This window comes from Chionomys nivalis, chromosome 18 (genome assembly GCF_950005125.1).
Source record: "Chionomys nivalis chromosome 18, mChiNiv1.1, whole genome shotgun sequence".
NCBI lineage: Eukaryota > Metazoa > Chordata > Mammalia > Rodentia > Cricetidae > Chionomys > Chionomys nivalis.
Window position 1 is genome coordinate 20,883,114 of NC_080103.1, and position 144,179 is coordinate 21,027,292.

Sequence of the window (144,179 nt, forward strand, 5' to 3'; positions counted from 1 at the left end):
TGACGCCACTGCCATCTACCATCATCTTTTTAATAAGAGTATTGTGCTAGTATTCTTTGCCTTGTTAAAATATTCCTTTTCATCGTTTTACATTTACTAGCACTAGTAAATTAGTTGTAACTAATTGGGCAAAATAAATGTCTAAATTTAACTTAAATGTCTAATTTAAATATAACTATCAGGTAATGGTACCCAATTCTTCAGTGCCTTTACAGATCTGAGAGTATGGCATTTAACAAAAGAGCTTCTAACACAGAAACATGCCAGCTCCTGCAGCATCCTATAGCTTCTACAAGAAGATATATGGTTACAAAAGACCTTCTGCCTGGAGACTTGCCTTTGGGTATGGCAAAGCCACCCAAACAGCAAAAAGGGGCCTTCCACCTCATTAGCTTCCTGGACACTACAACAGGGGATCAATGGTCTCATCCTGCCAAGACAGGTAGACTAAATCTTCCCCCAACAGGAAAATCTTTGGGCCTCGTGGATTCAGCAGCTAACGACAAATACTGCTTCCTAGACTGGTGTTCACCAAAGACTATGGAGAGACTTGGGATTGCCTGATATCTAAAAAACAAAACAAAACAAAACAAAACAAAAACAAAAAAACAAAAACAAAAAGAAAACTGTCTGATTTCTGCTCATTTATCCCTCCCAGATCTATCTAATGGCATTTAATGACTTAAGGTAGTGGTAGCTCTTTATCTCATTTGTTAAGTTTCCTGCTAAAAATACATACAGGCTTCACCCAGCTCCTGACAGCCATTTTGTAATGTTGGGTGAAAAGTTCCATTTCAAAGTCCCCTCCCCTGGGAGTTGCCTCAGTTCAAACTCCACCTCCAAGAAAGCCCACCAAACAGTGAATCCTCCCCAGGGAGGGTTAAGACCACTCCCACAGGCTATTTTAAACTGCCCCCCCCACAGAACAAACACATGGTCTCTCCAATTTTCCTTTCCCCTCTCTGTGTTTTCCTTGAGGGCCTCCTGGGAGCACTGACATCCATTAAACCTCGGCCTTTTCTAATTTGGTTTGATTTGGTTTGATTTAGATTATTGTGTTGGCAGAGAGGCTTGTCAGGCCAAAAAAAAACCTTAACATTTTCCTTTGCTGTAAAGGGAGATTCCACAATGTCCTTGCTGTCTTCACTCTAAAACCAGAACCACAGGGCCAAAGCTGCCAGCTTTGCTGCTTGATGGGTCTGGAATGTGGCCCCATATTAAGCTGCATTTGTATCAGCTTTCTGTGGTAGACAGTTTCCGCCACTGTTTAAGATTTTCTTTAATTCCCTTGTACAAGATGGAAGCTTAGGTAGGTGGGAACTTGCCTGAAATCACCACTCTTTCTTTTTATTTTTATTAATTTTTTTCATTTATTTTTACGTACCAACTAGAGTTTCCCCTCCCTCCTCTCCTATTCCCTACCCCCACCTCACTTCTACCTCCATCTGCTCTTTCTCCATCTCCATTTAGAATGGGGCCGGTCTCCCATGGGAGTCTACAAAGCATGACACATCAAGCTGAGGCAGGTCCAAGCTCTTCCCCCTACATAAAGGCTGGGCAAGGCAACTCAGCATGGGAAACAGGTTCTCACAAGCCGGTTCAAGCACCAGGGACAGGGCCTGATCCCACTGCTAGGAGTCCCACAAACAGATCAAGCTGTGCAATTGTCACACACATGTAGAGGGTCCAGGTTGGTCCCATGCAGGCTCCCTCGCTGTCCGTTCAGAATTGGTGAGTTCCCAGGATCTCAGGTCAACTGTCTCTGAGGGCTCCCCTATCATGACCTTGAGCTCCTGGCTTATACAATCCTTCCTTTCTCTCTTCAACAGGATTCCTGGAGCTTGGCCTAGTACTTGGCTGTGGATCTCTGTATCTGCTTCCATCATTTACTAGATGAATGCTCTCTAATGATGGTTAGGATAGTCACCAATCTGATTATAGGAGAAGGCCAGTTCAGTCACCACAGCCCCAGAGAATCTAGGTAACAAGGAGGGCCCAAAGAGAGGTATTTGGATTTCCCTGGGAGGAAGAAATAGAAGAGATCTCCTGGGTAAACTAGGGGAGAAGAAGGGATGGGGGTATGGGAACATGAGGGATCAGGTTGGCTGTTGGAGCCCACAAGACTATACAGTGAATATACACCTGACAGACCAATAGACAGATCCATAGGAAGTGTATATGTACACGTCCACGTGGAGTAACCCATTTTGCAGAGTTGCAGGAACACTTGTCTTTTGAAAAAGTCATTGTCATATTTGTAAAAACCTTGTGAAGCCATGATTCTTCCCTTTGAATAGGATTCATTCCCAAAACACATCAACAGTGTGACTTCTGCATGGGCAATGGAGTGACCTTGCTCCATTCCCCCACACCTTGAGGCTTTAAAGCAATAACATTCATTCTTTGTTGTTACAGTCAAATTTACATAGAGTCAAACCCACAAAATTACATGCTAACAGACCACATAGAAATTTCTATAGAAGACAGGCACTGAGCAGGAAGATAGCATGGCCCACCTTTAAACAAATCCGGGCTGGGCGGTGGTGGCGCACACCTTTAATCCCAGCACTCGGGAGGCAGAGGCAGGCGGATCTCTGGGAGTTCGAGGCCAGCCTGGGCTACAAAGGGAGTTCCAGGACAGGCTCCAAAGCTAGAGAAACCCTGTCTCGAAAAACAAAAACAAAACAAAAAAACAAAAACAAAAACAAATCTGGGTGTCCCCAAAGTTGGTTATCACAAAAGAGATTAGATGAGGAGAAGGGGTGAATCCAGGATTCAGGAATGTTTAGTAACTTTATCTAATGGTTACTTGGGGTGGGGAATTTTATCAGTTCTGTTTCTTTAGAGAACAATAATATATGTCTTTCCTATTCCTTTATTGTCTTACTCAAATAGGTACCTATTTGTGATGATTCCCACATTCAAGTTATATCTAGTAAGCTTCTCTTTATTTTGTGATCATTATTAAGGTTCGCCAGCAGCAGCTAAGTAAAGCTGTCCACATGACCTTTAATATCACTACAATCTCTTTCCTTATTAGAGTGTCTTCTTCAAATTCTCTGTTTTAAAAGCTTTCATTATAGAAGTCATTCATTTCTGTGGTTAGCTTTACTTCATGGTATTTTATAATTTTTAAAGAAAAATTTTTATGAGATGTGCTGTGGGACAACTGTCTGTACCCTGTCAATTGTATTTTAATAAAATGCTGATTGGCCAATAGCCAGGCAGGAAGTATAGGTGGGGCAAGAGGGAAGTTTCAGTCTGCAGTCTTGACCTAGCCACAGAGGAAGCAAGATAGCAAGATGTGACTGCCTCCCAAAAAAAGGTACCAAGTCACATGTGTGTTTTACTAACACAGATAAAAATAATGGGCAAGAATGGGTAATAAATGTAAGAATTAATTAATAAGAAGCCTGAGCTAATAGGCCAATCAGTTTATAATTAATGTAGACCTCAGTGTATTTATTTGGGAATAAACAGCTTCAGGACTGGGAGAGACAGAAACTTCAGTCAACAGAGATGGTGTGGTGATTTAGATGAAAATGGTCCCCATATATTTAAATGCTTGGTCACCAGGGGATGACGCTATTTGAAAAGATTAGGAGGTGTGGCCTTGTAGGGAGAAGTGTGTCACTGTGCAGGAGGGCTTTGAGGTTTTCAGGGCCCATGCCAAGTCTCTCTTCTTGCTGCCTACAGATCTGGATGTAGAACTCTCAGATAATTCTTCAGTACCATGTCACTTGCATGCAGTAGTGTTTCTAGCCATGATGATAATGAACTAAACCTCTAAAACTGTGAGCAAGCCCCAATTAAATGTTTTCTTTTATAAGAGTAGTCTTGGTCATGGTGTCTCTTTATAGCAATAGAACACTATGACATAAATTGGTACCAGTAATGGGGTATTGCTGTGACAGGCCTGATCATCCTGCTTGTTTTCATCAGGGTTTCTATTGCTGTGAAGAGACAGCATGACCACACAGCTATGCCTATAAGGAAAACATTTAATTGACATGGCTCACTTACAGATTCAGAGGTTTAGTTCATTATCATCATGGCAGGCAGACATGGTACTGGCTACATCTTGATCAAAAGGCAACAGGCATTGGAGTGTTACACTGTGTGGTATCTTGAGCATAGGGAACCTCAAAGTCCACTCCTACAGTAACAAAGTCCTCCAACAAGATTATATATACTCCAACAGAACCATAACTCCTTATAGTGCCACTCCCTATGAGCTTACGGGGGTTGATTTCATTCAAACTATCATACTGCTTGTTGGCAGAATGTAAATTTTGGATTAGAAAAACAATTGAATGCTTTAAGTGGTACTTAACGGGCCATACTAGTAAAAGTATGGAAGATAATGGTGATAGAGAAATGCAGATTATGATAGTCTAGCTCAAGGGGTGTCAAAGGAAAAGATTAATAAATGATCTACAGACCTTTCTTACAATGTTTTGGAAAAGAATGTGACTGCCTTTCATTCTTGTTCTAGAAATGTGCCCGAAGCTAACTGGAAGCTTTTTGGATTATCAGAGGAGATTTCAAGATAGCCTAGTATTTACTGTATCATGTGGTAATTAGTGGATCTTCTTATGCTACAGTGAAAAGGAGCAAGATGGACAAAGAGAACTACACAATATATAGTTGGAGGGAGAAAAGGAGAATAAAAAAATTAATGTTGGAACTAAGTTCAGTGCTCAAGGAGATAAAAAGTTTAAAACCTAACGCTAAATGGAATAAAGGAAGTGGTAATCTCAGAGCAAGACCCCACCCAATAAAGCTTCCAACTTGTGAAAAGGAAGTAAAGAAAAGCTTAAACAATGCAGGAAACAATAGACAGCTGATGCAGATGTGACTGAAGGAGAAGAATGTGTTCCAGTCCCAGCAAGCAGCAGAACTTGACAGGTTTGGCACTGGTGGTCCTGGAGCATATAATAAAACATGCTGAACAAACCACGAGGAACAAGCCAGTAAGTAGCACTCCTCTATGGTTCTTTTTCAGTTCCCACCTCCAGGTCCCTGACTTGAGTTTTTGCCCTGATTTCCATGGATGATGGACCTCCAGCTATAAGATAAAATCAACTGTTTCATCACCAAGGTTACTGTGGTCATTGTTTTTATTATATCAACAGAAGCTCTAAGACAGAAATTGATAACAGTTATGGTCTATTGCTGTGACAGACTGGATCATATTTTTCCAAGGATTATGGAAGGACTTGGAAATTTGAGCTAGAAAAGTCACTGAATGTTCAGAGCTCAGTGGGCTATTCTGTGGGAACTAAGAGGATAAACCAAAGAGCAGTACAGACAATGGAGGCCTGGCTTACGGAGTTTCAGAGTGAAGTTTAAGAGTTCCTTAAATACTCTACATGAGCCATTTAATGTTTTGAATTAAGAACTACTAACATGAAACCTTGCTTTGCTAGAACAATTGATGATGGTCAGCTGAAAATTTACTGGTGATGAAGAAGAGGCTGAGAAGTCTTCTGGGAAGTTTTTCTTCAGAGTCAGAAGCTCTGGTTCAGAGGGGTTGAGGCTGCATATTATGCTGACAGCCAAACTTGACCGTGTGAAAATCACTCAAGTGGTACTAGTTTTAAAGGCATGAAGGGATGAGGAAGAGCAGCTGAAGCTTTGACAACCTCAACTGTGAAAATGCCCTCACTAGATTGGCCTGTGGGCAAGCCAATGGTGCATTTTCTTGGTTGGTGATTGGTGAAGCAGGTCCAGTTCACTGTGGGGTATAGAGTAAGACAGGCTGAGCAAGCCATAGAGAGAGAGCCAGTGAGGAGTGCTCTTTCAGGTAGTCTGTGTCAGATACTGCCTTCAGGTCCTCAAGAGTTCTTGCCCTGACTTCCATGAATGATGGACTACAAGTTGTAAGATGAAAATCATTTATTTCCCAGGATGATATGGTCACAGTATTTTATCACAGGAACAGAAATCATAACTAAGACAAAAATATTTTTAAAAAGTGTGTGTGTGTGTGTGTGTGTGTATTCAGGTACCTATGGATGCAAGATGATGTTGGATCCCTTAGAGCAAGAAACATAGACAGTTGTGAGCATCTATCAAGGGCATTTGGGTCTGAGATTAGATCCTCTGGAAGAGTAATATGATTTCTTAACTACGGAGCCTCTCTCTAGCCTGTGAGAATTTTCCTTCTACTCCAGGTGATTATTATAATTTTTATTATAAGGGATATTGAGTTTTGTCAAAAACCTTTTCTGCAACTATCAGAATTATGGTGTGATTTTTGTTCCCAAGTCCATTTATGTGATACGTAGGTTTGAATGTGTTAAACCAACTCTGTATTCCTCGAATAAAGCCTACCTCACAGTGATTCACTTCCAGAAGGAGAATAAATTGGTGAGATGTCAATAGAAATCAGTGTGGAGCTAGAGAGTAGCACCATGTGACCCAGCTCTATCACTTCTGAGCATGTAGTCGAAGGACTCTTGTTTCCTGTCATCCACGCTTACTGCTGTTCTTTTCACAATATCAAGGAAATGGAGTAAGTTTAGGTACCCACAACTGATTAATAGAAAATAAATATGCAGTGTGTATGCACAGAGGAATTTTATTCAGTCATAGGAAGGTGAAATTACCAATTGGCCAGAAAATGGATGATACTAAAAACATAGTGAGGTAGCCCAAACCAGAAAGATAAACACTGCATGTTCTATGTCAAATATAAGTAGTAGTAGCCTTAATTTTCTGTATGTGCATGTCTGCAGGCAAGTGAGGGAGGGTAGTTAGAATTTCTATTGTTGTCAAGAGACACTATGACCATGGCAACTCTTATAAAGGAAAACATTCAATTGGGACTGGTTTACAGTTCAGAGGTTTAGTCCATTATCATCATGGCAGGCAGAACTCAGGCAGACATGGTGCTGGAGAGGTACTAAGAGTTCTGCATCTTGATCTGCAGGCAGCAGGCAAGAAGAGATTAAGACACTAGGCCTGGCTTGAGCTTCTGAGACCTCAACGTGCGCCCCTAGTGACACACTTCCTACAACAAGGTCACACCTACTCCAGCAAGGCCACGCCTCCTAATAGTGCCACTCCCCGTGAGCCTATGAGGGCCATTTGCTTTCAAATCACCACAGTAATGTCAGGAACCTAGGCAGGGGTCCAGGACAGATGGGGAAAGAGGCTTTAAGGTTAGTGTTAGGGAGAATAACAGAACACACGTTATAAAAGTAAAAGGGTAATACTGAAAGTAGATGTGTTTAGAAGGGCATGTGTTTCAGGGAGATGTAAGAGAAAAAAAGGGGAGATGGGAGTCAAGCTAAGGATGGTGGTTTAAATAAGAATGGTCTCACAAATTGGGTGGTGGTGGCACATAATCTTCAATCCCAGCACTTGGAAGGCAAAGGCAGGATGATCTCTATATCTTCGAGGCCAGCCTGTTTTACAAGAGCAAGCTCCCGGACAGCTAGGGCTGTTACACAGAGAAACCCTGTCTTGAAAAACAAAACAAAGCAAAACAAAAACAAGGTCCCACAGGCTCATTATTTGAATGCTTAGTCACCGGGAACAGTGACTAAGACACCAAGTTTAATAGGTATGACCCTCTGTAATGAAACCTGAAAATTCAAATGGTTAAAACAATTTCCACTAAAAAGTTTACATTTTATAACTAGGACACGGAATAGAACCTCACTGTGACAATGTCTATAATAAAAATGAAATAATAAAAGACCAAACACAAAACAAAGTTCTAAATATATGAAATTATAAATCACTTTAAAGCTGCTACATAGTTCGAAAAGTATAAATTCAATAGTGCGCAAATGATTTTAAACAATGCTTGTGAGTTAAATATATTGTTTCTGGTTAAGCACATAATAGGAACCATCCTTCATATCTGAAGAAACTGGACATGTTATAAAAGTTCTTCACTTGGTATTATGCTCACCAGATGTGGAAGCAACCCTGCATTCTCCAGCAGTGGCTAAACCAGAATAGTGCACACAAGCCTTCAATACCAGCACTCAAAAGAGGAAGCAGGAGTTCGAAGTCACTGTCAGCCCCAGCCAGTTCCTGGCCAATCTGGGATACATGAGACCCTGTCTTAAAACAAAATTTAGATCTTCAATCACGTTTTTGTTCTTTTGTTTATGAAAATGTTTTAAGGTACATGTATGGAGAAATAAAACTTAATGATCATAAGCTACAAGTCGATAAATTGTTAGTAATTTAGATATAAAATATAATCAGTAGATGAGGCTTAAAAAAGCCGCCTTGTATTTGCTCACCTTTTCCAACTTATTAAGTGAAAAAACAACAATAAAAACCTGTTTTACCAAGTTAAATGATTGTTCTGCGATCACGTCTCAAAGCTGCCCCCACATGGCTGATTTAGAACCTGCATCAGTTCAGATTCTGCTCCAGCTCCGGGACGAAAAGGTTTGGCCACTGAGACCTCTAGGATGTCTCCGCCTCCACCCTGAACCAGCGGTCTACTTCTGCGTGTTTCCCGGGCAACCGACTCCAGCCTCTGTCTCGCGGGAACCACAGTTTCCGGCTGTGACGTCACAGCCGAGGCTACGGTGGCAGGCTCAGGTGCTAGCCAAAGGACCGCCCACTGAGAACTGGCTACGCTAGCGGCCCTAGATCTATAGGTCCGCAGCTCCCTCCCCAGAGCACTTTGTATTGCTTTGCTGTCATGGCTGGCGGGACCCGCGCAAGAAGCAGGGCCGACAAGGCGAGGCAGGTGAGTACCGCTTGCACTGAAGGACCTGCTGTCTGTGCAGCTAGAGTGAGCATCGGAGGCTCTCGGATCTTCATTGGTCAAGAGACCCTCCTGTGGAAAAGCGTGTATCCTAATCTCTTGCCAAGACAAAATAAATAAATAAATAAATACATAATACATAAAAATTAGTTAACAGAAACGATTTTGAATGCCCTCCTATAAAGAAACGATGAATACCTGAAGTGAAAATATGCCAATTGCTCTGATCGTTGCACACTGCAGAATGTATTGAAATGTCACAATGTGTCTCATACACATACAGTTACTGTGTCGATGGAAATATATTTACAGTCAAATGGAAGATGAATAACTACATAAAATCTAAACGCCAATTCACAAGTGGACAAAGGATTTTGGTGGACATTTCTCCTCAGAAATTACATAAAATAATAAGCAGATGAAAACAAAACACTTAACCTTAGTCATAGGAAAATGCAATCAATACCTCACATATAGAGTAGTTTACTCACTAAGGTTATAATTTTAAAATATTGCATAACAGCAACTATTGGCTAGCATGGGGAAGAATTTGGACGGCTAAACATTTTGACTGGGATCGAAAATGATATATCTACTATTGGAAACAGGTTAGCAGTCCCACAAAACATAAATGATGAATGTATCCTCAGATCCAGCAGTTCCAGAGACAGGAAAACAGGGCTCTTGCTTGCTTGTTTTTATTTTTATTTTTGAAACTATAATAACATTTTCCCCTCTCTTTCTTCCCTCCAAACCCACTCATATACCCCTCCCAACTCTCCTTCAAATTCATTGCCTTTTCAACATATATATATACACATATACATGACACAAATATAAGCTTTTCAGCCTATATAATGTTACTTCTATACGTGTGTGTGTGTATAAACAAGGTTTTGTGTAGCCCAGGCTGGTCTTGAACTTTCTATATACCCAAACATGACCTCAAACTTCTAATCCTCCTTCCTCCAAGTTCCGGTGCTGAGGTTTCAGGCATACACCACCATGCCTGGCTGAAAACGGGTTCCCAAACCAAATTTTGGATAAGTCTGTTCACAGCAGCAGCATTTCCGAAGTGAAACCATCCAAATGTCCATCAACAGGTGAAATGAATTAAGAAATTGTATATAAAGGAAGAATAATGTATTGGTACATGCTACAACTACCTGAATTCAGAAGCACAATGCTAAGAAGATTAGGCAGACAAATTCCGACGACATCAGTTTCAGTGTGTGTTCATTATCTGGTATAGCTTATTCCACTGAAGTAGAATGGTGATCGGTGATTGCTGAGAGTTGAAAGAAGGGTAAAAGGTAGTTGCCCATTGGTGAAAGTATTTTGGAATTAGATAGAGAGCATTGTTTTACAGCATTGTGGATAAATAAAAATGTATAGTCAATAAAAACCTTTCATTGATTTGGTTGCTTTGGAGAACTCCCATTAAGGAAGGTCGTTGATTGAAACCTCTTTTTTTCAATGTAGATACTTACTGCTGTTCATTTTTACTTTATGTATTTCTTTAGAGGTGTTCTAACACTTTTTTAAAATGAATAGTTTATCTTTAAGTAGTTTAAGAGACCCAGGAAAGTGGAAATTATTCCTGTACCCCCTCACCTCTAGTATCGTCCACCTTTATTTTTACCATCTTATATTACTGTTGTCTACTTGTTGCAATTGATAAACTAATGATGATAGAGTCAAGATGCTTACTCTTGGTGTTATATACGCTATGGTTTTTGACCAAACTATAAATATATTTACATTTGTAAAGTGTAAGTAACATGTGGATTTACTTTTACAAAATCATTCAAAATAATTGTTTCATTGCCATAAAATCTTCTATGCCCTGCTTACTCATTTTTTTTTTTTGCCTGTGAAACTTCAAACACTATGATTTTGTTTTTTGTTTGTTTGTTTGTTTGTTTTTGGTGGTGGGGTTACCTCTACTGGTAGAAGTTTGAACATCAACTTGTATTTGCTACAGAATGCTATGGTAACGATGTTTGGGACCCATCCCTCTAATTAATATGTTTAAATCCATTGTTACAGTGTTTGGAGAGTTGGGGGAGGTGATGAGGCAATGAGTGCAGAGCACTCATAATTGGGATCTGTGCTCTTATAAAAGATTTCAGAGCCCTACCGAGTGAGTCCTTCTCTTTGCTAATTGCGGTTATAGTGAAAAGAACAAAACAGCAATGACGTCTGTTTACCAGGAAGTGGGCCTAACTAGAAAGCAAGTAAGACTTGTTCATAGACTTCCCAGCTTCGAGTTTCTGTTGCCATAGCAACCTGAGGATACTCAATCAAAGACCAACTCTAAGCACTGCTCAAGCTTACAGCTATTTTAGTCCCTTAGTAAATGGCAGGCCAGGGTAAGGCACCAAATGAGAAATATGTTGCCTTCAAAAATCTAAATAGGCATATTACTGAGTTGTAGTAGCTCTTTCTTGGTTGTATGCAGGATCATATTAAATGGTTTATTCACCAGAGCCTGAGAAATCGAGGAATTTTATGGAGTTAGAATGATTTAAGAGTGTACTTGGATATATTTCCCAATATATGACATTATAATATCTCATCAATACATCTAGAGTGTCGTCTAGGTCTAGTCAAGATAATATCAAGATAGTGGACTATTGTGATATCTTGTAGAAGGGAAAGGGTATTAACATCTCTCTAACTTTGCCTTGTGAGATGGTTCAGTTGCTCAGCAAATAAAGGTGACTGTCACCAAGGCTTAGAACTTAGTTAAACCTCTTGGACCCAAATGGTAAAAGAAGAGAATTGATTCACAAAAGTTGTTCTGTGACCTCCACATGTGCACTACTGAAGCTTGTGCATGTCCCTTCTCCCTCCTCCACATATAGATAGATAGATAGATAGATAGATAGATAGATAGATAGATAGATAGATAGATAGATAGATGATTAATGGATGTAATTAAAAAGAACCCTTTAAAAATTTCACCAAACCAAACTGTAAGATAGTGTTAAAAAGCAGGGAAACTATGCTGCTGTCCTTGTTATGTGAAAGCAAGTTTCTTCTAGTGAACATTATGGACAGAAATGAAGAAAAAGACATTTTTCAGGAATGTCTTTCCACTTACAGAAAAAGGCTTCTGTAAATACTTTGAAGACCGAAGTAATCGGTGTGTTAAATCTGTTTTGCATCACTGTCACAAAATACGTGAGGTATACTAACTTCCCCCCAAAAAGTTTGTTTATTTAGTTCATAGTCTTGAAGACTAGAGGGCAATGTGCCATCATTGCCTTAACACTGGTGTGGACTTTGTGATAGATAGCAATATAATAGTAGAAGCATGTTTAGGAAGAATGGATTACATAATCAGACAAAAATCTAGTGAGAAAATGAGTAGTTCTTTCATTTTTTACATCTATAACACTCTATCTCTGTCTCTAAAAATTATTCAAGCAATTGTGGGTATTTAAGACTTCCTACTATATGTTGTTTACCAACTGAATCATAAGAAATTTCAGTAGTATGATTCATTGAGTTCAAAAGAATGACGACCAGGACCTCCTTGTTTGAGGACTAGAGAATTATAACTGGGGAAGATAAATTGCCTTTCTTGTACCTTTTTATCCTGTTTGGACCCTAAATGGATTGGGTGATGTTCTTCTCCTAGGTGAGAATGGTATTCTTTATTCAGTCTAACAATTTAAATGTTCATCTCTTTCTGAAATAGCCTTACAGACACTCCCAGAAATGTTTTTACCATCTATGCTGAAATCCCTTTACCCAATAAAGTTGGCATCTAAAATTAACCATCAAGTTATCAAAAGGGTTATGCCAATATTGCTAACATGAACGTTTGCCTCATTATCTTTCTAGTTGGGAATGTATGTTTATATAATCCAAAGATGTTATTAACTCCACATATAAAATGTTAAATCTTCTGAAATGTTTTAGATGTAGTTTGTTCTCCAAAGGATATGTGGAGAAAGTTGATCACTCCAATGTGGTGAGAGGTGACAAATCCTCCAGTGGTGGTGAACAGAATGGGAAATGAATAGGTCTTCAAGAATTATAATACCTTTCAGAAATTTATAGATTAGAAACACCCAGAACTTTCATGAATCTGCCTGTGTGTGAAACTGAGCATCAGGTACACAATTAAAAGAAAAGCTGGCTGACTTTGAAAGGTGCAGGAGGGAGTATAAAAGTTAAACAGTAGATATTTACAATCCAGAATTATTTGTGCATATTTTTAATAGAAAAATAATATTCAGAGCAAAGCAAAATGATAAATAATGCAAACTTCTCAGAGGCACACAATCTGAAACTCTGAAAATGTAATTTAATGTAGAAAATTTTCCATCTGTGCAGCAGGCAGACACCAGAGAAAGTACACCCTTGCCCTTCATACTTCAAAGTTTATTTCCCACTACTCGTAATTACATTAAGAGAAGTATTATTATTAAGCATTTCAGCTGGGGGTAGCACAATCTTCTCCATTTTTATGTTTCCAAAGATCTCTCCTGTCTACTGCCTGAGTGACAATACTGAGTATCAGTGTAGGCTGAGGAAACTGTCTGTGGCTTGGACTCAGACCCAGGGACACAGATCCACATGGTGGGAGATAGTGGCTTCACTATACAGGGAAGTAGGTGGCACAAGCATTTGTAATTTGCAGCTCAGCCAAAGTTTCACACATATGAGACTAACTCACATGTAGTTGACTAATACATGTAGATGACTAAGACTAAAATGTTCAGGGCACATAGGATTATTCATGACCCATATCTCCTCCCAGATTGTCTTCTTGTTTGCTTGCTTTCTACATTCCAAGAGGCCTAGCATTTGGTGGAAACAGTTATTACTTGGCCATTCCTTCACCCATGCATACACTGACATTAGAGGGCAGTTAACTGGTGGGACTTGGATTCAACTGTTTGGAGCAGCATGAGGGCAGCTTTCAAACTTTTTGTGTTGATGGGACTATATATGAAGAACATTAGCATGAATTCAGCCTACCAGCAGACATAATAGTAGTGTGTGTACTTCCACAGTAAAGGCAGGACAGAGAGCAGCCTGCATATAGCTGTTTCTGAACTAACCTGTTTAACGTGTTTGGATTTCAGAGAAGAGAGTAAATGACTTAACACCCATTTGGCCCACACAAGCCTGGGGGGAAAGGCATCTCTTTGTCTTCTTTTTTTTTTTTTTCTGTAAGAAAGAAATATCACTAGTCTTTTCAATTGTTCTTTCTTTGCAATTATTATACTGTTATATTCATCCACACCATCATTTCTCACACCTCCATCCCACCGAGCTTGCTTCTCTTATTCTTTTTCACCCCCACTTCTTATTACTTATTAACATTTCATATTCTCCCAATAAAAAGTTTAGTATCTTGTAAGTCCCCCGCCTTTCTTATTTTATATCATTATTGGATTAAAACCTGTTGATTCCATTTTGTGTATCCTGTTTATTATATGTGGTTAAAGTATTTTCAATGTTGCCATGGTATGCTTTTGCTTCGCTAAGTGGTAGTGGGGACTGAGACTTTAAGAGAAAAGTTTGCCACTGAGAAAACTTCATATAAAGTGAAGGGGGAATTATCTATCTCAACACATACATAAATAATATGAAAACACCAAAACAATGGAAAGCAAGGCATTTTGACTCCCTCAAAATTTTATAACTCTTCCAAAACTGAATGAGAAGGTATTGATATTTTTTAATTATTGGACAAAGAATTCAAACGTTTAAGTTGAAGATGATCGGTGTTCTCAAACAGGATTCAAACAAACATTGAATAAAGCAAAATATGTCAATACAGGATTTTCATGAAAAATTTCTCAGAGATAGAGATGAGGAGAAGAAGGAGGAGGAAGAGGAGGAGGAGGAGGAGGAGGAAAAGACGACTTAAACAGTCATCTTGGGAATAAATGAAAAGATGAAGAAATTGCTCAACATAAATATACTAAATCAAGATAAAAGCATCAATTAAAGAAATTGACAGTGAATTATTTCATTTGAATAACAATAAAGAAAAATCAGCCACAGAGAAACCCTGTCTCAAAAAACCAAAAAAAAAAAAAAGAAAGAAAAGAAAGAAAAATCATGACCATAGAATTTTCAACAACTCTGGAACACATAAAAGGACCATATCCAAAAATCCTTGGAATAGACAAAGAAGTAAAATAAAAACTGATGACAAAGAAATATGTTCAATGATTCTAGGAAGATATAAGAACACCTTAATACCTAAGGGAAATATAACACCAAATGAACATGACTAGAAAATAACCTGATCATGTCAGGCTATAGTTAAAGTATCACAAGTACAGAGCTAAGAAAGAATTTGAAAACTGCAAGACGAAGATGTCTAGTTACAAACTAAGGTAAGCATCAGATTTTGCAGCAGAAACCCCAGAAGTCAGGAAATAAGGAAAGGGGGTATTTCAATATGTTAAGGTAAATAACTTCACTTACTTCCACCATTCTATTTATTACGGCCTGCAGCTCATTTGGACTTTCAGCAAGTAGTGCTGTATCATCGGTGAAATGCAAGTTATTGATTTGCACACCACCTATCTGCACGCCTATCTCCTCATCCTCCAGGGCTGTTGTTATTATTAATTCCAGGAATATATTAAAGAGTAGTGGTGAGAGGATGCATCTCTGCAACATTTCTACAATTGTCTTAAACTGATCACTTAATTTGCCACAAACTTTGACTGATGCAAATGAAACATTTTCTAGTATTCTTATGATTTTTCTCTGGGTACCTGTAGAACCACGTTGTTTCCTAAAGTTCTTTTCTCCAGGTTCTATCGAATGTCTTCCTGAAGTCTATGTAGGAGACATATAAGTCTTTTCCAAATTCTTAGTATGCTTCTGCCAGTTGACTCCAAGTGAAGATCTGAACAATTGTGTTCCTGTTAGCTCTGAATCCATACTAGACCTCCGCTAGGATTTCCTCTGTTTTGCCCTTGATCCTTTGCGGGATAATGGAGGAGAAGATCTTGCTGCTATGGCACAACAAACTAATCCCCTGTAATTTGAGTAGCCCAGCTTGTTCTTCTTGTGTATGGGAATTATGACTGAGTGCTTCCATTCCGTGGGCATCACTTCGTGTTCTCATATCTCTCTGAAGAGTCTGAAAAGCGCCTTGGCTCCAGAGCCTGTTGTCGTCGCCTCCAGTTCCTTCACTGTGATGCCATCCACTTCTGGGCCCTTCCTGCCTGCATTTCACTCCCTTGATAGCTTCCTCTGTCTTGCTCCTGTGGATATTTAATATTTCCTCATCATCTCTGGTGTTCAAGCGGCTGCCAAAGTGTTTCTTATTGTAGTCTATGAGATATAATGCATGGGAACGGTGCACAAGGATATTAACATTGTAATAAAGAATCAGAGCCTCAAGCAAACAGTCAAATCTCAGTTCAAAGGAGGAGACTATTTCAGATATCAAGAGGCAGATAGGGATATCAAGGGCTGAGTTCCAGGCACTAGAAAAGGTTTGGTCAGCAAGAGACATAACAACAACAAGTATATGAGACACTTGTCTTGAGCTGCCTTTACAACTTTGAAACCTGGGCAATGAAACGCTCCTCAGAACGGCAGCTGAATGTGTTTGAGATGGCATATCTCAGCAGGATTCTAGGTGTCACACAAAGAGATAGGGTACGCAACGACGACATTAAGAAACATCCCCATCTACAGATGGAAGTAAACTACAGGATACAGCGATCATGTTTGAGATACTTTGGTCATGTTACGAGAATGAATGGCTGCACATACCCAAAGATAGCACTGTTTGAAGGAGTGCACGGGATAAGGAAAAGAGGAAGGAAAAAAAAAAAAAAGGACTGCCCAAGATAGGAACAACTGGAGAATCACCATAAATGGGCTGCCCATGCATGTTTAAGCATTGCCAGGGCATAAATGATGAAATAAGCTTTGAAAATCAAAGGAGGTATAAAGATTTTCCAAGATATAAGTACTGATTAAAGACATGACCATTAAGCCAACAACTGCTGAAGATGTATAAATAACTTATACAAATCAATGGGGACAGAGAGATAGGCATAAACAATAGAGTCCAGGAAAAATTAATTTCATGAAATTAGTAGAACTAATAAGAATTAGGAAAGAATCAAATATTTTCAGCTTGGCAAACCAGCCAAGCTCTTAGGTGAATTGGGGAAAAAGAAAAAAAAAAAAAAACAAAACACAGAGAGTGCATAAATCAACCAACAAAAAGCACAAAAAGGTAAAATTAAAAAAAAAAAACATGAATTAGCACACAGTTCTCAATAACACTGCTAAATGTAAATTGTCTTTGCTCTCCAGTTAAAAGACACAAACTGGCTAGCTAGATAAAAATATAAAATCCAACTGGTTGCTGTCCACAAGAAACTACATGTTGCTGTCAAAGAAACTGAGACTAAAAGTAGAACCTTCGGAAGTAAATTCTAAGCAAACATTTTGACAACTTTTTTGTCAAAAAGTATTTGACAAAAATACTTCTATAATGGCTAATCTTCTTAGTCAACTTTTGTGGATTTAGAATTACTAAGCAGAAACATGGGCTTGTCTGTGAAAACGTTAATAGAATAGATAAACCGAGGAGGAAAGGCGCACCTTGGATGTGCATGGCACTGTCCCATGGGCTGGTAGCGCAGACTAAATCAAAGGGTAAGAAGAAAGTCAGATGAGTGCTGACATTCTTTTGTCTCTGCTTCCTTGTCTACTCAAATATAAAGAAATAGTCTCATGCTCTGATGCTGTAAACAAGACTTGTCCCTGCTACTATGTCTTCTCTACCATAATAGGCAGTAGCCTCAAATAAATTCTTCCACTTTTAAGTTGCTTCTTACAAAGTCATTTGTCTCAGCAATGAGAAAAATAACATGACTTATGTGTCGAAAAGTATACTTAAAATAAGCTAAACTATGAGACAAAGCTATTATATACTAATATAAGAAACAGTCTCCTAATAAAATATAATAGTTATAAATATATATTCACTGAATATTGATATATCCAATTTTAAAAACAAATACTATGGGATATAAAGGGATAATTTTGTCTATATACAGTGATAGTAGGGGATTTCAATGTCCCATTCTCTTTAATAGCATATCAAATCAAAACTGATGAGATACTTCAGAATTTAACAATGACATAATCATGGAAACCACACACATCTTAATAATATTGTATCCATTAGGTGTGTGTTCTAGTTTGTATTTTGTTGCTATGATAAAACACAGACCAAAATTAATTTGTGGTAGGAAAAGGTTTATCTTATGCTGCTAGATAATGATCCTCTGTTGGGGAAACTCTGTTCATAGCTAACACTCAATTAATTATTTAGCTAACTTTTTTATATAAGTCAGTCCCCATTGCCCAGGGATGGCACTATGTACAGTAGCCTGGGCCCACCTACATCCATCAGCAGTTAATCAGATGCTTCCACAAACATGCCCAACGGCCGGTATGATGGGTGCAGTTCCTCAGTTGAGGCTCCCTCTGCCCTGGTGACTCAAGTTTATCTCAAATTGACAAAAACTAACCATCACACATGTTTTACCACCACATAAAACTTTTTCCAAAATAGTATTTTTTTTTCTGATAAAACAAGTCTTAACGACTTAAAATAAAGTGCCATATATTGTTGGAGCAATCTCTAGCTGTAATTGTGCGAAATGGGGAAGCTATGTACGTCCACAGTGCAATGATGGGGCATACATAGGGTAGATGTTCCCATTCCAAAGTGGAGAAATTGCTGCGCAGTGGTGGCACACGCCTTTAATCCAAGCACTTGGGAGGCAGAGGCAGGCGGATCTCTGGGAGTTCGAGGCCAGCCTGGTCTACAAGAGCTAGTTCCGGGACAGGCTCCAAAGCTACAGAGAAACTTTGTCTCAAAAAAAAAAAATTGGAAAGATGAAAGCATGATGTATCCCCAACAAAGCCAAACCTAGCAAGACAAATTCCATTAGAATTTAAAATTAAGAAACTATCCTCTTTGGATTGATATCCTGTTAGCTTAGTGAGATGGTAGTGTCATACCAATGAGACTGGGTGTTAGCAACAAGCCTTAGTTTGGGTTATTATTGCTATGATGAAACCCCGTGACCAAAAGAACTTGTGGAAGAAAGGATTTATTTGGCTTATGCTTCCACATCACAATTCATCATCAAAGGAAGACAGAATAAGAATTCAAACAGGGCAGGAACCTCTGTACCAGGAGCTGATACAGAGGCCATGGAAGGATGTTCCTTACTGGAATAGCACCCGTGGCTTGCTCACCCTGTTTTCTTATGGAACCCAGACCCACCTGCCCAGGAGTGGTTCTACCCACAATGGTCTTGGTTTTCCCCCACATCAATCAGTAATTAAGAAAATGCTCTACAAAGAAAACCAGCCTAAAAATCACAATTTCAGAGAACCTAGACAACAATGAGGACCCTAAGAGAGACATACTTGAATCTAATCTACATGGGAAGTAGTAAAAGACAAGATCTCCTAAGTAAATTGGGAGCATGGGGACCATGGAAGAGGATTGAAGGGGAGGAGAGAGGCAGGGAGGGGAGCAGAAAAAAATGCATAACTCAATAAAATCAATAAAAAGGAAAATGCTCTAAAGATTTTCATATAGACTGATCTTATTGAAGCATTTTTTTTCTAGCCAGGCTCCCTCCTCTCCAGTGACTCTAGCTTGTGTCTAGTTAAGATAAAACTAGTCAGAACCCCAAACCTATGTGATTCCTTACTCTATGCCACCTCCATGGATCTTCATAGTGGCTCATCCCCTATGTTCTTTGTGGGAACTAGTCTGGTCTGCTGACATAAAGGAGATGGTTCTAATTTCTTTGACTCGGTAGTTAACAGTCTTAAGTCCTGAGGCCACATGCTATGAGACTGTGATAAGAGTAGAAGGCCTGACATTCTTTAATTGTCTTTATGTTTATTTTTCCCTAATATGAATATATGCACCCAACTAGTTCTGTTGTAAACTCTTGTATAATCCCAGAAGTCTGGAAGTCTCCTTGTATGGTATGATTCCTTTAGATTTCAAAGCATTTCTGCTGGTATAATTCCATGTACATACTTGGCTCCAGCTGAGATGGTTGATTTCATGGATAATCCCTAGACATATGTAATCTTTGGCTAGAACCATCCTATTCTTCCCTGAACATACTTTCTCAACTCTTAAAATGTAGATAACACTGAAGTAAGTTCTGATTCCTTTTCACCAAATAGTTCTTTCAATTTTCTGTCTCCTCAGATTTTACCATAAACAGAAGAGACTAAGCGAAAACATTCAAAACTTTACTGAGATATAGTCATTCCTAGAGTTCCAAGGTTATGTTATAAGACACAATTTAGTCAAAAATTTGTACACACACATACACACAGAAGGAGAGAAAGAGATTCCTTGACATAAAAAAGATCATACAAAATAAATACTGAAGTAACTCAACAAATGAAGCATACACTTGCCTCTAGTTATCTGCTAGTGCAGTTAAATTCTGGGTGAGAGAAGTTAAATCATGAATTTCTCTTCTGCTTCTCAGATCCTACAGAATAATCGCTGCCTTAGGTAAGGTGCATTGGAAGATTGGTGCACTGATTACTCTTCCCTACATCCAATAATAGATGGGTTTTCATCAGATATACAATAGAAATAAATAAAATTTTCAAATATTTTCATAGATCTAAAAAGCACAATATCTGAAATTTGAAGGCAGGGGATAGTTAACTAGAAGAGGAAAGAATATAAGGAACTGAATACAGATCATTAAGCAGAAAGAAAAACAATAAAGAGAATAAAAAAAGAGAGAGGGCTTAAAGACAATGTAAGAAATCATTAGTTGCACCAAGATACATGAAATGAAATTTCAGAAGTTAGAGGGGCAAATGTAGCTGAAGAGTATAGCCTTCTTTGGGTGGATATGGCATCACACACATAATCTTAGTATTCAGGATGCCAAGATAAGAGGGCTGTAAGTTCAAGGCCAGCCTATGTTTCTTGGTTGTCAGAGTGATTTGGGTATTGTAATGTTTGTGTTCAAGTAAACTTTTACTCAATAATGGCCCTGAAATGCAAGAATGGTGATGCTGGAGTTTTAAATATGCCAAAGAGATACTGTAATGTGCTGCTTTAAGAAGAGCTCAAAATAAGATGAAGTGAAATGTACATTCAAACATGTGTTTATATGAAAACTAGCTTAGGAAATTCACCCCTTGTAAAAGAAAACAGTGGTGGAGAGATAAGAGTATCAAAAAAGTTTGGTACACATAAAAAACAAGAGGGGAATGGCAGGTTTAAAAACAACTACATAGCTGCTAACATTAAATGCAAATAGGTAGTGAGAAATTTAAAGAAAAATTTCATGCTAGCAAAAATGATCCAACTATTTGCTGTGTATAGGTAATTGTATTCAAAAAGAAAAAAAACTGTTGGAGGTTAAGAAATTGAAAATGATCCTATAGAACTGGCAATCAATTAAATCTGTGGCTATAATATCACACAGCACAGACTTGAAATCATGCTGCTTGGGGTAAAGATGGTATTTTTCATAGAAATGTAAAACAGAAAGTTTTTTAATGAACTCTACCAAACTTTCTAAAAGAAATTATGTTCTTCAGAAGATCTTTCTAAAAATAGAATATGTGAAACTCTACTTACTTCTTTGTTGTTAGGTGTGACACCAAAATTTTACTATGATACTCAGGTCAGACCAGATTTCACAAGAGCCATCCATGCCAAATCTATTATATTTATAGTACAAAAAAATCTATATACTGCATGTCAAGCTGGGCAGTGGTGGCATGTGCCTTTAACCCCAGCTCTGGGAAGGCAGAGACAGGTAGATCTCTGTGAGTTCAAGGCCACTATGATCTACAGAGTGACTTTCATGACAGACTCCAAAGCTACAGAGAAACCCTGTCATGAAATTTTTATTTTATTTTATTTTTTGTTCTTAATACTTTATTTTTTATTAAAAATTTCTGCCTCCAGCCAGGCGGTGGTGGCACACGCCTTTAATCCCAGCACTCGGGAGGCAGAGGCAGGAGGATCTCTGTGAGTTCGAGGCCAGCCTGGTCTACAAGAGCTAGTTCCAGGACAGGTACCAAAAACTACAGAGAAACCCTGTCTCAAAAAAAAAAAAATTCTGCCTCCTCCCCGCCTCCGCCTCCCATTTCCCTCCCCCTCCCCCCCCCCGCTCACCTCCCCTTCCCTCTCCAGCCCGAAGAGCAGTCAGGGTTCCCTGCCCTGTGGAAAGTCCAAGGTCCTCCCCCCTCCATCCAGGTCTAGGTAGGTGAGCATCCAAACAGACTAGGTTCCCACAAAGCCAGTACGTGCAGTAGGATCAAAACCCAGTGCTATTGTTCTTGGCTTCTCATCAGCCCTCATTGTCCACCATGTTCAGAGAGTCCGGTTTTATCCCATGCTTTTTTAGACCCAGTCCAGCTGGCCTTGGTGAGCTCCCAATAGATCAGCCCCATTGTCTCAGTGTGTGGGTGTACCTCTCGTGGTCCTGACTTCCTTGCTCATGTTCTTCCTCCTTCTGCTCCTCATTTGGACCTTGGAAGCTCAGTCCGGTGCTCCAATGTGGGTCTCTATCTTTATCTCCTTCCATCGCCAGATAAAGATTCTATGGTGATATGCAAGATATTCATCAGTATGGCTATAGGATAGGGCCATTTCAGGTGCCCTCTCCTCAACTGCCCAAGGAACTAGCTGGGGACATCTCCCTGAACACCTGGAAGCCCCTCTAGGTTCAAGTCTCTTGCCAATTCTAAAATTGGCTCCCTTAATTAAGATATATGCTTCCCTGCTCCCATATCTACCCTTCCTTTATCCCAACCATCCCATTCCCCCAAGTTCTTCCCATCCTCCCCTTCTCCCCTTTCCCCCATCCCGCCCCACCCCCAGTTCCCAGTTTTTGCCCGGCAATCTTGTCTACTTCCAATATCCAGGAGGATAACTATATGTTTTTCTTTGGGTTCACCTTCTTATTTAGCTTCTCTAGGATCACAAATTATAGGCTCAATGTTCTTTATTTATGGCTAGAAACCAATTATAAGTGAGTACATCCCATGTTCCTCTTTTTGGGTCTGGCTTACCTCACTCAGGATAGTGTTTTCTATTTCCATCCATTTGCATGCAAAATTCAAGATGTCATTGTTTTTTACCGCTGAGTAGTACTCTAATATGTATATATTCCATGTAAAAATGATCAACTAAATGAACTGGATAAAATGCAGTAATATATGGGTGATTTAGTATCTGAAAATAAATGAGTCTAACCCAACATTAGGAAAAGAAACAAGTTTACATTATGATCTACCTCAACATACATAGAAAAAAAAGCATTTGAAAAAATTCAAAACTTTCATGAAAGAAAATAAGCAAAATCAACTAAAAGAAAACTCTCTTACCTGATTAAAAAACTACAAAATTAACAAATTGGCTAACCTTGTAGTGAGTGATGAGAGACTGCAGGGTTTCCATCTAAAATCCGAAGCAAGACAAAGTGGTCTCTTTTATCTGCCCAACAAATCAAACAAGTAGTCAAGCCTGTGGTGGAGACTAGAAAAGTATTCAGGAGATGAAAATAAACTGCATCTAAATAAGACTCGAAGAGAAGTATAACAGAAGACATGATCTCACACAGAGAAAACCTTAAGAATGCCAATAAAAACTGTAGAACTGATAAATTAGTTTCATGAGGTTACAATATACAAGATTCCTATACAAAATTCAGTTGTAGAGATGGTTTCTGGGAAGATGCAGGATTAGGAAGCAAAATAAAAATTATTAAACAATAGATATCTACTTCTCTAGCTAGATAACAATTGCACCAATAGACTCTTGCTCATGCATGTATGTTAGGATTCTAGTCTAATTGAAGACTGTGGTGTAGTGTCTACTTTGATGGCAAATTGTAGTGATATTTCATTTGTATTTTAATAAATAAATCTTGCTTGAAGATCAGAGAGTAAAACAGTTGCGTTGATCAGCTTTACAAACCAGGCAGTGATGACAAGCACATTTAATCCCAGTAGCCCTGCTAGTTTGCCATAGAAACCAGGCGGTACTGGTGCACTTTAATCCCAGCACTAGAGAGGAAGATAAAATGGGAAGATACAGATTTTGAATTCAGTCTCATTCTGGGGATTCCTGGAGGCAGGATCACCATTTTTTTTTTTCTGGTTTTTCGAGACAGGGTTTCTCTGTGGTTTTGGAGCCTGTCCTGGAACTAGCTCTTGTAGACCAGGCTGGTCTCGAACTCACAGAGATCCGCCTGCCTCTGCCTCCCAAGTGCTGGGATTAAAGGCCTGCGCCACCCCGCCCGGCCAGGATCACCATTTCTTGACTGAGGTAACGGTAAGAGCCAGTGGCTGGCCACTTTGCTTTTTTGGTCTTCAGGTTGAACCCCAATATCTCTCTAGGTTTTTATCATGCTACAGTGAATTATGGTAGATTTTGATCGATTTAATCTTTTTGTTGTTGTTTTGGGGACATTTATAGGGTTTTGTTTTCGTTTGGTTTGGTTTTGAGTTTTTCAGACAGGGTTTCTATGTGTGGGTCTGGCTATAATGGAACTCACTCTGTATAGATCAGGCTGGCTTCAAACTCAGAGATCCACTTGCCTCTACCTCCCAAGTGCTGAAATTAAAGGCATGCACCACTACCACCCTGCCCGTTCAATCTTATTAATTAATTATTATTATTATTATTATTATTATTATTATTATTATTATTATTATTTTGGTTTTTCGAGACAGGGTTTCTCTGTGGTTTTGGAGCCTGTCCTGGAACTAGCTCTTGTAGACCAGGCTGGTCTCGAACTCACAGAGATTCGCCTGTCTCTGCCTCCCAAGTGCTGGGATTAAAGGCGTGCGCCACCACCGCCCGGCTCCGTTTAATCTTTTAATACATTAGTACATTGACAGATACCTAACCTTTACTTTTTAGACCCATGGCAGAAAACTGTTAACAAGATCTGGAAGCAAATAGCACATGGTTTGTTGGAATGAGCAGAAGAAAATGAGCCTGTCCTTCAAATAACAAGGATTTCTGTTTTGACCTCTGCTACCGATCACAGAAATGCAGAAAAAGGATAGGAGGTGCCTTTATATTTTCCCTATCCCTAGAGTTATGTTGCTTTTCATATGGCTAAAATGGTTTATAAAGAATTTAATGGGCAGGTGCATAATTTTCTCACTCATGGTTTCTTTTCTACATTTTCAGAGAGCAGACTTAGAGACTTTGTCATTGCCATATATAGGGGAAATTAGACAGTCATTGTGCATGCTAAGAGAACGATGAGGCTCAGGAAAGAAAGGATGGGTAGAGGCAGAGTTTGGCCTAGAATGTTGCTAAAGGTTCATCTAGCATTGCAGTAGTGCTGTTAGGTTGTGGTGGAACCTTTGGAGGTGGTGCCTAATGTGAGTAACTTAGGTCAATGAAGGTATTCCACTAAAGCGAAATGGGAGCCATGTCCCCTTCCTGTTTCATTCATCCTGTTTCCCAGCTGCCATGACTAGGTCCACTCATGCATCCTATGATACACTGTGTCACCCCAGGCCCAGACCAACAGGACTAAGTGACCCTGGCATAAAATCACTAAAACCATGAGCCCAGATGGGATTATCTGTGGTAGCCCACGTGTGACTCCGTTTCCATCAGGAGTCAATTCTGACTTATAAGTCATCCGAATTCAAGCTTGCCTGCTCTACCTGCAGCCTCGAAGGCATACATTCTAAGCAGATTAGCACTAGAGAAGAGTTTTCTTCCATTCCCCAGTATAGATTTACGGTGCCATTGTTGATGGGGACGCATCTTATGAGGACTCCTACTATATGCATTATAGCTTGGGTGACGGGAAACCCCTGTATTTTATGTCATTTAGTCCTATGGTCTTTTCTCTCCTGTGTACCAGGAAGTCTTCCTAAGAAGCAGTATGGGCCCAGGAACCCTATTAATGTGATCATCTGTCCTCTATGACACTCTTCTGTCCTGACGCTGTGCCTTGATTTAGAACTAAAAGCATCTAGAGTAATTTTTCAAGTGACTTCATACTGAAACCCTGATATTGTGAATAAAAACAAATATTCCTTTTTTAAGTTGTGTTTTCCAAGTAGTTTGTCACAGTGATGGAAGACTGAGTAACACAGTAAGGGTCTAGCTTTATTTTTCTGCACATATATATCTATTTGGTTTACTTAGCTTTTCATACTGACTTGAGTAGGCACTTGTGTCCAAAGTCATTTAAATATAGGTGTAAAGACTTCACTTGATAAAATGATATTTCTCTGTAGTTTTATTTGCATTTACCAGATAACTAAAGCTATTGAGTATTTTTTCATGTATATATTGGTCAATTGTGTGTCTTCTTTTGAGAACTTTTTATTATTGATAGAATTTTAAACATCATGTTGAATGAGTATGGCATAAGTAGATATATTTGGTTTTTAATTGCAAGCATTTTTTCATATTACATATTCTGATCAGTTTCACCTCATTAATCTCCTCCCAAATTCTTCCAACCTTCCCTCCCATATAACTCCAGCCCTTGCCTTCTTTCCCTTTCTCTTTAAAAACAAACAAGCAAAAGCAAGAAAAAAAACAAGCAAAACTGAAAAAACAAAGAAAAATCACGAGAAACATGCATACACAACCACAATCCCCCCCCCCCCATAATCAGAAACCATATATACAAGCAAAGGACCAGTTAGGTTTTTTAAAATGTCCAAACTGATAAGAGACAAAGAATCTACAAAAATATCATTGAATTCATTTTGTCTTGGCATCTATTTCTGGATATAGAGTTTATCCTTAAGTGTGGTTTATATACCCAGTAAGACTCCTTTGCATGCTTCCTTTGCAAGCTATTGTCAGTTGGATGGAGCCTCTTGGTTAGAGATGGGAGCGCCTGTCCTCTTTCTCTATTGGTGTTGGAAGCCCATCTGGCTTGGACCTGTACAGGCTCTGTAGATGCAGCCACCGACTCTGTGAATTCATATGTGTCAGTACTGTTGCGTCCGAAAGACACTGTATCTTCCTGTCATCCACCACTTTTGGCTTTTACAGTCTTTCTGCCCCCTCTTCTGCATAGCTCTCTGAGCCCTGAGGGGAGGGATTTGATGGCGACAACCAATTTTGGACTGTGTGTTCCAAAACCTCTTTCTCTTGGCACATTGTCCTGTTGAGTGTCCCTAGTGTAGGAAGAAATTTCTCTGATGATAGCTGAGCAAGATACTGATGTATGAATATGGCAGAATGTTATTAGGAGTCCATTGTTGATATGTTCCTTTATCAGGACAGAAGTATTTTGTTCTTCTCTAGACCCGTGGCCTATCTAGTCTCGGATTTTTGGCCACGCAGGGCGTATAAGGCATGAGTTCCATAAAATCTAATCAGGTAGTAGTTGGTCACTCTCACAACTTTTGTGACACTATTGCACCAATATACCGTACAGGCAGGTCACCACTGTAGATCACAGGGTTTGCAGGTGGGTTGGTAGATAACCCATTTCTTCTGATAGCATGTACACTACCTTTCAGAACTGTGAATACTAGTCAGTAGAGGTGAAGGCTCTAGTAGACCCTAGCTCAACTTTTCTGTGTTCAATGAGATACATAAATGTTATCTTTAACAATAGGAGCGTACCATCAGTTTGTAGAGAGTAGCCTTGGTAATAGCCAGAGTAGTTTGGGGGTTTTCATGGGACTCCTTTGGCTAATAACTCAATTAGATGTAACCCATTCCTGGCACTAATGGTTTCACTTTGTGGTGAAAGATGTTCTGAATGTCCTTTGCCATACAGTAGCTTTGTAGTTTCATGAAGTTTAATAATTGTTTGTTCTAGTGCATATGCTCTTAGCGTCCTGCTCAGAAAATCTTTTCCTGTGCCAATGTGTTCAAGAATAGTTCCCATATTTTCTGTTACCATATTCAGGAGTTCTGACCTTCTGTTGAGATCCTTGTTACATTTAGAATTGGGTTTTTGTACAGGATGGTAAGTATAGATCTGCTGTGTTCTTCTATATGAAGCCACCCACTTTGACCAACAACACTGTTGCTTTTTTTCCAGTATGTATTTCTGGCTTCTTTGTAAAATATTAGGTGTCCATATGTGTGTGAATTTATGTCTGGGTCTTCAATGTAGTTTCATCGACCAATATGTCTTTTTTAAGCCAATACCATGCTGTTCTTATTTTTATAGCTTTATAGTACAACTTTTAACATTAAGGATGGTGATTTTTGAAAAAGGGATTTAAATATTTTCCTCATTCAATATAATGTTATTTGTCATATATACCATTGGTTATGTTAGGTATGATCTTTCCTTTCTTAGTTTATTTGAAGTTCTTAATATGAATGAAAATTTAATTTGGTCAAAGATATTTTCTGTAACTATTGGCATGTTCATGTGATTTATACATATCCACATCATACGTATATCACATTTTTTATTGGTCAGACTATCTTTGCATTCCTTGAATGCAAACAACTTATAGTATATAATCTATCTAATGTGGCGTGGAAGTAGTAATTTATTAAGGATCTTAGACTTGCATTAATCAAGTGTATTGAGCTTGGGATTCTTGTTTTTGTTATGTCTTTATCTGATTTTGTTATCCAGGTACTACTGACTCTTTTTAATGAATTTAGAGATACTGTTTTTTTTTATTGAAAAAAAAATTTTCGCCTCCTCCCAGCCTCCCATTTCCCTCCCCCTCCTCCCACTCCTCTCCCCCTCTCCCCAGTCCTCCCTCCTCCCCCCACTCCTCTCCCCCTCCCTCTCCAGTCCGAAGAGCAGTCAGGGTTCCCTGCCCTGTGGAAAGTCCAAGGTCTTCCCCTCTCCATCCAGGTCTAGGAAGGTGAGCATCCAAACTGGCTAGGCTCCCACAAAGCCAGAACATGAAGTAGGATTAAAACCCAGTGCCATTGTCCTTGGCTTCTCAGCAGCCCTCATTGTCTGCCATGTTCAGAGACTCCGGTTTTATCCCATGCTTTTCCAGTCCCAGTCCAGCTGGCCTTGGTGAGCTCCCAATAGATCAGCCCTACTGTCTCAATGGGTGGGTGCACCCCTCGCGGTCCTAACTTCCTTGCTCATGTTCTTCCTCCTTCTGCTCCTCATTTGGACCTTGGAAGCTCAGTCCGGTGCTCCAATGTGGGTCTCTGTCTCTATCTCGATCCATCGCCAGATGAAGGTTCTATGGTGATATGCAAGATATTCATCAGTATGGCTATAGGATAGGGCCATTTCAGGTTCCCTATCCTCAGATGCCCAAGAAACTAACTGGGGACATCGCCTTGGGCACCTGGGAGCCCCTCTAGGTTCAAGTCTCTTGCCAACCCTAAAATGGCTCCCTTAATTAAGATATATACTTCCCTGCTCCCATATCTACCCTTCCTTTATCCCAACCATCCCATTTCCCCAAGTTCCCCCCATCCTCCCCTTCTCACGTTTCTCTCCCCATCTCCCCTTACCCCATCCCACCCCACCCCCAAGATCCCAAATTTTCCCCCGGCAATCTTGTCTACTTCCCATATCCAGGAGGATAACTATATGTTTTTCTTTGGGTTCACCTTCTTATTTAGCTTCTTTAGGATCACAAATTATAGGCTCAATGTCCTTTATTTATGGCTAGAAACCAATTATGAGTCAGTACATCCCCAAGGAAGAAGTTTCAGGTCAGTTCTAGTTTAGGGGCCTCTGGGCTGTGTGACTGTAGTGCATGGTATCTTCCGCAATAAACACTTACCTTCAAGCCCTTTGGGCTATCCAAGGACAATAGCAATAACTATAATATTTTGGGAGCTTCTTGGACAACCTTTATCAACAACTCAAATAAGATTTCTCATTCTTGGTGTCCCAAAACCATATTATTAGCCAATAAAAGCAACACATATACATAAGGACTTCCCATACTACCAGATGAGAAAATTTTATTCAAACTATATATATGTATTTATACACAGACATTTGTGTATTATATGTTTTTATCTTTATTTCATAGGTGGTTAACAATACCCTGTATTATTAGATGATACTTGGCTCTTGGAGGGAATATTGTCAACCCAGGTTGTTGTAAGGAGACTGCTTGTTTGTTCCTGGGTGCTCAGCCCCCCAAAATCACAAGAAACCATATTATTTGCAATACTATTTAGCCAATAGCCTAAGTGTATTTCTGGCTAACTCAGATCTAAAATTAACCCATCTCCATTAATCTGTGTATCGCCACGAGACTGCGTCTTACTGGGTAAAGTTCCAGCATCTGTGTCCAGCGGAGCTACATGGCATCTCCCTGGCTCCACCTTCTTTCTTCCAGTATTCAGTTTAGCTTTCCCCACCTAGCTCTATTCAGATGTAGGTTGATTCCCAATTTTCTGAGAAACCACCATATTGATTTCCTGAGTGGTTGTACCAGTTTGCATTCCCACCTGTGATGGAAGAATGTTCCCCTTAATCCACATCCTCTCTAGCATAAGCTATTATTGGTCTTTTTGATCTTAGCTATTCTGACAGGTGTAAGATTGGTATCTCAGGGTTGTTTTGATTTGCATTTCCCTGATGGCTAAGGATGATGAAAATTTCCTTAAGTGTCTTTCAGCCATTTGAGATTCTTCTGTTGAGAATTTTCTGTTTAGATCTATACACCATTTTAAATTGGATTATTTGGTATTTTGATGTCTAATTTCTTGAGTTCTTTATATATTTTTGAGTTCAGTCCTCTGATATGGGGTTGATGAAGATCTTTTCCCAGTTAGTAGGCTGCCTTTTTGTCTCACTGACTGATTTCTTTGCTTTACAGGAGTTTCTCAGTTTCAGGAGGTCCCATTTATTTATTGTTGCTCTCAGTTTTGTGCTACTGGTGTTATATTTAGGAATGGTTCTTCTGTGCCCATACATTGAAGGCCACTTCCCACTTTCTCTTCTATTAGGTTGAGTGTGGTCAGATTTATATTGAGGTCTTTAATTCATTTGGACTTGAGTTTTGTCCATGGGGATAGATATGGATCAATTAATTCTTGTACATATTGACAACCAGTTATGCCAGCACCATTTGTTGAAGATGCTTTCTTTTTACCATTGTATAATTTTAGATTCTTTGTCAAAAATAAGATGTTCATACGTGTGTGGATTAATATCCTCCTCTTTAGTTTGGTTCCATTGGTCAACCTGTCTGTTATTACAATACCAGACTGTTTTCACTATTGTAGTTCTATAAGAGAACTTGCTGTCATGGATTATGATGCCTCTGGAAGTTCCTTTATTGTACAGGATTGTTTTGGCTATCATGAATTTTTTTGTGTTTTTGTATGGAACTGATTATTGTTTTTTCAATGTGTGTGAATAACTGTGTTGGGATTTTGATGGGGATTGTAGTGAATCTATAAACTGCTATTGGTAGGATTGCCATTTTTATTATGTTGATCCTACCTACCTAAAACATGGGAGATCTTTACATTTTCTGGTATCTTCTTCAGTTTCTTTCTTCAAAGGCTTAAAGTTTTTGGCAAACAGGTCTTTCACTTGTTTGGTTAGTATTACCCAAAAATATTTTATGCAATTTGTGGCTATTGTAAGTGGTGATGTTTCTCTTATTTTTTTTTCAGCTTCTTTATCATTTTATATAGGAGAGATACTCTTCTTCTTCTTCTTCTTCTCTTCTTCTTCTTCTTCTTCTTCTTCTTCTTCTTCTTCTTCTTCTTCTTCTTCTTCTTCTTCTTCTTCTCTTCCTCCTCCTCCTCCTTCTCTTCCTCCTCCTCCTCCTTCTCTTCCTCCTCTTCCTTCTCCTCTTCCTTCTTCTTTTGAGATTATCTTGTATCCTGCCATATTACTGAAGGTATTTATCAGCTATAGGAGTTCCCTGGTAGAGTTTTGGGATCACTTAAGTATACTGTCATATTATCTGCAAATAGCAAAAGTTTGACTTCTCCCTTTCCAATTTGTATCCCTTTGATCTCCTTTTGTTGTCTTATTGCTGTAGCTAGAATAAGAACTACATTAAATAGATATGGAGAGAGTGGACAGCCTTGTCTTGTTCATGATTTTAGTGGAATTCCTTTGAGTTTCTCACCATTTAATTTGATGTTGGCTGTCAGCTTGCTGTATATTGCTTTTTATTATGTTTAGGTGTGTTCCTTGTATCCCTGATCTCTCCAAGACCTTTATCATGAAGGGGTGTTGGATTTTGTCAAATGCTTTTTCAGCATCTAATGAAATGATCATATGGGTCTTCCCTTTTAGTTTATTTATATGTTGGATTAATGAAGATCATGTCAAATGGGGGAACATGAGTCAAATAATCTTAAGTTAACACCAAATAGGGTATTCTAAGGATTTTCTTAATTATTAAAGGGGAACTCACAGATCACAGCAAGGAAATAGGAATGAGGTCTGACATCCAGGTGTGGTTCTTGAGGAGAAGAGAATGAACTAACTAGGTAGGACCCTAAGTCATGCTCCAACCTGGTCCAGCCTCTTAAAGGTCATTGGCTGAAGGAGGTTCCCCATCACATCCCTCTTTTGTGTAAATAAGAGACTTCCAAACCCAACACAAAACTATATACACCAAGAACAGTTATCAAATATAAAAATAAGAATTATAATCAGCATAAAAATATTAAGCAAGGAACTTATGTTAAATGTTTTAATAACCATTCTATTCTTAGGAGTCTAAGTCTTCTTTAGAAATGGCTTGGCTAGATCATAAGAGGAAGGTACTATGACTATCTAATCTTTAGCCCCACTGAAGGCCTGAGAAGGGAGATAATATTAGTTGAGTAGGCAGGAAGAGCAATCAAGCAGCTTCCAAAATGTGCAGTAGATGACAGAGACAACTGCCTACCTGGGCAATCACCCAACGTCTCATTTGCAATGTTGAAGCAACAACCTTTGACTAAGACCTTGAGTCACTGACAGACCATTTTCAAAGGCAAGAAAAATTTTCAAAACCATATTACCCCATCTTGGAAAGGTTTAGCAGTCTTTCTTGGCGGGGGTGTATCTTGCTTGTCAAGTCTGGATACCGTGAATTCTTGCATTGATGCCTATGCTTCTCTTCCTTCTGTTCATGCTGGCAGTGTCTTTGCTCTTGTGCCAATCCTTGCAGTTGCTGTCTTTGTCTTTGGGATCTGTTTTTGGTCTACTCTGTACTTTTGCTGCCTGTGTCTCAGGGAGCCATTGAGGTCTCTCTTGTCCCACTCTCTTGTTCCTTGGTCTGCTTTCTTGGTTTGCTCTCTTTTTTGCTCTATTGGTCTGCTCTGTGCAGTCACAGTCTGTGCTCCAGAGTTACTCTGAAGTCACGGGGTCGGGGGAGAGGTAGGAGGCTTTGGGCGCAGAGTGGGACTTGTAGCTTACAGGGTCTGATCTATTGGATGTGGGTGTTAGAGCAGCCTACCTGCAGGAAGCTTACCTGCTGGCTGACTAGAGAAGCTAAGGAAGGCTTCCTCCTTCCTAGAATTCTCCTGTTCTCATCGCCTCGCCTCTACTTTCTTGTCTGGTTGATCTGCTTATACTTCAGCGTTTATTTAAAACATGATTAAAAGAATATAGACAGTTCTCCCTCACCACAACTTGCTCAGAATTCTCCTGTTCTCATTGCCCCACCTCTACTTCCTGCATGGTTGCCCTGTCTGTACTTCCTGTCTGGCTACTGACCAATCAGCATTTTATTAAACAAGTACAAGAAACAAATCTTTACAGGGTAAAACCATTGTTCCACAGCACTTCCTCCCACTTTTTTTTTTTAACAAAACAAGAACTCTGAATTGAATCTCCCTTCTTTAGCTTTCTTCCTGACCATGATCCATGCCACTTGTAACCAATACTCCAAACAAAGAAAAATATCTATAGTCCATTTTGGGGTAAAGTGGGCATAGTTTTCTAGGCTACTTCCTGCTGATTGGGGCACTTATAATCTTATGGGGACCCAAAGAAAATTTAGAATTATGATCATGTCCTGACTGGAGTATCCTGTGAGGCTTGATCATCTCAGGCAGCAGTCTTGAGAATTCTGAGAAGAGGAAATATGCAGTCTGCAGTCATCACCCAGACACAGAGCAAGGAAGTTGTGACTGCTTCACTGATAAAGGTACCAAGCCACGTAGCTAACATAGACAAGAACTATGGGCTTATATGTTATAAGAGCTAGTAAGAAGCCTGAGCTAATAGGCCAATCCGTTTATAATTAATGTAGGCCTCTGTGTCTTTATTTGGAACTAAACGGATGTGGGACCTGGTAGGACAGAAATCTCCATCAACAGAAGGGAAGGTCCTATCCTCCAGGGAAGGGGTACCATTCATGATGGGCCCCAGGAGGAGCCTGTGAGGAGGGGCAGCAAAGAGAAAGAAGCCAATGACACAGAGTGAGCAGCAACAACTGCACCTTAGTCCCCATGCTCAGCTCCAGGCTCAAGCTAGTCTGAGGAGAGCATTCCTATCCCAGAAGGGAAAGGGTATTCAACCACAATCAACCAACCAAAGCCTTTCTGTGAATTGAGAGACCAGCCACCACCCTAATGGCCTTTAATAAGTGGTCACATAGCTGGATTAGTTGAGAAGAGATACTAAAAAGGGAAGTCCAACAGTCTATACTCTGCAGAGTAATCAGAACTGCCCTTAGAGCAAGAGAGCCTCCAAATAATCCTGGAGAGTGGCCCCAGGCAAAAATCATCAGTTGCTCTCAGGCTACAAGGCTCCTTGTCCTGTGAGGACAAGGACTGAAGGGAAAGGGAAAGCAGTGTTGGTCAACAGAGTGTGCTGCTTATAGTGAGGGATTTCTGCAGTTTGTTAGGCCCTGGCTGTGTGCTCACATTGTGTCTCTGGGTGAAAAGGACCTATTCTTTATCGGTTCTACCTCCCGGGTGGAGACAAACCAAGTTACAATGGAGAGTTCCTAATCAGGAAAACAAACAGGAGAAAGAAAAGAAAACACAGGGACAGGAAAGAAAGCCCTAACTCACCAAGGGCTTAGAAAATGAAAATAGGGGTCAACTCACCAAAAACAGCTAAAGGGGGCAAACTCAAGATGCCAGCGGAGAATCAGGATGTAGACAGCAGTAAGGGCAGCAAGAAATAAAGAAAAATGCCCAAAAGAGAATAATGAGGATCCAAAAAGCGAGCAAAAGGAAAAGGTTCATCCATGTTGGGTGCCAGTTGTAGTTGCTGGCTTGCTGCTGCCTGTTGTGAGATCCCCGTTTTCCAGGGGCGCAGGGGATGAGAAGATGCAGAGGCAATGACATAGACTCCTAAACATCTCAATGTAAAGGCTCTTTATTGTAAAAAAAAATAAATAAATAAAAATGGGGCTTTTATGGAGTTAGGAAAATAAAGCTACAGCAAGAACATTTTCCAATTTTTTTCTTTTTATTGTTTATTTATTTATTAAAGATTTCTGCCTTCTCCCCGCCACCACCTCCCATTTCCCTCCCCCTCCCCCATCAAGTCCCCCTCCCTCATCATCCCTAAGAGTAATCCGGGTTCCCTGCCCTGTGGGAAGTCCAAGGACCACCCACCTCCATCCAGGTATAGTAAGGTAAGCATCCAAACTGCCTAGGCTCCCACAAAGCTAGTATGTGCAGTAGGATCAAAAACCCATTGCCATTGTTCTTGATTTCTCAGTAGTCGTCACTGTCCGCTATGTTCAGCAAGTTCGGTTTTATCCCATGCTTTTTCAGACCCAGGCCATGCCCTTCAATGGAAGAATGGATGAAGAAAGTATGGAATATATACATATTAGAGTACTACTCAGCAGTTAAAAACAATGACTTCCTGAATTTTGCAGGCAAATGGACGGAAATAGAAAACACTATCCTGAGTGAGGTGAGCCAGACCCAAAAAGAGGAACATGGGATGTACTCACTCATATTTGGTTTCTAGCCATGAATAGGGGACGTTGAGCCTATTATGCGTGGTCCTAGAGAAGCTAATTAAGAAGGTGAACCCAAAGAAAAACATTTAGGCGATGAAAGGAGACAGAGACAAAGACCCACATTGGAGCATCGGACTGAAATCTCAAGGTCCAAATCATGAGCAGGAGACAGAGCACGAGCAAGGAACTTAGGACCGCGAGGGGTGCACCTACATACTGAGACAATGGGGATGCTCTATCATTTTCCATTTTTGGTTGGTCCTTTTGAAACTTGCGGTTGCTGCTGGCATGTTGTGATTGGCTAGGAGCGTGCATCATTAGTTACTGTGTTTTGGTCTGCTGACAGGTTGGGTTTTTTTTTTTTTTCTGTCAATTTTGATTATTCATTGTGAGTTTGCATGCACTTGCTTGTGCTTCCACTATTTCCCTGCCTCAGAGAGTAGGGTTTCCAGTTGGGTGGGTGATTACTCACCTCTTGGTCCACTCTGTGCAATCACAACCTCTGCTTCAGAGTTCCTCGGAGGTCACAGGGGTGGGAGAATAGGAGAATTTGAAGGCAGAGTGGGACTTGTAGCTCTCAGGATCCAATTGATGGGGTGGGGATGTCTAATTGATTTTCTACACCAAATTTCCAAAGTCTTCCTATTACCTTTGAACAACAGCATGGTCAGGCCTGTCACAAAAGCACCCTACTCCTAGTATTAACTTCTGTCTTAGTACAATTCCTGTGAAGAGACACTGACCATGGCAGCTCTTAGAAAACATTCAATTGTGGTCTTGCTTGCATTTTCAGAGGTTTAATCTATTATCATGGTATGGAACATGGCAACATGCATGGTGCTTGGCAGTAGCTGATGGGTTTGTTCAGATCTGTAGGCATAGAAAGGTATGAGAGAGAAAGGGGGAGGACTTGGGGAAGGGGAAGAAAGGAGAATCTGAGTCTGGCATGAACTTTTGAAACCTCAAAGCCCACCCCCAGTGAGACACTTCCTCCTTCAAAAAGGACGCACTTTGACCAACAAGACTGTCTAATAATCTTTCTTATCTCAAATAGTGCCATTCTGTGATTACTAAGTATTCAGATGTATAAGCCTGAGAGGGACATTCTTATCCAAACTCCTCAGACATTATGACTGAGTTAAAATGAAACCTTAAAGCTCTTTTAACTTGTGTTTCCCTAATTGCTAAAGATGCTGAACATTTTTTTGAGGGGTGATATTTTTCTTAAGCAATTTTTACTTTTGTAAACTCTCTTTTCAAGGTACCAAGTAATTTTTGAGTCATTTATTTTAATCTCTGCCTTTGAGTTATTTATATATTCTGGGTATTAATCCTCTGTTAGATGTATAGTTGACAAAGACATTCTCCCATTTTATCGGCTTATTATTCATCTGGTTGGGTTTTTTGTGGTACAAAATCTTTTAGTTTTACTTGTCAGTTATTGACCTTAATTCTTTGACAAATGAAATCGTATTCAGAAAGTCCTTTCCTATACCTATATCTTGTGGAACACTGCCTTTCTTTTTCTTCTAGCAGTTTCAGTGTGTCAGGTTTCATGTGTGGCTCTTTGATCCATTTGAGTTAGTTACTGTGGAAAGTGATAGTAAGGGCCTAATTTCATTTTTCTGTATTTGGACATCCAATTTCCCAGCTCCATATATTGAAGATACTTTCTTAACTCAAGCTTATGTTTTTGTCATCTTTGTCAAATATTTAATGGCGGAAGTTACATGTTTGGGTCTTTAATTTTGTAGTTGGTATGTGTTAGTATTCAGGCATCTGCACTGGCCTGCCCTTGCAGTTCTGACAGGATACATCCTCAGCTGCAGCCACTAAGAGCGCCCCCGTGCACATTCCCTGTTCCCTGCTAAAAGAGTCCTGCCCTCCTCCTCCTCCTCCTCCTCCTCCTCCTCCTCCTCCTCCTCCTCCTCCTTCTCTCTCTCTCTCTCTCTCTCTCTCTCTCTCTCTCTCTCTCCCTCTCCCTCTCCCTCTCTCTCTCTTCCTCTCTCTCTCCTTTTCTTCTCTTATGCTTTTCTGGTCCCCAGAAGCTGTTTTTCCCTCTCCCCTTTCTCTTTTTATGTTCCCTTATAAAGGGTGGTCCTTGGTCACCTCCCTTCTCTTTCTCTTTCTTTCTCTCTGTATGTCTGTTTCTCTCGTCTCTTCTCGTCTCTTCCCTTCTTACTTCTTCTCTTCTGCTGCTTCTACCCCCAGAGGCTGGTCTCCTCCCTCACCTCCCCCTTTCCCATATTCCTCTTCCCCCAATTAAAAAAAAAAAACTTTCCATATGAGCTTTGTTGCATGGCATCTTTCTTTCACGTGTCATTTTTATAAATTAAAACAGTCTACGTGTTTGTTTTATGTCAATACCATATTGTTTTTGTTACTATAGTTCTGTAATATATCTCACAGTCACATTGTTCTTTTTGTTACAAACTGTTTAGCTATGTTGAGTCTTTTCTGTGTCTATATGAATTTTCAGATAATTTTTGTTTTCTATTTCTGTAAAGAATGAAGATGGGGATTTTGATCATGATTGCATTGAATATGGAAAAGGTTTAGTAAAATGGTCATTTCACAGTATTCTATCAGCTCATGAACAAGAAAGGTCTTTCCATTTTCTAGTGTCTTTCTCACTTCAAGAGGTTTAGTTTTCATTTTCGAAGTCCTTCACTTCTGTGGTTAGGTTTATTCTAGATATTTTGTATTCTTTCAGGCTATTGTGAATTGGAGTGTATTCATGATCATCATCTCTGTGTTTGTTTATAGAAAAACTACTGCTTGATTCAAGTTGATTCTGTATGTCCCCACATTGCTAAACTTGATTATTATTTCTAAAAGTTTTCTAATAGACTGTTGGGGATATTTAATGTATAATATCATGTCATCTTCAAATAAAGGTTGATTTAACTTCTTTCCTTATTTGTATCCATTCTGTTTCCTTCTCTTGCCTCTAGTATTTCTGTGGAAAAGAAATAGTGATAATGAACAACTCTCTGTCATTCCTGGCTTCAGTGGAATTGCTTCATGTTTTCCTCCATTTAGGATGGTGTTGGCTGCTGGTTTCTCAAATATTGCTTTTATTATGTTGAGATATGTTCCTCTAGTATTACTTTCTTTAGCATAGTTATCATGAAGACATTTGGATTTTGTCAAAGATTTTTCTACATATACTGAGATGATCACGCAATTTTTCTGTTTAGATAATTTATATAGCTTATTACTTTTATTGACTTTCTTAAATTGAACCATTTTTGTATTTCAGAGGTAAAGTCAACTTGGTCATTGTAATATATGTATGTATTCTGTTTTCAAGTATTTTACTGAATATTTTTATTGGATATTCATCTGAGACATTGGCCTATGATTTTGTTTGTATTGTTGTTGAATCTTTACCTGGTTTTACTATTAGAGTCATAGTGGCATTACAGAAAGAATTTAGGAGTGTTCATTCTTTTTCTACTTTTTAAAAAGTAGTTTTAGAAGAATTGGATGTAGCTCTTCTTAGAAAGTCTAGTAGAGTTCTGTTGTAAATCCATCTGGCTCTGGATTGGACATTTTTTGAGCTGGAAGGCTTTTTATTACTATTTCAATCTTTTCATTTGTTATGGGTCTGTTCATGTTGTTTATAGCTTCTTGGTTTAATTTATGTGATTTGCATTATTCTAGAAATTATTCATTTTTTAAAGTTTTCCAATTTAATAGAATACAGATTTTTAAAGTACTTTATTATAATAGTCTGAGTTTTTTGGTGTTTGTTCTAATGTTTTCCTTTTTTATTTTTTTGATTCTGTTAATGTAGGTCCTCCCTTTATTTTGATTAGTAAGAATAAGGGTCTGTAAGTCATATTTACTTTCTCAAAGTACTTCCTTGCTTTTTGCTCAGATTTTTATTATATCTTGCCGTCTATTGGGCTAGAATTTGGTTTGTTCTTATTCTTTAAATTTTTTTAGTTGTGTCATTGGTTTGTCCTCTTTCTGATTTTTTAGTGTATGCTAAAAACTAGATTTTTAGTTTAGAGCTAGAAACTTCTGTCACTGGACTATTTTCTCCATGTTCCAGAAGTATTGTTGTATTCTCTTTTGATTTCCATTAACTTCAAGGAAATTTTTATTTCTTTATTGATTTATTCTTTTATCAGTTCATCATTCAGTAATGAGTTTCTTTAGCCATCATGAATTAGTGTACTTAATAGAGTTTTTTTTCTGTCAATTTTAAGTTTCATTACATTTTGGTCAGATGGAATACAGGAGTTATTTCCATCTTTTTTTAATTCTTAAATATTTCTTTTGTGTCCTAGAATGTGGTCTTTTAGAAAAGCTTCCATTTGCTGATGAGTGCAATGTGTGTTCTATTTGGTGTTTGAATGGCTTATTCTGTAAATATCTGTTGTTTATTTGATATATGACATCAAATAATGATGTTTCTGTTCATTTTTTCTGGATGACCTGTCTTTTGGAGAAACTGGGGTATTAAAATCACTTACTATTATGGATTAATGTTAATCTGTACCTTTAAATGGCTCTTAGAATTAGTTGTCCCTCCCCATACTTCAACTTTCTTCTTTTTCTCCACTCCCTCTCCATATTTGATCCTTATGATCCAGCCCCCCTCCTTTGTCCATTCATAAACTTGTATTTATTCCATTTTCTATTCTTAGGGAAATCCATACATCTTACTAGTCCTTTGTTCTAAATCTAACCCTGGTCATTCTAAAGATTGTAGTTTGTTTCCCAAAGGCTTAAGAGCTAACATCCACATATAAGTAAGTACATATCATATTTGCTCTTTTGAATCTGAGTTGCCTAACACAGGAATGATTTTTTTTTCTAGCACCATCCATTTACCTGAGAATTTCATCATTTCGTTGTTTAAACAGCTGAAGAATATTCCATTGTGTAAATATGCATTTTCATCATCAGTTCATCCATTGACAGAGTAAAATATAGAACATCACTAAACAGGGTTGAGCATGTGTTTCTACAGTGTGATGAAGTGTCCTTTGGGTATGTTTGATCTTGTACAACGTGTATTCCCACCAGCAATGGATGTGCCTTCTCCTTGCTCCACATCTTTGCCAGCATGAGATGAAAGGTCCTTTTTAAAAATAAAAAAAAATCTTGAACTTTCTGACTGGTATAAGATGAAATTTCAAAGGAGTTTTCATTTGCATCCCTGATTACTCACAACATTAAACATTTAAGTGCTTCTCAGCCATTTGAGTTTCTTCTTTTGTGAATTCTTTACATTTGCATCCCATTTTTAATTGGGTTATTTGGGATTTTTTGATGTCTTGTTTTTTAAGTTCTTTATATATTTTTATAATAGCCCTCTATCAAATGTGTAGTTAGTTAAAAAAATCTTTTACATTCTATAGCCTCTCACTTAATCAAAATATTGGTGTCCTTTTTCATACAGAAACTTCAGTTTCGTGTAATCTTATTTGTTAATTAGTGCCTGTGCTATCAATGTTGTGTTCACAAAGTCCTTTTCTGTTGCAATTAGTGTCAAAAAAAACTATTCCCCACTTTCTCTTTTATCGGTTTTGGTTTACCTGGCCATGTGTTAAGGTCCTTGATCATTTTGTGTGCAGGGTGATAAGTATGGATCTATTTGTACTGTTCTGCATGGAGCCATTAAGTATGAACAGTATTATTTCTTGAAGATACTGTCTTTTTTCCATTATATGTTTCTGGCTTTTTTATTTTTAAAAAAGGTACTTAAATACATGTGAACTTGTGTCTGGGTCTTCACTAATTCTGTTGATCAACGTCTCTGTTTTTCTGTGAACATCATGTTCTGTAGTACAATTTGAGACCAGGTATGGTGATACCTCCAGCAGTTCTTTTGATATTCAGAATTGTTTTAGCTATCCTGGTTTATTTATGGTTTCATATGAATCTAAAATTGTCCTTTAAATTTTTATGAAGAATTATTTTGGAATTTTGTGTTGAATTTATTTATTTTTTATGAATCTATACTTTGTTGGGGAAATTATTATTTTTTATTGAATATTTCCACCTCCTCCACTTTCTTTCCCTCTCCCCACTCCCCCTCCTCCTCCCTCTCCAGTCCAAGGAGCAGTCAGGGTTCCCTACCCTATAGGAAGTCCAAGGTCCTCCTCGCTCGCCCCAAGTACAGGAAGGTGAGCAGCCAAACAGACTAGGCTCCCACAAAGCCCGTCCATGCAGTAGAATCAAAACCCAGCGCCATTGTCCTTGGCTTCTCAGTCAGCCTCCACCGTCAGCCACATTCAGAGAGTTCCATTTGATCACATGCTCCATCAGTTCTAGTCCAACTGGCCTTGGTGATCTCCCATTAGATCGGTCCCACCGTTTCAGTGGGTGGACACACCCCTTGCGGTCCTGACTTCCTTGCTCCTGTTCTCCCGCCTTCTGCTCCTGATTTGGACCTTGGGAGCTCAGTCCAGTGCTCCAATGTGGGTCTCTGTCTCTATCTCCATCCATCGCCAGATGAAGGTTCTATGGTGATATGTAAGATATTCATCAGTGTGGCTATAGGATAAGGCCAGTTCAGGCGCCCTCTCCTCTGCGGCCCAAGGAACGAGCTGGGGACATCTCCTTGGCCATTTTCACTATATTAATCCTACTGAGCCATGACTGTGGAGGAGTGTTCCATCTTCCCAAAATGCCTTAAGGTTTTTTATTTACAGGTCTGTTGTGTACTTGGTTAGAGTTACTCCACAATTTTTTGAGCTATTGTGAAATATACATTTTTTGATTTCGTTCTTAGCCTATTTGTTATTTGTATATAGGAGGGCCATTGATTTTTAAGTATTAATTTTGTGTCCTGCTACTTTGCTTAAAGTGATTATCAGCTGTAGAAATTTCCAGGTGGAGTTTTTAGGGTTATTTTTGTACATAATCATATACAACACTTCAAATACAGATACTTTGACTTCTTCCTTTCTTATTTATATCACACTTGATATCCTTCAGATGTCTTATTTCTCTAGCTAAGACGAAGTACTATATATTGAATAGGTATAAAGAGAAAGGAAGACCTCATTTTGTTCTTATATCCCTAGTCTTGCAAGGATTTTTATTCTGAATGGGTGTTTGGTTGGTGTTGGTTGGTTGGTTGGGCTTTTCGTCAAAGACTTTTTCTGTATCTAATGAGATGATCATGTGGTTTTTGTCTTTTTGTCTGTTTATATGGTAGTTTACAATTATTGGTTTATTTTTGTTGAATTATTGCTGTGTTCTAGGATGATGATCTTTTTGACGTGTTCTTGTATTTGGTTTGCAAGCATTTCATTATTTTGCATGTATGTTCACAATGTAAGGTGGTCTATAATTCTTTTTTGTGTAATTTTTATATGGTTTATGTATCCAAATGTATGTATGTTTATGTGGTCTTATAAGAATTATACAATGTTTCTTTCTTTCTGCTTTGCAGAATACTTTGGGAAGTGTTTGTGTTAATTGTTCTTTAAAACTCTGGTAGAATTCTGTCTAAATCTACCTGTCCCTGAGCTTTTCTTGGTTGGAAGACTTTTAATTATCAAATCTATTTCACTATGAATTATACATCTGTTTATATTGCTTATCTTAAATCTAGTGTTGTGCAGATTTTTTAAATATGTCCTTATGATTCTCTATACTTTCTTGGTGTCTATTGTGATGTCACAATTTTTGTCCCTAATTTTATTAATTTTTATCTCTTTTACATCACTTCTCTGGGTCTGTGGATAGTCATATGGTTATCATTTAGTTTAACATTAATATCCACTTATAAGTGAGTCCATGCTATGTTTGTCTTTCTAGGTCTGGGTTACCTTAACTCAGAATGATATTTTATAGTTCCATCCATTTGCCAAAAATTTTCATGATGTCCTGGCGTGGGAAGTCCTTCTGTATATGTGTTGCTTTTATTGGTTAATGAATAAAGAAGTTGCTTTCTGCCAATGGCTTAACAGAATATAGCCAGGCTGGAAGAGATATATATAGAGAGAGAAAAAAGGAGGAGTCAGGGAGACACCATGTAGCTGCCAGAGGGGAAAGATGTGAGCTGCCAGCTGGAACCTTGCCAGTAGGCCACAAGCCTTGTGGTAAAATATAAAATAATGGAAATGGGTTAATTCTGGATGAAAAAGCTAGCAAGCAATACACTTAAGTGATTGGCCAAGCAGTGATTTAATTAATATAGTTTCTGCATGATTATTTCCATTCTGGGCATCCGGGAATGAACAAACAGCCCACCTACTTCAATGTCCTTGTTTTTAACAGCTGAGTTATACTCCATTGTATAAATGTACCATATTTTCTTTTTTTTTTTTATTTTTCTTTGTGTTTTTTTTGTTTTGTTTTGTTTTATTTTTCTGAGACAGGGTTTCTCTGTAGCTTTGGAGCCTGTCCTGGAACTAGCTCTTGTAGAACAGGTTGGCCTCGAACTCACAGAGATTCACCTGCTTCTGCCTCCTGAGTGCTGGGATTAAAGGCATGCGCCACCAGCGTCCAGTGTACCATATTTTCTTTGTCCATTCTTTGGTGTATGGACATCTAAGTTGTTCCACTTTCTTGGTATTACTTGTAAATCTGCTATGAACATAGTTGAGCAAGTGTCCTCATGGTATGGTGGAGCACCCTTTGGGTATATGCCCAGGAGTGGTATAGTTGAGTCTTGAGTTAGCTTGATTCCCAATTTTCTGAGAAACTCTCATATTGATTTCCAAAGGGGTTGTACAAATTTGTATTCCCACCAGTTATGGTTTCATTACTGTGAAGACTCCATGACCATGTCAACTCTTTAAAAGGAAAAAAAAAACATTTATTGGGGTGGCTTACATTTTCATAGGTTTAATCCTTTATCATCATGGTGGGACATGGCACCATGCAGGCAGGCATGGTGCTAGACATATCTTAATCTAAATGTAACAAGAAGTGAACTGTCTTTCTGGGCAGGGCATATAGGAGATGTCAAAGCCTGCTTCCGTAGTGACATACTTACTCCAAAAAGACCACACCTACTCCAGCAAGGGTGCCTCCCATTAGTATAGCACCCTTTGGGGACCATTTTCTTTCAAACCACAACAACCAGAAGAGAAGGAATATTCCCCTTGTTCCACATCCTCATCAGTATGAGCTGTCACTTGTGATTTTGGTCTTATCCATTCTGACAGATGTAAGATGGAATCTCAAAGTCATTTTGATTTGTATTTTCCTGATGGTTAAGGATATAAACATTTCTTTAAGTGTTTCTCTTCCATTTAAGACTCTTCTGTTGAGAATTCTTTGTTTAGATCTGTACCCCATTTTTAAAATTGGATTATTTGGTTTATTGATGCCCAGTTTCTTGAGTTCTTTATATATTTTACAAATTAGCTCTCTGTCCAATTTGGAGTTGGTGAAGATGTTTTCCCATTCTGTAGCCTGTTGTTTTGTCCTTTTGATGGTTTTCTTTTCCTTACAGAAGTTTTTCAGTTTCTTGAGTTTGCATTTATAAATTGTTGATCTTCGTGCCTTAGCAATTGGTGTTCTGTTCAGGAAGTTGCCTTCTGTGCCAATGCAGTCAAGGCTATTCTCCACTTTCTCATCTGTCAGATTCAGTTTATCTTGTTTTATGTTGAGATCTTTGATCCGATTGGACTTGAGTTTTGTACACAGTAACAGATATGGATCTATTTGCATTTTTCCACATGCTAACCTCCATTTAGTTAGACTATCACCATTTATTGAAGGTGCTTTCTCTCTTTTTTCCAATGAATAATTTTGGCTTCTTTGTCAAAAATCAGGTGTCACTAAACATGTGAATTTATGTCTAGGTCTTCTATTCGATTCTGTTGATCCACCTGTCTGTTTTTATACATATACCTTAAGATTTTTCATTACTATAGCTTTATAGTAGAACTTAAATCAGGGATGGTGGTACCTCCAGGAGTTCTTTTATTGCACAAGATTGTTTTACCTATCCTGGGTCATATGTTTTCCCATATTGTTTGGAGTCATGCAACCCCTAGTCTGGGATCAGCATTTGACTACCTGTTCAGTAGGTTTCCTCAGGGAAAAGCATCTGTGAAAACAGACCCTCACTTGGCAAGGATCAGTAGTCTATGGGACAGTATATGAATTTGCAAAATTCATGCAGCTTGCAGGCTCTTTTCTCTCTCATTATATTGGTGATTTCTTGGGCAGTTTTTAGTTTTATTTTGTCAGTCACACATGCAACAGTTATAATTCTCCCTGAAAATTATCATTTCTCGGGGATTTTTTCTCTTAAGATTCTACAGGGGGCTAATATTTCTTACATCTCTTATATGGAATTTCTAACTTCAACTTCTAATCCTGAGAACTTTTATAACTCAATATATATAGTTACATGTGAGAAAATAACATTTGGAACATTGACCATGTTTCTCACTTTTCTGGGAAGGAGAGTAAGGCATGCATACATAGAATAGGGGAAAGCCTCAAGGATACACATAGTACCAACTGCTGAGAGTAAGTTCCCTGGACACCAAGCATATAGAATCAATTATCTAGTATGATCCAGTAGAAAATGCAATGCAAAATACGGGATCAATAGATCTTATGTCATCTTGCAGCTACTTGTAGTTACAAAGTTAAATAGACTTGATAAAATGATCTTGGGGGTAGCAATAGATGTTCAGAATTGAAATTCCATCCTAGTGGAGTTTTCCTTTAATGAGTATGAAATTCCTTTCTTATCACTTTTGATTAATTTTGCTTGGAAATCTATTTTTGTTGCATTTTAGGATACCTATTCCAGCTTCTTCGTTCGATCCATTTGTTGGAAAATCTTTTCCCAGCTCTTTACTCTGAGGTAGTGTTTGTCTTTGATGTTGAAGTGTTTTTTGTATGCAGAAGAAGGATGGATCCTGTTTTTATATCCATTCTGTTAGCCTGTGTCTTTTTATTTGCTGAATTGAGTCCATTTGGTACTGATAAATAATAATTGTAGAAGGAACAGCGGGCCGCTTCTTGCCACTCAGCTCCCGGCCGCCTGGCTAGCTTATGCCCCGAAATAACAACACACAAACTATATTCATATAAACACTGCCTGGCCCATTATATCTGGCCTTGTCTTGGCTAACTCTCATATCTTGCTTAACCCATATTTAGTAATCTGTGTAGCACCACGAGGTGGTGTCTTACCAGGAAGATTCTAGTGTACGTACATCTTGGGCTGGAGCTTCATCGCGTCTGACCAGAGAGGAGAGGCATGGCGATTGCCTAACTTCCCTTCTTCCCAGCATTATGTTCTGTTTACTCCACCTACCTAATTTTCTGTCCTATCAAAGGCCAAGGCAGTCTCTTTATTAACCAATGAAATCATCTCAAAACAGAAGACTCTCCCACATCAAATAATAACTGGTGATAACATTCCCATTAATTTTTGGTGATGGTGATGTGTGTGTGTGTTTGTGTGTGTGTGTGTGTGTTTCCTTGTTTGGGTTTTGCTGGTGTGAGATTATCTATTGCTTGTGGTTTTATGGGTGTAGTTTACTTCCTCGGGTTGGAGTTTTCCTTCTTGTACCTTCTGTAGAGCTGGATTTGTGGATATATATTGTTTAAATTTGACTTTGTCATGAACTATCTTGTTTTCTTCATCTATGATTATTGATCATTTTGGTGGGTATAGTAGTCTGGGTTGGCATCGTGGCCCCTTGAAGACTGCGAGACATCTGTCCACACTCTTCTGACTTTTAGAATCTCCATTGAGAAATTGAGTGTAATTCTGATAGGTCTGCTATCAGAACTTGCAGCTTTTAATATTCTTTCTTTGTTCTGTATGTTTAGTGTTTTGATTATTATCTGACTCGGGGAATTTCTTTTCTTATCCAATCTATTTGGTGTTCTCTAAGCTTCCTCTACTTTCATGGGATGTCCTTCTTTCGGTTAGGGAAATTTTCTTCTATGATTTTGTTCAGTATATTTTCTGAGTTTTTTGAGCTGGTATTCTTCTCCTTCTTCTATTCCTGTTGTTAATGTTCTTAGGTTTGGTCTTTTCATGCTGTCCCAGATTTACTGGGTGTTCATGTTAGGAGTATTAGATTTAACATTTTCTTTGACCAGTGAATCTATTCCTTCTATAAATCTATTTCTTCAATCATATCATATCTTCAATGTCTAAGATTCTTTCTTCCATTTCTTGTATTCTGTTGGTGATGCTTGTATCTGTAGTTTCTATCCACTTACCCAGATTTACCCAGATTTTCCATTTCCTGAATTTCTTCAGTTTGTATTTAATTTCTTCTATTTCTATTTTCAGGTCTTGAACCAATTGCTTTGTTTTTGTTTGTTTGTTTGTTTTGTTTTTTTTCCCCGTCTTGGTTTTCTTGGTATTCTTTAAGAGATTTATTGATTTTCTCCAACTTTTTGGTTGTCTTTTCCTTGATTTCTTTAAGGGAGTGTTTCAGTTCTTCTTTAAGAACCCCTATCATCTTCATAAAGTTGATTTTAATGTTTTTTTCTTGTGCTTCAGCTGTGTTGGAATAGTCAGGTCTCACTGTCATAGGATAACTGAGCTCTGGTGGTGCCATATTGCCTTGTCTCTTGTTGATTGCATCCCTGTACTGGAATACAAGGATCTGGGTTTGCGATGTTTAGCTCTAATTCCTCATTTAGAATTTGTCTTTGTTGAATGGGGGCATTGTTCTGTGGTTTCTGTTTACTCTTTGGTTTTCTAGCCTTTGTGGCCTGGTTTTCTGGCAGCTGGTATGACCTCTGATCTAGTAGGGAGTCTCTGTCCAAGTTGGGAGCTGGCCTTCCAGCAGTTAGCTTCACACTATCACTGTGTGAGGGCAAATATATGATTTTAGCTATAGTGGTATTTCTGTTATGAACTTTTGTGCCCTTGTTTTGCTGCATAATTGTTTACAATTGCAATATTATCTTGGTGGATTATTCCTTGGATGACAATGTAGTATCCTTCCCCATCTCTTCTAATCAGCTTTGGTATAAAGTCTATTTTGTCAGGTATTAAAATGGCTACACCAGCTTCTTGTATCAGTTTCCTTGGAATCTCTTTCTCCACCTTTTCTACCTTGAGATGATGTCTATCTTTGATGTTAAGGTGTGTTTCTTGGAAGTGTGTTTCCTGAATGAAGCAGAAGGATGTGTCCTATTTTAAAATATGATCTATTATTCTTTTTGATTTCACTGTCTTTCAATGACTTCTGCTATCTTATAAAACTAAAATAAAAAATGTAGTAAAAATGTTTGATTTTGAACATATTTCTTTTTAAGGTGATTTTATAATAATAGCTCTCAAGAATGCTTATGAAAGTATAGGTATACACACATCGGATGAGAAGTAAAAACTGAAGATAGAGATACATGTGAGTTAGGAGCAAGATACATAGAATCTTCTGGCAAGCAACTGAATTTAGAACTTAGCCCCACTAATCATCATCTTTGTTGCTTCCAGAGAGTTATTTGCCTGGTCTACGGTTAGTTTATTCATTTCTGTATAATATTTTTACTAGCTTTTAGAAGAAAATGAGTGTCTATTTATAAAGCACTTAGCAATGTCTGGAACATGTTATTATGTGCACGTTTTGTAGTATAATAATAGGTTAGAGGTAGTAATTAAAATGACAGGCATGAATATAATCAGCTGTAGAGAAACAGTTTGAGAAAATAAGAGGAGGAGGGAATGAGAACTCACTTATTTAATAAATGCAGGAATGGACCTTTATAGCACACTGAGAAGATCAAAAGGTAGGAAAAAACACATTCAAGTACATTGCCAAGGCATCGAGTGAAAGAATAAATAATAGTGTTGCTGACTAAAGATATTAAGTGTGAAATATACAGCATTAATTGCAATAAACAGTTGCACAAGTTGTTTAATGAGCATGGGATGCTGTGGTCCAGCTCCCAGAATTTTCCTCAGATGTGATCACGGTGTTTTTTTTTTATTCCAGCTGCTTGTACTGTCACCAGTAGACATGCCTCCACAATCAGCCCCTTGCCTAAAGAATTCCTTCTTACACATGGGTATGAAACCCCATTTTTGTTTTGGTCGCTGTATAGGTGCAGTAACTGATTATCATGGGGCATAAAGCCTCATGCCTACTTTCTCCATGGGAAAAACTTTCAAGACTATTTCAGATTTAGACTGAGATAACACCTTTTTTTGGCATTTTTGGTATTCCTCCCTCCCTCCTTTTCTCCCCCTCTCTCTGACAAATTTCTCCCTTTTCTTTCACAGAAATTTCCTGCCTTCCAAAATCCGGATAGCCCAACCTATGACAGTTAGTCTTGTAGGTGTAGTAGTGATGACTCTGAAAAGCCAGACTAGAGAATATAATCGATGAAGGGCAGTTGGTAAGATAGCAAGCAAACAAGCAAACACAGCTCCCACCCCCTTAAAAAAAAATAATAGGGTCTCATTGTGTAGAGCTGGCTAATCTGGACTCACTATGGAGACCATGCTGACCTCAGATTCTGAGACCTACCTGCCTTTTTTCTGAGTGTTGGAGAAAAAAAAAAGCATGCACCATGATGCGTGGCAAAGGGCAAGTTTTTCAAAGTTTGATTTCATAAATAAAAGATGGTCAAAAGCAAAAGAGCATTAAGGACTGCCCACCTTCCCTTTAGTCTTTAGTTTTGGAGGTATTTGATTGAAAAATAAATGTGTTATTCAGAAGTCAGAAAATACCACTTTCTGTTAACATATCAAGGCATGAAGTTCTTAAATATCTACTACATTTAGCAATTAGGAAACTGAGTAAGACCTCTCTTTCCCCTCCCTCCCACCTTCCCTCCCTCCCCTCCCTCCCTCCCTCCCTTCCTCCTTCTCTCTTTCTTTTTTTCTTTTTCTTTCTTTGTGAGACATGTTTTCCTGTAGTACATCCTGGCCTTCTACTTGCTGAGTAGCCAAGGATAACCTTAAACTCCACATCCTCCTGTGTCACTAAGCTTGGGAAGTAATTCCATTTTAAAATAACCATGTGACAGAGAAACCCTGTCTCGAAAAACCAAAAAAAAAAAAAAAAAACCATGTGAACCTTGAAGTTATCTACCTCATCAGCATCCTCAGTTTGAACAGTTGAGCGTACAAGATTGTGTATACCAAATAAAACTGTATCTTCGAAACCACTTTCACAACATTCCACACCTAATTGAACAAGAATTTCTTCTACCCATTAATGAGTGTAATTCCAAGTAATTGCACAATAGTCACCAAATTGTATGATTCTAAAGATGTCTGAGAACTGTTCTCTGTAAATTTAAACAAGCTGTTCGAAGTGTATCGCCGGGAATTAAACATACAGAGACTTGAAGAATCTATGACAATAAGATACAGCTTTAAATGAGGCATGAGTGTGAGCGTGGAGGAAATGCCTAATCAATTAATTTTGAGGCAAAACTTCAAGAGGCAAAACAGAAAGAAAAACAAAAGAAACTCCAAAAAAAAAAAAAGTGAGAGAATAAATTCTAGCCACAGGAGTATAAAGGTTCTCAACAATTTGTGGCAACTACCAAAGGCCCGCCCACGTCTACTGAAGCACGCGCCAAGGACGACGACCTGCAGCCTTTGGCGTGCAAAGTCTCACGCACGCACAAGTGCACGCAGTTTACGACTGACCCCGGAAATGTTTTATTTCGCGTAGGCGGGGAGAAAACTTTCTCTTTTGATTCCTCATTTGATCCGGAAGAAGAGACATCAACCTTCGCTGACGATTGGACCCCGTCACAGGGGCGGGGCCGCCGCGATCCATTCGCCTTTGTAACCGTGTGTGACGTCGGAGTCAGCCGGGGCTTAGAGATTTGCTCGTCGTGGCCGCTGGCAGAGGTGGGCGTGGTCCCCGGCGCGGGGCCTCGGCTGTCTACGGGGCAGCGGCAGGAGTAGGGGGCAGTGCCAGTGATGTCACGCCCCCCCCCCCCCCCCCGCGTCCTCCGCGACTGGCCCGGGCCCATCACGTGGCTCCGAGACTCGCCTGAACCTGCCTGAATCTGGGAGGGTGCGGTCGCGTCTTCCGGCTTCCACAGCCACTTCCCTCGGGAGACAGGAAAGCTCCGTCTCGGGCGCCGCCGTCTCACGTACCTTTCCGCCCGCGGCACGCCCCTCCGTGGCTGCGGGTTCCCCACGCTCTCTGTGGCTCGCGCCTGGTTGGGGCCCGCGTCCCCCACACTGCTCACTGCCCCGTCCCCTCCCACTCACCCCGTCTAAAATGTCTAATATTCTCCAGAGCGCCCTTCTGAAAGCCGCCGAGGAAAAGTCAGGCTCGGGTTCGCATTGGTAAGTACCAGTTCCCAGCCCTTCCCGCCGCCCCGTGTATCTCAAACGGCCGCGTGGGCCGATGCTCAGCCGGGCAGCGGGGGCAGCTGCGGGGCCCGGCCGTCCGGACGAGCGGGCGGGCGGGCGGGCGAGCGAGCAAGCGCACTGCCCTCCCCCCGGCGCTCGAGAGCCACGGGCGCACAGTGCTCTCGCGGAAACGTAAAACGCCCGCCGGTCGTGACGCACTTAGCCTCCCTCGGACTCCGGCGCGCAGGACGCCAGCGGCTTGAATTTCATAGGCGGACGGAGTAGATGCCCACGGAAGAAAAGCAACATGGCGTCGCTCCAGGTTTTCAGAACGCTTCTGCAAGAATCTCAAGCCCAGGCAACGAAACGCACATCGTGGATTAGCAAGTGCGGCCCCGGGGCGCTGGACCTTCGAGTGAAATAGTCAGATTGTTAATGTATTTAGGGAAAAAAAATATGTTCAGGAAGAAGGGACTGTAGTGTTTGGAATGTTCAACTAAGACGGAGAAAAGTGAAAACTTTGAACGTTAAGTCAGCTTTTCCAGGCAGCGCGCTGGGAACGGGTGTGAAGGGACAGCATCTCATTGGTTGTCTCCGCTAGGGACAGTTGGCTGATTACACTATCACCGCGGCTCTGGCTAGGTAGGAAACTCACTACGTAACGGAGCTGGGCTTCCTTAGTGTTAGGATTACTGGCTGCTCTGGTGAAAAAGCTGATCCACCAGTAACTTTTTAAGTTTGTGTTAATCCAGGTGAAATAATTGCAAGAACAGCAAGCTGTTCATTTAGGGGAAATGTTTTAATTTGTGAATTCCGTGGTTAATGGGAAGCACGGTGAGAAGCAAAGATTAATAGTAAATCTGTAGAAGGTAAATGAACAGCGTGAAATTTAAGAGCAAAACTCTTAAAAATGAAAGGGACTTGCTGGTGAAGAAAAACAGGTTGTCTGGCGTTCCTTGCATCTTGTTCGTTAGTAGTTATGAGACTAATGTACCACTTTCTGATCAAAATAATAGCACCTAAGAATATTTTAGTAAAAAAGGAAGAAACAAGAATTAGTGTAAGAAAGACATAAAGGATTATCTTAATATTTGCTACTATGATAAGAATATAACTTTTGTGTTCCGTTTTCAGCCCGAGGTAGGTTTCTTTTAGTTACAAGTAGATACAAACCCTAATTGCAGTGAAAAGTAATGACTTTTTTAAAGACTGAATTTCTAAACCTCTGGATTGAAAAAACGAGAGATCATCCTGCCTCCGCCTTCCCAGTAGCTGAATCTGTAGGAAGTTGCTGTTGGGCTGGTATAAAAACAGAAGTCATTAAGAGTAAATAGTGAGCTGTTGATATAAGAACCCTTATATCGCGGATCACTAGAAATAGCGCTTTGGTACAAAGGCCGTTTGTGTTCTGTGGAAATTCGGAAACAGATTGTATCGAAAAAGAGAGGCAAAGGTAGAACTACTTTTTAATAACTAATTTTTCCTACATTTTTGTGCCTGCATATTTATATCTGATGTACCATAGAACGTAGAGCAGGTGTTTTAACGTTGCATTCGTTTTCAGTTCCAGAAGTAAGATTAAGTGAATCGTAAGTTTTTTATTGTGCACTGGGGTTCCCTTTTAAAACAGTTTCTAATAATTTTGGCAAATTTTGAACTCTGAAAAATATTTTAAACTCAATTATGTTTTGATTATTTACATAAGTCATTTCGCATTCATTAATTCATTGGTTTATGTGATGGTGCTTTGTGATACTTACATGCTTTTATTTCTTTAAATTGTCTGATATTATCATAACATATTGGGGACATTTACCACTAGATGGTTTCCTGAGGTGTATGACACTTTCTTTACTAGTTACATATTTGGTTTTATTTCGTTTTTGTGACAACATGCCTAATGTTGAAATGTAAATCAAATGTAAATAATTTGATTAATATCGCTTCCTTTGTGCTATTGGAAGACATACATACTTAGATGGGGGGGCACTTTCTCTTCTTTGTAAAATTGTTAGGATTTTCTCTTCTGTAGATGAACTTTCCTTGAGTTACTATTCTCTTAATGAAAATTCAGTATTGTCATAAAGGATGTTTATTATTTAATTTATCTGATTTAATGAGTCATAAAAATAGGAAATTCAGTCTTACAAGTATAGAGCAAAGTCTGAGTATTTGTGGCATAGTATCCATTTAATTTATTCAGGCTTGCACTGAGACCGTAATTACTCACTGTATAACAGAGGTGGGATGATAGCTCCTAAGGGTTGTTTCGGTCTGGTAATGACTTCATCTTTTAGACATTGATTGGTCAGAAAATTTTAAGACTAGGATTGATGCAGTTAGGTGTGTAGTTTGGCTAACTAATGACAGTACTGGTTTGGAGTAAGGGTTATATTTCAGGTAGCTTTTGAGAAATATTGAGGGCCTGGATTTGGTGGTAGAGAATATGGGTTAGATCTTTAGAAAGTGGGATGGAAAATCGGCAGACCTGATCAGCAGATTGCTGTCTTTTGCAAGATACTCTGCCATTTTTCTAATATTTGGAATTAGATAAGACAAACATACACATGCCCTTTTAAAATTTCTTCTCTCGGAATGTGGTTTGATGCTCCTGGAAAGAAAATGCTGGTTGAGGTCTTTTGTTGTGAAGGTTTATCTTTACAACTTTAGAATAGACCGCGAAGAGAAATAAACAAGATGTAAGCTAACTGTACTCTGTCACAGATCTACTTGTTTATGCAATTGAATTATTGCATGGTGAGATTTTTTATTACTCTCAAATCATACAAAATGTGGATGAGACTGCTTACAGAAAACATGTAATTAATTCTGTATGAGCTATTAAAAATATTTTAAGCACTTGTATTTTTTTAGCTATAAAATGTTAATGACAATATGTCTGTCTTCCTTGACTTTTAAGATTAGAGTTATATGACCATATTATTATATAAATATTGCATAGTGTTTATTATTGTATGGTATTATTAGGTTCTTATATTTTTACAAATAAATAAGAAGGAAAATGGTCTCCTAACAGCTGAGAAATCATTATTTTCAAAACTATAAAATGCTCATTAATCTCCATGGTGTTCATCATTCCATTTCTAATACATGAATGATGAATTTCCATATTAGAATAGTAAAATGAAACTCAGAAATTATATCATTTTGTTAGCGCATTTAGCAGGACTCTTAATTTTGAGATGGGGTATCACTGTATTGACCATCTTGAACACCAAGTCTCAGTGTCATCTTCCCACGCCTACTTCAGCCCTCTTAAGTTAGCTGGAACTTCTAAAATCTGTTAGCCAGTAAGGGAAAGAGCCAGAATTAGAAGCCTGTAATCTTTCTAATGTATTTCTCTTTTAAGTTTTAGAATTTAGGGTTTTTGTTTTTGTTTGTGTGTGTGTGTGTGTGTGTAGTTTCTCACTTCAAATACCAGGTGCTTTAATGTAGCTAGTGCTCTAGTAATTCTAAGTGTTCAAACTGGAGCATGGGATGAAGAATCTTGATTCTAGTTTTAGTGGTGTCATTAGGCCACAGAATGTAATCTCTAAGAAAATGGAATCTTTTTAAGAAGGTGGAGTCTTAGTGTGATTTTGATTAAACTATTAATTGAAGATTCCTACTAAAGCTGAGAAATGTGTATATTCGTTGAAAGAGTATGTATGAATTTCATTCTCTCTTCTCTTTAGAAGTCTGCATTTCAGTTTAAAGAACTCATTTAATTTGTCAATAAGTCAGATCGTTTTTAATAGCTTGTAGGTATCACTTCGGCCAACATATTAGTTTGTTCTATTAGATACAGAGGAGGTATGAGTAGGAATAGCTATCCTTAAAGAATTTACAGTCTGTGGTAATACATTACAGTCTCTAATGATATGTAGATTTGGAAGAAGCTGCCTTTTTTTTTTTCCTGTCTCTTTGGCAGGGAAGTGGCAGTTGTATATATAGATAGACAGATATATAAAGTTTGCTGTATAAAATATATTTCTTTGTAAATCAATAATAGGGAAACCTTTTAACCTGTGATATAATGTGAGGTATTAAAATAATTTATTCAGTTATATGTCATTTTAAATATCCTTGCTCTTAATACAAATAATTGTAAAATATAGGTTATATCAAAGGGGGCTAAAAAAGTATTGAAATAGTTTTCTTGGATTGGCCATTGGGAAGAATTACATTGGGTTTTTTTTTGGGGTTTTTTTTTTGTGATACTTTGAGGTTTCGCGATTCCTGGTATTTGGAAAAATAATTGCAGAGTTATTGAGTTTCTCATCTTAAGAAACTTCAAATTACTATGAAAAACAATATTTGATTTCTTTTTTAAAAAGTAGGTAATAGTAAGGGCATTATACTCCAATATTAACTGGAATAAAATCAGTAATGGTTGATATTCTAAAGTTGACAAAAATTGAGTTGGTATGACTGTCAGATATTTTATGGAAGAGGTAGAATTAAAACTTCATTTTATGTTGTTGTTGATAGACCAAAGAATATTTAGTTCAATAATGCACTTGGCATAAAGGAGTTTCTCTGATAAGAGCAGAGATTTCATGTAGAGAAGTTATAGGTAACAGTGGTATAGCTATTGATTATAGTTTGGGTTTTTTTTTTTTGTGGCAAACTGGATTGGCAATGGTAGGTATTCATTTAAAACTGATATGAAGCAACATTATGAGACCAGTATTACATGCTAGTCAGCAGCAGTTACAATCAGAAAAGCTAAACACCATTGCAATACAGGGATGAGATGAAGAATGCAATACACAAGGTGGTGGGAGCGAATTTAGATACTGGATGTTCCAGTGGTAAAGAAAACAAAATGGGGAAGACCTAATAGAAAAGTGAAAACTTTATAGTTTTGATATGTCACTCACTTAGAATATATTTCTTAGCTGTTTACCTTTTATAAGCATGTATTCATTGTGCTATGAGGATAATAGGTCAAAGCTAATCGGGTAATCAATCTATGTGAGCTAACAGTCAATGCTGTTACATGCTTGGAAAGTAGAATGTAGTACTAGTTTTCATAGAGATTAATTTTACCTTGTTGGATTTTAAATGATGGTACTTAAATTAAAATGTTTGGTAAAAGACAACAGTTATGAAGTGAAGATTAATAGTGGGAACAGGAGTGAAAAGATGTAACTAGTCGTCATTATTGCTGCAAAGAGGGTAATTGAGGGAGTTGTTGAAACCATGAAAATGAGTTCAACTCTTTAAGGAAAAAATATCTTGAAGGAGAAAAATGGGATTAAAATGAGTTGGGCAAGAACTATATTAGGGGGAATACTTGAGGATGAATACTTAATACAGGAAAGTTAGTAAGGAAACATTAAGAAAGTCAAGAGAACACATCATACACAATAAAAGTCGTAAAATGAGGAAGATATAGTAAGAGTGTCATTTGCACCAGGCAGTAGGGGCACCACACCTTTAATCCCAGCACTCGGGAAACAGAAGTAGGTGGATCTCTGAGTTCGAGTGAGTTTCAGGACAGCCAGGGCTACACAGAGAAGCCAGTGGGGAAGGAAACTGGCATTTGCAACAGAGCATGTAGAGCATGGGGTTAAAGGAAGACACAGACTTCAGTGTGGAGACATACTGGATAATCTTGAGAATAATGTTTTAGTAGAAATAATCACAAAAGACACCTTTAAGACCTTCTAGAATATTGCTTCTTAATTGTGGTTTATTAGACTGCATACCATCTCCTTGTATCCAGTTCATAATCTTTTTATGATCCTCTGTGACTTCAACCTTTTTTTAAAAAATTTTATTCTTTAAAATCACTATAGAAAAGCAAAGAAAAATTAAGGCACTGATTTACAAATTCTCTAGTTCATCTCACTTTTAGAAAAAGAAAAGAAAAATCCCTTCTTGCTTGGTTTCTCCTCTAGCTTGTTTCCCAGGATTTTCCTCTTCAAGAATTAAAGTTCATAGGAGTTGTGTGTGTTTACTCTTTATATTTAACAATTTTTCTCCCACTAAAATACTCTAAGTCTACTGATGACTCTCATGGCATTATTCCCAGTGTACATGTTTAGTCTTCCTCCAACTTGACTCCCAGAAACTTTTAGTATCATTGTGTTCAAGTCCTTTCTTTGGCTTCCATTGCATCAGAAATAATAATAATGAACTCTCCCTTCCATTTTTTGAGATGCCATCTTAGAGTAAGGAAAGGAAGACATTCTGGCCATTTGAGTTTCAGGAGCCCACAAGATTCTGAGTAAAAGCCAAGGGAGAGTTTGACTAGATATCTTGTATCCTAAAGAAGCTACAGATACAAAGTTTTTATTGATAATAATTCATTAGTACTTAGGAAACTGTGAAAAAGAGTACAGAGTAAAAAAGACTTCTGTTCTTTAGCTATGATGAGTTCTCAAAGATGGTTGAAAGTCTTGGAATGAGGATATTTTAGGAAAAGGTTCAGGTGCAAGCATTTTTCTTAATCTCTTTAAATGCATCACTTATCTTATTTCATGATGATTACCTGTCTGTGTTTATGTACTTAGTTATAGTGGGGGATTCAGAAAATACATTGCTTATGGGTTCTGATAGCAAATATTTAGACTTGGAGAATCATTCAGTCTCTCTTGGAACTATTCAGCTCTGTTGTTGCAGCTCGGCAGCCACTGTGTAATAAACAAAACTAACTTATATTTTTTCCATACTGCAGTTTAATCTCATGATAGAACGTGGTATAGAATTCTCTTTTAAAGTGTTTTTCATCCTTCAAAAGTTCGAAAGCTACATGGTTTAATGTAAAACCAGAATGACTTAGGTAATGTAAAACCTACAGGCTATATAATTTATTGATCCCTTTCCCCTAATCAAAGCCTGGTGTTTGAACCATGTATCTTGGTGCTTCTTGTTTGGTTTTGAGACCTGGTATTGTTCTCTCGCTCAGGTTCACCTTCAGTCATCTCCATCTCCTAAGTGTTAAGATTTTGATGCATGAGTAACCATGCTCATCTCTCACTGAATATATTTTCATTTAATGCTGAAGAAATTCATGTTGAACTTACAGTTGCAGAGATAGTGCAGATGAATCTTCAAACCCTGAAAGCAAGAATTGAGACTTTTCTTTGTGTTTATACTTCTCTAAATCTATTAAGAGTTAGTGTAAGTTTTCATACACAGAAGTCTGTTTCCAAACTTTCTGGGGGAACATGTTATTTAGATTGTAGTGAGGATACATAGAATTTTGGGTGTTTTTTTCTTTCATTAATACTTGATTTTCAAATTACATCCATAGGTGGTAAAACAGACCCTTACACTTTTGAGAATTAGTGTTTGTCTTTAAGGTTTTCTTCCTTTGCAGTTAGTCAAACTTATTCAATCCATGAATGTGTACTCCATCCACAGTTAACGTTTTTAGACTGTAACATGAAAGACAGTCTGTAGACAGAAACTTAGGCATATGATAAGAATATGTGGCATGAAGAAAATTAACTGGGATAAGTTTATTATGAAGGAAGGACAAGGATAGTTAAGTTGGCTAGAGAAAGTATCTCTCAGAAGTTAGCATTTATTCTGAGACTTAAGCTCCATGTAGAGTTGTATGAGAGAAGCACCTTGGTAGAAGGAATTGTCTTGCATTCCATGAGAACACTGCACTTTCTAGGATCTGAGAGGTGGTTTGGGTATAATTTGATAAGTCTATACCAAGTAACCAGCAAATCTGAATTATAAAGAGATTAATGTATCTTGGCTTTCTGTAAAACTGACAATTTGTAGTAAAAATACCTCATAAGAATGGAGATCACCGTGGACTAATTAATAAAAAGTATTCCCTTTCAGTTATACTCCACCTTTATAAAAAAAAAACTTGCCCATCAAAATTTCCATGATATTATGTACAGAATGTTTTATTAAATAATTGCTATATTCAAGAACTGTGGAACATGAAATCGCACATACATGGGAACAATAATCTAAGAAGGAAATGGTTGCTTCATGAGTATGTCCATTAAGCTGACAGTTTAAGAACATGACAAACTGAATTATTATTACATGAGAGATCTCAAACTGGAGGAAAGAGTTGTCAAAATTTTTCAAGGGAGAGTGATAGAAGTAGCACAATTAAGAGTTGGAGTAAAAGTCCTGCTCAGTAAAAGTAAAGGAAGACAGTAGAAAAAAATTAACGAAGAAGCGAATGATGATAGTGTGGAGTCTTTTCTAATAGCATTGTGTTTAAGTACAGTTTTAGAAACCTTTTTGTTTTGGAATAAATGTTAATATTTCATAATCTACTTGTGAGAGCTGAATCAAAGTTGATTATATCTTTATCTTCAAAATCTATTCCATGATCTTTTTACATTGCAAACTTAAAGTTACATACTGTTATTAAATTTTAGTATCTAAAGTCATTGCAAATACTTGTTTTAAATAAAATGTATATAACATGTAGTATGTTGTGTTTATTTACTCAAAATATTCTTTTAAGTGTTTCAGGCTGCATGTACCAAGTAGTTCAGACGATTGGCACGGATGGAAAAAGTCTTCTGCAGTTACTTCCAATTTCCAAATCTTCTGGAAATCTTACCCCGGTAGTTCAATCTCCAGTGGTATTTGATGCTTTGAAAGGGAATACAGGAACACCAGTTCAAGTTACTTTTCAAACTCAGATTTCCAGCTCCTCTACGAGTGCACCAGTTCAATTACCCATTTTTCAGCCAGCCAATGCTACAAAGTATTTTCTTACAAGAACAGTAGATACATCAGGAAAAGGTAGCGTTACTTCTGTGGGGACTGGAAGTCTTACGCCACCAGTTTCTAATGTTGAGAGTCATGGTGTGAAAATTGATGGACTCACCATGCAAACATTTGCTATTCCTCCCTCAACACAGAATTACTCATCTTACTTTGTAGTCAATACCCCAAGTCTTCCAATGAATATGAATTCTTCAATTTTGCCTTCTGGGCATCATTTACAGATTCCTGTGAATATGAATTCTTCGATTTTACCTTCCGGGTATCATTTACAGATTCCAGCCTATGCTGAAGTGAAAACTACACCTGCAACCACCTTGTCTCCTTCAGTTCATCAAAAGATATGTGGAACTGCAACTACAAGCACCTCAGGAATAGATGAGTCCTCCCAAATACCAAGAGTTTTTTATATATCTCCTGTAAATTCAGTGCAAAATATAGTTACTGAGAACTTGCAGGATATTTACCCCAAACAAGTGACATTAAATACCTCGAACATTCCAGTGAACGTTGCTACACAGACAGAGTTAAAAGGTGGTCAGCACTCTCAGGCTACTCAAGTGACATGGAATTTTCAAGAGAATCTACAGCCTGCTATTCCATCCCTTGTTCCTGTTAAGTCATCAAATGGGGCATCAAAGATTATAAAAACTGTTATAGGTAGAGAAGTGATAGGAGATAATATTAAAAGTACACATCTGTTGACAACCATCAGGTCTCGAAGGACACAATACATACGTGTGCCTTTTAAAGATAATGCATTGGTAATGCTTAATGAGAAAGTCTATCTGATGACTAAAGAGGGTCTGCCATCACAAAATGACCAACAGAATTCTGTTTCTTCTGATACTCCTCTAAGAAAAGATTGTTCACAGGTAGTAAGTTCAAGTCCAGGCACAGAAATACCCAAAGAGGTAAATAGTTCTTTGATTGAAAGTAAATCTTTGGAATTGGAGACAAAATCACTTTCAAATTCCCAGCTTGCTTCCATGGCCAGTCTAAGAGCAGAGAAGAATGAAAAAGTGGAGAGACCATCATTTTCTATGACAAACTCACATACTTTGAACCAATCCTGTAACTGCCTTAAACAGAACCAGACTGTGTTTACAAACCCAGTTTTTCCAGATGGATTTAGGACAGGACAGAATACCCCCAGAAAAGAAAATCTCATCCAGAGCGTAGAGAAAATATGTTCCTCTGTCGATGCAGCAACTGTTACTTCACAACAGTGTGTTTTCAGAGACCAAGAATCACAGGTAATTTTCCCATGTCAGGATGCTCTTTTTATATATCTCTGAGGAAAAAATTTCTTAAATTGTCAAATTTGTCTGGTACCTGTCTACTACACACATACCTCATCACACCTGCTTGCTTAAAGCGTTCATCTGAATAAATATTTGAGCAATACAATTGGTAGAGTCTAAACAGATCTTTCTCTTCCATTACTTAGCTTAGTAAGTCTGTAAAACAGAATGACATAACAAAGTTCAAAAGACTTGGAAAGTGAGTGATATGTCTTCAAAGATTGGTAAGGTTGTGTGAATGTGCATACATATGTATAATGCATATCCACTGAATAGCATATGTTTATTTAATTTATGAAAAGATAAGCTTCATAGAAGAGAGACAGGGTTTAAAGACTAGAAACTTTTTAGAGTGGGGCTTTAAATTTTTTTCTTGCTTTGTTGTTGGTTATGGTTGTAGGAAGAAAAATCGATTTTTTTCAGTACTAAGAAATTGGTGAAGTCATCTGAACCTTTCCTTCAAATGGAATTTTTATCAATGTCTTTGAGTGTTTGGCCTTGAAACTTTTGGGGGGAGGGGTTTTCTTGTTTGTTTGTTTTCAAACGTGTATTTCTTTGTAGACCTTTAGGATTCCTCTCATTGCATATCTCAACTACCATTCTTTTCTTAATACATTTTTCCCTTGTTTTCCTAGTACTAAGTTTCTGTACCCTTCATTACAGAAATCACTGAATTTTAAAGACAGGAATGTAAATTCTAATAAAAATGAGATTTGTTGATGACATTAAACTTACAGAAGACTTCATTCTTTACATACTGTTCTGTAAATCATTTTTGTTTTGATTTACTTGTTTTTTTAGTGTCTCGATATGTAACTCAGGTTGGTCTTGAATTCACCATCGTCCTGCCTCTGCCTCCTGAGTTCTGGGATTACAGGGTACCTTGCCCTACCTAGAGTATTTTAAAGTTATTTTCATATCTAGTCTCTCATTTACTTGAGAATAAACCCTTCATTATTTTTCTGTATAATAAAATGAGTAATTGTGTAAATATTTTAAGTTCGTATTCATTTAAATTCAGTTTTTGAATGCATGGTAAATGTAAACTCTTTAAAGCATGAATTGTTCTTTTGTGAAAGAGTAGATAATTGCTTAGTTGCTTGTCTGACAGAGTAACCTGAGCAATTGGCAATATTTTTTTTCTCTTGATTCCAGACCCAGTCTGAGATGGCATCCATGTTAAAAAAGGATACCCAAGAAAGAAATAACAAGAAATATTCTCAAGGAAGCAACACAAAAGCGTCATATCTGAAGAGTGATGCTGAATTTATAAAGCTCTTTGGTCTTACTAAAGATTTGAGAGTTTGTCTTACTCGAATTCCTGACCATCTGGGCTCTAGAAAAGGTTTTGATTCCTTTAATAATATGGTGAAGAATAATTCTTACAGAGATGCAGATATTGTGATGAAGGAAGAAGAAGTAAAACAGGTAATAGTTATTTTAAGTGTATGACATTTTTATAAGTATGACAAAGTTGTGGTTATTTGTCTTTTATTTGGCTTTTAATGTGCATTAGATTGATGATTTTTACCAAATTTTCATATCTCTTACAATGACAAAAGGAATCTTAACACACAGCTACAAATATATCCCTAGTTAATTTGAGTTCTGAGTATTTTTAGTTACTTGATTTTTCCTTTTGTAATTAAAAAAAATAGTCAAAAGCATTTCAACTAGTTATCCTATGTTAAAGAATTACCTAAAAAAAAAGTATAAAGAAAAATGTGAGCATGCTGATGTTCATTGAAGTATTAATATTTACTATATTTTAAGCAACATATGTAGTCAGTAATTACTATAATTATGCTTACAAACATTATAGTCTAATATTCTGAACTCCAACCTTTTCAGATAAACCTTCTTAAGGAAACTTGTATCTACTTTGCAAATGAAATGAAAATTTAAATCAATTGTTTAACTCAGGTATTTCTTAGGTACTGTTTCATTTCAGTGATAGGCCAGCATGGCTTCTAATACTCAATTTAAGTAAGAAAGTGTAAATAAACTAGCTTGTTTTTTAGAACTATGTGACTTTTCATTTGGGTATCACATAGTAGGATTCAGTTTTTGCTATAGTTATCCCCAGTAAAATTTGTTGAATCAAATTCAGTTGCTATTATTTGTGTGCTAGCTTTGATTTGAAAGCATGTGGCATAGCAATAACATTATTTTTATTATTATTTTTGTCTTATTAACATTGCAGCACAGCTTTCCTAAGAAAAGAAAAGCAAAAACCGTTAAGAAGATGGATTACACAAAAAGGAGAAAAATAAAGAGGGCTAGTGACGCGGTCGTGAATGGAACTGATGATGCCAGTTCCCAACTCCTTAGTATTTTACCAACACCAGACATACCGCAACATAACATTGTCACAAGCACAGCCAGGGAAGACAAGAGAACTGAGGTAGAAAACTGCTCCTATGAGAAGCAGGAAAAAGGCACATTAAGTTCAAGTACATCTTGTGAACAAAGTTATTTTAATAGAAGCTATACTGAAGATATTTTTCTAATAACACCACCAGAATTAGAAGAAACCATTAGAGATGAAAAAATTAGAAGACTTAAGCAGAATCTGAGAGAGAAAGAAGCAGCTCTTGAAGAAATGCGTAAGAAGATGCACCAAAACCAGTAAAGATTTAAAGAACTGTATTACTACAGAAGTCCCCTCTTACCTGATGTGGAACGAGTCAAGACCCCCAATGGATGCCTAGAAGTGGAGATAATACCAAATTATGTATTCAACTGCTGTGGCATCATTACGTTTATTCAGATAACTAAACGTTTATTTAAATGAATAATAAGCAAGTAGTATATACAGTGTGGATACATTTAAGAGGATAATTGTTGTCCTGAATAGGAATTTTTTGCCATGCTTCTAAGAATGGCATGTAATTTAAAAGTGATGAATTCCTTTCTGGAGTTTCTAAATTGATTTGGACAGTTTTTCATGAAAACAGAAAAGGCAACTGCAAGCTATAAGGGATTGCTGTTACTTATAAAAAGGCACTCTGAAAGTGTCTTTATATAAAACTTGAGGGGCACTATAAATGTTGGGTCATATGACCTGTCAATTTACATGAAGTATTTCGACATATGTGTTTTAGAAGAATATTTTTGGTATTTTTCTGTGAAATGGCATTCTTCAAATTTGAATATTTTGTACAAGTTTTCTGTTATATCTTTAAATTCCTCAGGTCTTACTCTGACAAATATTGTGTACTATAATCTGCAATCCAGGATAGGAAGTCAGCTGTAAACTTAACTTTACCATTGAGTTTTTATGTATACTGTCTTGATCTTCTTACCTATAATATAAAAATGATACAACCTACTCACCGCTGTTGATATTTTTATTCCATGAAGAAAATCTTAAAATTTATTCAAATATTCTTCAACATGAAGGGCATATTTTTTTTAACCTGTCTACAATCTTACATATTCCAAAGAAGTTTGAAATTTAGGCTATTTCATGATACATTTTATTTTTGGCCTGCAAATTATGTCAAATGAAGCTGGAGAGATGATTCAGCAGCTAAGAGCACTTGCTATTTTCCATGGGAACAAATTCAGTTCCCAGCTCCCATGTCGTGTGGTTCATAAACACCTGTAATTAGAGCTCCACAGTACCCAATACTGCCTTCTGACTGCCAGCACCAACATCATATGGCATACACTCATGTAGATACATACACATAAAACTACTTTTAAACTATATGTTACTTTAACAGCACCTTTTTTTTTTATGTGTACATGCATGTGTTGCATAGATTATCTGAAAGGCAGATCTGGACTTTAGTTACACGTAAGATTTCTCAAGCAACAATTTTTCTATAGAAGCATCCATTTTTTTTTCTGGTTAATCTTTGATTTGGGAAAGTTTGGTAGTATAGTGAATGAATGGAGAATAAAAAAAGATTAGCTAGTTAAAAATCAACAAATCTCTAGAAGTAGGAATCGTACACTGTAAAGACAAGAACAAACCATAAACAAGTATTAAATAGAAGTAAAACAATACATCAGTTTGATTTGGCTGCTTTTTATAGTGATAGTTTTATTGAAGTATAACTTGCGTACCATAAAATTTACCCTATTAAGTTAGACAAATGAAAGTATCAATAATTTCAGAGTACCACACCCCCCAATATAAATTTTGTAACCATTAACTGTCACCCCTTTTTTATCTTCAACTATGCAACATTCTGCTTCACTAGAAAGTTCTGTTTGTGACCATTTCATGAACGTGGAATCATAGGATATATTTTTTTAATTGTTTTTTACTTGGCCAGATATATGCAAGGTTTATTCATAATCTAACATATATTAGTATTAGTAGTTTGCTTTTTACTACCCGACAATATTCCATTATATGGAATCTTAGTATCTGGAAGATTTGTTCTTGAATACCCCAAGGCTGTCAAAATCCATGTGTAAATCTTATACATAAAATGGCATAATGTCTTCATAAAATCTTTTTGAGTATATTTAGTTGTATAAACTCTGGGCCGTCACAGTAACTCTTTAGCATTTTGAGGACCTACCAGACTATTCTAGTTGAATTTTGTTCTCCCTACTCATCTCAGTAGGTCTTATCAGTAACATGTTTCTCCATTTTGGGGTCAATTGTCAGTCTTTAAAACCAAAGTTTAATTTCATAACCTTATTTTCTTTTGATTAATGTTTAAAGAAGCAGTGAGCACATAAGTTGTAGAGAATGCAACAAGTAAAAATGCTAAAATGTCAGTCCCATTTGAGGGTTCACCACTAACCTTAAACCTTTTTGTTCTTTTGCTACTCATATATGTATATTTTTACAAGAATAAGATCCTTGTTTAGATTATATATCACATTGTTAATGTCAAACTTTCTGTTTATTTTTGAGACAGGGTCTCACTGTTATGCAGCTGGTCTCAGACTTGAGATACTTCTCCCTCTGGCACCCAAATGCTATGATTACAGAGTCTACCAGCATGCCTGACAATTTTCAGATTTTTCAATAGATTCTAATACACATGCCAAGCTCACTTCTTTGACTTGGATTATTACTTAAAGCTGTTGATGTGGGATCAGATTTAGGACTGTGCCGGTTATCTAGCTTTTAAACCCCATAAAATTCTTGTATTTCCATATATTTTTATTAGGTACAAAGGTAACTGAGTTCTGACCCTTTTTCTTTGATATTTGATACATATTTCCCTTATGCCTCAGTGAATCATGACTGAGTCTATTTCCTTGATGATTCCCTCTCTTCCTAATCTAATATTTTATGTGCCCCAGGCCTCAGTTTCTTTGTTTGCTTCTCTGTTTCTACCTGCTAATTTTCTTGGTGACTTCATTCAAGTTCAGATATCTTCTCACACCAGATAGGAAGCTGATTGAATGCAGACCAAAGTATGAGTACCACTAAAGTCCAACTTGGTGCACCAATAAATTTTATTGGGGTTATTAACAAGAATGTATATGGCAGGTTATTTAGAGGAACAGGAATGACTGTATCACCCAAGCCCAGGTTATTTAGAGAAACAGGAATGACTGTATCACCCAACCCCACCTCATTATGGACAACTGCTCATGAAAACAAAACCTGCAGTACACAACACCACTTGCAGGCCAATTCAACAGGTTCAAGAATACCCTTTCCAGATAGCTTAGTTAGTCTGGGCCTATTCTAGGCATCTGGGCTGATCTTTGCTTTTTTGGGATAGCTTATCTTGTCTGAGAATCTTCTGGAAAGCTGACTTTTCTCAAGAGTGTCTTTCAGCTGTTCTCACAATTTACTCATCTTGGAGGAGGGCCTAGGGAGTGGTCATTTTCAAGGTCTTCCTGAAGTTATTTTGAGTTCATGTCCCAAACTTAATGAGCTTCCCTGCAATATGAAATGTTTCACTTCCCTTTAAAACATTCCTGTCCTAAAGTGTTTTTTTAACCTCAAAAATGGAGTTTTACATTGAGAAAATTGCTATACAACAACCTAACATGGCTTTAACATTCTAACAGTATTAAAGAAAATGAGTGCAGCAAAAGTCATGATAAACATACTTTTCATCATCAATTTCATTTTCTTGTCTATTTTGGTCTGTGTATTATTTTGCTACATATTATTAAGGGTTTGTTATTTAATTCATCAAGTGTGTATTTTTTCTGATACCTTTTATGATACTTGAAGGGTGACTTGAATCCTTTATAGAAAGATTACCAGGGGTAATAGGGATATTGAGTTTGATCCACAGAACCCAAATGAAAAGTGCCTTACAGAATGATACATGCTTTTAATCCTAATGGTAGGGAGGCAGAATCAGTAGGATTTCTGAGCCAAGAGACATCCTTTTTCAAACGAATCAAATCATTGTTTCCAGTTTCTGGATATTACAAACAACGCTGCTATGAGCATAGTTGAGCAGATGCCCTGTGGTATGAGTGTGCATCCTTTGGGTATATGCCCAAGAGTGGTATTGCTGAGTCTTGAGGTAGATTGATTCTCAATTTTCTAAGAAACTGCCATACTAATTTCCAAAGGCACTGTATAGGAAAAAAAAACATGCCACTTGAAGTACCTTAGACCCAGAAAGACAAGCACGGTATGTACTCGCTCATAAGTGGATATTAGACATAAAGCAAAGGGTAACCAATCTACAGTTCATAACCCCCAGAGAACCCATAAAACAAGGAAGATCCTAAGAGAGAGAAGGTGAAATAGACAAGACCTGAATAAGTTGGAAGGAAGGGGGGGGGTTGGAGAGTGGAAGAAGAGTGGAGAGGAAAGAAAGGGGAAGGAGAACATGAGGGATGGGGAAAGTTGGGTTGGGGAAAGGATCCAGAGAAGGAGAGCAAGGAAAAAGTTACCTTAATAAAGGGAATCATTTGGGGGGTTAGCTAGAAACCTGGAATTAGGGAAATTTGCAGGAATCTACAAAGATGTCCCCAGCTAAGAATCTAAGCAATAGTGGAGAAGATGCCTTACCTGCCCTTCCCCTGTAATCACATTGATGACTACCTTGTCAACATAGAACATTTTTCCAGAAACTGTTAGAAGTAGGTGTTAGAAGTAGGGCCGAGCTCCTGGAGTCCAGTCCAAGAGAGGGAAGAGCAATAATATGAGCAAAAGGGTCAAGACCATAATGGGGAAACCAACAGAAACAGCTGATTCAAGCTAGTGGGAGTTCACTGACTCCAAGTTGACAACTGGGGAACCTGCATAGGACTGAACTTAGCCCTCTGAATGTGGGTGATAGTATGTGACTTGGGCAGTTTGTGGGGCCACTGGCAGTGGGACCAGTATGTATCACTAGTGCATGATCCCCTCTTCTTCAGGGTTCCCCAATCTCCAAGGAAAGGGACCTGACAGAGACCTCCAGTTTAGACTCTCTCCACATAATTTCTGGTTGTGGGTCTCTGCATCCCCTCCTATCTGCTGTCAAAGGAAGCCTCTCTGATGATGACTGGACAAGGCACCAGTCTATGAGTATAGGAGAATATCATTAGGAATCAGCCCATTGATTTGTTCATTTGTTTGTTCTCTTTTGCCAGTCATGTTTGGTTCTACCTTAGGGCTCTGAGCTATTTAGTCTCTCAGTCCTGGGCATCCAATCAGCATAGGACATGGTCTTCCTCTCATAGGTGGACTTCGAGTTAAACCAAACATCGGTTGGCTATGTGCACACGTTCTGCACATTGTGCAGGCAGAACAGATTGATTATAGGTGGGAGGTTTTGTGGCTGGGTTGGTGTCCAGGTTCTCTTTCCGTAGCCTGCAGAGTACATTCTTGCACCAAAGAGCCTGGAATATAGGGGTGAAGTCTTTCAAGCCCATACCAGGTAGACCTCTTGATGTTCAATGAGATGATGATGGTGATGGGGCCTGGCTGCCACTTTTCAGAGAGCAACCTTCTGCCCTTTCATCTGCCTGAGTTGTGTAGAGATCTCCACAGGAACTCAACTGAATATAACATCTCACCACTGAAAGCATTGCCTAGCTACAAAAGGTGATCAGTTCAGCCTCCATGTACTTACTAGGAGTCCTCCCTAGGATCACCCTCAGAGATTCCAGGACTGTGGTGATGCTTTGTGACCCCCTCTGTGGGACTCTGCATCTTATGAAGTGCTATCAAGAAAAAGAACTGGGAGCTCAGTCCAGTGCTCCGGTGTGGGTCTCTGCCTCTGTTTCCATCAGTTGCTGGATGAAGGTTCTATGGTGATATTTAAAATATTCATCAGTCTGAGTACAGGGCTGTAGTAGGAGCTGCGGGCTGTGTTCCTGCCACCCCAGCTCCTGGTCGCCTAGCTAGCTTATGCCCTGAAATAACACACAAACTGTATTCTTTTAAAACTGCTTGGCCCATTAGCTCTAGCCCTTACTGGCTAATTCTCATATCCTGATCAACCCATCTCTAATAATCTGTGTAGCCTCAGTCTTACCAGGAAAGATTCAGCATGTCTGACCTGCGGCTTGCTTCATTGCGTCTGCCTCTGAGAGGAGTTGCCCTGCATCTGAGCTCACTTCCTCTTCCTCCCAGCATTCTGTTCTATTTACTCCACCCACCTATGTTCTAACCTACGAGGGCCAAGCAGTTTCTTATTTTTTAACCAATGACCTTCCTCCATCACAGGGTAAGTCAAGATCTGGCTTCCCTCTCTTCTATTGCTCCAGTTGAAGAGTGGGAGGAATGAGAATATGACCTCTTGGTCAAGACTGTGAGGGGTTCACCCACGGAAACAGTCTACCTGGGGTAATGGGAGCTCACTAACTCCAGCCGGACTGGAAAGGAACAAGCATAGGACCAAACTAGTCCCTCTGAATGTGGTTGACAGCTGCATGGCTGGGTCAGACTGCGGGGCCACAGGCAGTGGCACCAGGATTTAGCCCTACTGAATGTACTGGCTTTTGGGGACCTATTCTTTTTGGATGGACACTTTGCTCAGCCTAGACATAGTAGGGAGTGCCTTGAACCTTCCGAAAAGCAATGTGCCTTACCCTCTCTGAGGAGTGGAGCGGGGTGGGGTGGGAGGGTATGTGGAGGGAATGGAAGGAGGGGAGGGAGTGGGAACTTGGATTGATATTTTTAAAAAATCTAATAAGTTATATATAAAAAAAGAAAACGAACTGGGAAGCAACCTCTGCTGATGACAGCATATGAGAACTACAAAGAGATCTTGGTGATTTTTCTAGTCTTTACAAAACTCCAGGACTGAGCCATTTATTCACCAGTCAACTCTGGTATTTGATACAAATGTTCTTGCAGCCCCTATCAAGCCAGACAGGGTAATACAGACAGCCCCTGTCAAGATGCAGAAGAGAAAGAGGGTTCTCAACACCTGTTTTTATCCCCAGAAGACAAGAAAAAAAAGGAGAGTTTCTACCAAAGAACAAAAGCTTCTTGTATCCCCAGCATATCTTTAGGATGTGAATAAGGGTGTCGCCCTGACAACAAAGGTAATGACAAACCATACAAGGTGTTTTCTAAAAAGGATTAAAAATATGATTTATAAAGGGTTAGATTTTGAAAAATGGCCTGAAGATTATATAACAAACCCCAAGGAATAGATGTATGGATGTTGTTTATTATGCTTATTAACTAACAAATTTGTAAGAGTGCTTTGCAGGGATGGGGCATAGCTTGGTAGTAGATCCCGGGTATGCGTGGGGCTGTGAGTTCAATCCCCAGCACCCGAAAGAAACAAGGAAGAAGATAAAAGAAAAAGAGAAGACATGTCATAGTGTTAGGATTTTTAGAGATTTTTTATTTTGTGTGTGTGTGTGTGTGTGCGCATGCATGCATTTGTGTGTGTGTGTGTGTGTGTGTGTATGAATTTCATGTGTGGGGGACTACCCATAGAGACAGAAGAAGGTACCAGATCTCCTGGAGCTGGAATTGCTGGTGGTTGTGAGCCACCTGACATGAGCGTCAGGAACCAAACACGGATCCTCTGCAAGAATAGCCTGTGTTCTTACAAACTGAACCAGCTCTCCAGCCACAGTTTGAGAATTAATATTGTACCATTGTTTTCTCTAACAGTGCTCAGTCTTCAATGATTATTATCCCCTGGCATTCTTGATTTTTGAAAGAAAAGTCTGTCATATATAAATTTAACTATATAAACTTAAGCCTGGCCCTCAATTTTCTAAAACAGAGAAACAACTTTTGGAAAATTCACTTATCTTACATAATTTAAATGTCAGAACTTGACCCTCAACTCTTGCAGTGTTGTGGAAACAAGGCCTTTCTAAAGCATCCATAACTTGGGGTTTCTATGAGGCCAGCATCCAGCTCCCATCCTCCCCAGTCTCAATTCCGTCCATCCTGGTGTCCCAGCCAGAAACCTGGGAGTGACTCTCATCCTCCCTCTCCCTCACTTTCCCTTCCACTTCCTGCTGACTATGACTCAGAAATACGTCCTGAACCTTTCACATTCTGTGCTTAAAGGTAGTCCATGTCAATCTTATCTCACATCTGGTCTGGTAATACAGCACTTGGAGTGGGGGGAGGAGAAGAGGAGTGGGGATAGGGGGAGGGAAGTGGGGGGAGGGCAATATTTGGGAGGAGGGGAGGGAAATGGGAAATGGGGAGCAGGTGGAAATTTTAATTAAAAAAGAAGAAAAATAAATAAATAAGTAAAAAAAAATAAAATAAAATACATATAATGAAAACCTCATAATTCTTGCTATGGCTCAGGAACTCTTTAAGTACTTTACCTATTTTGCTACATTTAGTCCTCTTAGCAACTCCATAAGAGATTCTAGTCCATTCCCACTTCAAGCTGATGAAACAGCATACAGAGAAGATAAGTAACTTGCTGCAAGTCACACAGGGAGCGTTTTGGTTAGTCATGATTGTACACTTGATTGAATTGAGAAGCACTGAGGATATTGGTAAAGAACACTTCTGGGTGTGTCTGCGAGGGTGTTTTCTACGAGGATTATCCTAAAGGAGACCTGACCTGAGTGTGTAAGAACCATCCAGTCCTTTGTGGGTCTTTCACTCTGGGTCTGCTCTTCGGTGGTCAGAGAGTGAGCACCTTTGCTCTTGTGTTTCCCTGTGCTCTGATGTGTATCACAATTCATGAACAACAGAGACAGCCGACCGCAGACCCTCTGAACCATGAGACAAAATCAATCTTTCCTGCTTGTGTTGGGTATTCGTCATGGCAACGAAGAAAGACTGATCCACCTAGGATGTGGAGGACTCAGTGGTCAGCCCCTAACTGGCCACTGCTGTCTTCTAAACTGATTCCCACACCACAACCTGGGGGTTGCTTAAAACAGGTAACTCCTATGTGGGAGCAGAAGCTCATGCAAGACAGCAAACAGCTTTGCTCCTCCTAGCCTGTTCAAGTCAGCAGTAAGACACGTTCTTTCCCAGAAGCTAGGGCAAGTTCTTTGCCCCTCCCTCTCCACCCTGTCCTAAAGTAGTATCATTTCAATAGTGAAAATGCCCAGCCTCGCATGTTGGTGAAAACTCTGAACTTCCTTTTCTGCAAAGGCTTCCTCTCCAATATCCACCCAAACTTGCTTGGACTGGTGGCTTTTGTGGTGGGAGCCATCTCCTCCCCTCTGGCTCTCATCCACTTCATTCTCTCTGCTGACCTTTGACCAGCAAGGGGTGGAAGGAATGATAAGGGCCAAGGGTGCCTCCCATAACAGGCACAGCTGGAGCAGTGGAATCATGATCTTGGGGTAACCTGTTTCTGAGACAGGGTTTATGATAGCCTGTGCTGGACTGGAACTCAGTCTTCCTTCCCTGGTTCCCTAAATGTGGAAGAAATCTCCTCAGGACCATTTAGGAGCAGCTTGGGGGATCCTCTGCAGTGTTTTACCCTGACAAGTTCCATCCAAGTGACAAAGTCTCAGGCACAGCTGGATACTTTCTGCTAAAACACTTTGCCAACTGTGGGTTAAAGGCCTCTTAAGTGTGATCCTTCTTGAATGCCCCCAAGGGTGTACTCCTATCAACAATCTCATTCCTTTGACCTTCCAGTGAAAGGTTGCTGTTATTTTCCAAGAAGTTCCTTACTTAAGTACCAGAAAATTATTTCCCAAGTATCTCTGTGACTAGAGGGTACTAGCTAACCCTCCTTTTGGTTGCAATAAAGTTTTCATGACCTGGCCTGAGAAGAAGCAAATGCACTTGTGCCCCTTCCCCAATCTCATGACCTATAAAGACTCTTTCCATAGAAGTCTTCCCAAATTCAACTGTCTGCTCCTATCCTCAGCTTCAGCACACTAGGTATGCAGCCTTAAGAGGGGTATGGGAGCAAGGACCCAAAGCACTACATTGTGAGTTTGCTTCATTATCTTGTACCTCACTAAACCAAGACCCATAGCCTAGGTAAGAACTCTGCCCCTGAGCTACATGCCCAGCAAACAGGTTTAGCTTTAAGTGTTTCTTCTGTAGTTTTTTTCTTGCTAATCTGGCTCAAACACTCACTGTGGAACCTGGGGCTAGGTGAGGCCTCCCACTGAAGTTGGGCCAGAAGCAGTCCTGTTTCGATATCCTCTTAGAAACACGAGTCATACCGTATCTTGCTGTTGCTATTAGGACTAACTCTTTAATAGATGTGGCCCTGCCTGCCTGTCCAGCTTCTCTCATACCACTCTTCCTGTACTTGGCGACTGTGATGATTTGAATGAAAATGCCCCCTGTAGGCTCATAGGGAGTGGCACTGTTAGGAGGTGTGTCCTTGTTGGAGGAAATGTGTCAGTGGGGTGGGTTTTGAGATGTCAGATGTCCAAGCCAGGCCCACTGTGTCTCGCTCCTCCTGCTGCCTGTGGATCCAGATGTAGAACTCTCAGCTACTTCTCCAGCACCATGTATACCTGCATGCCACCAAGTTCTCCACCATGACTACAATGAACTAACATATGAACTGTAAGCCAGACACAAATGTTTTCCTTATAAGTGTTGGTGTGGTCATGGTGTCTCTTCACAGCAATAGAAACACTAAGACTGCCATCCTGGTCTTCTAGTAGGTTCTTGAATTCCTTATGCTCTTACTTACCTCAAGGTGTACATATTCACATGATACTACAATATCCTCTGTTCACTACCTTTGGCTTTCTTATTGTGAGGTCTCAGTTTAAACATTACCTGACCTTGCCCATTTTTACTCATACTATTTAAATTTATAGAATTTAACACATTGTATTTGAATGCTTACTAATTTGTGCTCATATAGCCAAAGAATGATCAACTATTTCAAAAAGTAATATTTTCTTCCTGGGCATATAATTAAACCTTGTTTCCCAGCATCCCTTGAAGTTAGGTGGAATCATTTAACCTTTCTAAGTCAAGGGAATATGATGGGAAAAGATAACTTCCAGGTCTGGTCTGTTAAATCCTACCATTTTGGTGATTTTTTTTTTTTACCTAACAAATAAAACTTTCCTGAAAATTAGAGTGCATAGCTAAGCCACTAGTTAGCCATAGAGGTCAGGTAGTGGTGGTACACACCTTTAATCCCAGCAATCAGGTGGTGGAGGCAGAGCAATCACTGTGAGTTCAAGGCCATACTGGGCTACACAAGATTGAATCTGTCTAAAAGAGAAACAGCACTAACACAAAGGTGATCCCAGAACTAGGGATGTAGAGACAGGACTGATAAGGCTGGGTGGAAAAAGAAATATAAGGTGGGAGGAGACAGGAGCTCAGGTTCAGTCTGAAATTTTATACAGATATCATTCAGTCTGAGGACTTGTAGAGAAAGAATGCCCCATTCAGTCTGAGGATTTTGTAGGGTAAGAACCAATGGCTGGATGCTCTGCTTCTCATCTTTCAATATTATCCTATATCTGACTCAGAGTTTTTATTATTAAGACCAATTAGAATTTGTGCAACATCTGCATCCAACTTTGGGGGTACAAATTTATGAAAAATCCTCTTGTCTGTGGCTTTGCAGACATTAGTATAGACTGAAGTTTCACAGAGCTGAAGTAACTATGTCACTGGCTAGGTTTTCTTTCTTTTTTCCCAGTGCAACCTGGGCTTTCCCTGGACCCCCTCAGAATAGGAGAGCTGATTTCCAAAGGTTTGAAGAAAAATCAAAACGTTACATGTTTCAATTGTGACAAACAAGGTCACCTTAAAAGTAACTGTAAACAGGGCATTCCTAGAAGCAATATTTTTATAAGCATAATCCAAGCACAACTCCTCCTGGATTATGTAGAAGGTGTAACAAAGGCATGCATTGGACTAATGAATATAGATCAACAAGGGACAGTCAAGGTAACCCTTTGCCATCAGGAAACTCTGTAAGGGGCCCCTCTCAGGTCCCCAGGCCAAGTTCAGTTCAGTCATTTCCTATCATTGTGGAGGAAAGTCCTTCCCAGAGCAATTAAAGATCCTAATGCCTAGTGTAAGAAACTATACTGCTTGGATGATAGAAAAGCTATAGAAGAAATAACAAAAAAAATTAATGAGAAATCATAAAGATAATATTTTGGTAAACTTCAATAAATGAACAAAGACAAAAATTAAAAATAAAAATAAATGACATTATCATTGAAGGTCTGGTAGATACAGGTGCAGATGTAACAATAATTTCTCCAGAATCTTGGCATTCAAATTGGTCTTTTCAGCAGGTAAATATTCTGCTTTTAGGGACCAAAAGTTTTTCTCAAGTAAAACAGAGCAGGATATGGGTTGAATGTATAGGGCTAGAAGGACGGAAAGGAAAATTAAAGCCATAAGTGGCTAACATAGCAATGAACTTGTGGGAACGTGATTTATTACAGAAATGGAATGCTCAGATTAGCATTCCCCTGATCTCAGAAACAAACCATAAATTAACATGTGCTTCTGGGAAAAATGTTAGAAGGTTTATATAGAACAGTCACCAACCATTAAGATTGTACGAGTGCACAACAGCTGCTGATTTTCCAAAGGCACCAACAGTCCTACTTTTAAAATGGTTGGCAGGCTGGGTGATGGTGGCACACACCTTTAATCCCAATACTCTAGAAGTAGAAGCATGCAGATCTTTGTGAGTTTGAGGACAGCCTGGTATACAAGAACTATTTCCAGGACAGGCTCCAAAGCTACAAAGAAACCCTGTCTCGGAAAAAAAAATGATGTACAAACCTGTATGGGTTGCTACACAATGGCCTTTAACAACAAAGAAAGTGTAGGCCTTAAACAGCTGGTAGATAGGAGTTAAATGCTCAGCATATTGAATAATCAACCAGCCCTTGGAATTCTCATGTATTTGTTGTTAAAAAGAAATCTGGGAAATGGAGAATGTTAGCAGATCTAAAAGCTGTTGATAAGGTGATTTAGCAATGGGCTCTCTACAATCTGGAATTCCTTTGCCTTCTGTATTGCCTAAAGGATAGTTATTGATTTAAAAGGTTGCTTCTTCACTACACTTTACAAAAAAAAAGGACAGAGAAAAATTTGCCTTCACAGTGCCTACTTAAAATAATTCTTAGCCTGCTAAGAGATATCAGTAAAAGATTCTCCCACAAGGAATTTTAAATAACCTTCTCCTGTCCCAATATTTTGTAGGTCAGCCATTAGAAATTATATATTATCAATTTCCTGAATCTATAGCTTACCATTACATGTATGAAATTTTACTATCTGACTCAAATGTTTAGAAAGAATGTTCGAAGAAGTAAAGAAAATTTTGCCTTGTTGGGGATTACAAATTGCTCCTGAAAAATATAAAGAATAGATACTATTAATTATTTAAGATATAAAATAAGTCTACAAAAAATTAGATCCCAAATGGTGCAAATTAGAAGAGATTAATTTCAGACTCTTAATGACTTTCAAAAAATGCTAGGAGACACTTCCTATCTATGGCTCCCTATTGGGGAAAAAATCAGGTAATTTGTTCAAAACCTTAGATGGTGACAAGGACTTAAATATTCCAAGAGAATTATTAACTGAAACTGAGACAGAATTGGCTTTGGTGAAAAAGAAAATACATGATGCACATGTGAATCATTTGGATCCAAAATTTAATTGCATTTTGGTTATTTTACCCTCTAAGCATTTTCCTACAGAAATATTAATAAAGGGGGAAGATATTATTTTAGAATGGATCTTTTAGCCACATAAACAGAATTAAAAAAATAAAACTTATATAGAAAAGGTCTGAGTTGATTCTAAAAGGAAAATTGAGACTTTTTCATTTAGCAGGAATAAACACAGCAGAAATTGGAGTACCTTCTACTAATGATGAAATTGAAAATTATGGGAAGAAAATGAACCTTGACAAAGATGTTGCAATAATTTTGGAGAAATAGTAATGGAAAATATCCCCAAAGCAGAAGACTTCAACTTATGAAGAGAACTAATTGGATCCTTCCTAGCATTGTATGGGAAACACCAATATCTAGAGCCCATACATTCTATACTGATGCAAATAAATCAGGAAAGAGAGGTTACAAGTTAGAAAATTTAAATAAAGTGGATAAAATTTCTTATGTTTCTGTCCAAAGGTCAGAATTATATGCTATTCTTATAGTAGTAATGGATTTTATGGAACCTCTTAACATTGTTACTGATTTTCTACCTCTTTAGGAGAGAGATGAAAAAGAAGCTATATATTTTAAATAGGCAGATTATCCTCAAACACTTCAGAGATTTACAGAATATGACATTTAAGATGTTTTAGTAACATAGTTGTTTTTATTTTTTTATGACTCTGAGACATATTTGCTCCTGGCAGCACCAGTCTACTTCTGACAAGGTAATTAGCATCAAAGAAATGCTGAATGGAGTTTACTCTTCTTGTAGCAAAAGTCATTCACTGGGCAAGAAAGTGCTCTTGCTTTCACTGCTGACAGTATGCTGTCCAAATTGGACAAGCAGGACACAAATGAAAGGTGCTGAGCTTTGCCAAAACAAGATAGGACAACTCTTCAGAATACTCTGCTTCACGGAAAAGTCTGTCAGATATGTTAGGTTTGTAGGCCAAAGATGGGTGCCCCAATGTTCCAGAGGAACTATGGGTGACTGTCCAAGTAGCCAGCTGTTTTTGTCATTTCTCACATTGTTTTGGAAGTCACTTGCACTTTCTGCTTACTCAGGTAATATTATTTCCTTCTTGCATCTCTGATGGAGTTGAAGATTTTTTTTTTTTGAGACAAGGTTTCTCTGTAGCTTTGGGGCCTGTCCTGGAACTAGCTCTCGTAGACCAGGCTGGCCTCAGTCTCATAGAGATCTGCCTGCCTCTGCTTTCTGAGTACTGGGATTAAAGGCATGTGCCACTACCACCTGGCAGAGATGAAAATTTTATAGTTATAATTTTCCTTGTTTCCAGATTTAGAAAAGAAACCACAAAAGAGGTGTAAAGTATATAAGGGTGAGAGACTTAAAAAAATAGTTTTGGGTACAATCTTTTGGACTCACCATGATGGGATAGATATGGAGTATTTTCTCTAAATTTGTCAATTGTTAATGGATTAGACATTGTTGTTGCATTTATTGCCTGTATATATTACATATAGTATTATACTTACTGAATAAAGTTTTTCTTATATTAATTATAACCTTCCTATTTTGTTTTAGACAATGGGGGAAATATGGTGATATTTTGTTTGTGCTCTAACAAATAAAGCTTGCCTCGTTAACCACAGATGTCTGGAGTTCTATAAGACAGACAGGAAGAGCAATCGCTGGGCAGAGAGAAGAATATAATATGGAAAAAGACAGGAGCTTGGTCCCTTTTTTGACTGAGGAATTAACACAGTATGAGTTGGCTGTGGCTTGGTCCTTTGTCTCTCTTACCTTTCAGTAGTTACCCCAGTATCTGGTTCTGGGTTTTTATTATTAAGACCAATTATAATTTCACTATATAGAACATTTCCACTGCACTAGGCTTCCACACTGTTCCCCAAGGGCCCCCCTAATTCCAGCTATCCCCATACTCTCTCCTTTCCCCATTCCTCTTTCTTCTGTCCACAGTCATTCTTGGTCTGTGGATTATAATTTACTTAACAGATAATATCCACTTATAAGTCCACATATACCATGTTTGTCTTTCTGAGTCTGAGTTACCTCACTGAGATCGATTTTTTTCTAGTTCCATTCATTTGCTTCTGAATTTCATAACGTCAGTTTTTAAAAAATTCTTAGTGATATGTCATTGTTTAAATGAGAAATTTCTTTATCTTTTCTTCTGTTGAGGGACATCCAGGTTGTTTCCAGTTTATGATTATTATGACTAAAGCAGAAATGAACATAATTGAGCAAGGGTGTGATGTGAAAATTCATTCCACTAATAGTTTTTTGGGGTACCTGCCTTGGGATATCACTTCTGTCTGCAGATATGATTGGTCTGTATTTCTCTTTCTTTGTTGCATCTTTGGTAGTTTGGGTATCATGGTAACTGTAGCCTCATAAAATGAATTTAGCAATGCTCTTTCTGTTCCTATAGTGTGAAATAATCTGAGGAGTATTGGTATTAACTCTTCTTTGATGGTCTAGTAAAATTTTGTGCTGAAAATATCTGACCCGGTGCCTTTTTTGTTTGGGAGGCTTTTAATGACTGCTTCTATTTCCTTAGGGGTAACAGTTCTATTTAAAGCATTTATCTGATCTTTTTTTTTTTGAGATGATTCAACAGTTTATTCTTTAAAATAAGGTTTTTGATATATATGGCATTTATTTTAGATATCTTACTTTTCTTATTATTTGTTAATTAAAATTTCCACCTACTCCCCGTTTCCCATTTCCCTCCTCCTCCCACATATTGCCCCCTCCCCCCACTCCCCTCACCCTATCCCCACTCCTTTTCTCCTCCCCCCACTCCATTCCCCCTCCCACTCGATACTGAAGAGCAGTCCAAATTCCCTGCCCTGCGGGAAGACCAAGGTCCTCCCACTTCTATCTAGGTCCAGGAAGGTGAGCATCCAAACAGGCTAAGCTCCCACAAAGCCAGTTCATGTATTAGGATCGAAACCTCGTGCCATTGTCCTTGGCTTCTCATCAGTCTTCATTGTCCGCCAAAGGAAAATCACAACCCAAGGAGTCCAACAATGCCCACAATAACTCAGACATCTAATGACCCTTCACCAGCACAACTTGAAGAAGGGAAACACACAAACTCTACTACCAAAAGAGAAAGAGAGAAGAAGGAAAGAAAGAAAGAAAGAAAGAAAGAAAGAAAGAAAGAAAGAAAGAAAGAAAGAAAGAAAGAAAAAATGACCGGAGTTAGCAACCACTGGTCATTAATATCACTTAATATCAATGGACTCAACTCACCTATAAAGAGGCACAGGCTAAGAGATTGGATACGAAAGCAGGATCCAACATTCTGCTGTTTACAAGAAACACACCTCAAGCACAAAGACTCAGAGTAAAGGGCTGGGAAAAGGTTTATCAAGCAAACGGACCTAAGAAACAAGCAGGTGCGGCCATACTAATTTCTAACAAAGTTGACTTCAAACTAAAATCAATCAGAAGAGATTTTTTACTCATAACAGGAACAATTCATCAGGATGAAGTCTCAACCATTTATCTGATCTTGATTTAACTCTGGTAAGTGGTATTTATTTATCAAGAAAATTGTTTCTTTTAGATTTTCAAGTTTTGTGGAGTACAGGTTTTTAAAGTATGACCTAATGATTCTTTGGATTTCCTTCATGTCTGTTGTTATATTCCTTTTTCCATTTCTGATTTTGTAAATTTGGATATTCTCTCTTAGCCTTTTAGTTTGGATAAGGGTTTATCTATCTTGTTGACATTCTCAAAGAACAAACTCCTTGTTTCATTGATTCTTTGTATTGTTCTCTATGTTACCTATTTTACTGATGTTAGTCCTGAGTATATTTCTTGTCTCCTACTCCTCTTGGGTGTGTCTGCCTCTTTTTGTTCCAGATCTTTTGGGTGTGCTGTCACATCACTAATATTAGCATTCCTTAATTCCTTTATGCAGGCACTTTCTTATTAGCCCCAACTTTCATTTTGTCACATAAGTTTGGATATGTTGTGCATTCATTTTCATTGAATTCTAGGAGTCTTTAATTTATTTCTCTCTTTCTTGAACCAGTGGTAATTCAGTTGAGTGTTGTTCAGTTTCCATGAATTTGTAGGCTTTCTGTTGTTTCTTTGTTGCTGAATTCCAACTCTAAGTCATGGTGGTCTGATAGGATACAGGGGGTTATTCCAATTTTCTTATATTATTGAGACTTGCTTTGTGACCAAGTATGTGGTCAGTTTTAGAGAAGGTTCCATGAAGAGCTAAGAAGAAGATATCTTCTTTTGTGTTTAGGTGAAACATTCTGTAGATATCTGTTGGGTCCATTTGAGTCATGTCTCTGAGTTCTATCCTCATGTCATTTGGTGAGAGGGGTTGTTGAAGTCTCCCACTATGAATATGTGAGGTTTGATGTGTGATTTAAACATCATCAATGTTTCCTTTACAAATGTGTGTACCCTTGCATTTGGAGCATGCATTTTGAGAACTGAGACATCATCCTGGTGGATTTTTCTTTCTTTTATTAACTTTTAAAAAGTTACATTTATTTATTTGCAAAGGGTAGAGTGAGATGTGTTACAACACCTGTGTGGAGGTCAAAGGACAACTTATTGCCTTTTACCATACAGTTCCCAAGAGTTGAACTCAGGTCCTCAAACTTGGCAGCAAGTACCTTTTTTGCTGTTCAATTTATTTTTTTTATTCATTTTACATACCAACCACAGCTCCTTCTACCTTCCCATCTCCTGCTCTCCCAGTTCCCTCCTCACTCCACCCATCTTCCATTTCCCAGAAAGGGTAAGGCCTCCAATGGGGAGTCAAAGAAGCCTGGCATATCAAGTTGAGGCAAGACCAAGTCCCTCTCTCTTGCATCAATGCTAAGCAAGGCATCCCACCATAGGGAATGGGCTACAAATGTCAGCTCATGCACCAGGGATAGATTCCACAAACAGACCAAGCCACACAATTATCAACCACATACAGAGGACATAGTTTGGTCCTATGCAGCTCCTAGCTGTCAGTACAGAGTCCATGAGGGATTGGTTACTACCCTAATTATCACCATAGAACCTCCATCCATTACCTGATAGAAGCAGATGAAGAAATTCACAGCCAAGCACTGGGCTGAGCTCTAGGAGTCCATTCGAAAAAGGGAGGAGGGATTATATGATCAAGCCGTGGGGGGGGGGGGGGATTAAGATCATGACAGGGAAATCCACAGAGACAGCTGATCCGAGTTCGTGAGACTCACAGACTCTGGATTTTTCTTTTAATGAGCATGAAATATCCTTCTCCATCCTTTTTGATTAATTTTGGTTTTAAGTCTATTTTGTTAGATATTAGGATAGCTACACCAACTTGCCTGTTAGATCCAGTTGATTGGAAAATGTTTTTCCAACCCTTTACTCTGAGGCAACGTCTATCTTTGATGCTGAGGTGTGTTTCTTAGATGAAGTAGAAGGATGGATCTTGTTTTCCCATCTTATCCATTAGCCTGTGTCTTTTTATTGGTGAATTGAGTCCTCTGAGATTGAAAGATATTAATGACCACTGATTATTTTGTCCTATTATTATGTTGTTGGTGGTGGTTTTGTGTGTGTGTGTGTGTGCATGTGTGTATGTACACACCTATGTATTTTCTTTCTTTGGATTTTTCTGGTTTGAGAGTATATCCATGTTTACATGGGTGTGGTTAACTTCCTTGGATAGGAGTTTTCCTTCTAGTACTTTTTCTAGATCTGGATGTGTTAATAGATATGTTTAAATTTGACTTTGTTATAAAATACATTGTTTTCTTCATCTATGATGGTTGAAAATTTTGTTGGATCTAATAGTCTCAGCTGGCATCTGTCTCTCAGTGTCTGCAAGACAGTTGTCCAGGCCCTTCTGGCTTTTAGAGTCTCCACTGAGAAGTCGCATGTACTTCTGAAAGGTCTGCCTTCCAATGTTACTTGACCTTTTTTCCTTGCAGCTTTTAATATTCTTTCTTTGTTCTGTATATTTAGTGTTTTGATTATTATATGACATGGATATTTTATTTTCTGATCCAATATGTTTGGTATTCTGTAAGCTTCTTATACTTTATAGGCATGGCCTTCTTTAGGTTAAGAAAATTTTCTTCAAAAATTTTGTTCAATGTATTTTCTGGGGTTTGGGCTGGGGTTCTTCTCCTTCTTCTATTCTTATTATCTTTTAGGTTTGGTCTTTTTTAGTGTCCCAGATTTCCTGGATGTTTTATGTTAGGAGTTTTTTAGATCTAACATTTTCTTTGACCAATGAATATATTTCTTCTATTATATCATCAACACCTGAAATTCTCTCTTCCATCTCTTGAGCTCTGTTGATGATGCTTGTATCTGTAGTTCCTGTTTACTTACCCAGATTTTCCATTTTCTGAATGTCCTGTTTGTGTTTTCTATGTTGCTTCTATTTCTTCTCTCAGATCTTGAATAGTTTTTATGGTTTCTTTCAATTGTTTGCTTGTTTTTCTTGGCTTTCTATAAAGAATTTATTCATTTCTTACAATTATTTGTGTTTTCCTGCATCTATTCAAGGTTTTATTTATCTTCTTGTTAAGGATATCTATCATCTTCATACAGTTGTTTGTAAGGTCCTTTGCTTGTGCTTTAGCTATGTTGGAATATTCAGGACCTGCTACATTAGGATAGCTGGACTCCAATGATGACACATTGCCCTGGATGTTATTCATTGTGTTTTTCTGCTGGGATCTAGGCATCTGAGCTTTGGATAATTATAGGTCTTATTGCTGATTTCTAGTTTTGTGTTTGTGAGTGGGTGTTTTGTTCTTTATTTTCTGCTTCTTCTCTGGATTTTCCGAGTATTTTGGCTGAGTGTTGCCTGCTTTTTTGACCTGCATGGTTGGTGTGTTCACTGAGGAATTTTTTGCTGGGGAAATGGGAAAGAGGTCATTGGCATATTATCTGAGGGATCCACAGGAGGAGTGCACAGTAAGGAGGGAAAGCTGCAGCTGGTGTTCTGTTGCAGTGCTGGGGGAGATCCTGAGAATTGGATCTGGGATAAGAGAGAGGAGGGAAGGTTTGTAGGCAGTCTACCTGATCTTTTGGTAGGTATTGTTTGTGGCTGAGCAGGGGGTACCCACCCACCCTGGTTAGAGGCTGGCACACAGTGATGAGGTGGGAAGGGAAGGGATTTGGGGGGAATGCTCAGTGGGATCCACAGAAGACATGCCAAGTTAGATTGGTTTTTGGTCAAATATGATACATGAAATTAATTAACTTTCTTCTGAATTTAGTAAGATTTGTTTTGTGTCCCAGGATGTGGTCTGCTTTATGAATATTTTTATGGGCTGCTGAATAGAATACATATGTTTGGTGTTTCAGCACTATTGTATTCAGCAAAACTATTTGCCACAATTAGTGCAAATAAACAAACGAATTCATATCCAGATGATCAATCATAAATAGAATATGAGAAGAAGTAGTTTGAAATACAAAGAGAAATATGCATAACAAAGAGACTGTAAAAAGAAAACTAAAGCCATAATTATGGAAGCATAAAGAACAAAATGAGCAGAACAACAAACCAAAAGGACCCAGTCAAGACAATTACTTTCAATAATATCTTTGAATATTAATGGCAACAGCTCTCCAGTAAAAAGAGACACTGCCTTGCTGAATGGAAGCCTATTTCACCAGCTATTAGGATAATGATGCCTGCCAACTTTCTAGTCCCATTTGCTTTGATTATTTTTCCATCCTTTCACTTTAAGATGGTGCCTATTGTTAAAGCTAAAATGAGATTCATAATAGATAACAGAAAGATGGATTTTATTTCACAATCTATTTAGTAATTATGATTTTACTTTTCCTTTTCTTTTTGTGTATCAATTGCAGCAGATAGTTTTGCTGCATAATGTTGGCATAAAAAAGAGTTACACAATAGCCCAGAATGGAATATAAGAAAGATTTATTTATCCAGGGATAAACTCACAGAAAGAGTATTGATCTGCAGCCCTCAGTGTGCTCTGGGAGCTGAAACTGAATGCAGCAGCCAAGTGGCCTGGGCATGCCTTTCATCTGCATTTATAGTACATGAGACCATGCCCAAAGTAGGTTGGTATCTTAAAGGCTATTGGCTCAAGGAGTTCCCACTGCACTTCCCCCTTTTGTCTAAATAAGCATGGGGAGTAGAAAAAGACAAGATATCCTGTGTAAATTGGAAACATGAGGACCATGGGAAAGGGTTGAAGTGAAAGGGAGAGACAGGGAGGGGAGCAGAGAAAAATGTATAGTTCAATAAAATCAATAAAAAAGAGAGTTCTAAGCCTAATACAAACTATATACAATAAGAAAAATATAAAGTATTGTCCATGGAAAAGAAGAGACAAAATATACATAAAAATTAGAATTACAGCAGTCATGAACAACATCAAACAAGAAACATATGTTAAATGTTTCAATCATTATCCCATTCTAAGTAGTCTAAGTCTGATATTAAAAATGGCTTGGCTAAGTCATGAGAGGAAATTAACTATGACTAACTGTTGTAGGAGGCTGCTCAGCCCCAAAATAATTATATAGAAACTATATTAATTGTAATACTATTTGGCCAATAGCTTAAGCGTGTTGCTAACTAGCTAGCTTACATCTAGAATTAACCCATTTCTATTATTTATGTTTTACTACTAGGCTGGTGGCCTACCATCAAGGTTCCACTGGCAGCTCACATCTTTCTCCTCTGGTGGTTCCATGAAAGCCTTCTTTCTCTGCCTTCTTTCTCCTAGCATTCAGTTTAGTTTCCCCTGCCTACCTCTATTCTGCCCCGCCAGGTCCAAGACAGCTTCTTTTTTTTTTTTTTTAGCTTCTTTATTCATTAAAAGCAACACATGTACAAAAGGACTTCCCACACCAACTAACTAGTTTTCAACCTCATCAAAGAGATAAGAAGAGATGTTATCATTTGCATAAACAGAAAGTTCAATCAAGCAACTTCAAAAAGAACAAGAAACAGCAGAGACAACTGGCTACCTAGACAATCACCCAAAGTCTTATTTGCAATGTGGGGGCAAACAACCAACTTTGGCTAAGGCCTAGAGTAAATGACAGATCATTTTCAGAGGCAGGAAATTTTGAAAAATCTTTTTACCTTGTCTTGACAAGAGTTGGCTGACATTTTGCTTGTATCCTGCTTGTCCAGTCTGGACACCATGCATTTTGTCAGTGATTGAAGCAGCAGCAATTCTTTAACCAAAAGCCAGTTTTGCCAAGAGGAAACAAGATCCAAATGGAGTGTCTTCAGTGCCCAACATCCTCTCAGGAATAGATTGATGCTACCAGGAGCAATCATGACTCACATCAACAGAATTCTAAGTTATTTAAATGCCATCTTCTACAGTTATCTGAAGTATTTGAAGATTACCTATTTATAATAAATCCAATTTCTATGTATCTAAAAGCAACCTGACTAGTATAACTGTAAGTACTAAAAACATGGATGACTATTGACCTGTAAATTTTTTTTGTTGTGTTTTTGTGACAGGGTTTCTCTGTAGCTTTGGAGCATGTCCTGGATCTAGCTTTTGTAGACCAGGCTGGCATCAAATTCACAGATATCCACCTGCTTTTGCTTCCTGAGTGCTGAAATTAAAGGCGTGCAACACTACCACCCGGCAATAATTCTTAATACCTATATAGCTTAAAGACTAATGCTTCATATTAAAAAATTAAACAACCTTTAAACAAACATGCAGCAAATGAGGACAAAGACCTCAAAATATCAGCAATATAAAAGTATCTTGATTAGAGGTAGAAAAGTATAGTGCAATATGATAAATATATCTTAAAATTGCATCAATATACAAAATAGCTTAAGCAGAGGTAGAAACATGTATGCATACAATATAACAAAGTAACTTTACATAGGTACACAAATATTGTAAACAGAAATATGATCATATTCAATTTAACAAATATAATTTGATTTTGTATCCATATTCAAGAATCTATACCAATATAAATTGTCTATAAATAATATCTCACAAGTAATAATCTCAGCTATCTATTATCCCATCTCATATAATCCCCTTTTTTCAAAACAAATTCCTGGGCTTACTTCATTTCTACCTTCAACCCTATGCCACTCATAACCAAACCCTAATAGATGTCTCTAACCCCAAGGGCAAACTTTGTTAGGAGAGGAGACATCATTTACTAGAATTATTTCCAGCTATCATGGGGGCAATGTTATTTCTATGCAATCCTGTACAAACTAAAAGGATGGTTAAGATTCAAGATTGTTGTCTGATATGATTGCAAATAGTCTCTGAGTAGTCAGTAGGTTTTTTTGAAGTTCTTATTTGAAGTTCTTGCCAGAACATTATAAGAAGGTGCACACGCTAGCTAGCCAAGTTGGATTCATCTTGAGAAGTTTGTAACCCCAAACCATTCTTAAAGTAGTGTTATCAACATAATGACATTATATCAACCAGGTGGAATCATTGTGGGGCCTCATCTTCTTCATGGAAACTTCAAAGATTACTACAGGAAAATTTATTGTTCATTGTGGAAAACTTAAACATTATTCATATAGACATATATTCAATGAAAGGTACCATAGAGACAAAAATAGGTATAGGGAGAAGTAAAATTTTGTGAAAGCAGAGGTTTGATACTAGTAGTCCTATATTTTTTCTTCCTTCTATCCCACACAAGGTGGCTCCTGATATGAGACAGAAACTCTGAATTTTTCTTTTAATAACTTGTTTGGATTTAGAGAAAGCTAACCACCATCCAACTCCAAAGACAGCTTTGAATTTTAATAAATGGTGACTACTATTATATATATAAATAAGATCTTATCCTATAGAGGATATGGATATCGTAAGTCATATTTATCTTTGCTTCATGATTCTTTCTGGATAGCTATCTTTTTTTAAGCATCTAGATGTGCAAGGTCTCTCGACATTCTGAAGATGGGTATTTACCTGCAGAGACAAGAACAGAACCGTGCCCCAATACTTATAAGGGGTCCTTACCACCTACGGGATTGTTAGCTCTGTAGATGAGCTGTCATTTTTCTTTATCATGAGGTTTCTCTTATTCAAACTTAATGCTTATTAATTTTATGGTATCCATAGCTTTTCTTCTCCTGTGAAAACAAGAGCAAAGTAGGACATTTCCTGGTTTCTGTTCTGAGGCCAACACATCTTTGAAATACACTGGCTGATTTAATTTAGAAGCTTTTTCTATTATCCAGTGTCTCTCTGTAACCATTGTTCCTATCTCATTAGCATTAACAGAATTCAAGGTTAATAAAGCATTATGCTTTCTATATCTGGGGGTATTTTCCACCCCTTTCTGTTTGTTTAACATGCCCTCTATACTTTTATTTGATCTTCCTATAACTGCTTGACCTGTAGGATTGTGCAGTATAGCTGTAGTATGTTTTATATTATAATAAAAACTATTTCATTTCCTTAGAGAAATATGCTGGATCATTGTCTCTCTTTATTTGTGCCCATGATGGTGATAACTTCTAGTAAATGTGTGATTACTGAATCAGCCTATTTCTTAACTGAAAGCAGTTGCCCATTGTTTTTCTTTATTAAAAATTTCCACCTCCTCTCATTTCCCTCCCCCTCCCCCCACTCCCCCTACCTCTCCATCTCCAGTCGAAAAAGCAGTCAAGATTCCCTACAATGTGGGAAGTCCAAGGTCCTCCCTACTCCATCCAGGTCTAGGAAGGTGAGCATCCAAACAGACTAGGCTCCCACAAAGCCAGTACATGCAGTAGAATCAAAACCCAGTGCCATTGTCCTTGGCTTCTCAGTCAGCCCTCATTGTCAGCCACATTCAGAGAGTCCGATTTGATCACATGCTCCATCAGTGCCCGTCCAGCTGGCCTTGGTGAGCTCCCATTAGATCAGCCCCACCGTCTCAGTGGGTGGGCGCATCCCTAGCAGTCCTGACTTCCTTGCTCATGTTCTCCCTCCTTCTGCTCCTCATTTGGACCTTGGGAGCTCAGTCCAGTGCTCTAATGTAGGTCTCTGTCTCTATCTCCATCCATTGCCAAATGAAGGTTCTATGGTCATATGCCAGATATTCGTCAGTGTGGCTATAGGATAGGGCCAGTTCAGGTGACCTCTCCTCAGCTGCCCAAGGAACAAGCTGGGGACATCTCCTTGGACACCTGGGAGCCCCTCTAGAGTGAAATTTGCCGACCCTAAAATGGCTCCCTTAATTAATATATATAATTCCCTGCTCCCATATCCACCCTTTCTCCATCCCAACCATCTCATTCTCCCAAGCTCTCCCCATCCTCCCCTTCTCCCTTCTCTGTCCCCATCTCCCCTTAGCGCTACCCCACCCCCACCCTCAATCTCCCAAGTTTTGCCTGGCAATCTTGTCTACTTCCAATATCCAGGAGGATAACTATATGTTATTCTTTGGGTTCACCTCCTTATTTAGCTTCTCTAGGATCACAGATTATAGGCTCAATGTTCTTTAATTATGGCTAGAATCCACTTACGAGTGAGTACATACCATATTCATCTTTTTGGGTCTGGGTTACCTCACTCAGGATAGTGTTTTCTATTTCCATCCATTTGCATAAAAATTCAAGATTGTTGAATTCCTTGGCTTGTGATTTTCCTTCTATTACTTTCTATAAGGCTGGATTTGTGGCTATGCATTGTTTAAATTTGTTTTTATCCTGGAATATTTTGTTTTCTCCATTGATAGTGAACAAAAGCTTGGCTGGGTATAGTAGTCTGGGCTTGCATCCATCGTCTCTTACTTTTTGCAGCATATCTATTCAGGACATTCTGGCTTTCATGGTTTCCATAGAGAAGTCAGGTGTAAGTCTGATAGGTTTACCTTTATAAGTTACTTGACCTTTTTCCTTTACAGTTCTTAATATTCTTTCTTTATTCCGTATGTTTTGTGTTTTGATTATTATATGGCGAGGGGATTTTTTTTTTTTTGATCCAGTCTATTCGGTGTTCTGTATGCTTCTTGAACCTTCATAGGAATAGCTTTCTTTAGGTTGAGAAAGTTTTCTTCTATAATTTTGTAGAATATATTTTCTCAGCCTTTGAACTGTAATTCTTCTTCTTCTTCTACCCCTATTATTATTAGGTTTGGTCTTTTTATTGTGTCCCAGATTTCGTTGATGTTTTGTGATGAGAATTTGTTGGGTTTGCTGTTTTCTTTGATCAGTGCGTTTATTTTCTCTATGGTGTCTTTAGCATCTGAGATTCTTTCTTCTATCTCTTGTATTCTGTTGATTATGCTTGTCTCTGTCATCTCTGTTTGTTTACCTAGATTTTCCATATCCAGCCATCCCTCGGTTTGTGTTTTCTTCATTGCTTCCATTTCAGTTTTCAAGTCTTGAACTGTTTCCATTATCTGTTTGTTTTTTCTTGGTTTCCTAGGGTATCTTTTACGGATTTACTCATTTCTTCAAACTTTTTGTTATTCTTCTCATCCATTTCTTTAAGAGAGTTTTTCACATCCTGTTTAAGGGACTCTATCACTTTCATAATGTCAATTTTTTCTACTTCTTCTGGATTAGGGAGTTCAAGGCTTCCTGTTGTATGTTCGCTGGGTTCTGGTGTTATCATGTTGTTTTTCAGATTGTTGAAGGAATTCTTGCATTGGCGCCTGCCCATGTCTTCCTTCAAATGCTCTCCGATGGTTCTTCTGGTACAGGATCAGGGCCCCTTGTTGGCCAGGGACCTTGCAGACAAAAGCAGCATTTGCCCATTGTAAACCTGAATAGGTGTTAGTGGTGTGGGGTACATATTTTAATTTTCCAAATTCTATAAAGTAGAACACATTCATCTGCCAGATTTCATTCCTTTGAGTACCCTTTGTATTACTTCCTGCAGGTAGTAGTGTTTGGTTATATAAAGAACAAGTAGAACATCTTCTTATAATTGCCTTAGCTTGTTGCCATATAACAGAAAACTTTTAAAAACCTTTTCTATTTGCATAATCTTTTATGGAATTCTGAGGCTTTCAGCACATTTTGAATCAATAATTGATCAATTTCTGCATTACCTTGTGCTAGAGGATGTGGAAAACCCATATGGGATTGGATAGGTGTGATGTCCAGTAGTCCTTCGAGTAAAATGTTATTTACTCATATTCTCACCTTTGGTCTTTGATTATTTATAGAAGTCCGACAAAATATATGTTTCCTGTTTTCTATTGGAATTTTTGGTTCAGCTTCTATGATTATTCTATCATCCAGTATGGTTTTTTAAAAGAAGCATTTTTTTTTTAATTTTCCTGAGGAGTTGTGTTCTCCACAATGACTGCATCACGTCTGACCTGGGGATCTACAAGAGGCCCCACAAGGAATTTCCCAATGATAATGGGTTGTTTTATTTGTCTCTTGTTGTTCTACATTCATTGGTCTAATATTGGTCTTAAACATTTAAACATTAAAACATTTGGTATTTTGATGTCTTGTCATACCTTTGGAAATTGTTTCTCCCACCCAAGCCTCTGAATTACAGTCAAAAGACTCAACATTGACTATGTGCAGGAATGGAATGGATCCATTCATCCACTGGTGCACCTTTAAAGTCCCAAGTAGCTTTTTGAATTTTAAGTTGGCATTTTCAAAAGTCAGAGATTCAATAAGTACTCATCTAGCTTCTGGATCTGTTACCCCTATTTGTACAGCTTTAGTTAATCTTTGTAAAAAGTCACTAAAGGTTTCTATTGGACCTTGGATGGCATTAGTATATGATTCAATTCTTCTTCCTTCTTGAATCCTGTCCCAAACATTCAAGGCTTCTGTATAGCATAGGGACAAGATATGTTTATTGTATATAGCTGGACTCTGCAGATCAGCATACTGGCCCTCGCCAAAAATTTAGCCTTGGGAAACCTCAAATCCTTCGACTTTATCTTGCTCTTCTAGAGCTTTAGCCTCCTCTCTCCAATAGCACTTCCACTGTAACTGTGGCCCATCTTCTAGCACTGCTAAGATTAATTGAAGCAACTCTTGTGGATTCACCTTATTGTTTAAGCCCATGTCTTTATTATCTCCCTAACAAAAGGTGAATGCATGCCATACAATACTACTGCTGGCTTAATTTTCTTTAAAAAATCTTTTATACCTATAGGTTTCCACTAACATTCTTTGTATCCATTTGAATATTGAGCATCTGCTTGCTTTTCAGAGGTAATAACAGGATAAGTAGCTAAAACTCTTGGTAAGTCATCTCTGACTCTAAGAGGTACTTGTGATGCTAAATCATTTGCCTGTACCTCCTCTCCTTGCTTATCAGTTTGACAACTTCTTCAATAGATTCAAAAAAGAACATATTATTTATTTTTCAGGTACCTTATATACTTCTAGGGCAAGCAGACATCTCTGTTTTCTTTTTTAGCTTTTTAAAAAAGAAAACAATCTTTTTTTTTTCATTTTACATCTCAATCCCAGCTCCAACTCCCTCTCCTTTTCCCATTCCTTCCACCTTCCCCCTACCCATTCCTATCCACTCTCCAGAGAGGACAAGGCACATTGCTCTGAGGAAGGACCAAGGCACTCCTTAATATATCCAGGATGAGCAAGGTATCCATCCAGGGAGATGGGTTCCAAAAAGTCAGTACAAATAGCAGGGTATACAAATTGTGGTGCCACTACAAGTGGTCCTATGTTGGTTCCTTCCCTGCCCAGCCAGAGTTGGTAAACTCCCTTTAACTCAGGTAAGGTGTTTCAGTTGCTGTCACCATCATGGTCTTGACTCCTTTGTTCATAATCTCACTCCTTCCACTCTTCAACTGGACTTTGGGAGCTCAGCTGAGTGTTCCACTGCAGGTCTCTGCCACTGTCTCCACCAGTTGTTAGATGAAGGTTCCATGTTGAAATTTAAGATAGCCAATAATCTGGATACTGGGCAAGGCTAACTCATGCACCATCTCCACCACTGCCTAGGGCCTTAGTTGAGGTCATCCTCATGGACTCCTGGGAATTTCTCCAGTGTGAGGCTTCCTGAGGAAACCATAATGGCTTCCTCAATCAAAGGATCTATTTCCATGCTCTCTTTCTGTCTCTCTCCATCCTGACCATCCTGTTTCCTCAAGTTTTTCTCCCCACTTCTGCCCTCTTCCTCCCCCTCCTCCTTCTCCCCCTACCCTCATGCTCCCATTTTTCTCAGGAGATCCTATCTACCTCCCTTACCCAGGGATATATATATATATATATATATATATATATATATATATATCTCCCTCCCCTGGAGTTCACCTTGTTACCCAGCTTCTCTAGGTTCATGAACTGAAGGCTCATTATCCTTTCCTTTATAGCTAATATCTACTTAAGAGTGAATATATACCATTATGGGGCTAGCAAGAAACCTGTCTCTAGAGAAATTCCCAGGAATCCACAAGGATGACCCCAGCTAAGACCATAAGCAGTGGTGTAGAAGTTGCTTGAACTTGCCTTGCTTTGTAGTCAGATTAATGAGTTTCTTAAATGTCACCATAGAATCTTAATCCCGCAACTGATGGAAACAGAGGCAGAGAGCCACAGTGGAACATTAAACTGAGCTCCCAAAGTTCGGTTGAAGAGTGTGAGGAGTGAGAATATGAGCAAAGAGGACAAGACCATGATGGGTTCACTCACTGAAACAGTTTACCTGAGATAATGGGAGTTTACCAACTCTAGACAGACAGGAAAGGAACAAGCATAAGACCAAACTAGTCCCCCTGAATGTGGGTGACGGTTGTATGGCTGGAGCAGACTGTAGGGCTACAGACAGTGGCACCAGGACTTATCCCTACTACTTGTACTAGCTTTTTGGGAACCCATTCCCTTTGGATAGATACCTTGCTCAGCCTAGATACAATAAGGAGGGCTTTGGACCTTCCCCAAAGCAAAGTGCCTTACCCTCTTGGAGGAGTGCATGGAGGGTGGCATTGGGGGAAGGTAGAAAGAATGGGAGGAGGAGAGGGAGTTGGAACTAGAATTGGGATGTAAAGTGAAAAACATAGTTTGTTTCTTTAAAAAAAGTAAAATAAAAATATAATATCTCATGTTTTAAGAGATGAGAAGTTTGCTAGAACTCATAGCCAGAGTAACTTAAGATTTAAGACTGCTAGCCTACTATGTACTTAGATTGTTTGTTTAATCTGTCTATAAAAGAATATAACAATCAACTTTATTTGCTTAGGATTTCCCATGTAATCATCTTTTACAATATAAGTTAATGAATAGCTGTAATCTTTAATTATGTACTGATCCATTATTCAGAACAATTTGAATGTATCATTTGCAACAAAACAGATGTTGACAGCAACTTTCTATATCCAACATAAAGGCTGAAAGTGTCCATTTATACATATTGATTTATAGACAATCGGGTTTGTAGTACTATTTGTAGACTGGGTCAGGTGGAACCAGTGACTTGATCCTTATAGACTTATATTAAAGACTTTTGTAAAGTTAAAAAATTAATTTCTTTATTTCTTTCTTGACCCAGGGATAGTTCAATTGAGCACTTCTCAGTTTGCATGTGTTTGTAGGCTATCTGCAATTAGTGTTGTTAAATTATTAAACCATAGTGATCCGATAATATACAGAGGGTTATTCTAAATTTGTTATTTGTTGAAGTTTGTTTTGCTAACGAGTATGTGATCAATTTTAGAGTAGGTTCCATGTGGTGCTGAGAAAAAGGTATATTCTTTTGTGTTTGAATAAAATGTTCTGTAGATGTGTGTTAAGTCCATTTGAGTTGTGACGTCTGTTAATTTTCTTATTTCTCATTTAAGTTTCTGTCAGATTGACCTGTCCATTGGTGAGAGTAAAGTGTTGAAGTCTACTATTAATTTGTGATATTTGATGTATGATTTAAGCATTAGTAATGTTTCTTTTACATATGTGGGTGCTGTTGTATTTGGGGCAAAGATGTTTAAGATTGAGACTTCATCTTGATGGATTGTTCCTATGATGAATATAAAGTGTCCTCCCCATGCACAAAACTCAAGTCCAAATGGATTAAAGACCTTAATATAAGTCCAACCACATTGTTAGAAGAGAAAGTGGGAAGTAGTCTTCAATGCATGGGCACAGGAGACCACTTCCTAAATACAACACCAGTAGCACAGACACTGAGAGAAACATAGATAAATGGTACATCCTGAAACTGAGAAGCATCTATAAAGGAAAGGACACGGTCAAAACACAAAAAAGGCAGCCTATTAAATGGGAAAAGATCTTCACCAACCCCACATCAGACAGAGGACTGATCTTCAAAATGTATAAAGAATTCAAGAAATTAGAAATCAAAATTCCAAATAATTCAATTTTAAAAATGGGGTAAAGAATTAAACAGAGAATTCTCAAATGGCCAAAAGATTTAAGGAAAAGCTCAACATCCTTGGCCATTATGGAAATGCAAATCAAAACAAATCTGAGATACCATCTTACACCTGTCAGAATTGCTAAGATCAGAAATACCAATGATAGCTTATGCTGGAGAGGATGCAGAGTAAGCTAGTGGGGATATACAATCACTCTGGAAATCAGTATGATAGTATCTCAGAAAATTGGAAATGAACCTATTTCAAGACCCAACAATACTACTCTTGTCTATATACCCAAAGAAGGCCCAATCATAGGACAAGGACATTTGTTCAACTATGTGTTGCAAGGAGGCAGCTTGTTGGTACCCAGCAGCTCAGCAATGAAATAATCACACAGAAACTGTATTAATTAAACTGTAATAATAAAAAGGAAGGTTTTAACTTTAACATAATAAAATTACATATAACAAAACAACTATCAAGCAAGAATTACAGTTACAATATTCATATCTACTTTATCTTTTATCATAAATAAGGAAGGCTACAACTATAACTATCAATTCTTCAACTCCATCAAAGATTCCAGAAGGATATAAAATTACCCAAGTAAACAGGAGGTGCATCGGGAGCAACTTCCAAAACTCTAGAAATGACTGATTGGGCAGTCACCCAAAGTTCTTCTGTACTGTTGGGGCATCTTTCTTCAGTCTACTGGCCCATAGTATCCAGCAGACTCTCCCATGAAGCAGGAAGTTCTAAAGACATTTCCACCTATATTGGCAGTTTGTCAACCACTTTCTTCTCTGTCCTGCAGAATGTCTGGCAGACTCTTTTGTAAAGCAGGAACCCTGAAGGACTGTCTCACATTTTTAAGGCAACTTTAGCAGTCATTTTTCTGTGGGTTCTGCATGTCCAGTTCATCAAGCAGTCCAGGCAAGAGCAGTTTCTTGCCCAAATGGCTAACCAACTCCATAAGGAGCCTCTTCGATGCCCATCATCCTCTTGAAGTAGATTGGTGCTGCCAGGATCATATGTGTCTCACTGTCATGAGTCCTAAATTCTTAAAAACATTTTAAATGCCATATTCTGTAGTCTTTGGAAGATTTGAAGAATCCCTATCCATATGAAATACATCTCTAACTAACTAACATGACTACAAGCTTGACTCTTAAAGATGACTATTAACTTGTATTTCCTAATTATACATTATATTTTTAAAAGAACTGGACAAACACAATACCTTAATCAAGATCAGAAATACATATACACAATATAACAAAACTGACATTAAATTGTATCTGTAAAGCAAGATCCATACCAATGCAAAACTCTATAGCATATCCCCCTTTAAATGTAAAGAAACATTTATAAGCACTATTTGGGAATATCGGTATAGTTTTCCTCCAGACTTCTTCCTGCTGTTTATTGGGTGAAGTATTTTTGGGTGTGTTCACGGTGACCTTTTAGGGGGTCTTGGTCCACAAAACCATATTAGTCTGAAAGCAATCCATAGGTTCTCATTGTATGTGGAAACAAAAGAAGAGCCTCTTTTCCAAAGCAACATATCCTTAGACTCAAATTCTGAAATCAAGATACCTTTAAAGTATATACGTTGGTTTAGCTTAGCAGTTCATACAATGAAATGTCTCTTAGCTATTTAACAGTCAAAAAATTCAAAGAAAACACAATAATATACATAATCCAGAATCTCTGCGTGTATTTCATCTTTACGTGGTTTGTTTTTACTCTATTACTTTTTAATATTTATTTTTTATTATCTTTACTCCTTTAATCTATGACTGTCTACACTGTCTCTTTAAAGACTTAAAAAAACATTTACTTCTTTTTATAACTGTCTATATTCTTTCCTCTCTCCCAAGCCTACATACATTTATCCAACACTCTAACCCATTTAGAGGTCTTTTATGTCTGAATCTGTTCTAATGGTATCTGTAATTATTTACTATCCAGGAGTGCTTCTTAGAATGCTAAGCACTATTTTTGTTTTTTCTGTTTTTTTTAAGCACTTCTTAAAAACTTAAGCTGTGCCATTGCTAAGGGAAACACAACATTTCCTGCTTGCCTTGCTCAGTCCAGCGTGGAGGAGCGGAGCTGCTCACTGCCTCTGAGCTACACACACCAACACAGTTCCAAGTATGCAGCGGGTCTATGCCAAACCATTAAGCAGTTTATTACATGCTGCTTACAAACTTCATTTAAATGCTTGGCTGGATCTCTGGAAAGAGTTAGAGTTCACACTGGCAGCATGGCCCAGAAAGCCAGCATTTTCAATTATGTTCATAGCAGCATTATTTATAATAGCCAGAACCTGGGGAAAACCTAGATGTCCCTCAACCAAAGAATGGATAAACAAAATGTAGTATGTTTACACAATGGAGTACTACTCAGCAGTAAAAAAAAAAACAAAAAACCAATAACATCTTGAAATTTGTATTCAGATGAATGGAACTAGAAAAAACATCCTGAGTAAGGTAACCCAGACACAGAAAGATTCAAATCTTTTTATCACTGTCTTTTGTAAACCCCAAATTTCTTGAACTGTGAATAAGTCTAATGATTTCATCAAATCAATTAATCTGGTTCTAATTCTGCACATGTGACTCCAAAATTTAAAATTTTTCCATTAATGATATCTTCTCGTCCTAAGATATTATTTGGATTGCATTTACTTATTTTATTTGGGTGGTTGCATGTATATTGCCTTCCTGGAGGGATGTTCAATCTGTTAGATTATTATAACTTTTTAACAGATTTTGATTGTCAATTTCAACAGTATGAATCCTCACTACCTTTTTGTAAGGTTTCATAACTCATTAACATGGATTGAATTTTGTCTGTCATATTAAGGTTATCATTTTCAATAGTATGAATCCTTTCAGCTGAAGACAGTAATATTCCTAAAAGTTTCTCATTTTTGACTCTGTTATGATACCATTCCTATAAGGAAGAACAAAGCTAATGGCCACTATGATCACAAAAATATATGTACAAGATAGCTCATATAGCTCTTGCAGAATTCCACACATAATAGAAACAAAAAGGTTGTTAAATTCCTGAATGGTGATATTGTCTTCAATTATCTTTGGGATGGTTTGCAATTTTCAAATTTACTTATTTACTAAATTAACTCCATTATGATACACCTGTCAGAATGGCTAAAATAAAAAGCACCAATGATAGCCTTTGCTGGAGAGGTTGTGGAGAAAGGGGTACACTCATCCATTGCTGGTGGGAATGCAAACTTGTGCAACCACTTTGGAAAGCAGTGTGGCAGTTCCTCAGGAAATTCAGGATCAACCTACCTCTGGACCCAGCAATACCACTCTTGGGAATATACCCAAGAGATGCCTTATCATACAACAAAAGTATATGCTCAACTATGTTCATAGCAGCATTGTTTGTAATAGCCAGAACTTGGAAACAACCTAGATGCCCTTCAATGGAAGAATGGATGAAGAAAGTATGGAATATATACATATTAGAGTACTACTCAGCAGTAAAAAGCAATGACTTCTTGAATTTTGCATGCAAATGGACGGAAATAGAAAACACTATCCTGAGTGAGGTAAGCCAGACCCAAAAAGAGGAACATGGGATGTACTCACTCATTTTTGGTTTCTAGCCATAAATAAAAGACATTGAGCCTAGAATTCGTGATCCTAGAGAAGCTAAATAAGAAGGTGAACCCAAAGAAAAACATATAGGCATCCTCCTGAACAGTAACCTTCATCAGGCGATGAAAGGAGACAGAGACAGAGACCCATATTGGAGCACCGGACTGAAATCTCAAGGTCCAAATCAGGAGCAGAAGGAGAGAGAGCATGAGCAAGGAACTCAGGACCGCGAGGGGGGCACCCACACACTGAGACAATGGGGATGTTCTATCGGGAACTCACCAAGGCCAGCTGGCTTGGGTCAGAAAAAACATGGGATAATACCGGACTCGCTGAACATAGTGGACAATGAGGACTACTGAGAACTCAAGAACAATGGCAATGGGTTTTTGATCCTACTGCATGTACTGGCTTTGTGGGAGCCTAGGCAGTTTGGATACTCCTCTTACTAGACCGGGATGGAGGTGGGATGGTCTTTGGACTTCCCACAGGGCAGGGAACCCTGATTGCTCTTAGGGCTGATGAGGGAGGGGGACTTGATTGGGGGAGGGAAATGGGAGGTGGTGGGGAGGAGGCAGAAATCTTTAATAAATAAATAAATAAATAGCAAAAAAATTGTTGTAGGTGTAATAACCTTGATTGACCAGCAGGTGTCACAGTTGTGGCAGTAAGGCTGGTCCTAGATCAATACTTGAATTACCTGAGACTTAATTACTAACAAAATTAGTTAATTACTTAAGAACAGCAATCCATACATGGAGAAGGTTTGAGTTGGGCAGAATATCAAGGAACTCAGATACTGAGGTAATAGCTGATAAAATTAGTAGGTTGGGGTTAATGAGTTCATGAAATTGAGCTTACAGGCTGAGTGAGCTGCAAGGTTACTGGCTTGAACTTAGGTCAGGCGTTCACGAATCAGAACTGGGAATGCAAGTCAGAGTAGCCCCTGCTCCCAAGCAGGCTGGGTAGAAGTTCTCCAAGAGAAGCCCACGGTGGAGTTTTGTCAAAAAGCCATGGGCAGCAGTAAGTCAGCTGCTTAGTAGATGGGACCAAGACATGAAGGGGCACAGACAGTGAGGAATTGCCAAGTTGCTACATAGTGGGCCAGCCAAAGGGTGTTCAGCTATATGCCAGAAGAGTAAGTAGCTTAGCTGCAGAGAGGTAGTTCAGTTGTGTGGGGTGGGAGAAGGCCACAGATGGAGGTCTGGTCAGGGCCCGGCAATGGTGTGGACTTTGGCCATAGGGGTGCCATTTGTAGGTGGAGATTGCATTTTTGTTTCCTTACTCCTCAGACCAGAATAATTACACGAAACTATATTAATTACAACACTGTTCAGCCAATGACTCAGGCATATTTCTGGCTAGCTCTTAAATCTTGAATTAATCCATTTCTATTAACCTATGTATCACCATGAGGTTTTGACTTATTGGTAAGGATCCGGTGTCTGTCTTATTTGACAGCTACATGATGTCTCTGACTATGTCTATTCTCTCTCTCTCTCTCTCTCTATATATATATATATATATATAGAGAGAGAGAGAGAGACATATATATATATATATATATATATATATATATATATATATATATATATGTCTTCTTCCAACCTGGCTATATTCTGCCATGCTATAGGCCAAAGTAGCTTCTTTATTAACCAATGGTAATAAAACATATTCATAGCATACAGAGGGGAATCCCACATCTTCTCCTTTTTTCTGTCTAAATAAAAAGAAGGTTTTAACTTTAATGTAGTAAAATTACATATAACAAAATAGGTTCAAGCAAGAATTATATTTACAATATTTATTTTGGAGATCAGACCTTTGTCTGTTGCAGGGTTGGTGAATATCTTATCCCAGTCAGTGGGTTGCCTTTTTGTCTTAGTGACAGTGTCCTTTGCTTTACAGAAGCTTCTCAGTTTCAGGAGGTCCCATTTATTCAATGTTGCCCTTAATGTCTGTGCTGCTGGGGTTATATGTAGGAAGTGATCTCCTGTGCCCATATGTTGTAGAGTACTTCCCACTTTCTCTTCTATCAGGTTCAGTGTGTTCAGATTGATATTGAGGTCTTTGATCCATTTGAACTTGAGTTTTATGCATGGTGATAGATATGGATCTAATTGCATTCTTCTATAGGTTGACATCCAGTTGTGCCAGCACCATTTGTTGAAGATGCTTTCTTTCTTCCATTGTAAACTTTTAGCTCCTTTATTGAAAATCAGGTGTTCATAGGATTGAGGGTTAAAATCCGGGTCATCTATTTGATTCCATTGGTCGACTTCTCTGTTTTTATGCCAGTACCAAGATGTTTTCAATACTGTAGCTAGGTAATCGAGTTTGAAGTCAGGGATGGTAATGCCTCCAGAAGTTCCTTTATTGAGATTGTTTTGGCTATCCTGGGTTTTTTGTTTTTCCATATAAAGTTGATTATTGTCCTCTCAAGATCTGTGAAGAATTTTGATGGGACTTGATAAGGATTGCATTGAATCTATAAATTGCCTTTGGTAGAATTGCCATTTTTACTATGTTGATCCTCCCAATCCAAGAGCAAGGGAGATCCTTCCATTTTCTGGTATCCTCTTCAATTTCTTTCTTCAAAGACTTAAAGTTCTTGTCAAATTGATCCTTCATTTCCTTGGTTAGAGTTACCCCAAGATATTTTATGTCATTTGTGGCTATTGTGAAAGGTGATGCTTCTCTTATTTCCCTCTCTGCTTCCTTATCCTTAGTGTATAGGAGGGCAACTGATTTTTTGGAGTTGATCTTGTATCCTGCCACATTACTAAAGGTGTTTATCAGCTGTAGGAGTTCTTTGGTGAAGTTTTTGGGGTCGCTTATGTATACTATCATATCATCTGCAAATAACGAAAGTTTAACTTCTTCCTTTCCAATACGAATCCCCTTTATCCCCTTATGTTGTCTTATTGCTATTGCTAGAACTCCAAGCACTATATTGAAGAGGTATGGAGAGAGTGGACAGCCTTGTCGTGTTCCTGATTTTAGTGGGATGGCTTTAAGTTTCTCTCTGTTTAATTTGATGTTAGCTGTCAGCTTGTTGTAAATAGCTTTTATTATATTTAGGCATGACCCTTGTATCCCTAATCTCTCCAAGACCTTTATCATAAAGGGATGTTGAATTTTGTCAAATGCTTTTTCAGCATCTAATGAAATGATCATATGGTTTTTTTCTTTCAGTTTATTTATATGATGGATTACATTGATAGATTTTCGTATGTTGAACCAGCTCTGCATCCCTGGGATGAAGCCTACTTGATCATAATGGATAATTTTTCTAATGTGTTCTTGGATTCAGTTTGCCAGTATTTTATTGAGGATTTTCGCATCAATGTTCATGAGTGAGATTGGCCTGTAATTCTCTTTCTTGGTTGAGTCTTTGTGTGGTTTTGGTATCAGGGTAACTGTAGCTTCATGAAAGGAATTTTGCAATGACTCTTTTGTTTCTATATTGTGAAATACCTTAAGGAATATAGGTATTAGGTCTTCTTGGAAGTGCTGGTAGAATTCTGCATTGAAACTGTCTGGTCCTGGGCTTTTTTTGGTAGGGAGGTTTTTGATAACAACTTCTAATTTTTCACGACTAACAGGTCTATTTAGATTGTTCACCTGGTCTTTATTTAACTTTGGTATATGGTACTTATCTAAAAAAATGTCCATTTCTTTTACATTTTCCAATTTTGTGACATACAGGCTTTTGTAGTAAGATCTAATGATTCTCTGGATTTCCTCTGTGTCTGTGGTTATGTCCCCCTTTTCATTTCTGATCTTGTTAATTTGCGTATTCTCTCTCTGTCATTTGATTAGTTTGGATAGGGGTTTATCAATCTTGTTGATTTTCTACAAGAACCAGCTTTTTGTTTCATTGATTCTTTGGATTGTTTTCTGTGTTTCTATTTTGTTGATTTCAGCCCTCAGTTTGATTATTTCCAGTCTTCTACTCCTCCTAGGTGAGTCTGCTGCTTTATTTTTCTAGAGTTTTCAGGTGGGCTGTTAAGTCTCCAATGTGTGCTTTCTCCATTTTCTTTAAGTGGGCACTTAGTGCTATGAACTTTCCTCTTAGCACTGCTTTCATAGTGTCCCATAGGATTGAGTATGTTGAGTCTCTATTTTCATTGAATTCAAGAAAGATTTTAATTTCTTTCTTTATTTCTTCCTTGATCCAGGTGTGGTTCAGTAGTTGACTGTTCAGTTTCCATGAGTTCGTATGCTTTCTGGAGGTAGCATTGTTGTTGAATTCTAACTTTAATACATGGTGATCTGATAAGATACAGGTGGTTACTAATATTTGTTTCTCTGTTTTATTTTTGTTCAACTGATGTGTTTATTGGTATGATAGGTTATTGAATTCACACATTCTTATTGTGTTCAAATTATCTACCCTAATGGAGTGTTTGCTTTGATGGTAAAGTGTCTTTCTTGTAGGCAGCAAAAAAATGGATCCTGTTTCCTAATTCAATCTTATACTCTGTGGTTCTTTATTGGGTAATTGAGATTGTTAATAAGAGTTATTTGTTTTGTGTATTAATTTCTGTTATTTTGTTTTCTGTAGTGTTTTTTGTAGACTTCATTAAATTAACTTTCCTGGAATTGTTTATTTCTCTGTGACTTTTTGGGTGTGCTCATTCTTATCTTCAGATTGAAGTATTCCTTCTAATCGTTTCTGTGAAACTTGCTTAGTTGTGAACAAAGATGCATGTAGGCAAAACACAATTTTCCATAAAAAATATTTTTTTAAAAAGAGAAAACTAAGGATAAAAATGAGGTGGCCACTGTAGATTACAATGAAATACAGAGAATATGGAAATATTTTTAAATTTAGATTGCAAAAAACCTGAAAAGTCACTCTCAGATACATGTTAAATCAAGAAGATATAAGCACACTCCTAACAGCCTTTAAACAGATATTTAAAAAAACCTTCTAGCAAAGAAAAGCCAAATATCAGATTATTTATTACTTGGATTCTAAAAAGCCTTTAAAAAGGAGTTAAGTCAATGCTCATCAAACTGTTCAATAAAATAGGCAATATTACTTTGATACTTAAATCATGTAACATGGATAGAATACTATAGAACAATTTCCCTGATGAATATGAGCAAGAAATTTCTCAGAAAAATTTTTACCAACCAATTTAACATCATCAATATTATTTGTGTGTCTGTGTATGCACATGATATATGTATACATAATATGCATGTGAGTGATGTGGAATATTGTGTAGGTCAGAGGACAGCTTTGTGGAGTCACTTATCTCCTTTCCCATACATGTAGGTTCCAGGTTACCAGGTTACCAGGCTTATGAAGCAAGTTCTTTTACCCATCAAGATATTTTTTTTATTTTTTATTCTTTTTTAATTAAAATTTCCACCTGCTCCCCGTTTCCCATTTCCCTCCCCTCCTCCCAAATATTGCCCCCTCCCCCCAGTCCCCTCCCCCTATCCCCACTCCTCTTCTCCTCCCCCCACACCATTCCCCCTCCCTCTCGATACTGGAGAGCAGTCCAAATTCTCTGCCCTGCGGGAAGACGAAGGTCTTCTATCTATGTCCAGGAAGGTGAGCATCTAAACAGGCTAAGCACCCATCAAGATATTTTGATGGCACCTTGCAAGTCAAGTTTAAGAGCACATTAAGAAGATCAGGTAACGTGTTGCACAGGTCTGACTGCCTAAATTCAATCCAAAGAAGCCATGTAACGGCAGAAGGAAAGAGGTGATTGCACATGTTTGACCTCTACATATGCTATACCATGCATGCACTCACATATGCATGCACTCCACATATGCTATACCATGCATGCACTCACATATGCATGCACTCCACATATGCTATACCATGCATGCACTCAGTCACACACACACGGAAGATCATACACAACAGTCAATTTGGCCTCACTGAATAAATGCAAGTTAGATTCTGTAGCACGATTAGTAAAAACTCAGAGACAGATATTGCGGTTCAACCTGAAGATCAGAAAAGCAAAACATCCACTGGCTCTTATCTCTGCCTCAACCTGAAATGACTTTCCTGCCTCCAGGAATCTCAGAATGAGACTGAATATCTGTCTCTGGGTTTTTATGAAGTGTGCTAATGATTCAGTTCATGAATAGAGGTAAAGTCACAAATCACACAGTCATTTCAATCAATATAGAAAGTTCAACATTTCTTATTAACAATACCTGAAGAAACTCAGAATAAAGAGAACATAGTAAACATGCCAAACCTATATCCAGTATTATACTAAGTAAGGGAAAACTGTGAGCATTTCCTGTAAAACCTCAAATGATACAGGGGTGCATACTCACTTCATTTTTATTCAATGTAGTTCTCAAAGTCTTAGCTAGAGCAATCAAGACATAAAAATTAGCAGATTCTCTGTATATCAATAATGAAGTCACTTAAAAATAAGAAAAACCAACAGCAAAAATTCTATTCACAATTACTGCTCTAGCAGTAAGAAGCCAATATGGTGTGTTTTGTTTTGATTCCATTTAATGATTTTTAAGTTGGACCTTTATTTTTACATTGATGTTACAGTCAGTTGTGAGTTGTTTGAGATGAGTACCAACATACAAAACTGAGATCTCTGAAAGAGCAGTATGTGCTCTTAACTATTGAATCATTTCACCAGCCCCTATTGCCAATATTGAATTGTATTTTGGGAGAATCTTCTTCTATCTTTATTTTTACTTATTATTAAGGGGGTTGGTTTTGTTGCTGTTTTGTTTTATTTTTAGAGTTCCTTGTATATTCTGCATCTTCATCATTTACCCAATGTTAAAAATAATGCAAATTATACACCTGGACTCATGAAATATTCAGAATACTGTTTTTCAGAATACTTTATTTTTAATGTGAACTCTTTCTACAAAAACTCCTTGAGGGAAGAGACTTTTGCAATATGAATTGATATATCTCAAGCATCTACATACCTACATCCATGTGCTTTCAAAGATCATTTTAAATCAGTGAGTTTTAAATAGATAAATAATATGCTTTAGTTATCCTGTAGTCTTACTTAAAACCAAGTTTACAGAAATCCATGTTCATTTGGGGATATGCATACACGTTTTATTATCAAGATTTGACTTTGTATAATTTTGGGATCTGAAGAACATTCCCTAAAACTATAGTCTTTTTTTTTTTTTTTTTTTTGGTTTTTCGAGACAGGGTTTCTCTGTGGCTTTGGAGCCTGTCCTGGAACTAGCTCTGTAGACCAGGCTGGTCTCGAACTCACAGAGATCCGCCTGCCTCTGCCTCCCGAGTGCTGGGATTAAAGGCGTGCGCCACCATGCCCGGCAAACTATAGTCTTTTTAAACCTATTATTAGACCTAGGAAGTTAGGAACAAAAGATGGATGTGAATGATAAAACAAATACAAAATGGAACTTACATCAGTTATTACTGATCCATTGTGGATAATGCAGATATCCTGAAGAATAAATTTTGTCCTGAGACTAAATATACACTCACATTAGAACAAATTAAATTGCATTCTCAGAAACTGTATATAAAAGTTTTTTCCCCATTTCCTTAACAATATTTGTTGGTTTGTGTTTTCTTGATGGAATGAAATAATACCAATGTAGTTTTGATTTTTTCCCTCACTTACTTAAAAGTATAATATTTCATGTATTTACTAAACATATTTCTTCATTTGAAACTTATCTATTCAAGTTAATTACATTTACTGATTTAATATTAATTTGTGATTAATAATTTGATTCTATATATTTTATATTACTTTTCTACCAGATAAATAATTGGCAATTTTCGTCCTTTATGGATGCTGTCTCATCACTCTATTAATTGTTTTTTCTGTGCATAAGGATTTTAGTCTGATATGATTTCAATAGTCAGTTCTTGTCATTATTTGATGAGTTATAAAAATCATATTCAGAAAGCCTTTGCCAAAACAGAGACACTAAAGTATTTCTCCTATTATTTTCTCTGCTGTTTTCAAAGTGTCAAGTCTTATATTAGAATCTTTGATTCATTTCCAGTTGATTTTTGCGCCCTTGATAGAAAAAGGGATCTTGTTTCAGTTCTCTACACATTGATCTCAAGTTTTTTCAGCATGGCTTATTGTGCAGGTCGTCAGAGCTACCTTGAATAGTGAGTTACATATAGAAGATACAATTTCCCAATCCTCCAGATCTTACATTCTTTCCACTTCCTCTTCAGTGATGTTCTCTGGTCCTTGGCAGGGGCATAGATGTTGATAAAGATTCTGTTATATATTAGCTTTCTCTGGGGTGAATTGATAGGAAATTGACATCTCACAAAACAGAGAATGGACTAGAATTTGCAAAATTTCTGAAGTCAATACTCTAGGATACAGTTCATGGGAGTATTTATCTATCATGAAGACTTCACTAGAAACTTCTCAAGTCAGTGTTGAGCTTTCTTGGGAAAACATTTTACAAGAATGGGGTCCTTTAGGGACCGATAGCTTTCAGAGTCATACTGAAATTCATGAAGAGTTTGACACCGTTGTTTGGATGGAGCGGTTATATGCAGATGCTTCTTTTGCATGTTTCAACGCAGGCCTCTTTCTAATGCCATTTGTGTTTTAATTTCACAAACAATACAACTTATCAGTCATATTTACTTCAATATTGTAATTATGGCTGTATAACAGGGATTAATATTTTAAAACAAATTCCAAATTGCGATGTCTCTTTAAAAACATCTCAGTAGTTTGGACCCTATGCATTTTCACATAAATTTGACAGCTATCTGTTTAGATTCCACCAAAAATGCTGTCAAAGCTTTTAAATAGAATTGTATTTACTATATGATCTATGTTGTGAAGAATAGACATATATAAAATGCTGAGTTTTCCTATTAGTAGTGGAAATAGAGGTCCTATGATTGTATATGTTTAGGACAGCTCTCTCTTATTTAACATTTAATAAAACTTGATTATTTCACTTATAATTGTCTTATATTTCTTTGTCAGGCTATATTTTTGTGTTCTTTTTGCTTTTGATATTATTAAAATAAATTATCTTTTCATTTTCTGTATATGGCATATAGAAATCGGTTGTTTTTCTGTGTTGGTTTCATGCCAAACACTACTGCTAAGCTTGAGTACTTCTCATATTTCATTTATCATTGCCCTGGATTCCCATACTTATACTTATGTACTGGGTATTAAAAGCAGGTATTTGCATCTGTTCCATTCTTTACACCTCATCTCTGTCCTCCCTTCTGGCCCAGTCAGACATATAGTAAAGGCTTATTTTCTTTTTGTGCTTCTGAGATTGTATCCAGAGCTGTTTACATTTCAGGCATGTACTTTATCACAGCCTGATGATCTTACTCCTGGTCTCACGGAGAAAGTCATCAATAAATCATGATTTAGTTTGATGCTTAAATAGAGTATGTCACATATATTATCATCCTTTAAAGGTCACTTGGTGGCTTCTACTCTTCAAAGATGATTTTAAAAAAGTTGTATCAGATTACAATCCTGCCAACAGTAGCTATAAGGTGATTTCAAAGACCAGATAGGACAGTTATCATTGTACGATATAAAAATTCCAGAAAGCAGGGTACTGTTGAGTGGGAGTCTGGTATTTCACATCCATGTTGTACTCTGAACATTTGACCATCATTGGTGCACACCAACAGCTGAACACTCCTTAGAAGACCCTGGTGTGGGAGGTGATGTATGCTGTGAATATGTTGTATTGCCATTGGTTAATAAAGAAGTTAATTTCAGCCAATGTTTTAACAGAGAAAGGCTAGGCAGGAAATCCAGAGATGTAGAGAGAGAGTAGGTGCAGTCAGAGAGACACCATGTAACTGCTGAAGGAGACAGAGGCCCTGGAACCTTACCAGTAAACTACAAGCCTTGTGGTAAAAAATAAAATAATAGAAATGACTTAATTTAACATATACGAGCTAGCTAGAAATATTCTTAAGCTACTGCCAAACAGTATTACAATTAATATAGTTTCTGTGTGATTATCTTGGGTCTGGGTGGCCCAGAATGAACAAGCGGCCTCTGCCTACAGAGCCCACTATTAAATGGCAGAGAAAATAGAACTTTGGGACTATATAGGCCTGGGGGACAATTATAAACTTCAGGGACAGTTTCCCCGCAAGAAGAAGAAGTTACAGTATTGAATCAATATTCACTGGGGTTCCACTTTAACGTATTTGTTAAATTCTAAGGGGAAAAAAGAACCTTGGAAAGGCAAAATAAAATTTCCCAGTAGCATTTAATAATAAAAGGGTTTCAGTTCAGACGAATTAGTTAGCAGGCCTCAAGAATGCACAGTTTCAGTCATATGAAATACTCATTGTTCTGACATAGTAATGGAGATGAAATAGGCATAGTGAGAGCTTCACTGAAAGAAACATTCTGGCCAGGTGGTGGTGGTGCACACCTTTAATCCCAGCACTCTGGTGACAGAGGCAGGTGGATCTCTGTGAGTTTGAGGCCAGCCTGGTCTATAAGAGCTAGTTCCAGGACAGACTACACTGAAAAGCCCTGTCTCGAGTAACCAGAAAGGAAGAAAGCAAGGAAGGAAGGAAGAAAAGAAGGAAGGAAGGAAGGAAGGAAGGAAGGAAGGAAGGAAGGAAGGAAGGAAGGAAGGAAGGAAGGAAGATATTATGATCTCAGACTAGATTAAGATATCTTATTCTAAATGACTATTAATGAATAATATGAGCACCCATAAAGAAAAATAACATCATATGAAGACTTCAAATATATACATACATATGTTTGGCAGTCAAGGAAAACACCAAGACACATTAGTTCATTCAAAGGAAAAAGTTGAAAATAGTAATAGACTCAGAGGTTATTTCAGTATAGGGTAAGAATTTATAATAATTAACTGAAGAAAAAAAATGAAGGAAAAGAGAAGAAATCAGAAAATGTCCAGATAATTGAAATGCATAAAAAGGAATTAATATTTAAAAAATAGAGACCTAATAACTGAAATTAAGAACTAAAAGTAGAAAACTCTCTCTTTCTGACTTCATGATATTTTATTAAAAAGTGATGTATGTTGAGTTTTACTAACTTTCCTTTGGAATCACTACAACACTTTTGTTTTGCTGTGTTTTGTTTTGGTTTCAGACAATCTTGCTCTGCAACCCAAGCTAGCCTGAAGCACACTGTATCAGGATGCATTGATTATCCTGCCTCTGCCCCCTGAGTGCTGAGATTGTGTACTATACCATGGCGCCTGATCACATTACTTGATTAATTTATTTAATTTATTGATTTAATACTATTATGCATTCCTAAAATACTATTATGCATTCCTAAAATAAACACAGGCAGCAATGACACACACCTTTAATCCCAGTAGCCACAATGACACACACCTTTAATCCTAGTAGCCAACTAACTTTCCATAGAAACCAGGCAGTAGTGGTACACGCCTTTATCTCAGAACTAGAGGAGAATAAAAGCGGGAGGAGACAGCTCTCAGTCTTATTCTCCTTCTGAGATTCCTGGAGGCAAGATTGCCATTTCCAATTGAGGTAGAGGTAAGAGCTAGTGGCTGGCTGTTTTGCTTTTCTGACTTCCAGGTTGAAGTCCAATTTTTTGTCTCTGAACTTCTATTAATCGTGCCTCAAGTACGTTACAAAAGCACATAAAAGAGACATTGTGTGAAAATTTAAATGGGAATTTGTCTGTATTCTGTTGTGTCCTCCTCCTTAAAAGTGATTCAAAGCTGAACTGTGATGAAACACACCTTTAATCCCAGCACTCAGGAGACAGATGCAGTGGATTTCTGTGAGTTCAAGACCAGCCTGGTGTACAGAGCGAGTTCTAGTACAGCCAGGGCTATGCAGAGAAACCCTGTCCAGAAAGAGAGAGAGGGGGGAAGGGGGAGGGGAGAGGGAGGGAGGGAGGGACGGAGGGAGGGAGGGAGGGAGAGGGAGAGAGCGAGAGCGAGAGAGAGAGAGAGAGAGAGAGAGAGAGAGAGAGAGAGAGAGGAAGGGAGAAGGGAAGGAAGGAAAAAAAGTGATTAAAAAACCCAGCTCCAAATGGTGATGCAGTAACGGCAGAACATTGAGTGAGCATACAGGAGGCCTTGGATTCAATTGTAGGCAGCAAAAACAAAGATCAGCTCTCACTCAAATGAAAGAGATTCGAATGGTAACTCATACTTAGAAAAACTTAAAAATTTGTAAACCTTCAGAGATAAGGGAAATCTTTACAGCAAGGAAAGGTTAAGAGTTATCCAAACAAAGGGAACCACTAGAAAATGCAACAGATATAGAAAAGTCTAATAAAGTCTAATAAAACATCAGTAATGAAATCGCAAAATACAAAGAGTTAAAATGTCAGAGGTTGAGATCTGAGAGGTTAAGAATAGGATGTTGCCTATAGGATGTGGCAGATAAAGTATCTAAATTTTGTTCTCAAAACAACAGTCAATGAAGAGTTGTATTTATTAAAAATATATATGATTACATTTATGTTTTTCACATATAATGAGCTTCTGTGTGAGAAATAGTTAGATTGGGCCATTGTTGGCTACTAAGACTGCAGAAAACAGACTGTTGAAAGAATGTGGCAAGGACTTAGATGACGATGTAGATGAGTTTGGTAATACTTGGTAGGCAAATTCTTATAATTCTGTGACAGGTTATTGGGAGTGAAGAGCAAAACAGAGCTAAGAACAAAACTCAGACACTAGGTAGGGAAGCTTACCAGGTAATGGTATCACTAAGTGTCAGTTTGAACAAAGAAGTGTCTCTTCTCTTATTTATATACCTCAGAAAATGCCAATAGATGTTTGCCCTATAGAAGACCATTAAAATAGCCATTTTTCTTAAAGGGAGCTTGGAGATCCTAAAGAAAACTTTTACAACAGAAACCAGTTCTTTTCTTTTTGTCCTTTGAGTTCTGTACATTAGGCATTATATTATACATTTTCTAATTTTACATTATAAAATATAGTTATCGTATAGACAAGTCTACTAGCTTCTAGACACAACAGGAATGAGGAAATAGTTAGCAATCTCTCATACAGCAAGCAGTGACCTCAACTTCCTAGTAGAGACACCCTTGCATAACCTTCTCTACTCATGAATGGGAATTAACGTTTTGAACCAGTTCTAAGAATAACTAGTGGCAGAACTTTTAGCTTAGGTTATAAAAGGTCTGTGGCTTCTATTTTGGTTGTTGTATCTCATTCTGTGTCTTAGCTGTCTCCTTATTCAGGAATCTATCCATGTAAAAGTATGCGGGGCCATGATTCAAGGCCTCTTGTGAGAACATGGAGTGGATTCCTCTTCCAGTGAGACTTGAGATGACTGAAGACACGACTGACTCACCTCTTAGTCATCGTTATGCTAAAAACAGCAATCTACAATCATTTGTCACAGCTACTTCCACATTCCTGATTACCTAAAACCATCAGATAATAAATGTTTGTCCTGACTAAACAGAGTGGCACATACCTGTGATTCTAATATACAGAAGGTATAAGTGGAATGATCATGAGTTTGGTGCCAATTTCAGCTACATAGAGCATCTAAGACATCCTGGGCTGCATGGTAAAACCCTGTCTTTAAATGAATCAGTAAACAAAACAAATGTGTGTAGGTTCTTAACCATTATATCTTGGACTAAGTTGTTATACAGAAATAGCTAACTACTACATTTGGTTTTCTAGCAGAAATATCAAAATGAGTCAAATGTTTGATTAATAGTGATCATAAACTATTTTGTTTATTTAAGTGTTAAAGCAGTACCTTAACAGAACCTTATTTTGTAGAGAAATAACAATATAAACATGAATATGATTACCAGCTAACACAGTGGAGATATTAGTACTTCTGGGCTGTTCTCCATGGCTATATAATTCAAAAGCTTTAAGACTGAATGAAGATAGGACAGGAATATTAGATAGTTATTTCTGAATGGATGGCTATAACAGAAATCAATAAGATATCTTAACAAAGAAATGGAAACATTTCCCTTTGAAGAGAGATCTCTGTAACATTCCTATTTTCAAAGTCTATGTTCAAAAGGAAATGGGGTATGTCAATTATCCAGTAAATCTGACTCGAAAATTCCCTTCAGCATGTCTCTTACAGAGTGAAAATATGATTCAGAGGCTAGAGACTGGTTTGACAATTGTTAAGAATCTAACACTTAAACTTGGGCCTATCTTGTAGTACTCAGGGCTAAATTCAGGGGCTCACATATGTTTGGTCAGTATTCTGAGCTATATCCATACCGGAAGCCATCCCTGGATCTTAGGTCACAAGAGCTACAGATTCTCTTGGCCTCTCATGTCCAAAAAATTCACCCAGTTATGTCTCCCCATCTTTAAGAGATATGGTTACTGCTATCAGGCGGTGAATGATTTTCTTCTGCTTGAGATGGGAAGTTCATGACCAATATTCTCTTCCTTGGGTATATAAGGCAGGAACTCACTCAAGGGAGAGATAAGAGGAAACAAAATACCAGGCAGGCAGGTGACTGTTTGGGACCTCATGCTATGGGTGTTTTGGATTTCCAGAGAGAAATAAGTCTTTTAAGCTCAGGGCAGTTGCAAGTCAGAGCCCTAAGGCCTGGCTGGTTTTGTCAATCTGGCAGTTCAGTGTCAGAGCAAAGGACATTCCCAGCACCTGTGAAAAGAATTGAGAAAATGTGAGGTCTTCATAAGAGAAAACATTTCTCCCACAGATACTAGGGTTGGTAACACAGAAAAACAAGATTTCTATTACCTTGTGACCACTCTCCGCCATCACTCCCTTCTAAGGAATTTCTCTCTTTATGATTAAGGACAGCATTAGGGAAAAAATGGGAGCAATTCCAGTATGATGGAAATGTGTAAGGTCTTAAAAACATTTTTATCTTCTTAAGAAGTCACAGATGCTTAATGTATAGCCAGTTGTCTTTATTGAACAGTATAAGAAAAAAATAAGTCAGCTCTGACCAAGCCCTAGGTTCCTTTTGCTTCCAAGCAGAGAAAAGGTCATTTAATCTTTAGCACTTATGTAGGTCTTAAATAAAGTATAATATGCTCACTACTTTGGTAGAAAATAGTTTTATGAATATCACACAACAAAACAACAAAATTTCCCATTCACTTGTCAAACCAAGTATAAGCAGAAAGGGAAAATGATTATAATTTCCATCATTACTTCCTTCTTAACATAAAAGGTCAATTTTTCAAAGTGACTATTTTATCATAATCTTTTCCAGACCAACTAAGTGAGAGACTAATGTGGAAATCTGCTTAGCACTCCTAATTTGTCTGTGACTCATTTGTATCTCTAAGGGACACATTAATTTTATATATATTCTTATACCCATTTTTCTGTATGTTTCAAGTTGAGTTGATAATATAATCATTTGTGCCTTGGATAGAGAAACTCATGAATAACACGACATTTATTGCCTCATTTTTCTTCTCCGGTACTGTTCTAAGACTGCATGTTTTAACTCATTTAATCCTTGTGGGGATACCAGGATGAAACTCTTACCTGTATCACACATACACAGATGGTAATGATTCCAATATATAAGAAATTGGAGTGAAACCACTGTTTTGCTTTATTGTAGCAACCCTAGGAGGAAAAATTATAGGCATGAATGGTATCATCCAATATGTCAACTTCATCAGGAAGGTTATCTGGGAAGGCAGTTTGTATTTATTTAATACAGAGACTGACATCAGATATTGCAGTTTTATTTCCCTTTCATATTTAAAGAGACAGACATAGAGAACATTAAGTCAGAGGCCTTTCTACTGATATTATCAGTATACTTGCATTTAACACAGAAGACTTAGCTCTTAGCAGAGTTAAACTAGCTCCCAAGAAGTAAGTCAAAAATACATGTCCTTATGTTCTTTGGACACTCAGCTGATCTAAAAATTAACATATGGGATTATAGGTGTTGTGATCTTTGAATCAAGGTATATCTTAATATTTGCTTCAGGAACCAGCATCATAACCTCATAAAATTCCAGAGTTGTTGACTGCTGGTTGTCCTGTGCTTTTTTCCTTGGACCTGAATATTTCTGTAGATTTCCAAACTCAGGAAAAAATAATATGTGGTCAAGACAAGGTCTTAGGGATTTGGCTTACTGGAAGATGACTCTGTTTTCTTCTAGATGAAGAGAGCACAAAAATAAGAGGAAAGGTATTTCTAAAAACTCTTTTTCCAAAACTCTCATTCCTCCACATGCTTTTAACTCATCTCACAAAGGGAATGGATCTGCCATCTCCAAAGAGAGAGAGAAGACAAGCAGTTACTTAACAAGCTATTCTACCCTAATCATGTAAATCATACTTTAAACATGAGAAGAACTATCTTTTGTTGAATAATTGTCTAGAAACATCTCTGGACAAGTTTTACACAAACTACCACACACACACAGAGAGAGAGAGAGAGAGAGAGAGAGAGAGAGAGAGAGAGAGAGAGAGAGAGAGAGAGAATAGTATAACAAAAGATTCTTCATTGTGTCTCTTAACTGGATTAACTTGTTCCTAGATTTTCGAGGCTTCTATAGTTACTGGGTGTTGTTTCCCTGCTCCTTTTTGTTGTAGTTGTTCCAAATTCCCTGTTTCTAGGTGGAAGGTTTAGGTCCTTTGGAACAGTTTCTGATGTAATTAAGTTTGAACAAAAGAGCCAGTAACAGGAAAATTGCTAACAAAATTACCTGAACATCTGCACCTGTTGGGCACGAAGACGGTGGACCACCAGTCCAATCACTTGAGCTATTTACACCACAGCAATGCAGCTGAAAGACAAGTCCCCCAAACATGATGATTAGAAAATTAGCAAAAACCAACACAAACAATGAACCCTACACTTTATACAAAAGGTATGCTTGTCATTCAAATCTGACTCCAGAAGACAAAAATCAGAATGGGTCTACTGCAGCCTCTTTGGAACTAAATGTTCCAAGACTACGGTATCATTTTATTCACAGAAGACATCTTCACAGAACACAAAGGGCATGTTTGGCTTCTATATTTATCTGTTGAGTACTTACTTCCCAGGAGGCCTTATAACACAGAACTAAGGCGAACCACGTTGATTCTTGAGATTATTGAAAATGGTATATTAGGTACTTGCTTAGATGAGAAAAGAGGAATGGTAGTTTTACATATAGGAGAAATTTATGATCCAGCTATACTATTTTTAGAGTTACACCCAAGGGACTCTGTTATCCTACTAAAGGGACACTTGTTTATACACTTTTATTGCTATTCTATTCACAGTAACCATTCTAAATGTCCATCAATTGATGAATGGATATTGAAAATGTAGAACATTTATGCAATGAAATATTATTCATATCTTAAAAAAATTAAATTTAGCAAATTTCTGGTAAATGGGCAGAGGTGGAAACAATCATCCTGAGTACAATAGCCTAGACTCAGAAAGATAAATTTCATGTTTTTTCTCTTATATGTGGATGCTAACTTTGAATGTTTAGATTATTTGTTTAAATTGGAGGGTGGATAGATGCCAGGAAACTGGTAAAAGGGTATGGGGATGCTCTCAAGATAGAGGAGTTACATAGAAGTCTGTCATATAAAGGAGATAAATGGAATGGGAATAGTTAAGTGAGTTGGGGGATAGGAGGGCAGGGTAAGGAAGAGAATACTAGGAGGGGTAACTAACACTAAAAAGATCTGGAAAAGACATATGGAAACTTTTGTAGCAGTATGTTTCCATATATATATATATACAATTTAATATAAACAAATTTAAGTGACATTATCTATAATTGAACAATAATGCCCCTACTAGACCCCAGACTAACAAATAAACCTTTGTTGGAGCTGCTGCCCATTGGGGTTCTATAGACCCTTACATATTACAAGCTACTGCCAATACCTCCAGTTACACTCCAGAACTTGGTATAAGACCCTATTGATGAAACTACAACATATGTGAGTCACAGAACATGGAGAGATCAAGCTGGATTGATCTGGAAGTTTAATACCTACTGGCTAGATTTCATAGTGTTGAGCGGTTCTGTATGTGCTACCAGAGGAGAAATGTGGTCATAAATCTTACAGACTTGTGATCCTGATAGCTGTAATAATGATCGCCTAGCAAGACACTATTACTGGGACTATCGTGACCCAGATGTCATGGGAGTAACCAATAACTTTCTGCTTGGATTTAAGGCATCTTACATAAGATGGGACACATACTTGACACCATTTCGAGGGCCAATAATCTGTGACTGGATAGGCTATGGGCCCTTGGGGAGAACCTACGAGAATGATTTTGCTAAAATGGGCAAAATATCAAATCAGTTTCTAATGACTTACTACTATACCCATAGATGAGTGCATCACTTAGCCATCATCAGGGAAGTTCCTTTCTTTGGTAGATGGTAATTATCACAGAAACCCACAACTGGTCAATGTATAGAAAATGGGGGTACTCAGCCCTAAGCTGACATCTATATTACACCATCTCCTCCCAGGATTGAGGGATCTGTGTGGAAGAATGGGCAGAAAGCTATAAGAGCTAGAGGCAGTGGAGACTAATCCACTATAAGGGGACAGCATTTCCTGGACACAACAGGGCAGTTTCACATAGGAACTCACAGTAACTGTGACAGCATTCACAAAAATAGAACAGACATAAAGGGTAGAATGGCCAGGAAGTTCCGTCCCTAGTTGAAGAGTTATTGGCAACTGATAACTTCTGAAAGGATAAGCAGTTTTTAAGGATATAAGGTATAATGTCTGGTAGGTGAACTGCATTCCTATGGGATGACCTCACTCAAAAGTATATAGGTATCACTAACTGAACTCAGTGGGTTTATAAATAAAATGAGGATAATACAAACTTGAGTGAGTAGAGAACTGGGAGCAGATCTAGGAAGAGTTGAGGGGTAGATATGATCAGAATATATTGTATGAAATTCTCAGTTAATAAAAAATGTTATTTTAAAAGAAGAGAAAAAGAAGGAGAGAGTGAGACTTCATCAAGTCTCTAGATTCACAATCCTTCTTGGAAACAGATTTCCTGCCATCAAAACCTGTGAGAATAAACCAGTCAGATACCCAAAATGGTAAAATCTATAAGACAAATAACCTAATTTTTGTTCACATACCCATATTATAAAGAACACTGTTATAGACTAAAAGAAATTTTGAGACATTTCATTTAAATGCAACATTTGGACCTTCTTATATCTTGATTTGTTCAAATCAGTTGAAATTTTTTGAGAAAATTAGAATAATTGGAATGAAGACTGTAGTCTTCATTTGAGGATCCATTTATTAATTTATATATGTGTATGTTCACTATACCCATGCAGAAACATGTAGAAGCAGGAAAGGGCTTCAGAGCCTTTGGAATTGGAGTTCCAGGAGTTTGTGAGTCACTGGATTGGTGCTATAACAAAATCCATATCTTCTAGCAAAGCAATAAGTGCTTTTAACCACTGAGCCAGACCCTTTAGTAATATTGGGTGAGATGATATCAGGTTCAGTATTTCGTTTTCTTTAGAATTTTCCAGCAAAATGTTTGGTGATTGAATGAGGTGGCAGTGACAATGTTGATATGAAGCTGGTGACATGTATCAAGAGATTTTCTCTTTTTGTTTTGTTTTTACTTTGCTAAGTGTCTGAACATTAAAGGGGACTTTGAATCTGAAATGAAACAAATGAAGAGTTTGAAAGGTAGAGGTTGTAATTTTTCCAAGTCCTCCCCTTTATTTTATGTTGTAATTTCCTATGTTATTATCGTCTATTCCATATTAATCCGTCATGGGTAATGATGGTACTCTTTGGACGTATATCATGCCTGTGCAAGGCTCTCTAGTGTGTATCTGTCCCTCGGCATCCTAAGGAAAGATGGAAAGTTGATATATGTTTGTGGGTAAGGAGAAGCATGCGGAGCGTGACACTAGAGGTCTAGGTAATAAAATGTAATAATTTTGGTGACTGAGGAATAAAAATAAATAAAGTAATCCAATATTATTAATTTGGGTCTTCTTTTCATCCTGTTAGGGATAAAGCAATGATCTTGTGTGAATAGATAAAGAATGAAATAGAATGCAGAAAAATTTGAACCAGTTGGATTAATCCCTAAAGTTCTCTGCCTACGAGAGCACAGACAATACTTTGGACTTTAGAACTGATGATCTTTGAGTCTGAAACATTAGGAAAGAGATGCTGGTTTCTGGGAACCAAACCTTGGAATTCAGCTTAACTCATATGAGCAGGATTCTTTATGTACTTACATGTGACTGGATGAAGTCCCAGGCTGCCATGGTGCTATTGTCCGTGTGATAATGTTGAATGCTGTCATTCAGGCCCTCAGCCACTAAGTTGCTCAGCTGCGATAAATCATATTTCATCAGAGAAGACGTAGTAAAAACAATATGTATTTAAGAAATAAGAGATTTCTAGTGGACCAAATAGTATATACCCCCGCCCAAGGAGCCAGAACTAGGGAAGTGAGATGAGGGAGGCTATATGTTAAAACAAGCTGAAGGTTATATGGTTTTGAAGGAACATATACATAAAAGACTTTTATCCTTCCATAACTATAGTTACAAAGAAAGAATGGTACAATGAAAGCCAAGGTCAAACCTTACTGAGAAGACTACCAACTCCATGGAGAGAAGTAGACAGGAGGAAGACAAGAAGACAAGCTTGCTTCATTTTCTCTCGTTATCTTTCAAGGCATCATTCAAAAACAATCTTCATGATATTTTTTTCTCACCTCAACTGCAATTAACTCTCATCCTCCTACTTCATTTGTATGATTTACTACTAATTTGGTTTTGCTAACTTCTCCCCCATCTTAGTAATAAGAGAGCAAGCCATGTTCTTCATAACTTACCTTTTGCTCATACACAAAGAGCAGGATGGCTAAGGCCACCTCAGCAAGGAGAATAATCATCAGCAGAACAAAGAACTGTGACAAAGCAGAGACATGATCAGAACATTGATCCCCACTTCTGATCTACCTCCCTCTGTCATGGGAGAAATCAGGTCTACACGTGTGGCATATGTGTGCATGCACACGCGAGCGTACACACACACACACACACACACACAATCATGCATGGGAACTGCTCCTGCTTCCCCAGGGCTTTCTAAGCCCTCTCTTGTTTTATGGGCAATATGTGTTCTTTTCCTACAGCTGGACTCTAGAGGGCAGATTAGCTACCCTCTAACTTTATTCTAACACTGTTGAGTCAATGTTTTAGCATCAGCCTAGTAAAACAGTTGCACAAAAAGCCAGGACATTAAAGCATGAGATTGGGTCCTGGTCCCATATATCAGATCCAGTCTAGCTCAAGAGAAAAGGTGGATGATGATGAAGCCTGGGAGGGAATCTGAACAGAGAGGAAGAGGGAGCCTAATCATAGTTCTAAGTCAAATTTTTGTCTCCAAATTTAGAATTGTGATCCCTGCATGACATTTATGCAAAAGCTTGGACAATTACAACTATTTTTCACCTTTTAAAAAACTTAAACATCTATTTTGACTGCTTAAATCATCTCTCCTGTCTCTGATATTTCCTATCATTTTCTGTCTGGAACTGTTTGATAATACTTATTATTTTATCATCATCATCATAATCATCATCATTATTGTTATTCTTGTTGATCTTGGCTCTAGTTTAAGTGTTGATCTATAAAAGAAGATTGATCACATGACTTAAAGGATAACTGGGATGCAAACATACTAACCTCTTTCCTTAGTACACTAGAAAAATTGTATCTTTTCTACTCCAATGCCAGTAGGTAAAATCTAAGCCTGACAACACTCCTCAGGCTGATTATTTGACAAGGAACTGCTACAAATCTCTCCTCTATTTCTAGTATCCAAGCTCCTTACCTAAATTGTGTAACTCCCACTATGAAGGCTACTTTGTACATGAGTTAAGGAAGAATTCTACATCATTGGGGAGGGTCACTATGTGCAGACGAACCTACTCATTATTTTTCATCAGTTAATTACTACGTGTTAAAATCTGAAGTATATTCTCACATAAGGATTTAGGCAGAAAGATAATAACTAATTTCAATCAGCCATCAAGGAAAAATATTATGCTGTGAAAAGACATGACAGTGAAAAGGACCATTATTGACAGTGTAACATGGTTACCAAAAATAACAGTAATATCTTATTCTCCATAGCCTTGGGATCCCAGTGAGAAACAAACTAATATTGGTATATAATATCTTGGCTGATAAGAGTTGCTATGGTGCTTAACTTTAATTATCAAATTGACAACCTAGAATCAACTGGAAATTACTCAATAAATTGAGAATTTATCTAGGTTAGGTTGATCTGTGAGAATGCCTGTGAGGGACTGTTATGACTGTTAATTGAAATGGGAGGACCAACCCTGACTGTTGGTAGCATTATTTCATGGGCTGGACCCTGAACTGTGCAAGTGTAAAGGAAGTTACCAGAGAATACACAGCAAGCAATCAATGCTACATATGATGTTCTCTATTTGCTCTTGTGATATGGGATGTCCTTCGGTATATGTGTTGCTTTTGTTGGTTAATGAATGAAGCTGTTTTGGCCAATGGCTTAGCAGAGCAAAGCCAGGAGGGAAATCTGAACAGAGATAAAGAGAATAGGTGGAGTCAAAGGAGATGCTATGTAGCTGCTGAAGGAAAAAAAGATGCCAGAACCTTACCAGTAAGCCACAGCCTCATGGCAATACACAGATTAATAGAAATGGGTTAATTTAACATGAAGAATATGAGTCTTCATCTGGCGATGGATGGAGATAGAGACAAAGTCCCTCATCAAAGCAACGAACTGAGCCCCCAAGGTCCAGTTGAAGAGCAGAAGAAGGGAGATGAGCAAGGAAGTCTGGACCACGAGGGGTTGGTCCACCCACTGAGAGTGTGCCTGTTCTAATGGGAGCTCACCAAATCCAGCTGGACCAGGACTGAATGAGCATGCAATCAAACCAGACTCTGAATGTGGCTGAAAATGGGGGCTGACTGAGAAGTCATTGGTAAAGGCACTGGGACTTTTTCTACTGCATGTACTGGCTTTTTGGGACCCTAGTCTATTTGGATGCAAAGCTTCCTAGGCCTGGGGGGTGGGGGGACTTGGACTTCCCACAGGGCAGGGTTCCCTGCCCTCTCTTAAGGAGGGAGGAGGTGGGAGGAGGGGGAGTGGGAGAGAAGGAGGGGAATGGGAGAAGGGGAAGAAGTATAAATTTTTGAATGGAAAAATAAAAAAAAAACTAGCTAGGAATACATCATTGACCAAATAATGTTGGAATTAATATAGTTTATATGTGATCATTTGGGTCTGGGCAGCTGGGAAAAGAAAACATGGTCTCCATTTACACTCTTGACTGTAGATGTAATGCTTTAAGTTCCTGCTTTAATGTTCTACAATAATTGACTATATTTCCTGTATTTATAAGATCAAACAAATACCTTTCTAAATTTCTTTTTTATCACATCAACAGAAAGGAAACAAAATCATAAATTGGTACCAAGGAAGTGTTGCTCTTCTATCTGTTGCTGTTTTGAACCAAGTGATATTACTTTTATGAAGAATAAAGGTGTTGGAATATTGATTTGGAAAATCTAATTGAGTGATCTGGGTAGAGCTTAATGGGCTATTCTTGTGGGGTGTTAAAAAGGGGATTACTAAAGTAACACTAATGGTGGAGATCCAGATCATAGACTTAGTCATTAACTGGGCTAAGAAATATTCATGTGACATTTTGGCTAAGAACCTATGTGTGATGTTTGTGCTGGAGCTGAAGAAAGCTATGATTTATCAGAGATTGCCACCATTGAAGTAAGTCCTCCTGTGTTTCCCTGAGATGATACAATAAGGACTTTTAGTGTGATACTTTGCCCAGTAATCTTATTGTACTGTTCATCTTGGGACTGAAAAATCAGCTACACTTGTCAAAGAGATCAGTACCACTGAAGTGAGATCCCTGTGTTTCATTGGGACAATTGAGATTGTCTCCTCAGAGTTATCATGTAGAAACCGATACAGCTTTGGCCCAAAGGGACAAAGCTACATCTGGAGCTTGCAACAGAATCTGAAATGTAACAGCCATCCATGTGGTACTGAAGGCATAGTGGTCACAGGTAGCAACTGAGTATTGGAATTTTGTGGCAAGTTTGGATCTTCTGCAGAGACGGCACTAGTGAATATGATACCTCAATTACAGTGGAGACCCCAGGACACTGAAAATGCTCTATACATAGGACATCCACAAAGGAGACCTACACCTGTAGAGTGGAACTGGTCTACTCCCAAGACAAAATCTGTATGTGCTACAGGCAACATAAGTGGGAGTGGGAGGGCTACCCAGGTTATTTGGAGCCCAGAATACAAGACCAACCTGCTAGACATTGGAGTTAGAAGATTTGGTCTATAAACTGCTTTTATTATTTCTTTTGGTTTTTGAAATTATAATATAATAATATCATTTCCCCCTTTAATTTCCTACCTCCAAACTCTTCCATATACCTCTCTTTGTCTTTTCAAACACATATCATTTTTTATTAATTATTGGTATATTCCTAAATAAAACCTGCAACTGGTTTTTTATGTTGTTATGTTTTGGAATGGTTGCTTTTAATGCCGTTTCTTCTCTTTGAGAATATCAATGCTTTACACGTTTGGCTTCTTATTTTACAGGTGCACAGATTTCAAAGATCTTGGATCTTGAAGTCTTGGGAATTTTGAAAGGCTTTAGGAGATTTCTGGAATTGGACTATATTTCATATCCTAATATTAACATGACACATATGGGACAAGGGAAAGAAAGTTATGGTTCAAAGTGATGTGTGTATACATGAAATTGAACAGCGATGGTCTGTGTTGGTTGGTTTTTATTGTAAACTTGGCACAACCTAGAATCAAGAGGGAAAGGAACTTTAATTGAGGGATTGTCTAGGTCAGTCTGGCCAGTGGAGATGTCTTCCTGGGTTGCTTTTATATTGACTGTTATGGGCCCAACTCATTGTGGGTACATTATTCTCTAAGCTGTCATCTGAGTTGTAAAAGAATGAAGAAAAGCAGTAAGTAAGCAAAAATTCTGTGCTTATTACCTCTTTGCTCTTCTTTTTCCAAAACAAGGAAATCCTGGAACTTGCTCTGTAGACTAAGCTGGCCTCAAATTCAGAGATCGCTCTGCTTCTGCCTCCTGAGTGCTGGGACTAAAGGCATGCACCGCCACTACCTTCTTATCCCTCTCAGTTCTTTAATTTATATATATATATATATATCATCCAAAAGTAATCTACCATGAAACATATCATCCTGGACTTGAGCCATTACCTATCCCAACTCAGAATATCACAGGACTCACCGACATAAGCAGGCACTTGTTTTCCTTGATTGAGCCCATGCAGCCCAAGAAGGCAACTACCATGATAATGGAACCCACGATGACGAGTACATTGCCCAGTGTCAGGAAGGGAAGGTTACGGAAGAGCACTCCATAGGTGTTTTGGACCAAGAGGTAGATACCAAAACCCAAAATGCAGCAGCCACAGACCTGAAAGGAAGAATTCCATAGCATTCTAAGGTGAATGTAATTCTTTGTTTTTTAATTGTTTCTATTGAGTTATATGTTTTTCTTCACACCCCTCCTCTCCTCCCCCTCCCCTTCTACCCTCTCTCATGATCCCCATGCTCCCTATTTACTCAGGAGATCTTGTCTTTTTCTACTTCCCATGTAGATTAGATCCATGCATGTCCCTCTTAAGGTCCTCTTTGCTGTCTAGGTTATCTGGGGTTGTGAACTGTAGGCTGGTTTTTCTTTGCTTTCTATCTAAAAGTCACTTATAAATGAGTACATATGATGTTTGTCTTTCTGGGTCTGGGTTACCTCACTCGACATGATGTTTTCTAGATCCATCCATTTACCCACCAATTTCAAGTTGACATTATTTTTTTCTGCTGTGTAGTACTCCATTGTATAAATGTACCACATCTTCTTTATCCATTCTTTTATCGAGATTGTTCTCAGGTTCTATGACAAATAATGTTGCTATGAACATAGTTGAGCACATGTCCTTGTGGTATTATACCCAAAAGTGGTATTGCTGGGCGTATACCTAATTTTCTGAAAAATCACCATACTGAAATCCAAAGCAGCTGTACCAGTTTGCACTCCCACCAGCAATGCAGAAGTGTTCCATTTACCCCATGTCCTCTCCAGCATAAGCTGTCATCAGTGTTTTTGATCTTGGTCATGCTTACAGGTGTAAGATGGGATCTCAGCATTGTTTTGATTTGCATTTCTCTGATGATTAAGGATGTTGAGCATTTCCTTAAGTGTCTTTCAGCCATTTTAGATTCATCTGTTGAGAGTTCTCTGTTTAGCTCTGTATTCCATTTTTTTTATTGGATTATTTGTTCTTTTGATGACCAAATTCTTGAGTTCTTTGTATATTTTGGAGATCAACCCTCTGTCTGATGTGGAGTTGGTAAAGATCTTTTCCCATTCAGTAGGCTGCCATTTTGATTTGTTGACCATGTCCTTTGCTTTGCAGAAGCTTCTCAGTCACTTTCAGGAGGTCCCATTTATTGTTTCTCTCAGTGTATGTGCTAATGGGGTTCTTAAGTATCTCCTAATTTATATTCTCATACCCTTGAGATCAGAATCATCTGAGGGGAGGGGGGTTGGGCTCACTTGAGACTTGCCTCTTTACTCAGTTTTCCCATTATCATAGAAAAGAAATAACAGCTTCTGAATATGAAGTAACACTTGCATTTTTTACAACACATATTCAGATGCTAAGGAAATGTCAGACCTATGAGGGACCTAATACTTTTACTACATGTAAGTACATATATATGTACATATAGAATAAAGAATATACATATGTATATATACATATATTCTTCAGATGATCTATCTCTTGTCTGCTCAGCTGTCCATTCATGGCCTTTTCTTTGGAGAATATGACAACGTAAAGAAGAAACTCTGTTTGAGGAAAGTTACCTTGATAGGCAGACTACTAGAGTAACCACATTTATAAGAATAGTCTCATAAATACATGAGTACAGATTTATCTTACATATGAAATGCAGCTGCTGAATTCAGTACAGTGAAACCTCCTTGGATATCTCTTTCTTTCATGTTAAATTACTAACATGGACATATGTGTCTGAAACTTAACAGTTTTATTAATTCAAATTAATTATACAAAATGTTTCATTTTTCTGTCTGTACATCAAGTATATAGTGTACTTTGATCATATTCACCACTCTATTAATCTTTAAGTAATTTTTCTTTTCCATTTTCCTCCTCCTCACTCCTAATAGTCCCCTTTTAGTTAAATGTCTTTATTTTTCTTGACTTTCACCATATAAAGGAGAAGATGTGATCCTTTTCTATATGGTGCTGACTTACTTCACTCAGAATAACCTCAGATTTCATCTATTTTTCTTCATAATTCCATCCTTCTTTATGTCTAAGAAAAACTCTACTATATACACATACCTTCTAGTCTTTATTCTCTGCTGATGGATGTCTAATCTGCATCAACAATTTAGCTGTTGTGAAAGATCCTGTGAAAAGCATGGGGTTCAAATATCTTTGTAATAAGGTGATTATTTTTTCTTTTGGAGACAAAATGAGTAGTGAAATTGCTAGGTTATCTGGAATTTCAAAACTTGAAAAAAAGAGAATAAAAAATGTACAATCAACAAATGAACAATGGGAATAAGCAGTTTTAAAATAATGAAGTATAAATGGCCAATAAGAATATGGAAAAATGTTCAACATCTTCAGCTATCAAAGCTATATAGAGATCCCATTTCATTCTGTTGAATAGCTATCAAAGAAAATTATCAACAACAAATGCTGACCAAGATGACAGAAAAAAAGGAACCTTTTCACACTATTGGTGAGAATAAAAATTAGCCTAGATACTGCAGAATTCATCTCTGAGGTTCTTTCTAAAAACCAGAACTTACATATTATTTCTCTGTCTGTCAATATTCTTTCATGCAGTCAGGGAGTAGGAGAGTGTAGAATTTAACACCCAAATTATAGTCCATTTCTCATTTATAAATGCCAGCTATTTGCAATATTATCCTAAAGCCGCCAGAGAGAGTTGACACTAGTGACTGCACTGATATCTTTCAGTTGTTTTGTTGTTGTTGTTTTGAGGTGGGTTTTTTTGTTTGCTTTTTTGAGATTGGTTTCTCTGTAACTTTGGTGCCTGTCCTGGAACTAACTCTTGTAGACCGGGCTGGCCTTGAACTCACAGAGATCTGCCTGCCTCTGCCTCTGCCTCCCGAGTGCTGGGATTAAAGGTGTGCGCCATCACCACCTGGTACCTTTCAGTTTTGTAGGCTTATAGTGAGACAAAGTGGCAGGAGGGAAGGAAATTATTGTTTCTTTATATGTACATGATATGTTCCAGATAGTATCGATGTGTGCATAGTTCACATTTTTACTATATTCTTTAGCTGAAAAGAAAGAACAGGTTAACTGGGATGGAGGGGTGTTATTTCAGACATGTTCAAATGAGACACTTACCCAAAAGAGCAAGTTAAAAATAAAGAGGACATATTTCAGCAATTTCAGGCTGCTCATGCCCATGCTGGAAGAGTATGACCTAAAAAGCAGAAAGAATAAGAAAGGAATATTTTAGAGGATTTGGCATTGTAAAGAAGCACAATAGAATCTAAAAGATTCAAAAGGTGTTTAGAATCAAAGGATTGTCACCACCATCTTGTATTTGAGCTATTTATCTCTCCTTTGGAAAATTTCCCTAGATCCTGCTTTCAAACTTTGAAAATTGAAGTCCATGTTGAACAAGCATCATCTTGAACACTGAATGTTACTCCAATTCAGTGAGCAATGTTTGGTGTTGCAGTATGCCCCATGACCCAACGATAGAGCTATTCTAACAGCAAGGTCAGTCTTAGTGGCACAGACTAAGCCAGTGTTTTTGGTCCTGTGTGATATTAGTGACTAATGTCTGACTGCTCAAGAAAAAGCCTCTAAGGCCAAGACTGGCTGTACAATGTTCAGGGCAGAAAGCCAGGGACTTGATCAGCCAGTTCCTTAACTGTCTTGAGATTCATTACTAACTAAATTTGCCATTTTTGTTTGTTTGTTTATTTTTGTGATCATATTTTAATTACAATATCTTTCTCTCCCTTTCCTTCCTCTGAACCTCTCATATATCTCTCTCAACTCGCCTTCAAATTCATGGCCTCTTTTTCCATAAGATGTTATTGAATGGTCTACAAACCTCTCCGGACAATAGTGGAAGGTGATATACATATGCCTTATTTGTCTCTTATAACAATTATCTATGATATTAATGTTCTAGATATGGCCATGGCTAAGTATTAGGCATCTTCCAATAGATGTTGATCTTATAGCAGAAATAAAACACACAAATACATAATGAGGAAGTTAAAAGGGTCCACAATATGAGCACAGTCTTCTAAGTGAGGCTATCATTCGTTTCAGCAAAGATACCACTGTGTGGATATATATGAAGTATTACATGGTAGGTGTATGCATATATGTATGTGTAGGCACCAGAGAAGTACATATGGTATCCAATTCTGTCACTCTGATTTATGCCCTTAGAGGGGTACACACACAGAGGGTGAAGAGGGAGACAAATGGGATGGACAGTGAGAAAGTGGAAGGGATAGAGAAAATGAGGAGGAAAAAAGAGGGGAGGGAAGGGGCAGAGAGAAAATTATGTCTAGACAATGCCCATCTAGGTAATCCAGGGTAACCTCTCATTTCAAGACATGAATATGATGGCAAATGCCTGTAATCCCAGTGCTGGGGAGCCTTAGACAGGAGGATTACAAATTTGAGGTCCTCCTACGCTACATAATATAATACTTGCTACATATATGCAAATTAGCCTACTAAAGCTAAAGCTGAAATGCTTGAGATAAAAATACACTGGGATGTATTATTGGTAGATATTATATAAGGAAAAATTAGTGAACTTTAAGGTAGCAAGAAAATCATAAAAGGACATATAATAGAAATTTAAATGATAGATCACCTCTAAATAAAGTAATATTGAATATCATAATTTGTATGTAATGGAAGTACCCAAGTAAATAGAAAAAAATACTTGAAGAATTAATACCTTTAATAAATTCTGAAGATTAAAATAATTTACTCACATGACAAAGAGGATCAATGAAATCCAAAAATAAGAAATGTATACTCTATAGTAAAATTTAAATAAAGTACACAATCAATGTTATAAACAAAATCTTAAAATAGCCAAAGGAAACAAGATATGTTTGGCACAAAATAGTTAATATGAAGTTAAGATTTATAAGAAAACAGTCAGTCCAAGAAAGACTAAAGTAATGCATTTAAAATACTAAGATGCCTGTAAGGTATTTCCATAATGATTGATGTGGGAGGGCCCAGGTCACTGGACAGTGCCACCCCTGGGGTGGTGGTCCTGGGAGTAAAAGGAAGCAGGTTGAGCAAGCCAGTGAGCAGCACTCCTCCATCCTGCATCAGCTCCTGCCTCCAGGCTTCTGCCTTGAGCTCCTATCCTGACTTCCTGGATGTTGAACTGTGATGTGGAAGTGTAAACAAAATAAGCCCCTTCCTCCCCAAGTTGCTTTTGGCTCTGGTATTTTATCACAGCAGTAGAAGTCCTGACGACAGTTAATTCTCAGCTCCAGTTAACCAGTATCACTTGTTCCAGTAACACAGAGGTTTCACCTCAGTGGCACTGGTCATTTGTTAGTCGTATCCGATTCTTCATCCCAAACTGATCGGAACCACGGTTGTTAATTCACAATTCCCACAGAGTGGTCCAGGTAGCCTCTTTGCTTCTCTCTGGAGCTCCCCAAGCCAGACCTCTGTTGTCTGCACTGTTTCAACATCGCTCTCTTCCAAGCTTCACAGAACTACTCAGTATAACTCCCAGCCCAAAGTTCCAAACACTCAGAACAAATTCTCACAGAACAATCTAATGGAGACATCTTCTCGGTTGCAGTTTCTTCTTCCCAAATGACTCTGGCTTGTGTCAAGTTGACATAAAACTAGCCAGAAGACACTGATTAAGAGGCCAGCATTCACTGGGATAAAAAAACTTCTGGGAATATTTTCCCAGGGTCAGTGCATTAAAGTCATGGTCCAGAGGTGGCCAAGGTTGCATGTCATGCTGGCAGCTAAACTTGGTACTGTCTAAGAGTCTCATAGGTAGTACTAGTTTTGAACCCATAGGGGGGTCATGGAGAACAGCTGAAGGTATAGCTTCAGTTACAGTGGAGCGCCTAGGATTGAAGAGGTCATGGAGAAAAGTTGAGTGTGTACCATATGGCAGAATCACAATCCCTGAAGAGAAGTCAGAGGCCACCGTTGAAGGTGCAGCACACTGGAGATGCTAGGACGGAACCTCTAAGGATAGCAGCAGCTGTGGAGTGAACTTGGCCTGAGCATATGAGAGAAGCTGTGTTTGCTGGAAATGACTGAGCTGCAGAAACAGAGCCCCCTCTGGACACAGACATCAGACACGGAACACGTTTCTGAACCTGGCTTTATTTCTATTTGATGTGACTGCCCTGCTGTTTCCGGTTTCTTTCTTGGAGTAAAGAAGTATGGAGCTTTATTATTATTATTATTATTACTATTTTACAGGAGCCCACAGTTGAGATTTGGAATACTTTAAAGAGACTGAACTTCTATAGCACTTGAATTTTTAAAGACTGTAGGGGCTTAAAGTTGTGTATGCTTTATATTGTGATATTAATATGAATTATGGGTATGAATAAGGAAAGAACGTTAACAGTTGAAGTAATGTGTTTGTGTGTCAAGCTGACAAGGGGTCAATTGTCCTGGTTGGTTTTGGTTTTTGTTTGCTTTATTTTTCAGTCAACTTGATACAAGCTAGAGTTAAGAGGAACCTCAATTAAGAAATGACCTTCATCCAAACTGCCAAGCAGGCAAGTCTGTAGGGCATTTTCTTGATTAATGATTAATGTGGAAGGACCCAAATCATTGTGGGTGATGCCACTCCTGGGTAGGTGGTCTTAGGATGTATAAGAAAGCAAACTAAGTGAGATGGGGTAGCAAGAATAAGTAGTCCTCCTCCACGGCGTCTGCTTCAGTTCCTGCCTCCAGGTTCCTGCCTTAGCTTCCCCCGCTGCTAGGGTGGTGGTACTTGAAAGTATGAAATAAAATAAACACTTTCTCCCCCGCCAAAATACTAAGATGCACCCCAGAAAAATTACATCAGGATTTTATAATCAGTAAAAAACAAATTGGAAAAACTAAGAAAAAGCAAAGAATATAATATACATATGAAATTTGTTCATGATATTAAAAAGACATAACTATAACATGTACAAAAGCTAAGGGAATTTCTTCTCAGCAGATTCACACTACAAGAAGCATTCAGGGAAATCCTCTAGGCTAATTGTTAGACCATAGGCCTTACTGCACAGATAAGTAGACCATGTGTTCTTGCTAGTTGTGATTTGAATCTTAAATGACCCCTAAAGAATCATGTGTTAAATGAAGACTTGGTCCCCAGCTGATAATGCTATAAAAAAGGTGATAAGTTCTCGTGTTATCAAAAGGTGATAAATTCTTTAGGAACTGCAGCCTGTTTGAAAGATTTAGGCTACTGGGGCATGCCACTGCCGGGTGTGTCTTTCTATATCTCTCCTTCTATCTACCCCTGTCTCTCTTCCTTCTTCATTTCCCTCTTTCTTTCTCAACCATATGACAAAAACACTGTTGCTCTGCTCTGTGCTCTCACTACAGTGTTTGAACCTCAGAACACACCCAAACTAAGGGTACCAGTGATCACACATTGCATCCCAAACTGTGATTAAAGGACAATTTTTCCTCTTTTAAGTTGATTTCCTAAAGATTTTTGTCACAATAATGAAAAGTAAACTTCATATTATTTAAATATCTTTAATAAACACTAGACTGTGAACAACAGTATTATATGAGGTTAAAATATATGTAAAAAAAGAAGTTTCTAATAACAATAACATTGAGTCTGGAAAGGAAAAAAATTGGAAATTCTTGTATTGGATGTGGAGTATCATTAGCTCACAGCTACTGTGGTTACATGCATTGGTGCCCTACATGCATTGGTACCCTACATGCATTGGTGACCTACATAAAACTGCGGCATGAATTTAGGACAGCTCACAAAGTTCAGGAGCTGCTGGCACTTTCTGAATGCTGGGAAATAGAAAGTCAGAGGTTTTTGGAAGTATGGTCAGTTGCCAGTGATCTAGTAGACTCCCCACACAAGTGAACCCGTGGGCAGCATTGACTAAACTCAGGTTTATAAAAAAACATAAGGACACAAAGTTGGGAGGAAACTGTTTTGCAGTGTTTGGAGATGGTTAGGGAGAGACAGTGGAAGTGGGTATGGCCAAAATACAGTATATACCCACAAAACTTCCAGAGAATACATAGAAATAATATTTTAAATAAATAATTATAAATTGAGGGTTCGGTTGGGGAGGGAGAAGGAAGTGAATACAGGATGAAGGAATGGGATGAGGGACAAAGTGGCACATGCTATTATCCCAACACTTGCTTGCAAACTTAACCATCAAGAACAGAGGTGGGAGGATTGACACGTGTTCCAGGCCAACCCAGGGTACATGATTAAAGCTTGTTACAAAAAAAAAATAATTACAAGTATTTTTGGAGTGGAATAGCAGGTTTGGGGGCATATGCCAATGAGTTGGGTATTTATTGCTGCCCAATTTACAATAGGTAAACCTTCCTTTCCCTTCTAACCTTCCTCTTTCCTCTTGTTGCTTTGTCTCAGACCCCAATTCAAGTTATCCCCTACTGACCAAAGGGTTGCTCCTTCTGGGGCAACAAGTAGACTGAAGGCAGATCCACACCTCTCCTACTGCTCCTGAGATCCAATCCCTCAGCTCATCACCAGCTCTATAACTGGAAACCTGATATGGTCTCCCTTTCTTCTCTGACCCCATTCCCAACAGATCAAAAAGACTTTCTCCCTCAACCTTCCTTTCCTCAACTCATCCCAGTATTGTAGCCTCAAACACCATTAGATATTCACTATAAATACACCAGCTAAACAGACCAGGAGAACAGGCAATACATAACCAGAGAGGAAATAGAATCCAAGGAACAAAGTATCTACCCAACAAAGACAAATCCAGAAATCAGCACCCAAACCTATACTCATTCTCAACTCAGATGCCTAGAGGCCAGAATAAAAACACAAGCAATGCCTCTACTAGAGCCCAGCTATGCAAACACAGCAGGACTTAAATATTTCAACATAACTTAAACACAAGAAAAAGAAAGACTGCAAAACAGCTGTTATGAATATGATAAAGTTCCTTAAGGAGAAGATAAAGTAATCCCTTAAAGAAAGGAAATCTATATATTGACTTTTTTTTTTAAATCAATCCTCTATTGTGCAATCAGAATTAGAGTTCTTGGGTTTAAAAACAATGACTAGGGTCTCCAAATAACCATTAAGACTTATATAGCTTTGTGGGTGGTGTTTTCATGCAAATGAGCAAGGGTGGGCTCTTTGTTCTGTAGTTCTGAGTTTGGTTTTAACGCTCTGTACCGCCTGTGTACACAGTATGTTAAGTCCTTAGAGACTGAAATTACTGCTTTTGTGCAACTGTATTTTGAATAAAGCCACCGCAGTGTTAAACACAAGGACAGGCAAACTGATTGTGTGTTCTCACTTTTTTTTCTGACTGCTGTAACTTAAGTTTTGAAATTGAATTGCTTTGAATAAATCTAAGAGTTGTTAATGAAAAAAAAAGAAGTCCAGGAAAACACAGACAAACAGTAGATCGAAATGAATAAAACTGTTAAAGACCTAAAATTGGAAATAGAATCAATAAAGAAAACTCAAACTGAGGGAATTCTATAAACAAAAAAATTTGGAATTTGAACAGGAACTACAGAGACAAGCTTCATCAACAGAATACAACAGATAGAAGAGAGAATCTCAGGCATTGAAGATACAATAGAAGAAATGGATTCACCCATCAAATAAAATACTAAATCTAAAAAGACACCAAACACCCAAGAAATCTGGAACACTAAGAAAAGACCAAACTCAAGAATAATAGGTATAGAGGAAGGAAGAGAAACCCAACTCAAAGGCTCGGAAAATATTTTCAACAAAATCATAGAAGAAAAAAATTTTAACCTAAGGGAGATGCCTATAAAGATACAAGAAGCATACAGAACACCAAATAGATTGAACCAGAAAAGAAAGTCTCCTTGCCACATACTATCAAAACACTAAACATACAGAACAAAGAAAGAATATTAAAAGCTGCAAGGGAAAAAGATCAAATAACATATAAAGGCAGACCTAATAGGATTACACTTGACTTCTCAATGGAGACTCTAAAAGTCAAAAGTGACTAAAAAAGGTGTTTAGACTCTAAGAGACTACAGATGCCAACCTGGATTAGTATTCTCAGCACAGATGGAGAAAATAAGATGTTCCATGATAAAGTAAAATTTAAACAACATTTATCTACAAATCTAGCCATACAGAAGGTGCTAGAAGGAAAACTTAAGCCTAAGGAAGTTAACTGCATCAATGAAAACACAGAATGAAACATGAAAGCACAGCAAAATCAAAATAAGGGAAGCACACTCATGTGCATGTGCACACACACACACACACACACACACACACACACACACCTCCACCAGCACTACAAACAGCAAAATGTCAGGAATCAAAAATCATTGGTCATTGATATCTCTCAGTATCAATAGCCTCAATTCCCCAATAAAATACCACAGACTGAAAGAATAAATATTAAAACAGGTGCCATCCACCATCACCAGGCTAAGAAGTTAGAAGTTAAGAAGTCTAGACAGTTCAGAAACAGGAGGAAGGAATCTACTATTATTTTAATAAAAACACATAGTATTAAACTGACTCCTAATTATGACCATAAATTCAGTCAAACTGAATCTGAGAAATTTCTGTTTTAAGTAGACAGTAATTAACACAGTGACCCACAACTTGCCAAGGTACAAAGAATAGGAAGTTGAAGAATGCCCAGCCCTAAAGATGGAACCACCTCCCTGCCACGGCTCATGGATCATCTCAGAAGAGTGGGCATAAAGAAGAAGAGCCTGAAGTGGTGGATGACTACAAGGAAACATTATCTCCTAGACACACCAGGGCCACTGCACATTTGAACCCACATTGCTTTTGACAGGATGCACAAACCCTACCCAAGCCTAATCCAGACCAAATCTCAATATAGAGAGGGGAGATGGGCACACTATTCTACCCCCAAGTAGTGGCAATATTGACAATTATTAGGGGCTGTGAGTAACATTTTACTTTAAGAGTATAGGCCCTGCTAAGTCAACCACTCTCCAATAAGAGACCTCATATCCAAGAATATTTTGAAGCCACCAGCTGGTCTTGAATATTTCTTATGAAAGGATGAAAAAGGATAAAAAGTGGGTAAATCAGTGAAGAGGTGGGAGAGGTAGTGAATATAATAAAATTATGTATGAAACTTTCAAAGAACCAATTAAAATGTAAAAGAATAACTATGGTGAGTAACAAAAGATATAAGAGTGCATAATGCATGATTCCAGGCATATAACATTTAAAAAATAAAAAAAATGTAGAAACAGAAATTGGACCAGAGATTGCATGGAAATCTAAAACCTCTTTCCTCTTTTTTACTCATGTTCTTTGCTAAAATACGTTCCTTTCTGTCCTCAACATTTATTCTGATCAGTTATTAGCTGTTTTTTTCACTCGGTTATATCATTTTTCCATGAGATCTTCTATGATGTCTAATTTTTTATAGCTAGTCCTCACTCCTAGAAGGAGTGCCTGCACTATCTCTGAATCTCTTTCCTTATATCAAAATCTATATTACAAGCATCTCTTCCTTCATTAGGAGGTAAACTTTGAAAGTAGGCATACCCCATTCACCTTTGAATTATTGGCACCTAGCACAGCAGATAATAACACCAAAAATTAATAAGATTGTTAAACAAACAAATAGTTTTACCTAATTTAATCACTCCATATTCTAATATAGCAGAATAAAAAAGATACTACAGAGTCAAGCACCTTGAGATTTTTGTTGTTGTTAATAAATGATGCTTTAAACAAAGAAAAATAAGTTCTTCATCAACTATCGGGGGTTATCAAGTCATCTGCCTCCTAGAGTCACATACATCCCAGCATCCTTGAGTCCTATCACAACTTTTTCAAATACATATACACCCATTTTCCTTCAATGACCAAGATACCCTCAAGCCTGGGTGTCTCACCATTGACTCTTACCTTTACAGAAAGCAAAAGGGTATCCGTTTCTTCCCTTTCTGGTTTTCTGCTTACTTGGATTCTTGTCAAATTGAAGGATTCCTTTACAAAATGGCCCTATTTTCTTATAAGCCCAGGCAAATTTCTCCTATCCTCTCTACACCATTACTGGCCAGTTTCTAAGACTCCCACTCTTGTACCATTCGGCGGAACTGACACCGACCTAATAGTTAAAAGCTGTCACTTCCACCCCATGACTCACAATGTTTTCCTGGGTTTCTTTTTTATGAAGAAAGCTCCTGACGTCAATTTCCAGGAAACCTTCAAGACTAAACCACAATGCTCTGAGGCCATATCCCAGGACCCAGTGCGGGAACCAGAGCTAAACACCATTTAATTACTCCAAGCAAAGAGCTTGGGCTTGTGAACTATCTTGTAGGTTCCTAGTTTGATTTCTCTCTCTCTTTTTTTGATCTGTATATCAGCACCATCTACTCTTGCCTTAAGTGAGATCAAGTTTAGAGGTGGTTGTGGTTAGACAGAAACTTCAAAAAAAACTCTTAACAGTTTTTGAGCTCTGTCTTTATAAAATTAAGTTGCAGAGGCCAATGTGTAGCTACAGCAAGTAGCTTTGCTTTTTCCTACATAGACAATTTATGAGATATTAACAAGTTATTCTCACCAGGCTGTGGTGGCACATACCTTTAATCCCAGCACTTAGGAGACAGAGGCAGGAGGATCTCTGTGAATTCAAGGCCAGCCTGATCTACCAGTTCTAGGACAGCTTGACAAACAAACAAACAAAAAAAAAACCAAAGAAACAAACAAAACAAATAAAAAAAAAACCAAGTGATTCTCAAAAAAGCCAAAAACAAGGCAGTAAGGAATGCAAAAATTCCATGGTCAGAACTTTTGAAACTAAATAACAATTTAAGTGCCATGCACCAACCAACACTACTACACAGACATGATGCCTATAGACCACAAGAACCAGCATGGCACTGTAACCCACAGGATGCAGTAAAGGCATTACTTGGGGGTAACAAACAGGTGTCTAATTGTCCTTAAGACTCACTCAACAAGAAGGAAGTACCAGAAACCTAGCCAACTACCCAGGGCTAGTGAAGTTGTAGCTCCTGGGGGGTAACCTACAACTGCCACTTTACTAAGCCAGCATAATCACTGACTGCATTCTAAATGATTATCCTTATGCCCACAGAGAAGTGTAGTCCTCAGTCCACATTAGTTCAGCTTCTGTTTTCAACAGACAAAAGCCATTAAGAAAACCACAACCCACCAAAATCAGAGCCCAGTACCAATGAATACATCTATGGAACAACGTCCATGCTTAAGGCTCTTGGATCATTGCAGAGAAGGCGGTGGAAAGATTGTAAGAGCAAGAAGATCAGAGAGTTTTCTTTTTATCTCTCAGGAATGTTGAAAGATACACACGTAAAGTCTCATCCATGTGACTGCCTAAACGTGAGTAAAACAAGGACAACAATAGGCACTCTAATGTCAACTGGGGGAAAGCCCACAAGGCCTCAAACCTAGACAAAGAACTACAGGCAACTGAAGGATGCTGAGAATAGAAGAAAAAAATCTTCTCCAGGGAAGAGCACATCAATACTTACCTAATACCAAATGGTCAGTCACAAAAGCATACATGGAAGTAATAATATATAGACTGAACAGGTGTAATTATGTTTGTATCAATGTGTGTGTGTGTAAGAGAGAGAGAGACAATAACTAATGACAAAAGAGTCTGTGAATTTAAAAAAGAACTATGAGGGGTATACAGGAGGGCTTATGGGGAGGAAACAGAAGGGGTTTGATGTAATTATAATCTCAGAAGGTAATAGAAATAATTTAAAATGAAAAGTGAATGGCTTTTATGTGCACCTTTTAATAAACTTGTAAATTAACATTAATGTGGGTCTGTAAGAGAAAAGTATACTTACAAAACTACACAATTTTCTTATACTGAAAATTCCTCATTCCTAATACTGCGTCATTACATTGAGGTCTATTTAGTCTGGTCAGGTCTATTTATAGACAGGTCAGCTTGTGTCAGCTCAAGACAGGCAAACCTTGATGGAAGAGCATGTTTGTTGCTATTATGCTCCACAGATATATTAGCACTTGGGCCTGCATGTCAGCCTCATGGCAGCTTCAGCAAAGCACAGAGCTTTGGTGGACTTGCTGCTCTGCAGGTAGGATCAAGGGGAGTCAGATTGTAAGTTATCACTGACCTGCAGCTGCTTCCGGGCTTGACAAACCAGGTGTGAGCAGTGTAACTTGGTGAAGATGACTCACTGAGCTCAAAGCGTAAAGATCATTGTTTGATAAACAAAACTTTAGAAACAAACTTAGTTTAAGTTCCAGCACTGCCGCTTACAATTATAGCCTTGGACAACTTCCTTAAGCTGTCAAACTTCAAGTTTCCTCATATTTAAGTAGGGATTTAATATTGCCTTCAGAGTTGTTCTAAGGATTCAATATGATAGAATTTCCTGAACGGTTCCAAGCCAGAGAGGTTCAGTGAGTGCTGAGTGAGAGACCAAGTCATTGTCAGAGGGACCCTGAGCTCCTGAGAGCTCTCAGGAGTGAAATGCCTTAGGGGCCGGGAAGACTTTAATAACTGTTTCCCTTGCTTTGTTTCTTGGAAATACTTCTTTAAAAGTTTTGCCTTTTATAAGAAAAAGTTCATGAAAAGACAAATAAGGAAGATAAAAAGAAAATGAAGTGAGGAAAGATAGATTCAGATGATAGTGGGGAGTTGTCTCCTCCCACCCGGGAGCTCAGCAGGATGGCACTAGCCACTAGCGAGGCTAGAGATCTCTAGAATAAGGCTATTACTTAAGCTAGGACCAGTTACCCAGAGCTCTCACACAGTCCAGGCAGTAGACATCATATCCTCTTTATTATCTTAAAACCATGAAGAATTTTGCAGTAAAACATATTTCTTTTCTACTTGGTGAAAATGGATAATCAGTAGGGAAGATTTGCCTCTATACCCCAACATAGTAACTCATGGCTTATATTGTGAGCTCTTACTTACTGGCTTTGCAAGTATATATTTTCTCTTTCTGAAAACCTTTGTCCAGACAGTCTTCACAATCCAAATACCCAGCCATCTTCTTGCCCAGCATCCGCAACCTTAGGGACCAGATCTAGACAGGTGTCTGGTTTCTACACATTCTTTGTGCTTCAACAGCTACTCCTAAGTGGTAGCTCTCCCTGATAACATCCCAAGGACAGGTGCCTAGTGCAAAGAGCGACCTGCACAGTGGATGCTTGTTGAGGTATAAGGAAGTGTGATGATGAACACAAGCCACTATAACTAAATCAACACACTAATTGTTGGAAGGAAACTTCAGAAAAAAGAATGACTACAACTTCACACACACCCAAAAATAACCTCTACTTTTCCTTCTGATCAAGGGAAACAATAAGGTTAAAGAGGAAGAAATCTGCCTCTGTGTCCCAATTCAAATCTGTAGAAATCTATAGAAATTGTTGTGTCTAAATGTCAAGCATAGCTCTGCCCTGAAATAGACCCAGGACTTGTCTGTTCAGTAAACTTGCCATCTACTTTCAATTGCCAAGTAGGAGAAAGGGCTTGGTGCTTCCTGTGATCATGTGACTATTTTCTCTTGCTTAATTTCATTTCTATCATGCCTGTGGCAGGGAGTGGGGGAGCAATGCTTCTCTGAGTGCATATTCAGTGTTCTGTAGCTGTAATGCTACTAGACCCAGTCTGGATAATAAACTCATAACAGTGTCTTCTCTCAAGGAGTCTTTGGCAGACTCTCAAAAACCTGCAATGTGTATACATTCTCTCTACTTTATAGAAAAGAGCACATTGTATTGTGTTCTCTGTACCCCTATGTCTGCCCCCCGCATGGTAGTCTCTTTGTGATTGACAGTCACATCCGTTATCTTTGGGTGTTCAGAACCTGAACACAATGCCTGGCCATTGGAGCATTGTAGGGTGGTAGGGAATGGGAAAAGAAAGCTGTACTTTGAGGGTTTCCGGCCAGTCAGAGGCTAACCAGAGGACATACGAAGCTAAGAAAACAACAGGGTTTTTCCTTTTCAGCTCTGTCTCACTTTAACAAACAAAGCTTTGAGTGATAGTAAGGTGGCTGTGATGGCCTGAACTTTGGATCACTTCCTGTGCATACAGGTAAGAGAACGTTGTGTTAAAAGAGAAATAATCTTAACTGAGCCACACAGGAAACCACATTTCAGTTCAACATCTGCTCCTAATCAACAAGTTTCGAAACAGTGAAGATTCCGTTTTAAGATTGAGAAACCAAAACTTTGCTGCCCAACAGATACCATTCTTTGGTTCGGTCCTCCAATATATATGATTGACCAAAGAGCCCCTTAAGGGCAGAATTATTTTTGGACAAATTCTCCCTTCTTCCTCATTTGTCCTCCTTATCCGCAGTACCTGCCAAAGCAATGTCCAACTACAAGAGATGCCTAACCCCTGATTGTTAACTTGGTTTACTAAAAACTGATCGTTATTTCTAATTATAAGGTTTAGTAGCCTCTGAGGGAAACTATGGTAAGCTGTCGCTTTCTTCTCATCTTCTCCCCTGACTTTTAGGTGAGTAAATGAGGTCACAGGGGACTGTCTTCTCTCTCCTTTAAGATCATAATCAAAAGAGCTCTCACAGTTCCTGGACCAAGAAGGACATGACACAGACATTTTGTATTGACAAGGGACGACCACGTTAGTCTCAGAAAATCAGGACCAAAGCTTGACTATCACTCTGCTGAATACCTGCAGCCTAAAATTAGTTTGGGTAGTTAGTTAGTAAATTAGTTAGTAAATTAGCAGCTGGAAACTACTGCTGTATCGAGTGTTCTGTTTCCTCTCAGCTGAGCACTTTATATGAAGTTGTTCATGTGCATGCTTCATATATCAAGGAATAGTGAATATGGAGAAAGAAGCCCTTAGATTACAATGTTTGCATTGCTCTTTAAAAGCCCCTAAACTAAACATCCCCAGGGCTATCTTGGAATAAAAGCACTAAGCCCAGTTACAGGTCACCTACTGTGTTACAGGTTCCTTTTAATCCTATTTTATACCAAAGCACAACGGTCAGAGCACTAACTTCCCTTATAAAATGTTTTCAGATGAAGACAATACATCTCGTGGCTACTGTTCTAAATCACTCCAGCTATTCCCTCTCGCCCCTCTTTAAAGTCAAAGCTCAAGTTTTCTAAAGCACCAGCAACAGAGAAGATCTCCCCCATTTCTCGTCTCACACAGAAAACTTCAACAATCAGAAACCACCATACAAAGTAAGCAATTCAGTGCTGTAGAAATGTAAGCTGAAAGATGCTCAGGCCTAAAGAGATATCAGATAACAAAGTCAATCCAAGAATTTCTAGCCTGGTTGCCTGAAGGAACTGCTGGTCTAACTATCTGTGAAATCAGAAATTTTAAAGTTACTAGAGAGATTAATGGGCACTCTTAGAGTGATATGCCCCCACATGAGCTTGTTCGGAGATGTTAAAAGCTGTAAGTCTTACCTTTTGTAGGCAGTGTCCCTCAGCACTTCAGGTAGAATTTGTTGATTATCTTTAAGGTGGCCAACACCGGCTGGTAACACAGAAGTCTGGGTCTATTTGTGTAAAAGGAGAAGTGAAGAGAGAAAAAAATATGGTCGTGCCGTGAGGACAGGAAACCCAAGCGAGAAGGGTGAGGAAGTGAGACTGAATGTTCTCTCTTAGGCTCAGATAGTCAACTGTTCCCCAGTGGGTTTTCAGAGGCTCCCACCCACAGACAACTCTAAGATAGTTTCTGGGAACCAAAGACCTAGTACACCAAATTTAAATCCTGGGGAACTCTACAGTGATTTGGGTGATAGTTCCTGTCTAGAGAACAGGGACTTCTGGATTGAAATGGCACCTAGGAATTACCTGTGGATCTTTTTTTGTGTACCTGGCCCCACCACCTGACAAAGACAGCATGGTACTGGAACCAAAACATACTTGTAGACCAATAAAACCTAATAGAGGACACAGTAATAAACTTTATTTTTTATTTTTTACTTTTCTTTTATTTTGGTTTTTCAAGACAGGGCTTCTCTGTGTAACAGTCCTAGATGTCCTGGAACTAGCTCTTGTAAACCAGGCTGGCCTCAAACTCACAGAGATCCACCTGCCTCTGCCTCCTGAGTGCTGGGATTAAAGTTGTGTGCCACCGCCACTCAGCTGAAATAAACTTTTACAGGTATGGATGCCTTAAGATACAGTTCTCTGATGGAGGAAGGTCATTGGTTAAATAATAAACTGCTTGGCCCTCATAGGTTAGAACATAGGTGGGTGGAGTAAACAGAACAGAATGCTGGGAGGAAGAGGAAGTGAGCAGATGCAGGGCAGCTCCTCTCAGAGACAGACGCCATGCCTCTACTCTCCAGGGCAGACGCGATGAAGCAAGCCACCAGGTCAGACATGCTGAATCTTTCACGGTAAGACTGGTGCTACACAGATTATTAGAGATGGGTTGATCAGGATATGAGAATTAGCCAGTAAGGGCTAGAGCTAATGGGCCAAGCAGTGTTTAAAAGAATACAGTTTGTGTGTTGTTATTTTGGGGCTTAAGCTAGCCAGGCAACCAGGAGCTAGGGTGGCAGGAACACAGCCCAACAGCTCCTACTACAGTTCTCCAAAGAAGAACTACAGATGAACAACATAGTTTTAATTGTTCAGCATCCTTCGCCTACAAGAAAATGCAATTTAAAACTACTTTGATTATAGAAACTGAAGAAGAAACCCAAAGATCTCCATGTTCATTGGTTGGTAGGATTAATATTTTGAAAATGACCTCATTACCGAAAGCAATCTACAGATTCCATAAAAAATCCTCATCATAATTCCAGCATAGTCCTTTACAAAATCTGAAAAATTAGTATTCAACTTCATTTGGAAACAAAATTTCAAAATAGCTAAAACAATCTGAAATTAACGGACTGCTGGGGATATTACCATCCCATGTTTCAAGTGGCATAACAGTGCTATACTAATAGCAACATCATGCTATTGTTTCCAAAATAGACATGTTATTCAATGGAATCAAATTGAAGTTTGTCCTATGGATATATGATATTTGATAAAGAAGACAAAACTACACAGTGGTGAAATGGAAGCAACAGAAACAAACGAGGCTGCTCAAATTGTACG

The 144,179-nt window shown here is 38.2% G+C and overlaps 2 protein-coding genes across 5 annotated transcripts; one reads left to right on the plus strand and one right to left on the minus strand.

Moving 5' to 3' along the window:
• The first annotated feature begins 8,586 nt into the window (after window positions 1-8,586).
• Lrif1 (ligand dependent nuclear receptor interacting factor 1) lies at window positions 8,587-65,191 on the plus strand. 4 transcript variants are annotated; one of them, XM_057794225.1, is made up of 4 exons: window positions 8,602-8,722; window positions 60,304-61,825; window positions 63,029-63,301; window positions 64,077-65,191. In XM_057794225.1, the coding sequence occupies exons 2-4, from the start codon at window positions 60,317-60,319 to the stop codon at window positions 64,503-64,505; spliced, it is 2,211 nt and encodes a 736-aa protein (XP_057650208.1). In that variant the 5' UTR covers window positions 8,602-8,722; window positions 60,304-60,316; the 3' UTR covers window positions 64,506-65,191. The 4 variants fall into 4 exon arrangements, with proteins under 4 accessions (XP_057650209.1, XP_057650208.1, XP_057650207.1 ...); XM_057794224.1 differs by lacking the exon at window positions 8,602-8,722 and adding an exon at window positions 51,516-51,842; XM_057794226.1 differs by lacking the exon at window positions 60,304-61,825 and having other exon boundaries at window positions 8,587-8,722.
• A 48,604-nt stretch (window positions 65,192-113,795) lies between these two features.
• On the minus strand, window positions 113,796-128,297 carry Cd53 (CD53 molecule). The gene is made up of 7 exons (XM_057793781.1): window positions 128,219-128,297; window positions 125,032-125,220; window positions 120,553-120,627; window positions 119,948-120,043; window positions 116,390-116,470; window positions 115,209-115,292; window positions 113,796-114,347 (listed from the first exon to the last, which is right to left on the minus strand). Exons 1-7 carry the CDS (start codon window positions 128,279-128,281, stop codon window positions 114,276-114,278), a joined length of 660 nt encoding a protein of 219 aa, XP_057649764.1. The 5' UTR covers window positions 128,282-128,297; the 3' UTR covers window positions 113,796-114,275.
• Window positions 128,298-144,179: the final 15,882 nt, after the last annotated feature.

Coding starts and splice junctions, on each gene's coding strand:
- Lrif1 (XM_057794224.1), top strand. CDS start 51,775: ATGTCTAATATTCTCCAGAGCGCCCTTCTGAAAGCCGCCGAGGAAAAG. Junction 51,843..60,303: donor TCAGGCTCGGGTTCGCATTG/GTAAGTACCAGT, acceptor TATTCTTTTAAG/TGTTTCAGGCTGCATGTACC. Junction 61,826..63,028: donor TCAGAGACCAAGAATCACAG/GTAATTTTCCCA, acceptor TCTTGATTCCAG/ACCCAGTCTGAGATGGCATC.
- Cd53 (XM_057793781.1), bottom strand. CDS start 128,281: ATGGGCATGAGCAGCCTGAAATTGCTGAAATATGTCCTCTTTATTTTT. Junction 125,221..128,218: donor TTTTTAACTTGCTCTTTTGG/GTAAGTGTCTCA, acceptor TCTTCCTTTCAG/GTCTGTGGCTGCTGCATTTT. Junction 120,044..120,552: donor TCTTTGTGTATGAGCAAAAG/GTAAGTTATGAA, acceptor GATTTATCGCAG/CTGAGCAACTTAGTGGCTGA.